Consider the following 144,179-nt stretch of genomic DNA (forward strand, 5'->3'; position numbering starts at 1 on the left):
AACTTAACCAGGGGCGGAGGAGAATGGGGTATGTGGGGGGTCCGAACCCCAACTTGGGCCAAGTGTCTGTGATTCCGTTTATATCCTGACGTCCAGTAAGGACTATTATTTGAGAAATGCAATAAAATTGGGCATTGTTCTTGCAGCGGGATCATTGCAGGCTGTTCAAAAAGTGCAAAATTGATGATTTTGGCATGCTATTTTTCATGGATGGTGTAAATCTTTCGTTTTGATAACTTTCTTTATTCTTGTATGAGAATCCTGATCTTGCCATTAATTAAAAGCACAAAACATGCACGCAATTTATAAAATGGCCACCCTGATTCTGCTCATTAGGGAAGTGCAAAATTGCGACTCGCTACATGTAAGACCGTCCGTGCCCAAAATTTTCGCATCTAAGTGTACCCTGCTACCTTAAATTTAATACAAACACGCACTATAACTATAAAGGGAGGTAAACGACATTTATCTTGCACACATCGATCAATTGTTAGTCACAAAAACCAAAACAAGATGGCGGCTTAAATAGGAATGCAAATTAGCGGAAATTATTTCGAGGGAAGAGTGTCCTACCTAAACAGGTACATTTTCTTTTCCTATTTTGATGATTTTATGTATAGTTATATTAGACTGTTCCTAGATAAAGGAAGTAGGTTTTACATCAGGTATTTTACCTGTACACAGGTAAATGAAGGTCAGCAATGTTTACGATCAGGTGTGTTAGGTGCGAACAATGTACATGTATACTGCATGATAATATTCGTGTGAAATATATAAAGCCTTATAAATTTCTGTAAATTAATGCCTCAATTCATGTCTCGACTATTTTTCAAAAAGTGATTTAATTACAGCTTAACAAGTTTAGGCGCATAGTTTATAATGAGTGAACCCTTCATTGATTTATACAATTTTGTTTGCATATAATATCTAGGGCTATGGTACTTACAGTTGTGTGATCTTTGGTATGTACAACATCCGCCTGTGCCAAAAAAAAATAAAAAAAAATAGAAAAATGGGAAAATGTAAGAGTTGCAGGGCGAAATGGGTGCTGAGTATGATATATGGGCAGTTGCTCGGGATCCGGGGGACGCAGAATACGAGTTCTGCCTTGTCGTGCCTTTATCAGTTTATGTACTGGCATGAATATGATCCAGTGAAAAATGCTCGGGTTGACTAAAAATGAATGATTTCATTGTGCACGAGTTTGTAGCTTATGTGCGGAGAAGTGAAAGTATAAATGTGATGTGTAAGAGAGGCGAGTTTGGTGTTTAAAAAGTGAGGACTGGAATTGGAGGTATTGTGGGACTGGAAAAGGGTGGAATTTGATTCTTGAAAGAATGTAGGACTGGAAAATGTGGAATTAGATTCGTGGAAGGATGTGGAATTAGAGTAGGGATTAGAATATGTGAGATTTTATCGTGTAAGGATGTAGGATCATAATAGGTGGGATTTGATTCGAGAATGGATATGGGCTGCCATTTGTGATGATTTAGTGGATGATCTTTGGTTTTTGGGGCGGAGTATCCGCCTCAGTGCTATCAAAATCCTACATCTGTCATTTCTTAATGCAAAAAGCCTAACAAATCAGTGCAAAAAAGAATCAACATACAATGTTTTGTTATATAACGCAGCCATACTTAACCTGGCAGACATATTTTAACATTTGTGTGTACACTGTTGACATGTATTTCTCATAGAACGAAATGGGCTTTGTAGCGGTCTGGTAGTCAATATTTATAGCTAAAAATGATTAAAATTTACTGTTTGGGAAACTATTGATTCGAGTATTCGGATGGAATCGTATGTTAACGGTGATGGAAATTTCACCGGAGAGACACACCTTCATTTAATACCAGTAACAATTGTTTTGCATTTAACCTCTGTGCTGTTAATTATATTATCATTTTAAGTCTACATAATTGGACTGTTTTATTTTCATTTTACGTGCTTGCGCACGATGATTGGCAGCATATTCATTATATATGTACCTGACTCTTTATCATTTATGCATGAACCACGAAGTCAGATATGTCATTGTTTGTCTAAGCGCCTATCGATCGAGACCGTTATTAGAATGCGTCAAACTGGAATCAGTATTAGATATTTGATATTTTGTTTGAAATGTCTGTTGTTGTAGCAACGCGATATGTGTGTTACTTCAAAACCGCTTCCATGTATTGAATAATTAATAGAGGGGAATCCTTGCCGTCATCCCATACAATGTGTCGGGTATTCTAGGTAACCGGAAATGCTCGTCGTAGGGTGCTATGTTCGGATCGGGTTAACATATGGGAAAATTAGACCCTTCGCAAAAGTAACCACAAAAGTCGGTATCGATTTACCAGATAAATTGTCTCGACAGGTCTAGGTCTACACCGCTTTTTAGCTCACCTGAATTTTGTTCATTTATTTGTTTTGTTGGGTTTAACGTCGCACCGACACAATTATAGGTCATATGGCGACTTCCCAGCTATAATGGTGGAGGAAGACCCCAGGTGCTCCTTCGTGCATTATTTCATCATGGCGGGCACGTGAGTCGAACCACCTACCTTCTGTAAGACAGGTGGATGGCTTCCTCACATGAAGAATTCAACGCCCTGAGTGAGACTCGAACCCACATCGGTGAGAGGCAAGTGATTTGAAGTCAGTAACCTTAACCACTCGGCCACGGAGGCCGTGGTTGAGCTATTACAAGTTTAGGTCCTGCGTCCTTCGTTCTGCGTAAATATGTTTTTAAACATCTTCTTCTCTAAAACTACTGGTCAGAATTACACCAAACTTGGTCAATAGCATCCTGGCATGAACCTCTATCAAGTTTGTTCAAATGATTCATTTTGGCCCCTTTTAGGGGCTGCCAGAGCTGAGAATAGAAAAAAAGCTTTAAATAACTTTTTCTAATGAACCATTTGATGGATCTTCATCAAACTTGGTCTGTAGAATCTGTTAAAATGGGGACACTTGGCCACTTTTAGAGGCTTCTGGAGCTAGAATTATAAATACCTTTAAACGACTTCTCATTAACCGCAAGATGGATCTTCATCAAACTTAGTTTGTAGCATCATTATAAGATCCTCACCCAGATTTATTCAACTGGGGACACGTTGCCCCTTTCCGGGGCCGCTAGAGCTAAAAATATAAATGTCTTTAAATGGCTTCTTATCATAAACTGCTTAATGGATCTTCTTCAAACTTGGTTTATAGCATCATTGTAAGGCCCTCACTCATATTTGTTCAGTGATGGTGTTTGGTCCTTTTAGGGATCGCTAGAGTTAGAAATAGAGGGGGGAAAACAAGCCTTTAAATGACTTCTTCAGATGAACTGCTGGCTGGATCTTCATCACACTTGGCCTGTAGCTTCATTGTAAGGTCTTCTCTCAAATTTATTCAAGTGGGGGCACATGGTCCCTTTTAGGGGGTGCTAGAGCTTTGAAGAAAAGAAAAACAAACTTTAAATGACTTCTTTTCATGGAACCGCTTGATAGATCTTCATCAAACTTGGTCAGTATTATCAGTATCATTTTAATGAACCGCTGGCTGGATCTTCATCATACTTGGCCTGTAGCTTCATTGTAAGGTCTTCGCTCAAATTTGTTCAAGTCGGGACACTTGCCATTTTTAGGAGGCGCTAGAGCTAAGAATAGAAAAGAAACCCATTTAAATGACTTCTTTTTATGAACTGCTTGATGGATCTTCATCAAACTAGGTCTGTAGTATCAGTATCATTGTAATGGTTCTGCTTGTTCCCTTTTAGGGGACACCAGAGCTAAATGTAGGGAAAAAAGACTTCTTATCATGAAGTTTGTTTAACGGTTATGCATTTTTTGTGCGTCACAGCAAAATATAGAAAATAACTTTTAACTAACCCTTTTAAATGAACTGCTTAATACCCCAGTCACACATACGGCGCGGATAGCTACGTCTAGCTACGGACAGAAACGTAGTAATCCGTATCGATCCGTACCTGAACCGTACCTCAGAGTAGTCATTCGTATTAATCCGTACCAAAACGTGGTCAAAACGTATTCAAACTTATTCCAAACTTGCAAGTTTCTCCAACTTTTGAACATGCACAAAAGTTTGAGCGAACCGTAGCCATTTGAGCGTGACTTTAGGCCAACTTGGCTGAAACTTATTAATCCGTAGTTAAACGTACTTAAACGTAGTTATCCGTGCTGTTACGTACCTCGCCGTAGCTGAACGTAGTTATCCGAGGCCGCTCGTACTTAAGCATAGTTCAACGTAGTTTACCGCAGACCCGTCCGTGCGCTGGCAAGTTGCAAGGCGCAGTAAAACGTAATTCAACGTAGTGCCTCGTACCTATCCGTACTTATTCGCGTCCTGTATTGTTTTGTTTGTTTCCTGTTTCTCATCATTTTTCCCGTACTAAGACGTACTTCTCCGTAGTTATACACCCACAGAATAATCCTATCCGCACCGTACCTCAACGCAAGGACATATCCATATGTGTGACTGTAGCTTAAAGGATTTTCACTGAACCTAGTTAGAAGCAAGGTCAGATGGTCAATGTCATCTTCAGGTGAGCGATTTAGGCCCATTTCGTCATCTTGTTTTTCTTTTTTCGACCGGTGTCAAACATGTTATCCCTTTTTCGGCAGTTTACCATGTTATTTATATTTTCAGTCGTATTTTTAAACATGCTTAGTTCAAAGATTGAAATTAAGATTTTCGAGAAGTTGAATTTAACCTGTGAAAAACTGAATTTCATTATACTAACTTTAAGGCAAGCTCAGAATTAAATTTCAAATTGTTAGGAAGCTGAATTTCAAACTAACCAAGAGGAGCGGTGGTCTAGTGGATAAGGTGTCGGCCGCTCAATCCAGGGGTCGTGGGTTCGAGCCCCACTGGGGCCACGACCATGACTTCTCATATGACACCAGTACTGGTTTTTCCAGGAAGCGGACTCGAGAGTGGATACAATAAGCTTGAAGCTTTCATCACAATCGAGCTAAAACAAATTAGTATAAACTAAATTAACCAGTTCGAGAATGCCGGTCATCGAACTGACATTGACTAAAAATTCATGCTTGTTCGAAATATTTAAATTTCGGTCTTCTAGCTGACTCTAATTTCACCTCAGCTCGAATTAACTGGCCAGAAATTTATGCCGCCTTCAAATTCAACTTTTTTTGAAGTTTTAAATTTCGATTTTCTAACAGCTCGAAATTTAATTCAAGCTCTAATTCGGTGTCGTAGATTTCGATTTTCGACCAGGCTCAAAGTTTAATGCTAGTTTTAACAAATAATTAGCTAACTCTGAATTCGATGCCGGGTCCAAATTCTGCTTTTAAGACATAGAAATTTCAATCTTCTTTCTATTTAAAATCAACTTTTGAGTTTCTATAGTGAAAACACGATAATTTGATTTTGTTGACAAACTATAACCGCCAATATACTATGAAGAAGAGTAAACAAGTGAAAGGAATCTTACTTTAATATATATATACATTATTTATCAAAGACTCTAAATTTATTCGTGCAGATTAGCGGTTGCGAAGAAATCTGTCTGAAATTCCGAAAAAAATGACAGAAGTATACGTGAAGTGTCGATAACGAAGGGAAATTATGACAGCGTCCTGGTGCCAGCAGAGAGATTTAAATTTGTCTTACATACGACTTGCTATCTCCTACGTACGTAGGACTTAGTATCTCCTACGTAGGACTTAGTATCTCCTACGTAGGAGATATTAAGTAATACGTAGGAGTTAGTATATTTCCTACGTAGGACATACTGTCTCCTACGTAGGACTTTTAGGACTTAGTATCTCCTACGTAAGAGATATTAAGTACTACCGTAGGACTAAGTATCTCCTGTGTAGGAGTTAGTATTCCATACGTAGGAGATATTAAATACTACCGTAGGAGTTAGTGTCTCCTACGAAGGACTTAGTATCTCCTGTGTAGGAGTTAGTATTCCATACGTAGGAGATATTAAGTACTACGTATACGTAGGAGATAGTAAGTCGTATGTAAACAAATTTAAATTTCCCTGCTGGCACCAGGACGCTCCTATAGAAAACAGACAATTTTCTTCTTCAGCTAAAAATGTAGCTATTAAATACAGCATAAAATATAGTTCTAGATACTGCTTGATTCTGGTTTTTCGAAATGTGAAGGGGAACAACTACTGATTTCATTAATGTGAAGGTCTAAAGGATAGAGAGACATTTAGAGATACCTTTTAAATCATTCTGATTATTATGACCAAATCATAGAAAATACACGTGTAAAATTCTGAAAAGTGGCTGTGTATTTTTCTTTCAAAATATCTCAAAAATATTATTTGATGTAACCAGACTGTCTTAAACCCATTCAAAATGCAGTCGAAGTGGCGCAAATATGGCAGGAACAAATCGCATTTTTGACGGTTAGTTAAACACCAGTCAGCACCTATTTGAAAGTGTTAATACATGTACCACCTTTGCAGTACACCATCATGTTCGTAAAAAAAAGAAATTGACCAAAAAAAAAACAACAACAACAAAAAACAAGCATTAACAGAATATGTTAATCAAAATGACTTTATACAACAATGTACACATGCCGGGTACTTACAACCAGTTGTCATACAGTAAGTTTTGGCTATTACCAGAAAGGTTGCAGGAGGTGAATTTCGTTTGAAACAAATAAATCGAATGCAATCCAAACATTCAACAAGACAACTCTAGCTTTTATTTTCGTAAGTACCCTATTTTGGGGACTATAGGATAGCGCTTTTCCGTCCGTCAGTCTGCACTTTCGTGTCCGATCAATATCTGTCATCCATGAAACAATTTTGATATTACTTGACGCAAATATTCCCCAAGACGAATCTATATGTCTTCCGTAACTTCCAGACAACTAGCATAAAGTTCAGGGTTACATTTTGAGGTCAAATGTCATTAGGGCTTTTTCCTGTCCGAACTGTAAATCAGTCATATATCTAGGGATCTGAGTAATACTTGGCACAGATATTTCTGTGCCTGGCAAAACTGTCAGACCTCTAACTTAATTTTGATATTACTTGGCACAAAAATTTCCTGTGCTGAGAGGACATGTCATGCGCAACTGCTAGACCCTACCTCAGGGGTCAAGGTCACACTTGGAAGTCAAAAGTCAACATAGTTTGTTTTTTCTGTCCTGTCTGTAACGCAACCATCCATCAAGGGATTTTGATATTACTTGGGACAGATGTGCCCCACGACGAGTTGGTGTGTCATGCACAACATCCAGACCCCTACCTAGAAGGTGAAGATCACATTAAAAGGTCAAAGGTTAACATGGTATTTACAGGGTCTGTTTCGTGTCCGTCTATAACTGTGCCATTTTTGTTCGCCCGTCTCTGAAAAAGCGGGGCGTATTACGTGAACTCCCGTGGCGGCGGCGGCGGGCGGGCGGCGTCCAAAGCATGTCCGCTCTCTTAAGTCGAATAGTTTTCATCTGATCTTCACCAAACTTGCTGACAATGTTTGTGGGCATAATATCTCGCCCAAGTTCGATAACCAGCCAAATCGTCCCAGGCACTCTTGGATTATGGCCCTTGAGTTACTCAAAAACAGCGAATTTAGCCTTGTCCGCTCTCTAAGTCAAACAGTTTTCATCCGATCTTCACCAAACTTGCTGAGAATGTTTGTGGGCATAATATCTCGCCCAAGTTCGATAACTAGCCAAATCGTCCCAGGCAGTCTTGGATTATGGCCCTTGAATTACTCGAAAAACTGCGAATTTAGCCTTGTCCGCTGTCTGAGTCCAACAGTTTTCATCCGATCTTCACCAAACTTGCTGACAATGTTTGTGGGCATAATATCTTGGCCAAGTTCCATAACCAGCCAAATCGCTACAGGTACTCTTGGATTATGGCCCTTGATTTACTAAAAAAAACTGCGAATTTAGCCTTGTCCGCACTCTGAGTCAAACAGTTTTCATCTGATCTTCACCAAACTTGCTGACAATGTTTGTGGGCATAATATCTCGGCCAAGTAAGATAACCACCCAAATCGCCCCAGGCACTCTTGGATTATGTCCCTTGAATAAGGCCAAGTTTGATTTGACAGTCTGGCCCTCTTGTTAAATGATTATAAGAATTACTGAGCACAAATTTACTTACTACTAATAGTCAATCTTCTTTATTAATCGCATGGTGCAACTTTTTTCCTTTGATCTTTACATAGCGATATACATGTTAACATTCTACACGTGTGACAAGTTTTGCCAAAAACTGAAATTACTGTGCTGATTTATAACAGTTATTTTCATGGGCAATACCAAAATAGACATTTAGGGCTTAGGGCTACCCTAACAGTGGGGGAACACTTGTTAATGAAAAAATTATATCATTATACCTCAACAAAAGGAGTGAGCTTGTCGGTCGGTCTGTTGGTTTTCATGGTTTCCGCCATGAAAAGGCTTGACAGATGTAAAGAATTTTTGGTACACAGGTGTAACATCAGAAAATACAGGTCAAGTTCGACTTTGAGGTCAGTATGTCAAAGGTCAAGGTCACAATGACCTGGAACAGTTAAACGGTCTCCAGATGATAACTTGAGAACGCTTGGGCCTAGGAACATGAATTTTGGTACACAGGTGTAACATGAAAAGATACAGGTCAAGTTCGACTTAGAGGTCAGTAGATCAAAGGTCAAGGTCACAGTGACCCGGAACAGTTAAACGATTTCCGGAAGATAACTTGAGAACGCTTGGGCCTAGGATCATGAAAATTAATAGGGAGGTTGGTCATGACTAGCGCATGACCCCTGTTGATTTTGAGTCAGTAGGTCACAGGTCAAGGTCACAGTGACCCGGAACAGTTAAACGGTTTTCAGACGATGACTTCAGACAACTTGGGCCTAGGATCATGAAACTTAAAAGGGAGGTTGGTCATGACTAGTGCATGACCCCTGTTATTTTGAGGTCAGTCGGTCACAGGTCAAGGTCACAGTGACCCGGAACAGTTAAACGGTTTTCAGACGATGACTTCAGACAACTTGGGCCTATGATCATGAAACTTAAAAGGGAGGTTGGTGATGACCAGCAAGTGACCCCTATTGATTTTTAGTTCAAAGGGTCAAAGGTCAAAGTGACCCGGAACATTTAAACAGTTTCCGGACTTACAACTTGAGACCGCATGGGCTGAGGATCTTGAAACTTCATAGCGAGGTTGATCATGACCAACAGATGATTCCTATTGATTTTGAGGTCAGTAGGTCAAAGGCCAAGCAAGTTGGGCTTTGACATTGGCTTAGTTCTGTGAAAAGGCCGTATTGTGGTGGTATAATTCGTCACTTCTGTGACAACTCTAGTTTTGGATAAAAAAAATATTATTTCCATGCGATAAAACAGTTATAGTACAGATACTCGTGCATTATCGTAAATATCAGGTGAAATATCGGGTTTGAAAACCCTTGATTGCACCCAACGCCAGGATATTTGCGATAATGCATTCGTATCACTCCTTTACCTAACTATTACCGAAACCACTTTTATTGCTAAAAAACCTGACCACTTTTATTGCTCAGAAACCTGACCAATGACACAGAGGTCAAATGTCAATAGCTTTTTTTCTGTCCATTCCATAACTCCGTCATCCATCAAGGGATTTTAATATTCTTTTGGCACAAAGACTTCCAGTAATGAGGCGATATGTCTGGCATAAATTCAGTCCCTAGCACAAAGTTCAAGCTTACCTTTGCTGGTCAAATTTCAACTCTGTTGGTTTAAACAGTATTTATTGATATAGTTACAATGGTTACAGTTTTAAAAATATACAAACATAGAGGATTGAGTAGGAAGCTATAAGCTTTTTGAGTCGGCTAAACGCTTTCAAGCGTTTGACGAGTCCTTGCTATCGCCCGATTTCTCATTCTTATTAAATAGCCTCACAGCACAGCGAAGTGATGTAGTTCCATTAGATTGTCTCTAATTTCAAAGAGTTCATTGCTCGAATGAAGTTCAGTTATGTCAATCCTATTTGCTATGACCAATATACGATGTAATCTGTCAAATTTATGACTTGTAATTGTGCAATACTCGAATAAAGCCACGTATTTTCTTCCGCGGTAACTCATTAAGCATAAACACACATAGCGATTCTGCGGGATTTGGTAATACATTTGCGCATATGATTATGGTGACGAATTTTATGCCCTTTTGTCACAAAATAGTAAATATGATGTTCACAAATTCAAACAAAAACTGCATATTAACTTATTAGCCAAATTATCCATTTGTTACCCTGTCCGTTTCAAAAAATAATCTTTACAATCATTGCGCAAATAACAAATTTATTGCGCTGTGCATTTTATGAATTGCGCAGGCTTACCAAGCTTGCGTAACATCCAGTGAAAGGCAAAATATAGTTCCAGAACATACTGCTAGTATTTTATTGAGTCGGGTACTTCTGAAAGCATTGGAATGTCTCTTATCAAAGAGTTTGTCACATCGATGAAATTAAATTATGACAGCTTCATTTTAAATGACCCGAATAAGATATGTGCAGTACGTTAAATCTTCCGCGAGACTTCGCGGATGAATCCTAACTACATTCTGGACACTTGTCGGCGAACACGCGTGACCTGTTTATAACAACGCTTCTACGACTTTGCGTGGGTTGAATTTTGCAGTCAGTAAGCGGATAAATTATCGGAAGAAGAAGCTCTTACTGGTTGGTTTAAGTACTACTGATATTAAAAATGATTTTATTTCTTATTTTTTCGAGAAATAAACAAATCGGCAAACCATTAAATTGTATTTTCTTGTAGTTTTTGAAATCGAAAGTAGATCGTCTATGTTTGGCTGCTTTGACGAAACGAAACATTTTTTTTATGAAAAGATTTATATAAGAGGTAATTCAACCGTAAACTTCAATGTCAGATACTGCCAATTGCCGTTAAATGTCTTCCTATCATCACAATTTGTAAAACATATTGTTGAAACTGGAGATTTAGAAAAGTGTAATCATATCCGGATATAATATTTTGGGTAAATATCGAGTTGTGTTATGAAATTTTAACATTCAAGTAACAGACATGATAGATATTGTAACAGAAATGATCCTAGAATTTATTTTTATAACACATACATAGAATCTATATCAGACTCATATTCTAGTCGCTGCTACCGACCACGTAAAAATGGCTCAAACATTTTTCAGCCCAGTCTGGGCCTGTCTGTCTACATGAATCAAAATGGATAATTGAAAATCCATGGACTTCGGGATTACAGACATGATTTTGAAGGGGTTAACAGGTCTGAAATAGAATAAATGATGGTTTTAAATAAAAAAGAACTGCATTTATTGAGATCGGTTACAGTATATATTGGCACTCAGCAACATTTACATACATGTATCTCTAAACGCAAAATTAAGTATACTCAAATTGACATCACTTATAATATGATTGAACAATACCTAATATATGACACAGTTATCGCCAGGCCCATTATCTGTAAAATATCTGAACAGTTCTTTCGTCCATCCGTTACAAATTGTATGTGGCAATCCGCGCTGTAATTTTAATATATAAATTGTCATATTCAAATTTTATCATGTGCGAATATATACCAGCCGATAATTGCCTCTTTTGGCAATGCCGGAGGCAAATGTTTACTGGAAAAATATATATAGTCATGGGCAGTATCTTAGTGTCAGCTGTCAAATTGTAGTTAGTACTTTCAACATTTTTATTTCTGCGAACCACTCTTCAATTTTAGAGAAATATATTGGGTTTAAATACTTGTATAATGTGAATTAAAGTTTTACTAGGCATCGACTGAATGTTCATTTCATTTATTGTAACAAAATCTCTGTTTAGTTGGGGGGGGGGGGGGGGAACTAAAAACAAACTGAAACTGGTAGACTATACCACCAGTACATCAATCATTAGCCGACTCTCAGGCCCTTCAGGCCTTTGATTTAGAAACTCTCTCCCTTTTCAACCCTATTCGGTCTGTAACTAGACTATCCATCAAGGGATTTGAATATTTCTTGGCGCAAATGCTTCCCATTACGAGATGATACGGCATGCGCAACTTCAAGACCTCTATCTTAAACGTCAACGTAACGCATGGAGGTCAAAGTTTAACATGGTATTAACTAGGGGTGGGCGATATACCGCGGTAGACCGGTTATTGCGATGTTTTTTCCGACGATACGATATTGCGATATGATTTTCGAATACCGGTTATTTTATAACATTAAGTAAGACTAACGTAAACCAAGAAGATTCACAAAAAAAAAAATCCTTTTCTTGCCAGCACGATTCAACTCATTTTTCTCCTTTCATTTCCGGTGCAGGTAGCAGACTGGGCTACAGCTATTTTACGGACCCAATTCCACATAATAAAACCAATAAGAAAATTTAGATAAATATAATTTCATATTTGTCAGCGACTCATTAGTAATTTTTCTATTAACTAGAATTTATTATTCATACAACAGCTATACCACTTTCCTCGTTTATAATCGGTGAATTGAGCAACCTGTGTTATATGATTGTATTCGTAAACCAAATGCAGTGCCACACAATAAACTAAATAATATTTTGACGCAGTCTACTTTCGCTTTTGAATATCCGGTAATCGGCGTCATAATCTAGTCAAAACTTTTTTCTTTTTTTGTTTACTGGTATTTTTATTTATTGAGACGGTCGTGTTGTTGATACTAGTCATTTTACTCATTTTTAATTGAATAAATTTGAAAAAAAAAACCAAAAAACAGCATGATTCGTCATGTTTTTGTTCATTAAATAACTGGTACAATATATCGCAGTATATTGCAATATCCACATACAATATTGCAATATATCGCAATACCAATTTTCGTGGCAATACCCACCCCTAGTATTAACAGGGTCTGTTTTGTGTCCGGTCCATAACTCCGCTTTCAATCAAGGGATAATAATATAACTAAGCACAAATTTTCATATAATGAGCCATATTAAACGTCAAGGTTAGACTTGGTGGCCAAATGCCAACAGGGCTTTTAGCTTGTCTATACAAAGTATAGGAGGAGAGCTGTCCTACTCGACCATGCGTCCATGTCGGCGTCCGTTCCGCGTCGACACCTTGGTTAAAGTTTTGATACAATTTCTCTTCATCTCTGTTATTATGTCTTCCCCCGTCTGTCCGTCACACTTCGTTTCTGATCAATAACTTCAGTAACTGGACAACCATTTGAAATAGAACCTTCAAACTTCATAGGGTGATAGGGCTTACAGAGCAGATGATCCCTATTGTTTTTGGGCAAAAAAGTATAAAAATCCACATATTTGTACAACAACAATATAAAAGAAGATGACTGCGCATTTAAGAGCAATCAGTTTCTTTTCCCATTCTTTTTGTATTGGGCATAAATGTAATGGTGAGATCAAATTCGCAGTTACAACGTGTTTCATTTGCTTTAATGTCATATGCAGATATTTTCAATGCAAAGGTCGCAAAAGTCATGGTTATGATGTTTTAACTATGGCGATGATGATACTTAGAAAATGCTGATAGTCCGCAGACAAAAAAAGTTTGAATTACGTATGTGAGATGAAAACGCAGACACTGTATTATTGGCGATTTTAAGTTAGGAAACTCAGACAAATACGTTTATTTATAGAAAATGCAGACAATAAGTAAATGTTTTTATCTATGTTAGAAAACGCAGACAATATAGTTATATAGGGAAAACGCAGACGATAGAGTATGTTCATATATAGAAAAGTAGTTACATAGTGAAAACGAAGTCGATATAGTTACATAGTAAAACGCAGACGATAGTGTATGTTCATATATAGGTAAGTAGGCAAGTGCGTAAGTAAATGTTTTTATGTATGTTAGAAGACGCAGAAAATATAGTTATATAGTGAAAATGCAGAAGATTGAGTATGTTCATATATAGGTAAGTAAATAAGTGAGTAAGTAAATGTTTAATGTAAGTTAGAAAACGCAGACGATATAGATACATAATGAAAACGCAGACGATAGGCCTAGACTATGTGCATGTATAAGTAAGTAAGTAAGTATGTAAGTAAGTGTGTGAGTAAGTAAATGTTTTTATCTATGTTAGAAAAGGCAGACGATATAGTTACATAGTGAGAAAACGCAGACGATAGAGTATGTGCATATATAAGTAAGTAAGTAAGTAAGTGAGTAAGTAAATGTTTTTATCTATGTTAGAAAACGCAGACAATATAGTTATATAGGGAAAACGCAGACGATAGAGTATGTACATATAGGTAAGTGCGTAAGTAAATGTTTTTATGTATGTTAGAAAACGCAGACAATATAGGGAAAACGCAGACGATAGAGTATGTTCATATATAGGTAAGTAAATAAGTGAGTAAGTAAATGTTTAATGTAAATTAGAAAATGCAGACGATATAATTACATAGTGAAAACGCAGACGATATAGTTACATAGTGAAAACACAGATGATGTGCATATATCAGTAAATAAGTTAGTAAGTCAATGTTTCATGTAAGTTAGAAAACGCAGACAAAATATTTATATAGAGAAAACGCCGACGATAGAATCTATGCATATATAAGTAAGTGAGTAAGTAGATGTTTTTATGTTGTTAGAAACCGCAGACAATATAGTTATTAAGGGAAAACGCAGACGATAATACACTGACTAGAAATTATATATATTTTCCGCAAGTTCATTTGATTAATATTTGTACATTCAAACATAGGCCTGTGTTATTAAAAATTCATATTTCATGTTTTGTTATTTTTTTTTTTAAATAAACACTATATTTCTATTTATTTTTGCATTCCGCGAAATACAATATACAACGTTGCTTCAGGACAAAACGAAGTCCATGTCCAAATTGCCCCCTTAAAAATTCCCGCGAATCTTTGTATGTCTAATTATCTTTTCTCAGTTAATATATAAACAAATGAATTAATAATTTTATCTATTATTATCATTTTGTTGAACTTCCTTTTTAAAAACACCTCTTTCATGCAATTAAATATTGTTTTATTAGTCTGTCTGCGTTTTCCAAAAAGTCGTCTGCGTTTTCCCTCTATAACTATATGGTCTGCGTTATTCGTCTGCGTTTTATACAGGCCCCATAACAAACTTACCATTTGGTAGAATTTCATTGAATTTCTTTCATTCTTTTCCATGAACATTTATTATAAACATGTGAAGTTGTGCACCCACACCTGGTCACCCACTTGCCTTGGTCACACCCCCTCCCTCTTCCAACCCCCCCCCCCCCCCCCCCCCCCCAAAAAAAAAAAAAAAAAAAAATTTTCATTCCTTATTTTAGATTTTTTTTCAAACCTTCCATGAATATTTATCAACATGCAAGTTGTACCATTCTACCACCTCGCTCCTCCACCCAGTCATGCCCACCACCGATCATGTATCCTCTTCCCTCCCCTCCACCACTTCACCCCAACTTATTTTTTTTAATTTTTAATTTTCCATCAATATTTATAATCAACATGTGAAGTTTTGTTTCCTCACCCGTTCAACCCCAACGCCCCCACTCCCCCCAAAAAAATATATAAACATATATATATATATTTCCATTCCTTTTTTTTTTTAAATGTTCAAACCTTCAACATGTTAAGTTGTAACTGCACCAACCTTGCCCCCAGGCATGTTCAAGATATCTTACTTGATTGTGTTCTCTCAAGGACATCAGATTCTGTTCTTTTAAGTTCAAATGTACATGTTAAACAGCAACACTTGGTGCCAAACCACTCAAAGACAATATTTCGTTCCAGTTATACTTCAAACTCACATTTCAATTAACTGCATTTAATTTTAAAAGATAAGCTTATTACAGTAAGCATATTCCATTCAAAATAAATTCTTTAGTCAGCATCAAAGTATCTATTACATTTATAATGTACTCTTTAATTAAACATTTGTTTTCTGTTAAATTGACTTTGACTAATGAAATTATTAGTTTCTTAGTAACATCCTTAACTTTCCGGATATATTTTTTTGCCATTCCTTACCACAAACCCTTTCGGTGGGGGATACCAATTCATCAAATTTGCTTGTTTTTTAATGGATTTGATTCAAACTTGAAAAACAGAAATAGGTATTCCATATGTAATCACCAACATAATATGACACACGGTTCATAACTCTCTGTGCACTTTCACTCTATCTCTGTTTTTACTGAATGAATTGGATTCAAACTTAAAACAGTTGGTCCTATCAAATGACACAATAGCTATAACTCTCACACCAATATTGCATGAATTATTCCCCCTTTTACATAAGATTTCAGGCTACAGTTTTGATGCTCTTTCACTCTATCGGTTTCATTACTAATTGATTTGGTTCCAATTTAAAATAGTTCTCCACATAATCGTCATCATCATATGACACAAGACCCATAACTCTTGAACAAATATTTTATGAATTATGTCCCATTTTTAGCCCACCATCATCAGATGGTGGGCTGTTCAAATCACTCTGCGTCCGTGGTCCGTCCGTCCATTAACAATTTCTCGTTATCGCATCTCCTCAGAAACTACCAGGGGGATTTTGACCAAACTTTGTCAGAATGATGTATTGGTACCCTAGTTGTGTCCCCCTGAAAATCAGACTGGTTAAACTATTTTTAGTGAGATATGGCCCTTTGTTTATTTCTATAATTTACATAGATTTATATAGGGAAAAACTTTGAAAATCTTCTTGTCCAAAACCAAAGAGCCTAGGGCTTTGATATTTGGTATGAAGCATCATCTAGTGGTCTTCTACCAAGATGATTCAAATTTATTTCCCTGGGGTCTAATATGGCCCCACCCCGGGGGTCACATGGTTTATATAGACTCATATAGGGAAAAACTTTGAAAAACCTCTTGTTCAAAACCACAGGGCCTAGGGCTTTGATATTTTGTATGTGACATCATCTAGTGGTCTTCTACTAAGATTGTTCAAATTATCCACCTAGGGTCAAATATGGCTCCGCCCGGGCATCACATGGTTTACATAGACTTATATAGGGAAAAACTTTGAAAATCTTCTTGTCCAAACCACAAAGCCTAGGGCTTTGGCATTTGTAATGTAGCATCATCTAGTGGTTCTCTACCAAGTTTGTTCAAATTATCCCCCTAGGGTCAAATATGGCCCCGGCCTGGGGGTCACATGGTTCATATAGACTTATATAGGGAAAAGCTTTTAAAATCTTCTTGTCAATAACCTACAACATTCAAATTTGGACCACTTGTATGGTTTTGAGTGGCAAGATGAACCTTGACATGAGTTGACCTTGATTTTGACCTAGTGACCTACTTTCACATTTCTGTAGCTACAGCCTTCAAATTTGGACCACATGCATAGTTTTGTGTACCTTGACATTGACCTAGTGACCTACTTTCACATTTTTGAAGGTACAGGCTTCAAATTTGGACCACATGCATAGTTTCGTGTTCCGAAATGAAATTTGACCTTGATTTTGACCTAGTGACCTACTTTCACATTTCTCAAGCTACAGCCTTCAAATTTGGACCACATGCATAGTTTTGTGTACCGAAACAAACTTTGACCTTTACATTGACCTAGTGACCTACTTCCACATTTTTGAAGGTACAGGCTTCAAATTTGGACAACATGCATAGTTCTGTGTTCCCAAATAAAATTTGACCTTGATTTTGACCTAGTGACCTACTTTCAAATTTCTCTATCTACAGCCTTCAAATTTGGACCACTTGCTTAGTTTTGTGTACCGAAATGAACTTTGACCTTAAGATTGACCTAGTGACCTACTTTCACATTATAGGATTGTGTACCGAAACAAACTTTGACCTTGACATTGACCTAGTGACCTTCTTTCACATTTTTGAAGGTACAGGCTTCAAATTTGGACGACATACATAGATTTGTGTTCTGAAGTGTAATTTGACCTTGATTTTGACCTAGTGACCTACTTTCACATTTCTCAAGCTACAGCCTTCAAATTTGGACCACTTGCATAGTTTTGTGTACCGAAATAAACCTTGACCTTAAGATTGACCTAGTGACCTACTTTCACATTTCTCATGCTACAGTTTTCGAATTTGGACCACATGCCCAGTGTTGTGTACGGAAATGAAATTTGACCTTGAGCTAGTCAATAAGTCTTGAAATTTGGAACACTCAAAAATGGCACATTGGTGGGTGCCAAGATCACTCTGTGATCTCTTGTTAACTTTTATTTTCAAGTTAATTTTCGTGTTTTAGTCACATTTCAGTTGTTACTGAATTAATTTGATTCAAACTTAGTCTTTGAACTTCATCATTACCCACACCATATGATATAGTGTCCGTAACTTTGGCACCAATATTTTATGAATTATTTCCTCTTTATACTTAGAATTCCAGTTTAAAGTTGTGATGCGTTTTTGCCCTACCTCAGTTATTGCTAAATGCAATTTATTCAAACTTACAGTAGTTATTCCGCAATATTAGTGACAGGATATGGCAAATGGTCATTTCTCATCCATGAATTATGTCCCTTTATGCTTTGATACACTTTCACTCTATTTCAGTTGTTACTAGAGTTAAATATATTTGACTCAGATCCAGTATCGTCATCCACAATGGAATTATTAAGCACTCCAGTGTTAGGTCCAGCTTCCTCAGACGTGCCTTATTTAACTATCCAGCTTCGAAATAGTGAATCGCTGTCACCTGTATCTGTTTTATGTTCGCTCCATAACTGTGTCACCGATCAAGTGATTTTAACGTTACTTGGCACAAATGCTCCCAATTAATATTCAGCCTATATAGCCACTGTGACAAAGATCAAGGTGTTTTTGGAGGTTTAAGGTTTACAGAGTCTGTTCCATGTCTGCTCAGTAACTCTGCTATCCATATTACTTGATAAAAATGTTTTTCATTTTAAGTTGATGTGTCATGTGCAGCACCAGGACCCCTATCTGAAGGGTCATGGTCACATTGGAGGTCAAATATTTTAAGTAACTTAGTTACTTTTCTTGTCCTTTCTGTAACTTTATACGCCCATGCATTGACATTTAAATAACTTTGTATAAATATTCAGCATAACATGCTGATGTGTTATATGAACCCAGTTAAAGACATGACACATTATAATTACTTCTGTTTAATATGATGAAGTATTTCATTACATTTTCTTTTCTTTTAAGAAGATTTATACAGAGTTATTGAAATATCAATGCATGGGCGAAAAATTAAAAGATAGCACTAGAAAAGTAACCTAAAATATTTGATCTCCAATGAGACATACAGTACTTCACAACTCTTCATACTAAAACTCTATTTTGGGTAGAAACACCAGAAATAATGAATAGATTCAATGTAGAAATGCAACAAAATTGTTTTTGAGTCGGAAATATATTTACATTAGTACAATATATGATTATTTTGTATATAAGTTGTTAATAGCTTACTTGCTTGACCATGACTATTTGTCGTTGACACGGAATTCTTTTATCATATTTGCATTTACAGGTTGCATCGGTGTTTTACAAGAAAGACATATGTTTGCTATACATAAAAAGGATGCATTGTTGAATATATGAAATGAAAATGCAACACATTCAAAATATCTGGTTATACATCATTTTGACAGTGATCCGCAGCCATTAGTGAAATTAAATTAATGTCCCTACTAATAAAAGTGATTAATATACTGTCGGGCTACAACCATGTGACCTTTTACAAGATTGTAGGTAATACGACTGACATAGTTTACACCTATAATCTCCATTAAAATTGTGCAGTACTTTTCCTTTAATATTGATTTCCGCATGTGAACATTACAGTGATCATACATAATTTGCATTTCCGTTTTCAGTTGCGGAGTTGGACTGCCTGATGTGGAAAACTTTCGTTTCAAATATCCAATAAGTGCTCATACTACGCTACTGATGTTGAGACTTTTCGTTAGTGCTTATACAACGCTTTTCTTTTGATCTGTAGAGACTTTTCAGAAGTGAAGACTTTTCAGTTAAAATAACCAAGAAGTGAAAACTTTTCAGTTAATATATCCAAGAAGTGAAGACAGTTAAAATATCCAAGAAGTGAAACGTTTCAGTGAAATTATCCAATAAGTGTTCAAACAATACGAGTTTCAGTAAGTTGACAATATGCGAGAAGTCTTCCGACAACATTACTAATGTAGAGACTTTTCAGTTAAAATATACGAGAAGTGTTTAGACAACACTACAACTTTTCTACAACGACAGTCAAAACTTCTACAAAGTATTAAAATGGAATACATGACAGGAAAACTAGGGGAGTTAATGCTGCTAGCTATTGTTTTGCTTGCATTACATGTCAAGGCTGAAGAAACCGAAGATTCGGGAGTATGCCCTAGAGGATGTTCTTGCCCAGAAACTGAACTGGTCGAATGTCAAAACTTATCACAGATTCCAAATTTTACGAATAAAGAATTTCTAAAGTCTCTTTCATTTAATGACCATAACATTACTGAGCTGAAAAAAGGAGATTTTAATGATTTTACTCATTTGGAACAGTTGTATGTGAATGGCGGAATGTTGAGCACAATCGCTGCAGGAACTTTTGAAGCTGTAAGTGAAACAATACAGCTGATTAATCTACGGAGTAACATAATTGCTGAACTTGAGCCTTATGTGTTTTTTAACTTAAGTAATATTGATAAAATAGTATTAAATGCAAATCATTTGATAAGTTTAAAGGCCAACTCTTTTGTCAACATGTCCAAACTAACGACATTAGATATATTGGGTAATAACTTGCAGTCAGTGGACAAAGAGGCTTTTATTGGGTTACCTGAGCTCGAAAATTTAAACCTGTTCAACAACCACTTGAAACAAATTCCGTTCGAGTCTCTTACAGGCCTTACCGCACTCAAGGTAATGACTTTAACTCGCAATGAAATAACAACAGTTCCTGAACTAGCAAAAGCATTCCTTCCTGCACTTGAAGATATTTACCTGGATAGCAATCCTATAAGTGAAATAGCAGTTTTTCCTAACATCAGTGGCTCTTTAAAAAGAATTGAACTTGAATTCACTGACATTTCAACAACTACAAAAGAAACATGGAAGTATTTATCTCAAATCGATCAACTGAATATTGGCGGTACAAAGTTCAGTGTGATAACTGCGGGGACATTCGAGGGTTTACCCAACTTAAAAAGGTTGATGCTAAGAGACATGCCACATTTGACTTTTGTTGGCCCAGATGCTTTTCATGGTATAAAGGATTTAACCACAATTGACTTGGCTGATTGTAAACAGCTTCATACCATTGATGAAACAGCGTTCATGTCTACTAAGGTTACATCATTCTTTCTGAAAGGAAGTGGAGTAACATACATACCCAGACATCTCCTTAAATGGTCCACAATGAAAACTGTAAGTATTGAAGGAAATCCAATTAACTGTGACTGCAAAGTTGATTGGATGCTAGACAAAGCTATATTTGGGAACAATACTGGTGTTAAAAACAGTTTTAACAAGTTGGTCTGCGCTACGCCAAAAGTTCATTTTGGAAAGAATGTGACATCATTACACTCAATTAACCTTACCTGTAAATCATATGAGGATGACCATGCTTCTAGATTCGCGACTGGAATCATCATCGCAGTCATTTGTTTTGTCTTCATGACGACAATTGCCCTTATAATGAAATTCAGGCAGAAAATAATGATATCATGCCGACGTTACTACCAATACCGAAGGTATAAAAACGACCTGGTTTTTACGGTAGAACATGATACGTCTATAGCTGAGCTTGAAGATACAGATGGTCCTGAGGGGAGACCTCTTAAAGATATGAGGTTGGAAACAGTTTCTATAGAGACATAGATAGGCAATGAAATCCTTGGATGTAAGTACAGTGGAAGCAGTACCTATACAGACATAACATAATACATAACCTGTAATTGTGAACACGTGTTATATTTCGTAAAACCTATATAATGAGATTTAAGATGGGTGGCACTGTTCTTGGTTATATACAGAAATATTGTAAAGTATAATCTGGACAAGATAGAGGTTGACTTAAACTACCATTGAGAAGGGCATTAAACAGGGAGAACTTTTTCCATGTGTTTTATCTTGTAGATGTATGAAGAAAAAGGATGAATTGTACATCTGACAGGATAAAACATGTTCTAGACATTTTAAACAAAATTTGCATATGCTACAAAATTTTTGCTTAAACACGTGTTATCTTGCTATTGTACCGATTTTAGCCCACTAAACCTAAAAAAAAACTACACAAGTTCAAAAAATCACCTTTCAATCAAGCACCACTTCCATCGACTTCTGAACATTGCACGTTTTCAAACTGCGATTGAAGTGGTATTTCATTTATGGGACAAATTATATCAGTGACCGAGACTGGTTTAGTTGCAAAACGCACACGTAGGTGTGTATGTGCGTGCCGTTGATTTTGTATGAAAGGAATTACAGCACGAGCTACAGGTGCACATGCGACAATGGTCACGCTTTAAGTATCACAAAGAAACCACAATATTGGATCAGAATTATTGAATAATAAGTGGATGTCAAAATATTTTAACACGGGTTGCAAAAATTAAATAATTGCCATATGAGGCCTTTAAAGTATATATAACACAGACTGGTAATTCGACACCAAGGCGTTGTTAAATGCATGTTGTTGGAGGAATACTTTAATTCTTAGTTAATGTTCGTGTGTTAGAAATCCATCTAGTCGTGTAAATAGCTCTTGTCAATAAAGCTTGGGATATGGCTAATTATTGGAAATATTCTTACAGAAATTTCTGGTGACGTTTGTAAAATTATTATGTAAGAGTTCGCTGGACATTTTATTTAAAATAACACATTTTAGGGGAGGCGTGATATCTTTGCGTCTCTCTCAATTTGTCTAGTATATAGCTTCGTGCAATACCCCCTCCTCTCGCTTAAAGCAGCATGCCTCCAGATTTGGCTAAAAAATAATCTTTCTTTCAAATTGAAGTTTGGTCATATTATGAACATTAGAATACGAATTTTTGTTTCTAAAATATTTTAAAAGTTCCAAATCAAGAAAAAAAGATGACCGCGTCGGGAATCGAACATTTTCCCGTCGTTGTAACCAAAGTAGTGAATAATGACTTCAAAGTATAGATATTTATAATCGAGACAGTTTACCTGGAGTAAAAGCGTGACAAACGCTTTTCATCATAAAAAGTAGTAAAAACAGCAAAGTCTCATATGTTTCCGTAACATCAAGTTTGTCAGTAATTAAGTTTTAAAGCCTTCTTAAGAAATATAGCATTTATTTCAAGATATCTAAAAAAAATATTTTTTTTGTTGTCGTTCTGGAGGCATGCCGCTTTAAGGTGGAAGGATATAGATATGGCGTTGTCAGCCCGGCTGTTTGTCCTTCCGTCCTTGCATCCGTGCGTCTAACCGTCTGAACGAAATAGAAAGTGCTTAAAATTCAAAAGTAGTTTTGCTAAAATCACCACACCTCGCATAATTATTAATTTGCACATGTCCTTTGCTCACTTCTAGTGTTATCCCTCTTGACCTAGTAATAACAGAATTTTCCCATTGATTTAGTAAAAAAAAGGTAGGAATTTAAGATCTTTTGACAGATTTTCATGAAGTTTTACCCAAATGTAGATCACTATAGGGTGGGGATGAAACGCAACATCAGTAACTTCAGAGTTATTGCCCTTTAACTGCCTTTACAGTACATATTCCCCACATAACATATTGTAATCCATCGATGGATCTTCATGAAATTTAACACAAATATAGAATATTATAGGTTGTGGTGCATGTACATCTTTCGCCAGTATCACTCCAGTGACGTAGTTATTGCCCTTTAATTCATTTAAAGTACATAGATTACAACATAACAAAGTTGATGGATCTTCAGAACACTTACTACCAATATAACCAACAAACCATTGCACAGCCCTATTATACCTAACTTGTGTATAAAGCAGATAAAGTTTCTTGTTTAACGTGGGTAGCCCCACCTGGAATGGATGGAACAACGTATTTCCAGTCAAGCCCACGGCAGGCGTCATATATTTACCTCCCCGGCATCCAGTCTAGGCTGATACAGCTGGAAACAGTACCAATTTAAGTAAATCACCCGGCACTGAACACTAGACGGGATATCAGCCGCGACCGGGAATCGAACCCGGACCGCTGGCGTTGTAATCCAACCTCCTATCCACTGCGCCACTGATATCTGTATATCTGGAAATTAAATATCTTTCAAAAATATAGTGCCCTGATTCACAAAACAACCTATTCGACAGGGAATATAATGTCACTAAATTTGCTTTTTTTTCTCTTTTAGCTCATCAGAGACCAATGTTAAGGGGAACTTTTAAGATAGGTGGGTTCTCTGCCCTGTGCTGTCTTTCGACCAAGCCAGCTTAGCTGTATAGGTAGAACACAAAATGTGCAAGGACCAAAGGTCCAAAAAAACAAATGCCTGTCAACACTTTTACTTGACTATTATCAGGTAGTTAGTTTTTCAGCAATCTGTCTCAAGTATATTGGTTGACTTGGGTCATTTCAGGGCTAACATAGAGCTCGGAGTTTTTATCCCTTGCCGGAAAGTTTTGGTGTTGTCCGTCCGGCTGTTTGTCCGTCCTGGCGTGCGAAATTGAAAATGAAAATGCTTATAATTAAAAATGTATTCAAACCAGAATCACCAAACTTCACAGAATTATTAATTAATACCTGACATAACCCCCCCCCCCCCCCCCCCCCCCCGCCTAGTAAGCAGACTTTCCCCCCTTGATTTGTTTGGGGGAAAATGAATATAATTCAGAAGTATTTCTGCCACGTAATTATTAGTTAGCATATGACCTTTGCTCACAGTTTGTATTATCCATCTTGACATAGTTAAAGAAGTGCTTATCCCCTTGAATTGTTAAAAAAAAAAAAAAAATGCTGGTTTATTCAAAAAAATGTTTTCTTTTAACTTGAATCGCCAAACCTCACATAGTGATTAATTAGTACACGACCTTTGCTCACATGTTGTATTATCCTCCTTGACCCAGTAAAAGCAGAATTTCGCCCCTCTCCCCCATCTGATTTGGTTTTGACTGTATATAAGTATCCTTTTGATGGACCTTCATGGAACTTTACACAAATGTAGAGGCTGTGGTGCACACTCAATTTCATCAGGATTACTTCGTTAACTTCAGAGTTATTACCCTTTGATTATTTCACAATCCATAAATTCCTGTATAACAAAGTGATCCATTAATGGATCTTCACGAAATTGATACAAATATAGATTACTATAGGGCGGTGGTGCTTGCATATCTTTTATCAGAATCTCGTCAGTACCTGTTATAGTTATTACCCTTAAATTTTTTTTGAAGTTCATGAATTCCCACAAAACAAAGTAACCCATTAATGAATCTTCGTGAAACTTAATACAAATATAGATCACTATAGAAAGTTTTTCCCCTGGATTTTGTTAAACTTAGGAAGCAACAAACCGTTGCATGTCCCTTTTTTGCATAACTTTTGTATATCTGACAATTTAACATTTTTCAAAATATAGTTCTCTGATTCACAAAACAACCAATTTGCGTGGGGTTATTAATTCACTGATTTTGCTTGTAACTTATATGATATGAAACATTGGCTAGTGGCCTTTGACCCCCACCATCTAGTCAGTGAAGTCAAATGGTGCAAAAACGTGTATTTTATCTGTACCTAGTATTGTGAATTTGTGCATGCCTCAAAGATAGAAATGCTTTGCTTTCAAAGTTCAGTCCTCTATTAGCTATATGCCTCCATCAAATGATATGTATACATGTATGTTACTTTATTGTAAAGTAGATTTTGTAAAAGCAAAGTATGATTATATGTTGTATTTTTATGTTGAATAGTTTTTTCAGTTATCTCACTTTTTTTACGTACTTGCAACAGTTCTGAAACTGTCGAAGGAATATTAAGGGCTGGGCCGCTAGGCCATTTTGAAATATATAAATCAGGTGGGTACGGTACATGATATAATCTCTGAGAAATTTCGAAGTCGCTGTAAAAACAAACTTAACTCCAATGTAACAATAAGTTAAAACCATGAAGTACTGAACTCTAATCTAAAGTGGGAAATGTTACCAGTATTTTGGTATCACAATTTCGGTGCAAGTATTCTACATCATCAGACATAAATGCGAAAAACTATAACATACATAATGAAGCTGAAATATCCGTGTTAATGAGCTAAGTGCTATTTTTCTATTTTCATTTGTTATTTCTCTGAGAAAAAACAACACATTTGCATTTGCACTATATCTCAGTTATAACGAAATGGATTTGATTCAAACGTCACTCACATCATATGACACAAGGTGCATAACTCTTGCACCAATATTTTATGAATTATGCCTACTTTTTGTTTAGAGTTATACTTATATAGTGTTTCGCTACATTTTATCTTTACCTCTCTTATTACTTAATATTTTTGACACAGACTCAAGCTATTGAGCAATATCTTCATCCACCATTGGAGTCATTAAACACTCCAATGACAGCTCCAGTTTCCTCAGATGTGCCCAGTTTCACTATCCAGCATCGAAATAGTCGAGTGCGCTGTCTCCTGTGACAGCTCTTGTTATTGTATTTATTGATTTTTTGCAGTGTAACGGTCGAACAATGACCAACGATACTTGGTATTAACATAAAACTTTCATTTATTGAACAAAATTCTATTGTCAGCTTATTGACAAATTTCTGGTAGAAATGCACATTTATTTTGGGTTGGTAAAGTATCACAGGTCATTGTTTAACTACACTTTTTAAAAATGAATTTAAAAAAAATTAAATTTTTAAATTAATGTTATTAAACTATGCTTTTCCTCTGTTTTAATCATCACAATACATATACCACGATCACATTTTGGCCAACGTTTGTTTCAACTAGCGATTTAGAATGAAATGCATTTTAAAAGTGAAATATTTTACACGCACACTGATTTCTTTGGTTAGATCAAAAATCTTCATAAATTAAGCTCTCCTTCTCTTTTGCTCATCACAATATATACTACAACAACACACTGTCCAACCCCAGGGATATCTCAGGTCTCAAGACGACAGGCGTTGGTTGGTGTAATTTGCTTATTGGTGCGTACAAAGATTATCCCGAATAAAACTATTTCAATACTTGCATCGACGTCTCTGCAAACAATTTTTCACCTACAAATTATCCCATAACTCATAAAAGAAATTGTGGTATTTTGCAACGATATCTATTGCACCGCCTACGGGTCACGTGGTACCACAAAAAGCTTAATGGTCAAATGTTTGTTATTGTTTGCCGGCTTCCGATTGGTTGAAAAAAAAAAACCTATAGCATTCAATGAGGAATCAGCTGACTGGTTATTCCTTAAAATCTTAAAATGTAATGTTTTCTGTGCATTTTGCACTGCGCCAGATAAAAGAAATGCCTTGTAAGATGTTATCCCTACTCTAGTATTCTAAAGAACCATGGTCATGAACGGAAAAATATACTAACCCATTTCATCGCGTATATTCATACTAAAGACACGCAGGTCAGTAAAAATCTGTACTACTGTTTATTTATCAAGCAAATTTATAGTTCCAATCGTGCACAGTCACCTTGGCTCAATTTCCATATTGCAGAGATATGCATCCGTATATTTTATGCTTTTAGTCAACGTTACAGAAAAAACTTGCGTGAATCTTCCCTAATGAACATTCCGTTAGAGGTCACGACAGTGTGCACAATGTTAAGCGAAATTAAACAAACAAAAACAGAATGCAATATATTCACAGTTTTAACATTAGAGACTCGCAATGTGATAATTCATCTTGTATATGGTTTGAATTTGAAATATAATATTTATAATTATTCTGTGTAATTTAATTCATTGCACATTTATGCGTGTCATATAAACATTTTAGCGTCCACAGTGTAAGTAAAATGACGACTGACAAACTGTTTCAATAGCCAATCAGATGTGTGCTATAAAACTAGAACGAACTTCACCAGGGAAGTTCAAGCAAGTTTCTTGAGTACCTGTGAAAAACTGTAAACTACACGTGTTTTTCTAAATAGAGACTACTTGTGAAATGTGACGGTTCAACAACGGAAGATAAATTTCCACTTGTTTTAATATCAATATACAATTTACTGAAACTGCGTGTGTTTGATATGAAAAGCAATTAAATGTTAGTAATATTTTCCGTTCACGGCACATGGTTCTTATAGAATACTAGGGGTAGGTTTGTAACCACGTACGGAGGCATTTTCTTTTGATAGGTGCCAAATGGCTTTTGAAGTATTTTATATCTGCTGGCTATTTATTTATACTCTGAAATTACAATTTAGTAAGTAATAAATTGAAATCACCACTTATTCCATACACAGATTGAGGGTTTGTCTTTGTATGGAAAAACAAGAGGGCATATATGGCCCTAAAATCGCTCACCATGTTATAATATGACTTAAGGACAAGAAGTATAAAAGAAATATCAAATTTAGGCCCTTCTGGTTTTTTTAGCAAATTTATGAGATTCCTATGTACAATCAAGTAACCCCTGGTGCGCCGGGGTCAATTTGACCTATGGGGGGTCAAGATTTGAACACAAATTTTGTAGGTCCACTAGGCAATGACTACATGTCAAATATACTTTAAGTACTACAGCCTTCTGGTTATTTTTAGAAAAATTTTGAAGATCAAGTAACACATGAGGCGGGTTTAATTTGACCACGGTCATGATTTGAACAAAGTTTGTTTGATAGACTCTACTACAAGCTACATGTTCAAATTAAGATCTAGCCTCTGTTTTTTTAGAAATTTTGAAGATTTCCTATGATATATCAAGTGAACCTGGGACAGGGTTCAATTTTGACCCCAGGTCTGATTTGAACAAATTTGTTGAGGTCACTAGCATGTACATTGAAATATCTAAGTTCTAGGCCATTCTGGTTTATTTTAAAAATGTTTGAAGATTTTACTATGATAAAATCAAGTGACCCTGGGCAGGTCAATTTTGACCCCGAGGTCATGATTTGAACAACTTTAGTAGAGGTCCACTAGGCAATGCTACATGTCAAATATCTAAGGTCTTGGGCTTCTGGTTTTTTAGCCCACCATCATCAGATGGTGGGCTATTCAAATCACTCTGCGTCCGTGGTCTGTCGTCCTTCCGTCAGTCCGTGCGTCCTTCCGTCCGTTAACAATTTCTCGTTATCGCATCTCCTCAGAAACTACCAGGGGGATTTTGTCAGAATGATGTACTGGTACCCTAGTTGTGTCCCCCTGAAAATCAGACTGGTTCAACAATTTTTTAGTGAGTTATAGCCCTTTGTTGTTTATTTCTATAATTTACATAGATTTATATAGGGAAAAACTTTGAAAATCTTCTTGTCCATAACCACAGAGCCTAGGGCTTTGATATTTGGTATGAAGCATCATCTAGTGGTCCTCTACCAAGATGATTCAAATTATTTTCCTGGGGTCAAATATGGCCCCGCCCCGGGGGTCACATGGTTTATATAGACTTATATAGGGAAAAATTTTGAAAAACCTCTTGTTCAAAACCACAGGGCCTAGGGCTTTGATATTTTGTATGTGACATCATCTAGTGGTCTTCTACTAAGGGGGATTTTTAGTGAGTTATGGCCCTTTGTTGTTTATTTCTATAAATTACATAGATTTATATAGGGAAAAACTTTGAAAATCTTCTTGTCCATAACCACAGAGCCTAGGGCTTTGATATTTGGTATGAAGCATCATCTAGTGGTCCTCTACCAAGATGATTCAAATTATCCCCCTAGGGTCAAATATGGTCCCGCCCCGGGGGTCACATGGTTTACATAGACTTATATAGGGAAAAACTTTGAAAATCTTCTTGTCCAAACCACAAAGCCTAGGGCTTTGGCATTTGTAATGTAGCATCATCTAGTGGTTCTCTACCAAGTTTGTTCAAATTATCCCCCTAGGGTCAAATATGGCCCCGCCCTGGGGGTCAAATGGTTCATATAGACTTATATAGGGAAAAGCTTTTAAAATCTTCTTGTCAATAACCTACAACATTCAAATTTGGACCACATGTATGGTTTTGAGTGGCAAGATGAACCTTGACATGAGTTGACCTTGATTTTGACCTAGTGACCTACTTTCACATTTCTGTAGCTACAGCCTTCAAATTTGGACCACATGCATAGTTTTGTGCACTGAAAAAAACTTTGACCTTGACATTGACCTAGTGACCTACTTTCACATTTTTGAAGGTACAGGCTTCAACTTTGGACCACATGCATAGTTTCGTGTTCCGAAATGAAATCTGACCTTGATTTTGACCTAGTGACCTACTTTCACATTTCTCAAGCTACAGCCTTCAAATTTGGACCACATGCATAGTTTTGTGTACCGAAACAAACTTTGACCGTTACATTGACCTATTGACCTTCTTTCACATTTTTGAAGGTACAGGCTTCAAATTTGGACCACATGCATAGTTCTGTGTTCTGAAATAAAATTTGACCTTGATTTTGACCTAGTGACCTACTTTCACATTTCTCGAGCTACAGCCTTCAAATTTGGACCAATTGCATAGTTTTGTGTACCAAAATGAACTTTGACCTTAAGATTGACCTAGTGACCTACTTTCACATTTCTGTAGCTACAGGCTTCAAATTTTGACCACATGCATAGGATTATGTACTGAAACAAACTTTGACCTTGACATTGACCTAGTGACCTACTTTCACATTTTTGAAGGTACAGGCTTTAAATTTTGACCACATGCATAGATTTGTGTTCTGAAGTGTTATTTGACCTTGATTTTGACCTAGTGACCTACTTTCACATTTCTCGAGCTACAGCCTTCAAATTTGGACCAATTGCATAGTTTTGTGTACCGAAATGAACTTTGACCTTAAGATTGACCTAGTGACCTACTTTCAAATTTCTCAAACTACAGCCTTCAAACTTGATGCTCATGCATAGTTTTGTGTACAAAGAACTTTGTCTTTGAAATTGATCTAGTGACCTACTTTCACATTTTTCAAGCTACAGCTTTCAAATTTGGACCACATGCACAGTGTTGTGTACTGAAATGAAATTTGACCTTGAGCTAGTCAATAAGTGTTGAAATTTGGAACACTCAAAAATGGCACATTGGTGGGCACCAAGATCACTCTGTGATCTCTTGTTTAAGATTTTCCTATGTAAAATCAAGTGACCCCCGGGGTCATGATTTGAACAAACTTGTAAGAGGTCTACTAGGCAATGCTTCACACCAAATATCTAAGCTCTAGGGCTTCTGGTTTTTGAGAAGAAGATTTTTAAAGTTTTTCCTTTTGGCAACCAGAGTTCTGCATGGAATTCAATTCTTTGAAAAATTTTGAAAGGGGGCCACCCAAGGATCATTCCTGTGAAGTTTGGTGTAATTCTGCCCAGTGGTTTTCAAGAAGAAGATTTTTTTAGAAATTGTTGACGGACGACGTACTATGCACGACGGACATCAAGCGGTCACAAAAGCTCACCTTGTCACTTCGTGACAGGTAAGCTAAAAATGGATTGGGCATGCCCATGTAAGGGAATGCCTCCTTTACAGACAATAAACAGTGCTAATAAGTTATAAATATTAAAATTAAGTGTTGAACATGCACTTGTAGGTAGATTTCACATACCTCGGCCAAGTGAAGAATATTAAGATGTGTACTGAATCAGTATTCAATAAGAGTTATTAAGTATCCATTTCATGGTGACACATATTTCCAAGATGAATATCACAAAGTGACTGGACAGGAGAGTTTTATCTACAAGTAGGACTAGATACAAGACAATAGGAATGTGTGTTTTAATCAGAGTTGTTGATTTGTCAATTGGTATTTTCAATTATAAAATTTAGGTCATTGTGACTGCCGAACTATTTTTGTATTTTGATGTCGCTGGCTTTTATGAATACTTGATAGTTTTGTTTGAAACTTTTAGGGTATCTTATTTGTTTGAAAATAAGAAATGGCCAGATTAGAGCCACATATAAGAATGTCATTTTAACCATTTTTGACTAATGTGTCCTATTTTGTAAGTGTATTTTCACTTACTTCTATAAGGATTTTTATCATGTTTTACTATATTGTACCTAATTTGAGGCTGGCCATTTAACTAATCTTTGTGTTATATAGAGGATATTTGTTTGTTTTGAGTGAATATGGAATATATCTCACTGAGAAGTGAGAAAAGTTCAAATATTTTCACGAGCGCGTAGCGCAAGTGAAAATGTGAAAATTTTCTCACTTCGAGGTGAGATATATTCCATATTCACGAAAAACAAACAAATTTTCTTTTTATTTTATGCTCAATTACGTTGAGCAATGCATTTTGCAACTGTTTTAATCTCAGCGCGGGAAACAGACGCGTGTAAACAGACATGACGTCAGACGTGCTGTGACGTTATAAAGACGCATGCAACAAGTTCCATTTTGTTTTATATTTTGCTGCATAACGGTATGAAATTCTTTTTAAGTAAAATAATTTGAATCGAGAAATATACTATAAAGAACAAAGTGCGACTATAATTTTCATCCTGTTTTAAGCAAATAATTTAAAATTCATACACAATGTATGAGGGGGCGGAGCTCATATCTCTCACAGTGTGAAAATATAGATTTCATATTTCAACAGTGTGAGCGATGAGATATGGAAATATTTAACTGATAGAATACAGTATTTCATTAGTTAGCATAAAATAAATAATTGTTTTTATGTTTTACATGTTATTTTTGTAATTTAAGGAAATGGCCAGATTGAAGCCAGGTATATCTCGGTCTCATTATTGAATTGTCTTTGATTTTTGTTGGGGACTGATCACATTGTCAGGAAAATGTAGATTTTTGATTGGTCAATGTGATCACATGGTACCCCTAAGAAGTGTATAAATACAGGGCAGAAACTGCCCTCAGAATCTTCTTCTTCAACATCTTTCCTGATCACTAACAACAGAAAAACTCTGAAATAGCTCAACAAATCTGCTCTAAGGTGTAACTAAATAAACATATTTGTGTTTGGATTCTACTTGGAAGGTATGAACCTTGAATCTTTGAATATTTAAATGTTCTGTTAACATTTTAAAGCTCTGCTAACACTTTAAAAGCAAATCAACATTTATTACTAGAAATGCATAATAACAGGACACAGATAAGCTTTTATCTGCCTACACCAATAAGGTACCATGTGGTCGCTGAACCTAGATGCTGTGTTGGTTTGCGAGTAATTACATTTAAGCTGTTTATTCATTAATAAGTAATTTTAACTGAAAAGATGTGACTTTTTGGACTACTGTATATTCATAAGAAGATCACATTACATAGGCTGAGTCCTTCGTTGCATGGCTATAACTTTGAGACTTTTGACTTTCATATATACAACTATAGTAAACAATTACTATTCATTAGGGCGTTTGTTCTGTTTGGCGCTAAGACAACTCTAGACATCTACATATAAGTGTATGCAAGTCACGAGATGTGACTGTATATGCTTGCATGTTACTCACTCCATTTCTCCGGTGTACCGGCTTGTTACAGTTGGACATCCCAATGTTTGCATGCGGGCCACAGGAGGTGACTTCGCATGTAAATGGGTTACTATAACATCACTGTAAGACCTTAGACACCGGCATCCTCGACTATAAGGAATCCCTTGATAGATGCGCTTTGGACGTTAGATGCGAGGTACCTTACACCCATATAAAAATGGTATTTATTTGTGTTTGGAACGCTATTTGACAGGGTAAATGGCACCTCATGTACAAAGTCATTTCTTACAATGTAAGCCTATGGAAAAATAATTAGCAGAGTCTGATTTAACCTCCGACATTTAGGTCGGTAATGGCTGCTGCTGCAACATTATTACGCGATATTCCTGAAGAGACTGGTTAGAAATTTCTGCCATATTAGTGTGTCTTTAAGACAAAGAGTACTGTAAGGAGTCTTACATTGATAGCGTCAGAATTTTCCGACAATCGGAGACGGAATTAGTTATGCGTGTGTTTATTATTACAAAAATATTTGTTGTTTATCATTCAGTTTGACATTTTCCCAGTATTTTCTTGACTTGTACTCTATCAGTTATGCCACGTGTGCAAATACGGAAAAGTGCATTGAAGGATAATGATACACTTACACTTTAGGTTTAACTAGCCCGTCTCAGGTAACTGTGTAATTGAAGAGTTAGGGCACGAATAATGTGGAATTTTTGATACATATTGTTTTTGCTACTTGAACATTTTGGCAGTTTCCTGTTAGGTAAATGCCCAATAAGAACTGTTGTGGCTGAGAAATAAACCAACAAAGCTAGATTTATTCATACTTTTGTACATACAAACATGTGGTTGTTGAACTAGTTTCTGTCGACGTTTTCCACATTCAATTGTTCGTGTCGAAGTCCACCCAGCCTTAAATCCAGCGAAGACACTTCTCCAGATTTTTCTTAGGATTTGGAAAAGATAAAACTTTACACTGCTTATGCGTTCTGGGAAGCGACTGTCGGACTTGCAAAGTCCCTACTGACACTTTTTTACCATTTCTAATAAGTTTTACACGTATATTTAATCATTTTCAAAAGGATAAAAATCAGCTGGTTTCATCGGTGTCGAGATCGCAATGTCGGAGGGTATTTTAACTTTACACCGTTGCGTTCTGGGAAGCGACTGTCGGACTTGCAAAGTCCCCACTGACACATTTTAACCATTTATAATAAGTTATAGTACACGTATATATAATCATTTTCAAAAGGAATTAATCAGCTGTTTTATCGGTGTCGAGATCGCAGATATCGGAGGGTAATATTTACATTAACACTGCCTGGAGGTGTGCGACGATTCCAGCACATTGATTGGTTGATCGCTTATCGATTTATTAATTTGACTGACAGGCGGTGTTCGGTCAATTGACTCACAGTTGAGGTTATAACACACTAAATAGCCAGCACTATATATTCTATATAAAATGACAAGTTTTCACAATGCTGCAATACACACCTAGACCCATTTTAAATTTCTTTAACTTACATTTTCTTGTAGAGCAACATTTATACTTTAAAAATATCCAAAGAAAAGTAGGGGTCATGTTTGATGCAAGAAAAATATTTCTGGTCAAACGGACACACCATAATTTTTACACTGAAATGACAATCACAATTTAGGGTAGGGGTGTATGAATAAATTTCACATGTTAAATCAGTTTGGAGTCTTTTTTTCAACATGCAAATGCTACCAGTATGTCAAGTATAGGCATGCAATATGATTTCAACCAATATATAGAAATGATTTCAAGGAAAAATCCTTCTTACAGCAAAAAGAACTGAGAACTATTTGAATCCGCCATTATGCGACTACCATTTTTTCATAGGTGCTCAGGCTATTTAGTGTCTGTATGCCTATAAGGAAATATGAAATTTTTTTTTTCAGCTTTTTTGCTGTCTATGTGAAGTTTCATCTATACTCGGCTTATAAAACAAGTTTCAGCCCAAACAAACCAGTAGTTTTCTCAAAATCACTATTTTTGTACAGCCATCATTTTGTCCAAAGACTTTGGTTTAAGCCGTTAAATTTGGCTGAATCACATATAGTCATTAAATGCTGTTTTTTCAAACAAGAGGACCATGATGGTCCTGAATCGCTCACCTCTTCCCACATGACCCAGTTTTGAGTATGACATCATTTTTTTTCTATTATTTGACATAGTGACCTAGTTTTTGAGCTCATGTGACCCAGTTTTGAACTTGACCTAGATATTATCAAGATAAAAATTCTGACCAATTTTCATGAAGATCCATTGAAAAATATGGTCTCTAGAGATGTCACAAGGTTTTTCTATTATCTGACCTATTGACCTAGTTTTCGAAGGTACGTGACCCTGTTTTGAACTTTATCTAGATATCATCAAGGTGAACATTCTCACTAATTTTCATGAAGATCTCATGAAAAATATGGCCTCTAGAGAGGTCACAAGGTTTTTATATTTTTATACCTACTGGCCTAGTTTTTGACCGCACGTGACCCAGTTTCGATTCTGACCTAGATATCATCAAGGTGAACATTCAGATAAATTTTCATGAAGATCCATTCAAAAATATGGTCTCTAGAGAGGTCAAAAGATTTTAATAATTTTAGATCTACTGACCTAGTTTTTGACCGCAGTTGACCCAGTTTCAAACTTGACCTAGATATCATCAAGATGAACATTCAGACCAACTTTCATACAGATCCCATGAAAAGTATGGCCTCTAGAGAGGTCACAAGGTTTTTTTATTATTTGACCTACTGACCTAGTTTTTTAAGGCACATGACCCAGTTTCAAACTTGACCTAGATATCATCAAGGTGAACATTCAGACCAACTTTCATACAGATCCCATGAAAAATATGGCCTCTAGAGAGGTCACAAGGTTTTTCTATTATTTGACCTATTGACCTAGTTTTCGAAGGTACGTGACCCTGTTTTGAACTTTATCTAGATATCATCAAGGTGAACATTCTCACTAATTTTCATGAAGATCTCATGAAAAATATGGCCTCTAGAGAGGTCACAAGGTTTTTCTATTTTTATACCTACTGGCCTAGTTTTTGACTGCACATGACCCAGTTTCGAAATTGACCTAGATATCATCAAGGTGAACATTCAGATAAATTTTTATGGAGATCCATTCACAAGTATGGCCTCTAGAGAGGTCACAAGGTTTTTCTATTTTTAGACCTACTGACCTAGTTTTTGACCGCACATGCCCCAGTTTCGAACTTGACCTAGATATCATCAAGATGAACATTCAGACCAATTTTCATACAGATCCCATGAAAAATATGGCCTTTAGAGAGGTCACAAGGTTTTTCTATTATTTGACCTACTGACCTAGTTTTTGAAGGCACGTGACCCACTTTCCAACTTGACCTAGATATCATCAAGATGAACATTCAGACCGACTTTCATACAGATCCCATGAAAAATATGGCCTCTAGAGAGGTCACAAGGTTTTCTATTATTTGACCTACTGACCTAGTTTTTGATGGCACGTGACCCACTTTCGAACTTGACCTAAATATCATCAAGGTGAACATTCTGACTAATTTTCATGAAGATCTCATGAAATATATGGCCTCTAGAGAGGTCACAAGGTTTTTCTATTTTTAGACCTACTGACCTAGTTTTTGATCGCACGTGACCCAGTTTCGAACTTGACCTAGATATCATCAAGATGAACATTCAGACCATCTTTCATACAGATCCCTGAAAAATATGGCCTTTAGAGAGGTCACAAGGTTTTTCTATTATTTGACCTACTGACCTAGTTTTTGAAGGCACATGACCTAGTTTCGAACTTGACCTAGATATCATTAAGGTGAACGTTCTGACCAATTTTCATGAAGATCTTGTGAAATATATGACCTCTAGAGAGGTCACAAGGTTTTTCTATTTTTAGACCTACTGACCTAGTTTTTGAAGGCACGTGACCCAGTTTCGAACTTGACCTAGATATCATCAAGCTGAACATTCTGACCAATTTTCATGAAGATCTTGTGAAATATATGGCCTCTAGAGAGGTCACAAGGTTTTTCTATTTTTAGACCTACTGACCTAGTTTTTTATGGCACATGACCCAGTTTCGAACTTGACCTAGATATCATCAAGATGAACATTCTGACCAACTTTCATAAAGATTCCATGAAAAATGTGACCTCTAGAGTGGTCACAAGCAAAAGTTTACGGACGGATGCACGCACGCACGGACACCGCGCGATCACAAAAGCTCACCTTGTCACTTTGTGACAGGTGAGCTAAAAAAAACGTAAGATATTACATCAAATATACCACCAGCAAGTGCGGAATAGACAACTACACTGAAAACAAGAGGACCATGATGGTCCTGAATCGCTCACCTATCCCCACATGACCCAGTGTTGAACTGAGTACGACGTCGTTATTTCTATTATTTGACATAGTGACCTAGTTTTTGAGCACATGTGACCTAGATATCATCAAGATAAAAAATTCTGACCAATTTTCATGAAGATCCATTGAAAAATATGACCTCTAGAGAGGTCACAAGGTTTTCTATTATTTGACGTAATGACCTAGTTTTTGAAGGCACGTGACCCACTTCTGAATCTGACCTAGATATCATCAAGGTGAACATTCTCACCAATTTTCATGAAGATCTCATGAAAAATATCGCCACTAGAGAGGTCACAAGGTTTTTCTATTTTTCGACCTACTGACCTAGTTTTTGACCGCACGTGACCCAGTTTCGAACTTGACCTAGATATCATCAAGATGAACATTCTGACCAACTTTCATAAAGATTCCATGAAAAATGTGACCTCTAGAGTGGTCACAAGCAAAAGTTTACGGACGGATGCACGCACGCACGGACACCGCGCGATCACAAAAGCTCACCTTGTCACTTTGTGACAGGTGAGCTAAAAAAAACGTAAGATATTACATCAAATATACCACCAGCAAGTGCGGAATAGACAACTACACTGAAAACAAGAGGACCATGATGGTCCTGAATCGCTCACCTATCCCCACATGACCCAGTGTTGAACTGAGTACGACGTCGTTATTTCTATTATTTGACATAGTGACCTAGTTTTTGAGCACATGTGACCTAGATATCATCAAGATAAAAAATTCTGACCAATTTTCATGAAGATCCATTGAAAAATATGACCTCTAGAGAGGTCACAAGGTTTTTCTATTATTTGACGTAATGACCTAGTTTTTGAAGGCACGTGACCCACTTCTGAATCTGACCTAGATATCATCAAGGTGAACATTCTCACCAATTTTCATGAAGATCTCATGAAAAATATCGCCACTAGAGAGGTCACAAGGTTTTTCTATTTTTCGACCTACTGACCTAGTTTTTGACCGCACGTGACCCAGTTTCGAACTTGACCTAGATATCATCAAGATGAACATTCTGACCAACTTTCATAAAGATTCCATGAAAAATGTGACCTCTAGAGTGGTCACAAGCAAAAGTTTACGGACGGATGCACGCACGCACGGACACCGCGCGATCACAAAAGCTCACCTTGTCACTTTGTGACAGGTGAGCTAAAAAAAACGTAAGATATTACATCAAATATACCACCAGCAAGTGCGGAATAGACAACTACACTGAAAACAAGAGGACCATGATGGTCCTGAATCGCTCACCTATCCCCACATGACCCAGTGTTGAACTGAGTATGACGTCGTTATTTCTATTATTTGACATAGTGACCTAGTTTTTGAGCACATGTGACCTAGATATCATCAAGATAAAAAATTCTGACCAATTTTCATGAAGATCCATTGAAAAATATGACCTCTAGAGAGGTCACAAGGTTTTTCTATTATTTGACCTAATGACCTAGTTTTTGAAGGCACGTGACCCACTTCTGAATCTGACCTAGATATCATCAAGGTGAACATTCTCACCAATTTTCATGAAGATCTCATGAAAAATATCGCCACTAGAGAGGTCACAAGGTTTTTCTATTTTTCGACCTACTGACCTAGTTTTTGACCGCACATGACCTAGTTTTTGAGCACATGTGACCTAGATATCATCAAGATAAAAAATTCTGACCAATTTTCATGAAGATCCATTGAAAAATATGACCTCTAGAGAGGTCACAAGGTTTTTCTATTATTTGACCTATTGACCTAGTTTTCGAAGGTACGTGACCCTGTTTTGAACTTTATCTAGATATCATCAAGGTGAACATTCTCACTAATTTTCATGAAGATCTCATGAAAAATATGGCCTCTAGAGAGGTCACAAGGTTTTTCTATTTTTATACCTACTGGCCTAGTTTTTGACTGCACATGACCCAGTTTCGAAATTGACCTAGATATCATCAAGGTGAACATTCAGATAAATTTTTATGGAGATCCATTCACAAGTATGGCCTCTAGAGAGGTCACAAGGTTTTTCTATTTTTAGACCTACTGACCTAGTTTTTGACCCCACGTGACCCAGTTTCGAACTTGACCTAGATATCATCAAGGTGAACATTCTGACCAATTTTCATGAAGATCCATTGAGAAATATGGCCTCTAAAGAGATCACAATGTTTTTTTTATTTTTAGACCTACTGACCTAGTTTTTGACCCCACATGACCCAATTTCGAACTTGACCTAGATATCATCAAGGTGAACATTCTGACCAATTTTCATGAAGATGCATTGAGAAATATGGCCTCTAGAGAGGTCACAAGGTTTTTCTATTTTTAGACCTACTGACCTAGTTTTTGACAGCAGTTGACCCAGTTTCGAACTTGACCTAAATATCATCAAGGTAAACATTCTGACTAATTTTCATGAAGATCCATTGAGAAATATGGCCTCTAGAGAGGTCACAAGGTTTTTCTATTTTTAGACCTACTGACCTAGTTTTTGACCCCACGTGACCCAGTTTCGAACTTGACCTAGATATCATCAAAGTAAACAATCTGACCAATTTTCATGAAGATCTCATGAAAAATATGGCTTCTAGAGAGGTCACAAGGTTTTTCTATTTTTAGACCTACTGACCTAGTTTTTGACGGCACGTGACCCAGTTTCGAACTTGACCTAGATATCATCAAGATGAACATTCTGACCAACTTTCATAAAGATCCCATGAAAAATGTGACCTCTAGAGTGGTCACAAGCAAAAGTTTACGCACGCACGAACGCACGCACGCACAGACTGACAGACGGACGCTACGCGATCACAAAAGCTCACCTTGTCACTTTGTGACAGGTGAGCTAAAAACTTATAACTATGCAACTGTGATAAAATATAGAACAAAATTAGTGTTTAGTGATTTTTTTTTTGTTAAAAAAAAAGCTTATTTTTCAGTAAAAAATGGGAAAATTCTCTTTTTTTCATCACAAATGCAACAATTCTGCATATTTTTGCATTCTATAGCTAAAGTCATATCTCATGGCCATGGTATTCAAGTTCTCTCCAACAATTCATGTCAAAATGTAACTAAAAAGGTGTTGATACTGCACACCTGGTCTCTGCTCAAAAATGTGTGAAATTCCTCAGGTTCAGTACTGTCAGACACAGGAATCCTCCTGAAATGTTAGTTAAGTTTCTGCATGCCTTGTTACTAACACATATAATTTAGAAAATAAAATAGAAAAAAACAGGTTTAGTGTAAATAATCATTTTGTTAAGAAATAAGCTGCTCTTCAAGTGAGATGCCACGGAAATTTTGCCGTAAAAGTCATAACAGACTTGTCGGATTTAAAAAGGGGGTAATTCATGAAGGTAAAACTTACATTTCTTTACTTAGTCAGACAAGTGTTGAAGTGTTACTGCAAAAAAGTATGTTAGACTTACAAAAGAGACTTTTGAGTCAAGGGTTAATGATAACGAAGGTTTACTTACACTAAATGATGTAAATGGCTCTGAAACGGGTGTCGCACCTCTGCGATCACTAAACAGCTGTCCTAAGTTGGCGGATGAGTACAGTACACCAGGAAACACTGAGGCTCACCCTGATCTGTTAACTCACAAACTGTACTGTCCTAAGCTGCTACAGGAAATGTTTAACTCTGAAATAAAAAGGCATTGCAATGGTGAAAACATATGTGATGGCAATCTGAATTTTGATGCTGAATCTTCTCGTAAATGGGGATTAGCTTGGGAAGAGCGGCTTAAATGCTCAAAATTTAGCTATATTAGTAATTATTATAAGCTTTATGATGAGGTTGAAAAACAAGGAAGGGGTAGAAAAGCTGTTAAAATCAATGTTGGCTTCCAGTTAGGTGTAATGACAACCCCAATAGGTAATACAGGTGCAGCTATATATTACTGGCCCATGCTGAGATAATTCCACCCTGTGTTACTGGTATGCAAAGATTGTTAAATAAAGTTGGTGAAAACATTGAAACCCTTAACAAACAGAATATGAATGAAGTAAGACAGTCACTTAAACAGGAAAATGCGAAATGTGGTAATTCAAATAGCTCAGAAGTCTTAACCGAAGGGGACTCCTGCTACAATAACCCGAAAGTACGCCCTTTCAAGCTGGCACCATTGTCGCAACAACTATTTGTGAAAATAATACACATAGAAAGTCAATTATTGGTGCATTTGTTGGTGTTAAGGAGGAAGGTTACCTTGTTACAAGGGTAAATTCAAATTAGTTGAAACGCAGCATTATTTTGCATTTCGTGTAATATGAAGTTTTAACTGCTACAATTTCAATTTCGTTTGTCTCTGTCCCTTCAAGTTCAATTTTAATCCAGGTTTGAAGAACATGACCCTCCAAAGATATTTCATATTGAAAGAAGAAGGAAAATACGGATATTTAACACTTTTCATTGTATTTTAGTTTTATTGATATCCGTAGAAGTCTGCATAATTGATAATTTTACTAGCATGCATATTAGCTTTCTAATATAAGCTTAAAATGTATATGTCGCGGGGCTCGTGTTTCCATGGTAACGCATTTTCTCTCATTTTTAAACAACTATGTATAAAAATAGGGGTTTTCGACGGCTTCAGTGCCATTCTGTTAATGACCAACATGGAATATTTGGGTAATATTATTAGCAAAATACCAAGCACTTTATATGGTACCCTATTTTTCTTAAAGTTTAAAGTAACCATGGCAACAGAAATGTTTAAAATAGCTTATATCTTGCTTTTTGTCGTAATTTCTTATAAAAAATATTGAATAAGATTATCTTTCTAGTTGATTTAGCTTTAAAACATATAATTTCTAACGTAAGTATGTTTTCGTGTTATTTGCATTTATTCAAACAAATTTCACAGCTTAGAATACTTACAGCAGTACCCCTCGTCTGGCATTTTTCATGGAAAAATCGTTAAGGATGCTGCTAATATTCTCATAGATATTGTTGAAATGAAAATAAAAAGCCGAAGCTGTGTTTCTTAAATAGACCAGTGTCAACGCTTTTGAATTTTACATTTAGATACATAGGTCACGGGCTTCGTTTCCATGGTAACATCAATTCAATTCAAGAAACCACAATTTTCTACTGAAATTTGAACAATTTTAGATCTTACTTTTAGTAAATAAGTAACAAATTATCAACGGAACCTGAAAAATAGGTATTACAAATCAAACTGCGAGATCTTTTATTTGAAAATGGCCGTAACAAGTAACCTTTACCCAACTATATTCCAAATAACATTGGTTACCATTATCCATTTTCTTACATTCCGCATAACATTTCGTTATAACTACATAAAAAAAGCAAAATATTGATTATTATTCAGAGCAAAAGACTCATAAAAATATTTCAGCAAATAATGGTTATTTAGAAATAGTTAAAATAAAGAAAATGCACAGAATTACGTACTTTCAAGATAAAAGCTATTAACTTTGCGCGGTAACTGACACGTAACGTCATGACGTCAATGACGTCATTTTAAGACAACATTGTTTTGAAGCGTTTCTGCGGCAATTTATTAATTTTTTCTGCATTATTAAACCATAAAGCATCGGATCGAAGACAGGTTCATGATTTTTTTTTCAGAAGAATGAATATACAAACACATTTAGTTTGTCGTAAACGTCGTCGTAAATCGTCACGTTAGCTTCCGGTTGGACATGCGCACATACAAATATGAAGGTAACCTACCTCCTTAAAGCATGTACAGCTGCTTCTAAGTTAAGAAATCAAGGGTATAAAAATGTAAAGTGCCCCAATCATCCAGGCCACTGTACAGCAAATTTAGATGAGGCCCAATCCATTGGTGATGAAGCCAAATGGAATGAAATGGTATCTAAGGATATTACTAAAGACCTTCAGATTTCACACCACACAGGTGATGGAGATTCTAAAGGTCATTCTGGTGTAGATGTTACGCGCATATAGCCAATCTGCGCATTTGGTAAATTGCGCAGCGCAAATAACCAATTTGTTATCTGCGCAACGATTTGTAAATCGGGCAACCTTATATATTTCTTATATGCGCAGGATAACTGTCTTGCGCGTTTGGTAAATGAGGCTGCGCTTTTAACATATGGATGATATCTCCCGATATAATTGAATATCATTAGAGGGTTAGACTTGTAGGCCTACATAAAACAGTTTAATTTTAAAACTGACAGTGATCATGCACGCGTAAAGGTGTGAATTGACTGTGCATAATTTGTAAAGAACAAGAAAAACATTTTTTTAAAGTAAATGAGCGTATTTATGCGGTAATTTCAATGAGATGCTCACGTCCCTGGTAGTTTATGGACTAAAAATTTCTGTTGACGACGGTATTAAGAGTCATTTGTTATAGGTGTTAAAAAAACTTTAAAATGATACAAAATATCCAAAGTATATTTAATAACACAAGTTTTTTCATTTATTTTTTTATTTATTTTTTTTTAACTTTTAAACGCCGTAGCCTGTGCGGGATGTCGATCCAGCGCTAATATCAAATCCTGAAATGACACCGATATTTCAAATATACATTGATCATTTCTTACAGATCGTATTGATATTTTTTAATGTTTTGTAGTACAAAAGAGTAATTTTCGCCAGAACATGAACGAAAGTTTGCTGCGCAAGATGTGTCCTGCGCTAATAGAAAATCTGGAAATTACTCTGATAATATGAATAACTGCCATAAACCATGCTAACTTTTACATTGTTTAATAATTACAGACTGATATTGCAAATCTAGGTTTTAAAAATGTGTCATAAATTTATTTCAACATCAGTAAATTCATGGGAGTCGGTCACCAGGTTTCAATATCTGCAGTATGATACAATATGCAATAAAGCTCAAACATGCGTGAAGGTGTGATTTCCTTCAGATAGCCACATCGTCCTCTCTATTCTTTTTATAACTAAAGTAATTTTATTTCATTCGATCACACGCATTCATTTTATACCGGATATAGAACATAAAGGAGACTTACATAAAAGACTGAATTGCCACACACTTACCACAATTCACCATATCGCTTTTTTCATTATATTGAAAAAGCGCAATTCTTTTTTACCAACCGTGAACTTGAGCGTATCTCTTGACATGGCCAAGATTAAAAACAAAACAAAAATAAGTAGAATTAAAAGATGATTCTTACAGATCTTTTATACTTATATCATTTTTTAATGTTTTATAGTGAGACAGGTAGAATAACTAATAAGTTTCGTCAAAATGTGAAAGAAATTTTACATTTTGTAGGTGCGCAAGATGTGTGTCCTGCGTTAATAGAACTCTGAAAATTACTCCAATAACTTGAATATCTTTTATAAACCATTTTAACTTTTACTTCGTTTTTCGATTACAATCTAAAAATGTAGCTTTTGAAAATCTGAATATAATGTTTCATCCGTAGCCTGCGCGGGTGTTGTTCCTGCGCTAATAGCAAATTATGAACTGACGCCGATATTTCAAACATATTTCAATTCTAAAAGATACTATTTATGTAACTTCATAAAAATGTTTTGTGAGTAGAAAAAAAATAGAAAGAAGCGTGATTTCCGTCATAACGAGAACGAAATATTACATTTGTTATCTGCACAAGATGTGTTTGCCCTGCGCTAATAAAAAATCTGGAAATAATCCTGATAACTTGGATATATTTCATAAACCATGCTAACTTTATCATTGTTTTGTGATTACAGGCTGAAATTGTAGCTTTTGCCAAACGAATATTTTGTTACATCTGTATCCTGCGCGGGATATCGGCCCTGCGCTAATAAAAAATCTGGAAATAATCCTGATAACTTGGATATCTTTCATAAACCATGCTAAATTTAATTTTGTTTTATGGTTACAGACTAAAGTTGTAGCTTTTACAAAGACAAATGTAATTTTAATTCTGTAACACGCGCGGTTATGACAGAAATCACTATTTTTCTATTCATTTTTTTACAGTATTCATTTGAAAGTTACATAAATAGTATGTTTTATGAATGAAATATATTTGAAATACAGTGTAATTTCAAACTTTGCTGTTAGCGCAGGACCGACCTCCCACGCAAGTTACAGGTGTAATATTATAGATCCATTTAGAAAAAACTATAGTTTAAGTTTGTAATCGTAAATCAAAGTAAAAGTTAATATGATTTATAAAAGATATTCAGGTTATCAGAGTAATTTCCAGATTTATTATTAGCGCAGACACACATCTTGCGCAGATAAAAATGTAATATTTCGTTCTCGTTATGACAGAAATCGCTCTTTTTCTATTCATTTTTTACAGTATTCATTTGAAAGTTACATAAATAGTTGTTTTATGAATGAAATATATTTGAAATACAGTGTAATTTCAAACTTTGCTATTAGCGCAGGACCGACCTCCCACGCAAGTTACAGGTGTAACATTATCAATCCATTTAGATTTGTAAAAAACTATAGTTTTAGTCTGTAATCGTAAATCAAAGTAAAAGTTAATATGATTTATAAAAGATATTCAAGTTATCAGAGTAATTTCCAGATTTATTATTAGCGCAGACACACATCTTGCGCAGATAAAAAATGTAATATTTCGTTCTCGTTATGACAGAAATCACTCTTTTTCTAATCATTTTTTACAGTATTCATTTGAAAGTTACATAAATAGTATGTTTTATGAATGAAATATATTTGAAATACAGCGTAATTTCAAACTTTGCTATAAGCGCAAAACCGACCTCCCACGCAAGTTACAGATGTAACATTATAGATCCATTAAGAATTGTAAAAAAAACTATAGTTTTAGTCTGTAATCGTAAATCAAAGTAAAAGTTAATATGATTTATAAAAGATATTCAGGTTATCAGAGTAATTTCCAGATTTATTATTAGCGCAGACACACATCTTGCGCGGATAAAAATGTAATATTTCGTTCTTGTTATGACAGAAATCACTCTTTTTCTAATCATTCTTTTACAGTATTCATTTTAAAGTTACATAAATAGTATGTTTTATGAATGAAATATATTTGAAATACAGTGTAATTTCAAACTTTGCTATTAGCGCAGGACCGACCTCCCACGCAAGTTACAGGTGTAACATTATAGATCGATTTAGATTTGTGAAAAAAACTATAGTTTTAGTCTGTAATCGTAAATCTAAGTAAAAGTTAACATGATTTATAAAAGATATTCAAGTTATCAGAGTAATTTCCAGATTTAAAATTAGCGCAGACACACATCTTGCGCAGATAAAAAATGTAATATTTCGTTCTCGTTATGACAGAAATCACTCTTTTTCATTAACTTTTTTTTTACAGTATTCATTTGAAAGTTACATAAATAGTATGTTTTATGAATGAAATATATTTGAAATACTGTGTAATTTCAAACTTTGCTATTAGCGCAGAACCGACCTCCCACGCAAGTTACAAGTGTAACATTATAGATCCATAAAGAATTGTAAAAAAACTATAGTTTTAGTCTGTAATCGTAAATCAAAGTAAAAGTTAATATGATTTATAAAAGATATTAAAGTTATCAGAGTAATTTCCAGATTTATTATTAGCGCAGACACACATCTTGCGCGGATAAAAAATGTAATATTTCGTTCTCGTTATGACAGAAATCACTCTTTTTCTAATCATTCTTTTACAGTATTCATTTAAAAGTTACATAAATAGTATGTTTTATGAATGAAATATATTTGAAATACAGTGTAATTTCAAACTTTGCTATTAGCGCAGGACCGACCTCCCACGCCAGTTACAGGTACGTGTAACATTATAGATCCATTTAGATTTGTAAAAAAAACTATAGTTTTAGTCTGTAATCGTAAATCTAAGTAAAAAGATAATATGATTTATAAAAGATATTTAAATTATCAGAGTAATTTCCAGATTTTCATTTAGCGCAGGGCACCGAACACATATCTTGTGCAGCTACAAAATATAAAATTTCGTTTACGTTTTGATGAAAATTAGGCCTACTCTTTATTCAATCGATTTTATACTATAAAATAATAATAATAATATAGAAAAGATCTGTAAAAATTTTCTTTTAATTCTGTGACTTTTTTATTTCATCTTTTATCTTAGACATGTTGAATTATTATGCTCCCGTTGGTAAAAAGAATATTATTGTGAAATTTCTAGATATTTCAATATAATAAAAACGATATTTTGCTAAGTGTGTGCTCGGGTGAAGTAGAAAATTATAAAAATAGCCTTAAACATACCAGAGAACGACGTGTGCAAGCTGGAGGAAATCACACCTTCACGCATGTTTGGGTTTTATTGCATCTTGTATAAGATCGGAGGTATTGAAACCTGGTGACCGACTGCCGTGAATTTACTGATGTAGAAACAAATTTATGACACATAATTTAAGTACCAAGATATTCAGCATTTGACATCTATACTTATTAATAAATTGACCAACTATATGATTTATCAAACACGAATGCAAATTTCTGATATATAAAGTTACATTTGTTATTTGCGCTGCGCATTCGGTAAATCGCGCAGATTAAATTTATCCAGCGCAACGATTGGTAAATCGTTGCGCATATAACCAACGTACAAAAATTTGTTATATGCGCTGCGCGTTTGGTAAATAGCGCAGATTGGTTATTTGCGCTCAACATAGACAAAGGTCAAGGAACTAAAACTGTGCACTTGAAAGATGTAAGGCACCTAGCAAATTCTCTAAAAAGGCAAATTAACCGGGCACCATTTAGTGACAAAATGTTCCGTGGTAAACAGAAGTCTAATCTAAAAAACAGATTTGCTCTATCTATTAAATCTAGGTGTGTTTCAGAGCTATCAAGTGCACATAAGAAGTACAAAAGCAATTTGAAAGTAATAAAACACAAAATGCCTAATATAATTTCAGCAATAGTACTATGTTTCAAAGGTTACTGTGGTACCTCATGTTCTAAATACAGCTTGGTTTGTTCTGGCAACTACAGAAAAGCAAAAAGCTATATGCCAGACAATGTCAGGCTTAAAATGACTGATGATGATGAGACTTTACTCAGGAAATGTATTGAAATTCTTCTTGGTCCAGAAAGCATAGAAAAGACTAAATTTTTAACATCTACACAGAAATGGGTGGTTTTCAAAATAATGAAGCAAAAGTGTGACATAGGGGTTGAAAATCCAAACCTATTTCTTATGGTCGTCACCTGTTTTTTATGATAGCACATACTTCAAATTTCAAGAAAATAACTTTGGGAAAGTGTTTAGAAATACCAATCAGAAAATATTTCAGCCTTTAATTCGAAAGTTCAGTGAATTTCCATTAAGACGGGTGATAAATGTTGCAGTGTTTTATGACAAGGAAATATGTATAACAGTAATTTTTTCAACATATATGATAAGTAATAGGTGTACGTGTATGGTTTGAAACTTTTTCAATCAAATGTTTGTGGACATTGGTTTTTAAAATCACCCTTTCTGCACAAATCTGACATGAAAATAAAATTTTACTTAAAAAAGTTGTTGCTGAATGAAAAATAATTAACATATTTTTATAAAACCTATTTTTCTCTCGCATTTTGCATGTTTATAAACCACATGTCAAATTTCAAGAATGTCCAGTAATTTTAATTTCTAAAATTGTCAACTCAAAATTGAGTTATTTTACAGATGCACAGGGGACACATACTGAAAATCAGTGTAATATTCATTAATTATAAGTTTTCTGTTCATAAAAAGACTAATGGTGATCATCTTAAGACAAGTCCTATCAAACGATTAGTTTATTCCATAAAATAACTACAAAACTGAAAATTTTCTCAATGAAATCATGAAAATTCAACAGCATGTAATGCTTAAAATGAAAAATTAGTGACTTTAAACATAACTAACACATTAAAATCACTTAGTGTACATGCACTGTTTATTCATAGTAGAAAAATGACAAAATTCCATGCATGGTAAAATGGAATAGTAAAATTCATACATACTTTATAATGTTACTAAGAAGGTGCACAGGGGACAAATTGTAGCAAAATATATGTTCATAGAATATGTTCATAGTAAGTAAAATTCTTTCAACTACACAATATTCACAGAGCGGACACGAAATGTTACGGACAGATGGACGGATGGAGACCAATCCTATAACCCCCTACCACTCGCGGCAGGGGATTAAGAGTGGTGGGAATTAATAAAGAGGAAGTGCATCAAAACTTTAACAAAGGTGTAGACGCAGGGCACCGACGCTGACACCAGGTCGAGTAGGATAGTTCTCCATATACTTTGTATAGTCGAGCTAAAACAATTTGTTCAAATTGATGTAGATAAGCAATAATGAATTCAGTGTCAAGATCCTTTGGAAATAAAGTACACAACCAAGCAACATAATAGCAAACTTGGTTTGGCCGAGTCTGTTTAAGAGGTACATGTAGTTAAATTGGTGAAATTGTGTACTTCAGTTGTGTTTATTATTATACTGATGATTTAGTAATCCTTTCATCATCAAAATGTATGACTTGTTTCCTTAATCTTTACCAGTTCTAAGTTCCTACAATGGACTGGTCTATGATACAATTTGGGCAGTGCCATTTATTATTTGAAGGGGTGTTTACTGAAAATTTATTGACTGAAAGCAAACAGTGCATACCATGATCAGCCTGCACAGATGTGAAGGCTGGTCTTGGACTGCACTGGTCACAAAGGCAAAACACTTGCTACAAGTGGTCTTAAGGTTAATTCAGTTTTACACTCACTCACTGACTGTAACTGCTTTATGAACGTTTGTTTGTTTTGTTTGTTTTGGGTTTAACGCCGTTTTTCAACAGTATTTCAGTCATGTAACGGCGGGCAGTTAACCTAACCAGTGTTCCTGGGTTCTGTACCAGTACAAACCTGTTCTCCGCAAGTAACTACCAACTTCCCCACATGAATTATCAGAGGTGGAGGACTAATGATTTCAGACACAATGTCGTTTATCAAATAGTCACGGAGAACATACGCCCCGCCCGAGGATCGAACTCGCGACCCCGCGATCCGTAGACCAACGCTCTTACCTACTGAGCTAAGCGGGCGGGCTGCTTTATAAACGTATCATACCTGAAAGGTGGTACTGAATTCATTCAGAGGACCCATAATGAATTCAAGGAAGTGGTAACTCAGGCTGAACAACGAATCAGTGAGTCTGGCAGCACATCTTTGAACCCTGTTCCCAGACATTTCACTGTCATCATGACTGTTCAAGTAAGACTTCAAGGCAGGGCAGTGCTGAAGAAACCGTCTCGCACATTTCTCAAGGGATAGCCAGCGTGCTGAACAGTGTTTGAAAATCTTCGAAGGATCAGTATCAGTGAAAGACAGGAATTCTCCATGTATCTCCTTGCTCTTGAAACTGCAAAATATTATAAGGCAACATTTTATTATATCTTTTATTTCACCTGTAACTTACCAGAAAATGCTTACATTTTGTGTTCTTGTTATGCTGGCCCTCTCGAGACTGATCAGTGTCATGAACTTTTTACTTGAAGCGTGGTATTTTAATTCTATAGCAAAATGGTTTTAAACCTTGTTACAATGTTACTGGAAAGCATTCATTTTTTCCCCTCATTTTTTTGTTGAGTTATACTTTCTAGCTTTGATGGTGGAGGAAGACCCCAGGTGCCCCTCCAAGCATTATTTCATCATGTTCAGGCACCTGGGTAGAACCACCAACCTTCAGCAAGCCAGCTGGATGGCTTCCTGACATGAAGAATTCAATACCACGCCGAGGTCGAACCCACATCGATGTGGGGCAAGTGATTTCAAGTCAGGAAAGCATTTATTAATCATGTTCCTCTACAACTTGTGTATATTTAGGTTTATTCTATGTTAGACTATATTGTATACATGTCACACATATTTTTGAACCTAGGCCAAATATCAAGGTTCTATTATTGATTCAGAGAAGTTTTCAGACTTTCTTATATATAAGCCTATAATAAGTACATGTCACACACAGGGGTGTGGCCATTTTTGACCTTAGAGCAATAATTTGGGCAATAATGGTAGAGAGTCAAACCCTTATACCATGTACATGCCAAATATCAAAGCTCTAGTCTCAGAAAAAGATTTTTAAAGTCTGATAGCTGAAAACCTATTTTCAACTAAAAACACCCATATGTTCAGCGAGCGGAACCATCTGAACAGCTTTGAAAGAGGGCTATTCAGAGATCATTTGTGTAAAGTTTAATCAAAATCCATTCAGTAGTTTTGGAGGAGATGTTGTTTAAAGGAATTGTTGATGAAAAGTGACCACACCCTCTGGCAGCCATGTTTTTTGACGAATCAGAACAATTTGAACAGCATTTGTAGAAGGTCACACATGGACAAGTTGTGTGAAATTATTTTAAAATTGGGCAAACAGTTTTATACTAGAAGATTTTCTAAGTTTCTACTATAGATTACATAGGGAAAAGTGACCCCCGTCCCCTGCCAACCATGTTTTTTGAAGAATCAAAATAATTTGAACAATTTTGGTATAGGCCTGGGTCACACAATGACCATTTGTGTAAAATTATTTTAAAATCAGGCCAGCAGTTTCACACAAGAAGATTTTTAGCTCGACTATTCATAGAATAGTAGAGCTATTGGACTCGCCCATGCGTCGGCGTCCGCGTCCGCTTCCCGATTTGGTTAAGTTTTTGTATGTAAGCTGGTATCTCAGCAACCACTTGTGGGAATGGATTGAAACTTCACACACTTATTCACTGTGATAAACTGACTTACATTGCACAGGTTCCATAACTCTTTTTTGCTTTTTTACAAAATTATGCCCCTTTTTCGACTTAGAAATTTTTGGTTAATGTTTTGTATGTAAGCTGGTATCTCAGTAACCACTTGTGGGAATGGATTGAAACTTCACACACTTGTTCACTGTGATAAACTGACTTACACTGCACAGGTTCCATAACTCTATTTTGCTTTTTTACAAAATTATGCCCCTTTTTCGACTTAGAAATTTTTGGTTAAGTTTTGTATGTAAGCTGGTATCTCAGTAACCACTTGTGGGAATGGATTGAAACTTCACACACTTGTTCACTGTCATGATCTGACATGCACAAAGTAGGTCCCATAACTCTATTTTGCTTTTTTACAAAATTATGCCCCTTTTTCAACATAGAAATTTTTGGTTAAGTTTTTGTATGTAAGCTGGTATCTGAGTATCCACTAATGGGAAAGGATTGAAACTTCACACACTTATTCACTGTCATGATATGACATGCAGTGCAAAGGGTCAATAACTCAACTTCACATTTTACAAAATGATGCCCCTTTTTCAACTTAGGAGTTTTTGGTTAAATTCTTATATGTAAGCTTGTATCTCAGTACCCACTTACGGGAATGGATTGAAACTTCATACACTTGTCCACTGTCATGAGCTGATAAGCACTATGCAGGTTCCATAACCCTATTTTGCTTTTTTTACTAAATTATGCCCCTTTTTCGACTTTCTTATTCATTCAATCGACAAGGCTGTTGAATAGTCGAGCATTGCTGTCCTCCGACAGCTCTTGTTTAAATTTCCACTATATACATATAGGGAAAAGTTACCACGTCCCCTGGTGGTCATGTTTTTTGCTGAATCGATATAATTTGAACAATCTTGGTAGAGGGTGACACAAGGACCATTTGTGTGAAATTATTTCAAAATCTCACCATCAGTTAGGGAGGAGATGTCGTTTGAAGATTTTTCTATTTTTAGGTGGCCCCTATGTGCAAACAAGTCGAACCGTTTGAACAACTTTAGTACAGGACCATGATGATGTGGACCTAGGAACATCCACACCAACTTTCATCAAAATCCATCCAGTGGTTTTGGAAAAGATGTCGTTTAAACAGAATAGCAGCATTCGGCGAGTTATCTTCCATAATGATTTAACAGGTGTCGATACGGGCGAATAGGTCCTATCATGCGGTGTACTCTCGGCTTTTATCATAGTGTTGAAAAAGTGATCAAATTATTTAAAAAGACAGACTCTTGTAATTTATCAATATCGCCTATTTGGATAGCTGGTTCTTCTGTTTTAACATGAAATTTAAAGCCTCATTTCAAAATTCTGGCCAAAAATTTATAACTGAAATATTGTTGTAGCATTTATTTTAAGCGAGTCACATTTCCATTTAATTTGTGAGCGAAGTGGGGCTAGCTTATTCAGCTAGTTGAAAATTTTGCTAAATTTACCCCTGTCAAGATGCTTTGTTTCAAACAGACAATATTATGTTTGCATAAAATTTCCTATCCACTGGATGAATACTGATTGTTATCATAAAAATGTGCATGCCATGTGTCCTGTTAGCTCTAGGGGGTTCTAGAATATGTCCTTGAAGCAGACTAAATACTTCCTGCTTCCACGCGGGTGTTACATACTGGACAGTCTGATGTTAATGTAATGTGTATAATATGATTTCTTAATGTACTGATTTGACATAATGTCTAATAGTTCTCACATTTCTTTTTCTTTTTTCATTATTTCCAAAGTTCTCCAAATTTGTGTTTGTTTTGGGTTTAACGCTGTTTTTCGACAGTATTTCAGTCATGTAACGGCGGGCAGTTAACCTAACCAGTGTTCCTGGATTCTGTACCAGTACAAACCTGTTCTCCGCAAGTAACTGCCAACTTCCCCACATGAATCAGAGGTGGAGGATTAATGATTTCAGACACAATATCGTTTATCAAATAGTCACGGAGAACATACGCCCTGCCCGAGGATCGAACTCGCGACCCCGCAATCCGTAGACCGACGCTCTACCTGCTGAGCTTAACGGGCGGGTCTCTCCAAATTTGTTGTCTGTGAAAAAAGTCTTTACATTTAATAAAATCTACCAGGGGATTTTTTAATTCACAGACCACAACAAAAAAAAAAATCTCCAAATTTGTGGTCTGTGAATTAAAAATCACCCGGTAGATTTTATTAAATGTAAAGATTCATATTTTGACATTCTTTTTATATTTCTACTTTGTCTTCTATAGTTATTAAATAAACATGTCAGTGTTTTTGTTGATTAAAAACATTTCAACTAATTGTTGGGTTGTTATCTCAAGAGGCGATGATTTAGGCCCGCCAAATATGTGAAATTGAATCAATGACCAAGTTGCTGTGAATTTGAATTGAATGGAAATTAAAGAGGCAGCACCATGGAATTAAAGTTAACATGAGATATGTAAATTTGTCAGTAGAGATCATTTATGCCTCATGGGTGATATGTTCATAAAATATATGAGAAAACAGCTGCAATAATTAACTGGGTTGATGGAAATTTTAATATTGAAAAATAATTGTAAAAGCTAAATAAAAGCATTTATTGTCACAATTATCAAATATAACAATCACACAGTCCATAAATAAACTGACACATAGAATATGCACTTCAAAACAGTCCTTACAGCTATTCTCATATTTTTATATTTTTCAAAGCAAAGAATATCAATTATTTTAGATCAAAATTTTGTTCAAGTGATAAACAGCTAAACCTTGATGACATTGTCGGATACTTTCCAAATCTACTTATATTTTAAGTAACAGCGACTGGATAACGATATAAATAGTGTATACAAACTTTTCTAGGACCTATTCACATGTAGCGCCACCTATACGCACACATGTTTTGTGAGGGAAATTAACTGACCGATATCGCCCATTGTTGACAACGGACAGACAGACAAATGCACGACAGACACAATTAATGTTATGGTTTGTTAGTCTCATTCTGATTTTGTTTTCGAACATGGACATCAGTATGGACAGTCAAGTGTGCCTCCAACTCACACCCCATACCCATCAAAAAAAGTTGCAGGGTAAATAAATGTTGACAACTGACAAAAATATTGACTATGAATGCAGGAAATAATGCATGCATGAAATTAATTTGGATGATTTATTAAGAAAACAAGAGGGCTCTGAAGGCCCTGTATTGCTCATCTGACCTAAAAATCATCAATGTGGCCTCTAGATTGTGAACAAGCTTTAGCTTTGATTTGACCTGGTGACTTAGTTTTTTACCCCACCTGACCCAGATTGGAACTTGATCTTTAGATCATTAGGATTAACATTCTGATCGAGTCTCATTAAGATAAGGTCATCAATGTGGCCTCTAGAGAGTAAACTAGCTTTTCCTTTGATTTGACCTGGTGACCCAGTTTTTGACCCCACATGACCCAGATTCAAACTTGACCTAAAGATCATCAAGATTAACATTCTGACCAATATTCATGAAGATACAGTCATAAATGTGACCTCTAGAATGTTAACAAGTTTTTCCTTTGATTTTTTGACCTGGTGACCTAGTTTTTAATCCCACATGATCCAGATTCGAACCTGACCTAGAGGTCATCGAGACAATTATTCTGATAAAGTTTCATAGAGATACTGCAATAAATGGCCTCTAGAGTGTTAACAAGACTTTTTCTTTGATTTGACCTGGTGACCTAGTTTTTGACCTCAGATGACCTATTGTCCAAGATTTTATTGAGGGTAACATTCTGACCAAGTTTCATTAAGATATGGTTATAAATGTGGCCTCTAGAGTGTTAACTAGCTTTTCCTTTGATTTGACCTAGTGACCTAGTTTTTGACTCCACATGACCCAGATTCAAACTTGATCTAAAGATCATCAAGATTAACATTCTGTTCAAGATTCATGAAGATACAGTCATAAATGTGACCTCTAGAGTGCTAACAAGCTTTTCCTTTGATTTGACTTGATGACCTAGTTTTTGACCTCAGATGACCCATTATCCAATTTTTCCATGATTTTAATGAGGGTAAGATTCTGACCAAGTTTCATGAAGATTGGGCCAAAATTGTGACCTCTAGAGTGTTAACAAGCTTTCCTTTGATTTGACCTGGTGACCTAGTTTTTGACTCCACCGGACTCAGATTAAAACTTTACCTAGAGATCCTAAAGATTAACATTCTGACCATAACTAGCTTTTCCTCTGATCTGACTTGGTGACCTAGTTTTTAACCCCACCTGACCTAGATTTGAACTTGACCTAAAGATCATCAAGATTAATATTCTGACCAAGATTCATGAAGATACCGTCATAAATGTGGCCTCTAAAGTGTTAATAAGTTTCCTTTGATTTTTTGACCTGGTGACCTAGTTTTTGACCCCACCTGACCAAGATTTGATCTTAGCCTAAAGATCATCAAGATTTAAAGTCTGACCAAGTTTCATAGAGATATTGCTATAAATGTGACCTCTAGAGTGTTAGCAATCTTTTCCTTTGATTTGACCTTGTGACCTAGTTTTTGACCCCACCGGACTCAGATTGAAACTTTACCTAAAGATCCTAAAGATTAACATTCTGACCATAACTAGCTTTTCCTTTGATTTGACTTGGTGACCTAGTTTTTAACCCCACCTGACCTAGATTTGAACTTGACCAAAAGATCATCAAGATTAATATTCTGACCAAGATTCATGAAGATACCGTCATAAATGTGGCCTCTAAAGTGTTAATAAGTTTCCTTTGATTTTTTGACCTGGTGACCTAGTTTTTGACCCCACCTGACCAAGATTTAATCTTAGCCTAAAGATCATCAAGATTTAAAGTCTGACCAAGTTTCATAGAGATATTGCCATAAATGTGGCCTCTAGAGTGTTAGCAATCTTTTCCTTTGATTTGACCTGGTGACCTAGTTTTTGACCCCACATGACCTAGATTTAAACTTGACCTAAAGATCACCAAGATTAATATTCATTATTAGATGTGATCATGAATGTGGCCTCTACAGTGTTAACTAGCTTTTCCTTTATTTTGACCTAGTGACTTAGTTTTGACCCTACATGACCCAGATTCAAACTTGGCCTAAAGATCATCAAGGTTAACATTTTGAAAAAGTTTCATTAAGATTATAAGAATCTTTCACTGGTCGCGGGTAAAGATGGGAATATCCGGCACGAGGGTAACTGTTTAGGCGGTAACGAGGCTTCCAGCCGAGTTACCGCCTAAACTGTTACCCGAGTGCCGGATATTCCCATCTTTACCCGCGACCAGTGATTGATTCTTTTTCTTGCATACCGATTTCAAGAAATAATAATAAAAATAAAATCAATCGAACGGCTTTCCTTTTAGAACTATTTCTTATAGCAGTGTATTTAAACAAAGCGCGGGAAACCAACGTCCGTAAAGAGGAAAGACGTCATGACGTTTCAAAACAAATAACAATGTTTAGTTCCGGTTTTGTTTTATCAGTTGCAGCGTAACGTTATGAATTTTTGATAAAATAACGTGATTTGAATCGAGAAATATACTATCAAGAACTAATAGGAACAGTCAAGGTACTGAATTTTTATTCCGTTTTTTAAATAAAATATCAATTACTACATAAATCTTCTACATATATGTAGTTCGTAATACGTCATTTACAGCACGAGAGTCATCTTACACCCCGGGGTGTAAGATGGAGTTTTCCAGCACCGGTAAAAATACCGGAAATCCCCGTCTGGTATGCAAGAAATGGTTATAAATGTGGCCTCTAGAGTGTTAAGTAGCTTTTCCTTTGATTTAACCTGGTGACCTAGTTTTTAACCCCACCCGACCCAGATTTAAACTTGACCTAAAGATTATCAATGTTAACATTCTTTAAAAAGTTTCATTAAGATATGGTCACAATCTGACTCAAGTACTCAATCTTCTAAACGAAGATCTGAGAATGACCCATTTACATTCGTCTTCTGTATATTTTGGATTTCTGATATTGCTATTTTATTTTCGCAAATCTATTTTTATTTGAACCAATCAGATGACTTTTTTCAACAAGCATTTGGCTTAACCATCAAAATAGCGTCGAATGTCAAAGGGTGAGAAAAATGTGCAGTCAGTCCGGGGCTCGAACCCAGGACCTCCCGCTTAGAGGGCAAGTGCCCTACCGACTGAGCTTACTGGCAGTCCGACACCTTACATGACCAAGTCCGTACCATGACATATGATTTCTCTCAAAACACGAAGGCATAGTCGCGATGTGGTCGCCATAAGAATTGTAAATATGAACAAGAGGACCATCATGGTCCTGAATTGCTCACCTGTCCCCACATGACCAAGTTTTAAGTATGACGTTGTTTTTTCTATTATTTGACATAGTGACCTAGTATTTGAGCTCATGTGACCCAGTTTTGAACTTGACCTAGATATCATCAAGATAACAATTCTGATCAATTTCCATGAAGATCCATTGAAAAATATGGCCTCTAGAGGGGTCACAAGGTTTGTCTATTATTTGACCTAATGACCTAGTTTTTGAAGGCACTTGACCCAGTTTTGAACTTGACCTAGATATCATCAAGGTGAACATTCTCACCAATTTTCATGAAGATCTCATGAAAAGTATGGCCTCGAAAGAGGTCACAAGGTTTTTCTATTTTTAGACCTACTGACCTAGTTTTTGACCGCACGTGACCAAAGAGCTATAAAAATAAATAGATCGGCAACCTGAAAGGCATATAGAGCAAATCTCGCCAACATCCTGTGACAACTGAATGAGATTTCGTTTACCGGAAGTGAAGCATTCTCCACGTGCCATTTTGTACGCGAAAGCAATTATTTATTGATAAATTAATTATCACCGTATGACCACGCTTTTTTTGATAGTAAGAAACGTGTACTTTGTGTCTTAAGACTATTTCACATTAAACTAATGTTGTTTTAGAAGCTAAGATGTATTTTAAATGTAGTTTTAAAGGTACAAATTGTAACTCTATGCTCGATGTTTGTTTTTACTAAGATAACGCCGATTCACGCTCTGACATGAGATCACACGAGATTACAGCCAGTTGCCGTTCTGTGTATTTTATACTTCTTTGACGTGACCCAGTTTCAAACTTGACCTAGCTATCATCAAGGTGAACATTCCGACCAATTTTCATGAAGATCCATTGACAAATATGGCCTCTAGAGAGGTCAAAAGGTTTTTCTATTTTTAGACCTACTGACCTAGTTTTTGATGCACATGACCCAGTTTCAAACTTGATCTAGATATAATCAAGATGAATATTCAGACCAACTTTCATACAGATCCCATGAAAAATATGGCCTCTAGAGAGGTCACAAGGTTTTTCTATTATTTGACCTACTGACCTAGTTTTTGATCGCACGTAACCCAGTTTCAAACTTGATCTAGATATCATCAAGGTAAACATTCTGACCAATTTTCATGAAGATCCATTGAAAAATATGGCCTCTAGAGAGGTCACAATGTTTTTCTATTTTTAGACCTACTGACCTAGTTTTGGACCGCACGTGACCCAGTTTCAAACTTGACCTAGATATTATCAAGATGAACATTCTGACCAATTTTCATAAAGATCCCATGAAAAATGTGACCTCTAGAGTGGTCACAAGCGAAAGTTTACAGACGCACGGACGCTGGCAATCACAAAAGCTCACCTTGTCACTTTGTGACTGGTGAGCTAAAAACCCAGGCTAAATATAGATTTTTTAAACTTCTACTTTCACTTACAAAATGTTGTAAGTAGGCTCTGATTGGCTACCGTAAGGGTCGTCAGAACGAGCATGTCAATAGCACGTCTTCAGATCCTATGTGCGTAGCATTAATTGGAGCTGTACTTCAGTCAGATTGGATATGGTCATAAATGTGGCCTCTAGAGTGTCAACTAGCTTTTCCTTTGATTTGACCTGGTGACCTAGTTTTTGACCTTACATGACCAAGATTCAAAATTGACCTAAAGATCATCAAGATTAACATTCTAAAAAGTTTTATGAAGATACAGTCATAAATGTGGCCTCCAGGTTGTTAACAAGCTTTTCCTTTGATTTGACCCAATGACCTACTTTTTGACCCCAGATGACCAAATATCAAACTGTTCAAGACTTTATTTAGAGTAACATTCTGACCAAGTTTCATTAAGATTAGGCGAAAATTGTGACCTGTAGAGTGTTAACAGTCAAATTGTTGATGACGGACGACGGATACAGGGTGACCACAAAAGCTCACCTTGAGCACTTTGTGCTAAGGTGAGCTGATAACAAGGATGCCACAGTCACAAAATATGCCCGTCAAGAGCTTTTTCTCATTCTTGTATATGACCTTTGACCCTGTGACTTTGACCTTAGACCTAGGGTCATGGTTCTTGCACATGACACTTTGTCTTATGATGGTGAACAATTGTGCAAAATTACATCAAAATCCCTCCCTGCATGAAGAAAAAATGCTCTGAACAAAGTTGTCATTCTTGTATCTGACCTTTGACCTCTTAAGTGTGACCTTGACCTTAGACCTAGTGACCTGGTTCTTGAACACGACACTTCGTCTTATGATGGTGAACAATTGTGCCATGTTACATCAAAATCCCTCCATGCATGAAGAAGAAATGCTCCGGACAGTCATTCTTGAATATGACCTTTGACCTCTAAGTGTGACCTTGACCTTAGACCTAGATAACTGGTTCTTGTGCTTGACACTCCGTATCATGATGGAAAACATTTGTGCCAAGTTACATCAAAATCCCTCTATGCATGAAGAAACAAGAGTGCCAGAATGTCACAATATACGCCCGTCACAGCAAATTTCTTTACTCTAGCACCTGTATTTCCAAATGGAATTATAATTTTGTGGTTGTTTAGTAATCATTGTAAGTCTTTTGTTTTTCTAAGTCCACAAAAAAACTCTTACCAGGTAGAGATATCTTAAAATACACCTAAAATTTGAAAGTAACATCTATGTTGTACCACAGAAAAGTGGTCTTGTTTTTTCCCTACGGTCAATTATAAAAAAGTTACTATATAAGTTATTTATAGTAACAACTGAGGGAAGGTAATCTTAAAAAAAAAAAAAAAAAAAAAAAAAAATTGTAAGTCCACACAAAAATCCTTACCAGGTAGAGATTGGTCAAAATACACCTCATAATTGGATGTAGCATGCATGTTGTACTACAGAAAAGTGGTCTCGATGTTTCCCTACCACTAGTAATGAAAAAGTTACAATATAAGCTATTTATAGTAACAACAAAGGGAAGTAATTCTAAAGAAGGGAACTGCGCATGACACTTCGTCTCATGATGGTGTATAATTGTGCCAAGTTACATCAAAATCCCTCTATGCATGAAGAAGAAATGCTTCGGACAGTCTTTCTTGTATCTGACCTTTGGCCTCTAAGTGTGACCTTGACCTTAGACCTAGGGACCTGGTTCTTGCGCATGACACTCAGTCTTGTGGTGGTGAACATTTGTGCCAAGTTATATCAAAATCCCTCCATGCATGAAGAAGAAATGCTCCGGACAAAGTTTTCATTCTTGTATCCTTTGACCTCTAAGTGTGACCTTGACCTTAGACCTAGGGACCTGGTTCTTGCGCATGACACTCCGTCTAATGATGATGAACAATTGTGCCAACTTTCATCAAAATCCCTCTATGCATGAAGAAGATATGCTCCGGATAAAGTTTTCATTCTTGTATCCTTTGACCTCTAAGTGTGACCTTGACCTTAGACCTAAGGACCTGGTTCTTGCGCATGACACTCCGTCTCATGATGATAAACAATTGTGCCAACTTTCATCAAAATCCCTCTATGCATGAAGAAGATATGCTCCGGACAAAGTCATACTTGAATTTGACCTTTGACCTCTAAGTGTGACCTTGACCTTAGACCTAGGGACCTGGTTCTTGCGCATGACACTCCGTCTCATGATGGTGAACAACTGTGCTAAGTTTCATCAAAATCCCTCCATGCATGTAGAAGATATGCTCCGGACAAGGTCTGTGGACGCCGCCCGCCCGCCCATCTGCCCGCCAGGGGCGTTCCCATAATACGTCCCGTTTTTCAAACGGGCGTATAAAAATGCTCCAGACAACGTCATTCTTGTATCTGACCTTTGCATGCATAAAATGAATTGGGATGATTTATTAAGAAAATAACAAGGGTGCCATAGTCACAAAATATGCCTGTCAAGAGCTTGTTAAGTTGTCATTCTTGTACCTGACCTTGCGCTTGATTGTGAATATTTGTGCAAAGTTACATCAAAATCTCTCCATGCATGAAGAAGAAATGCTCCGGACAAAGTCTGCGGATGCCGTCAGCAAGTTTGCCAGGGCATTCCAAAAAAACGTTCCATCTTTCAGACGGGCATATAGAAAGGATTTTCTTACTAAATTTCCTTAATTTAGATCAGCATTTAATTTTATGTGAGGTAAAAAGGGTCAAAATCTCTTAATCAACTTGTAGACTGAAATAAGTCATGTAATAGATATGAACAAGTGAATGAAGTATTGCCATACAATACACAGTCCCCTACTGGAAGGCACCTAATTTTCTCCACTGCAGTATAAGGTTTAGCAGTATATCACAAAAACAACAGATTTTTTTAGTAAATGAACAGCATACTGACACACAACTTATCTGTCCAATACATGTTTTACTGTTCTGTCCCACAGAGTTGGATACTTAAAATATTCTAAATGAGTTGTCCCCCTTGTCCCCCTTTAAATAAGAATGCCATTTGTAAGGAAATAAATGTAAACATTACCCCTGCAAAAAAAAATCCAATGTTTTCCTCATTCCAAAGAATTCCTTAGATTTCTTAAGATAATGCAAAGTTTTCCTAGTTAGATTTTTTAATTTAAATTGCAGCAAAGAATTCATTGAAAATCTTACGATTTGTTTGGATTATACTTTTGGAATACTATGGAAAACTTTGAAAAAATAATCCAAACAAATCCAATGTTTTCCAAAGCAGAAAACTATGGATTACTTTGGACTTATATTTTGCTCCCTCAAATCAGATTTCAATGTCTTTGGAAATCCTTGGACTTTTGTGTTCTGAGTTTCTAGCATTTGGAAAATATTGGAATAACTTGGACTTTAGTTTTAGCTTATAAATTCTTTCAAAAAGGGAAAGTCCACACTTTTGCAATTATTTCACAAGCAAGTTTTAATTCCAACTGTAATTACTTTTCTTAGTTTAATGGTCATATAGGTATCCAAATTAATTGAAATGAAACAAGCAATCTAACAAATTAAAATTCAAGTCAATGTTTTCATTTTGTATAATAAAAAGATGTAAATTGGAATTCTATCATTTTATTAATTGATGTAACAAGATATATCATTGAAAATAAATAAAATTATGTCCCATTATATAAGCTATTTATTTCTTGGTTATTGAACACCTCAAACAACAGCATCAGATAATAGGCATTAAAAGTCACGTCATGAGTCCAACAAATTGTTAATGAAATAATGCTTATAATGTTACATCATCATAACTGAATAAATCTATTCCTTTGATGACTGGCAATGATTAATTATCTAGCTTTTACAGTCATTTATATACTGCTGTTCAATGTATACTGATGTGTTAACACACAGAGATAGCTGATAACACCTGGACATTCTGATCAAGATAACGACCAATGAAAATACAGGCTTCTGAAGCCGTTTTACACCTGTACCCCAAAAAATAATCCCAATATTTCTGCCTGTTTTTTTTTCTGTGATCTTTGCAAATTCTGTGAGCAAATAAATGGATAAATTCTCCCATGAACTGTATACATAGATATTTTAAGAACAATCTAGTATTCGTTTCAGTAACTATATTGTACCGAAGAAAATCGCTCATGAATACAAAAATTTGAATGTAAACAGGAAGTTCTTTGTTCATGTTGTTGGAGGCAAATGGAATAAAGCTAACTTGAAACTCTAAAATGTTTTTAGAGGGATATCAGGTAAGAACATCAAACTTTCTAATGTAAAATGTAAGCTTTGAAGCTATATGTCACAGGTCTAGAATTAATAGACTGAAACAGGAACTTTATTCATCTCAGTAGATTGAACTTTCACCTGGTTACAGGTAACTTTTTCAGGTGTATGTTAATGATAGATAATCAGAGCTCCAGATAAGCTGCGTATTTGCGTATTTACGCAATTAAAGTTGCAGAAAACCCAATTGAACTTATTTAGTGTGCGTACCAATACGCAATTAAAATTCCGAATACCCAATTCATAAAAAGTCGCTTGCGTATCGTATTTTCCGTATTACAGAACGGGTACGAGATTTTAACGCTGGAGAACAGACTGGTTATACGTTACCGCGGCACAGGTCGCTGTTTATCGGAAAAATTACAGGACCATTCAATCGGCTAATCGGTGTTACTCGGACACTTTGAAATTGTGTAAAAATGGCAACTTCTAGCAAAAGAGGTCGCAGAAAAACCGTTGTGGCTGAACAAAAAAACAAAATCGAGGGATATTTTACTGCTAAACACAGAAAGCTATCTGTATTAGACGATATAATTTCACCTATACTTGAGGAGATCTTACATGAGAGTGAATGTTTCGGCGAACATATTGTTCGGGACATTGTCAACGAGTTGGTTACTGACTGCATAAAAATTGAAAAAAAGCACGATGGGACGAAAGTCACACAAAAAACACTGAATGACTGGTGCAGAAAATATCCTTGGTTAAAGGTACACATAATCAGAACTATAAATTAAAATAAACAATGTTTACATTGCTTACAGTACAGGCATGAAGAAAAACAATTTTGAGATGTGTAGTCTGTAGAAAATGCAAAATATTATCCAGAAATGAGTGGGTAACATGTCATGTCATACTCGACCAGTCTGCCAGTTATGTGTTATTTATTATTATTTATATATTATTGCAAAGATTTATAAAATTGGCAATACAGAACAAAGAACATGGGCTAAGGAAATTGTGCATGCTTTTTTCTGTATGTTAGTGCATTAACATTGTCAATTAAATTAAAAAGTTTTATTTTTTATTTCAATAGGTTTTGGAAGGTGATGATGGTACACCAATGAAACTGAAGTGTGAATCATGTTGCTCAATGAAGACCAAAATGAAGCTGTCGAGTGTCTGGGCTTTTGATGGCACACCTAGTATACAGATGTCAAATATAACTAGACATAATGACAGTGCTGAACATAAAAATGTATGTCTTAACCTGGAAAATGAGAACATAACTGAAATGGTATCTAATGATGAAAGTGAAGATGAAGTTGTTATTAATCAAGAAGACAGAATTGTGTTTAATACAGTATATTTTGCTGCCAAGTCTGAACTTTCATCTGAAACTGTAAATGGTTTGTTAGAGTTAGAGAAAATTAATGGCATTGATGTTAAATACACAAATCTAAGCTGGGATACTGTAACTGACATGCAGGAAAGCATATCCCGTACCTTAACCAGTAAGTTAGTGAATGAAATAAAAGAATCTAATGTATTTGCATTGATGTTGGATGAGAGTACAGATGTGACTGTTGAAAAGCGACTTAGTGTTTGTGTTAGGTATATAAAAGCAGGACAGCCTCAGACTCGCATGTTATGTAATGTACCACTTGATGATGGTTGTGCTCATACTGTAGTCAATGCTGTTGTGTATGAATGTGATAAACTTGGTCTTGACTTATCAAAGTGTACTTCCTTGGCAACAGATGGTGCAGCTGTAATGGTTGGCAAAAAATGGGAGTTGGTGTACAGATGCAAAGTAAATATAGCCCATATATCATTCAGACACACTGTCTAGCACACAGGCTGAATTTGGCATGCACAGATTCAATGAAAAAAAATGAGTATCTTAAAAAATTTAGAGACAAGTTTAATGCTTTATATCACTTTATAAGTGCCTCAAGTGTTAGAACACACACACTTAAAAAAGTTCAGAATTTATTGGAGGAGCCAGATATTTCAATTAAAGAGCCTTATTCAATCAGATGGCTTGGGTTAAGAAATGCTGTTTCTGCTGTATATGAATCTTATGGGTCTGTCCTTGCTACATTGTCAAAATTTGCTGCAGACAAAAATCCAGTAGCAAAGGGTTTATACAAGTATTTTTGTTCATATAAAGTTGCATTACTCATTGCTTTTGTGCTTGATGTTCACAATGAATTAGCTGTTCTAAGTAGTACACTGCAAAAGAAAAACCTGTTGTTTAGTGAGGTTGTACCATTAATTGAAGGAACATTAGCTAAACTTGGGACATTAGAAACAGAAGATGGAACATGTTTAACAGAAATGAAGGCAGAAATACAAGAGAAGGATGATGGTGTTTTCTTCGGTGAAGAAAAGCTAACTTCCCATGCTAACATGAAAAGTGAGTTTGAAAACGTCAGAAAAGATTATGTAAAAAACATCAGGAAAAATATGAAGGAAAGGCTGAAAAAGAGAGACGGTGAGATATTAGATGATTTTAGCAAAGTGTTTGAGCCAGCCATAATCAATATGAGTAGTCAAGATGAATGCAATCAGGCAGTTGAACATTTAGCTTCTTTTTATGGCTATGAGAAAAATGTAAAGCTTGTCAGTGGAAATTTACTAGAAGGTACTGAAGAAGAAGTTAAAGTTGTTCAGCCCTTACTGGATCCTGATAAGATAAAAGATGAAAGGATAAGGTTGCAGGGTATGATGAGAGGAACATATGCAAACCAGAACACTATGAAAATATGTAAAAGAGTAATGCTTGTCCACCATGATATCATGCCTAATTGTGCAAAACTGGCAGAAATAGCTATGTGTTTTCAATTAACAAGTGTTGAATGTGAGCGCAGTTTCAGCACACAGAACAGGTTAAAAAATAAACTAAGAGCATCCCTTAAATCTGAGAAGCCGAATACTTTAATGCTAATCTGTATGTTGGGACCTCCAATATCTACATTTGATGCAAAGCCAGCTATTACTCACTGGATGAAAAGGAAAAAAAGAAGGAAGGGCAGACTATTCACTGAATACAAACCAAGAGTGAAAAAACAAAAACTGTCTTAAAAATCATTGAACATTACTGTGTGTAGCAGCAGTCCAAATTTATGGCTGCAGTATGACTTAGTAAAGAAGAGGACCATGATGGTCCTGAATCGCTCACCTCTTCCCACATGACCCAGTATTGAGTATGACATCGTTTTTTCTATTATTTGACATAGTGACCTAGTTTTAGAGCTCATGTGACCCAGTTTTGAACTTGACCTAGATATCATCAAGATAAAAATTCTGACCAATTTTCATGAAGATCCATTGAAAAATATAGTCTCTAAGAGAGGTCACAAGGTTTTTCTATTATTTGACTTATTGACCTAGTTTTCGAAGATACGTGACCCTGTTTTGAACTTTACGTAGATATCATAAGGTGAAAATTCAGATCAATTTTCATGAAGATCCATTGAAAAATATGGCCTCTAGAGAGGTCAAAAGATTTTAATAATTTTAGACCTACTGACCTAGTTTTTGACCGCAGTTGACCCAGTTTCAAATTTGACCTAGATATCATCAAGATGAACATTCAGACTAACTTTCATACAGATCCCATGAAAAGTATGGCCTCTAGAGAGGTCACAAGGTTTTTTTTATTATTTGACCTACTGACCTAGTTTTTTAAGGCACGTGACCCAGTTTCAAACTTGACCTAGATATCATCAAGGTGAACATTCTGACCAATTTTTATGGAGATCCATTCACAAGTATGGCCTCTAGAGAGGTCACAAGGTTTTTCTATTTTTAGACCTATTGACCTAGTTTTTGACCACACATGACCCTGTTTCGAACTTGACCTAGATATCATCAAGATGAACATTCAGACCAATTTTTATACAGATCCCATGAAAAATATGGCCTTTAGAGAGGTCACAAGGTTTTTCTATTATTTGACCTACTGACCTAGTTTTTGAAGGCACGTGACCCACTTTCGAACTTGACCTAGATATCATCAAGATGAACATTCAGACCAACTTTCATACAGATTCCATTAAAAATATGGCCTCTAGAGAGGTTACAAGGTTTTTCTATTATTTGACCTACTGACCTAGTTTTTGATGGCACGTGACCCATTTTTGAACTTGACCTAGATATCATCAAGAAGAACATTCTGACCAATTTTCATGAAGATCTCATGAAATATATGGCCTCTAGAGAGGTCACAAGGTTTTTCTATTTTTAGACCTACTGACCTAGTTTTTGACCGCACGTGACCCAGTTTCGAACTTGACCTAGATATCATCAAGATGAACATTCAGACCAACTTTCATGCAGATCCCATGAAAAATATGGCCTTCAGAGAGGTCACAAGGTTTTTCTATTTTTAGACCTACTGACCTAGTTTTTGAAGGCACGTGACCCAGTTTCAAACTTGACCTAGATATCATCAAGGTGAACATTCTGACCAATTTTCATGAAGATCTTGTGAAATATATGGCCTCTAGAGAGGTCACAAGCTTTTTCTATTTTTAGACCTACTGACCTAGTTTTTGAAGGCAAGTGATCCAGTTTCGAACTTGACCTAGATATCATCAAGGTAAACATTCTGACCAATTTTCATAAAGATCCCATGAAAAATGTGACCTCTAGAGTGGTCACAAGCAAAAGTTTACGGACGGACGCACGCACGGACGGACGACGGATGACGGACACCGCGCGATCACAAAAGCTCACCTTGTCACTTTGTGACAGGTGAGCTAAAAACCATTGTGTCTAAATTTTACTGTCTTAAATTTGCTGGAACATTATAAAATTTATAACAGTACAGTGTTATGATTGCAAGATGCTGATTATCACTTTTATTTTTTTAAAGGTAGTAGTCAATGATACTGTTCTACATATAATCACATTTCATGCCAATTTTAAATACATTTTTGTATTAAACATTAAAGTTCTTCTATGTAGTTAGTTAAACCTGATTAATGATATATACTGTATGAAGCATGTTTCATCCAGTGCACAGTGTAAGTCACAAGAAAAAAGTAACTGATTGTGTGAGATTTGTGAAATACCCAATTAGTTTTAGCAAATACCCAATTACTTCTGAAAAGGCTGGGTACTGATAATTTTTTTACCCAATTCATATTTCCAATACCCAATTCAGACAAAAAGTGATGGGTAAATACCCAATTGCACCAAAAGCTTATCTGGAGCTCTGGATAATTATCAGGGGCGTAGGGACGATTTTATCATTGGGGCGGCGGAGGGGTGGGTTTGGGAGGGGGTGTCCCCCTCCTATGAACGGGGTCCGGGGGTGGCCCCGAGAAAATTTTGCATACAGCTTGAGTAAATGGTGCAATCTGGCAACTTCTTGGACTGCTCAGTATTTGTTGAACATACTCGTTTTTTTCGAGTTTTCACCCCTAATTACAGTTTACTATGTTTAAACACTGTAATGGCGGTACGATGTTAGATACGGACAATGTCTTGCCAGGGTAAAACCAGTAATGTCTAAGTAGGGGATCGAGCACAAGACCCTGACTTAAAGAGGTAATCTAATCCTTATAGCATTTTAGTCATTAAATGGCATTATAAAGGTAAAACGCAATTCATTGTTTTCTTTGAACCATTGAGGGTTGAAATGAACGGACTTCAGGGTTCTTTTTACCAAATGATTGATTTGGAAATGCAAAATTGCGAGAGTGATTAGCTTTTTATATTTTTACATAGAAACTGTAATACTTGTTAATTTAACAAGATCTGTAAAATCTATGAGGATTTTTCTACATTTTATGCGTTGAATTTAATCATTATGATTGGTGCCTTTGATTTTCAAACAATATGTTTAAGTATCAAAAATATTTAATTTAATATATTTTATGTAAAGACATCTAAAGATCCCGATTTGCGATTGTGTTTTTCTCAAGATACTTTCCTTTGTCGGCAGAATTTGAGACACAACATTAATTGCAAGTTTGGTAGTAAGCAATTAAATACGATTAACTTTCATTAATTCATGTATTGCCTATAATCTGAGTCTGCGGGGCGTAAAAATACAGCGACCTTGGTCGTTGCGGATTATCGGTTTTGTACAATACCTGTCACCAAGGTGATCTAGCAAGGTGTCAGCGATATGACAAAATTCTGTGTACATATCAGTCGCCGATGCACTTCATGACAAATGGAAGACCGCTGTATTTATTTTCAATTATATTTTCTAGCCTTTTCAAAAATATACGAGTTCGGCATTTCCCCGCTCTTCGAAATATTGAGGCGGCGGGTGCCGCCCCTGCCGCCCCAGCTCCTACGCCCTTGATTATGCTTCTGAAGCAACAGTTTATTTAATACTTAATTATTGCATTTTTCAATTCTTTATTTCTTGTAATAAGTACTAAAATGATAGATAAATCACTTTGAACCTCTGACTTACAACAGAGTCTATAAACATTTTCAGATGAAAGAGTGTGCATATCTGGTTATTAGAAGTATGCCTTCAACACATATGTATGAATTGATGTAGTCAGAGAAATCAGATGGCTTCAGTGACTATGCTATGTACAGGATGATGTGAGATCACAGACAGAAATTCCATCAAACATAAATTACAGAATATTTCAACTAAATTGTAAGTTAAAATTTGCAAACAATTAATACTATACAAATTACTATAAAAGGCTGATAATTTATTTATTTTGTTGGGGTTAACGTCACACTGACAGGTTGATCATTACACCAACATTTTATGACATTAATTTTTTGTCAGTACTAAGTTCTAAGATTTCTTTTTAATCTTGTCTGATTAAAAAAAACTTGCATATTGTATGGTCAAGCACTTACACAGATGAGGGATAGTATAATACCCTCAGGCGGTGCTCTCAATATTTTCATTTCAGTGTCCAATAAATAATTAAATGGTTTTGATACATGTAGAATGTTTAAATGGTAACTACAAATTAAAACTGGCTTTAGAGTTTTCATTTCACATACTATTATACTAGGTAATATTGTATTGTCTAAAATTATATTTTAATCACAATTAATAATATAGTTTGTTTCTATATTATATGTTATATCATTTTCAGAAATGGCTGGAATGAAGTTCCTGACCCAGGTGATGGTTTTGGAAAAGCAAAGAGACATTCTGATGCCACCTTATATTGAGCCTACAATACTCCAAAAATGATTTTGTTGTATTCATAACTTTCCACCAAATAATTTTTATATTTAATATATCTTTTAGTTTAATTTTTAAGTTTAAGCTAAGTGAATTTTGTATTATTCTTAACCATAGATGTAAAAGCTGCTGACAGATGTGTTATTCCCTTTTGAATTTTATGCTTTTTGTGTTTTGTGAAGCCCAGATCTGTCACAATATTATTAATAATTAAAATTATTATTATTATATTAAAATAATTTTGTAATGATATTATTTCTTTTTTTCTTTTGATTTCTTGGAATTTCTTTAGAATTTCAAGGTATTCTAAAGTTTTCCATAGTTAATATTGTATCTGTTTAGGTACAATAGTAAAAATTTCAATGAATTGCAATCTTTTCCTCATTGCCGGGCCTTATTGAAATTCCAAAGATTTCCTATCTTTTTCTAGATTGCAATTCTTTGAAATTATTTGGATTTTCATCACAAATTTCATTGGAATTCATAAGAATTCATTGGAATTTTGTGCCAATACCAGCAATGTTTTCCAATGTTTTTCCATCAAACCTTTCCAAACTTTTGCAAAGAATTCTTAGAAATTCCTTGAACTTTACTGCAATGATTTCCAACAAATTTTCAAAGAATTCCTTGGATTTTCAACTGCATTTTTGCAAGAGGGAATTGTCAAAAATGATGTTTTACCTAGTAATGTAAAGTTTAAACATTCGCATGATGTTGCAAATGCATCAAAACGAAGACATGTAACAGCTTTTAAAAAATGGTGAGTTTTTAAAGGCGCTGAACTGTCCAGAAGTTTGGCCCCTTCATGCAGTCCCTTTCCGGAATTCAATACATATATGAGTAAACTGACAATGATTTTGTAGAATAATACAAATGTTTTATACGCTGTTAAATTTTCATGTAAAACAATGCTTTCTTTCTATGATTTGATGACGTTCGAACTTTTTTCTCCGAAACATGGACCTATACCTTAACATAATGAACTGATATCTGTCAATGATGTATAAACAATATTGTACTATATATACAATATGTTATAACAACACACTTGGATTAAAATGTGCATATATAAAAAACCACAGTTGTTTTCATATTGAATTGTTTTGGCTGATTATAAAAAAGTTATCATAGAAGTTATTTATAGTAACAACAAAGGGAAATTAATCCAAAAAAAAAAAAAAAATCTATATAATATAAGTCCACAAGAAACTCTTTACCAGGTAGAGATAGGTCAAAATACACCTAAAAATTGGATGTAACATGCATGTTGTACCACAGAAAAGTGGTCTCGATTTTTCTCTACCGCCAGTAATAAAAAAGTTACAATAAAATCTATTTATAGTAAAACAAAGGGATGTAATTCTAAAAACAAGGGTGCCTCATGGTGGTGAACATTTGGTCCAAGTTACATCAAAATCCCTCCATGCATGAAGAAGAAATGCTCTGTACAAAGTCATTCTTGAATTTGACCTTTGACCTCTAAATATGACCTTGACCTTAGACCTAGGGACCTGGTTCTTGCGCATGACAATCCGTCTTATGTTGGCGAACATTTGTGCCAAGTTACATCACAATCCCTCCATGCATGAAGAAGAAATGCTCCAGACAAAGTCATTCTTGTGTCTGACCTTTGGTCTCTAAGTGTGACCTTGACATTAGACCTTGGGCCTGGGTTTTGCACATGACATGTTGTCTCATCCAGGGGAATATTTGTGCCAACTGATATCTAAATCCTGTTTTGCATGACAAAGTTATAAAACGGACAGGAAAAAAATCCTCTTGACCTTTGATCTCAAAGTGTGACCTTGACCTTTAAGCTAGGGTACTGGGTGTTGCGCATGACATGTCGTCTCATCATGGGGAACATTTATGCCAAGTAATATTGTAATGCCTTGATGGATGACAGAGTTCTGGATCGGACAGGAAAAAAACCTTATTGACCTTTGACCTCCAATTGTGACCTTGACCTTTGAGCTAAGGGTCTGACCTTTGAGCATGACATGTTGTCTCATCATGGGGAACATTTGTGCCAAGTAATATTAAAATCCCTTCATGGATGGCAGAGTTATGGACGGGACAGGAAAAAAACTCTGTTGACCTTTGACCCCCAATTGTGACCTTGACCTTTGAGCTAGAGGTCCGGGATTTGCGCAGGACACGTCATTTCATCATGGGGAACACTTGTGCCAAGTGATATTAAAATCCCTTAATGAATGTCAGAGTTATGGACCGGACACAAAACAGACCCTGTTCATGCTATGTTAACATTTGACTGCTAAGTGTGACCTTGACCTTTAAGCTAGGGGTCTGAAAATTATGCATGACACATCGTCTTATTATGAGGTACATTTGTGCCAAGTAATATTAAAATCCCTTCAAGGATGGGAGAGTTATGGACCAGACAGGAAAAGAGCCCTGTTGACCTTTGACCTCCAATTGTGACCTTGACCTTTAAGCTAGGGGTCCGGGATTTGCGCAAGACACGTGATCTCATCATGGGAAACATTTGTGCCAAGTAATACTAAAATCCCTTCAAGGATGGGAGAGTTATGGACCGGACAGGAAAAAAGCCCTGTTGACGTTTGACCTCCAATTGTGATCTTGACCTTTGAGCTAGGGGTCGGGGTTTTGCGCATGACAGGTCGTCTCATCATGGGGAACAATTGCGCCAAGTAATATTAAAATCCCTTCATGGATGACTGAGTTATGGACCGGACACGAAATTGCGGACGGACGGACAGAAAAGCGCATTCCTATAGTCCCCGAAACTGGTTTTCAACCAGTAGGGGACTAATAATCATTTAAAAAGGTGGATTTTGTCTACATTTTAGGTGTATTAAGTGATACAGCATATTATTCTTGTTAAGCCATTTTTGTGTGATTCCAGCCTCATTCTCAAAAAGAATAGCAAAAAAACACTTAACATGTTTTGTTCAAAGTTAATATGCATGAATCTAGACTGCAACAGGCTAAAACTATTAAATATGCATCAACAATTGCAAGAAAATGATTTTTTTACTGTCTGATTTTGCTGATCTCTCCTGCATCAGATGGAATTCAGCATCTTAAATGTTGTGTCAAATTATGATTTTCATTCCGCTGTGGGTTTTTTGGACAAAATAATGCATAAAATTTGTGATAAATGTTTCATCTGATATATGTAACAAGAGCGCCGCCAAGCGGGGCAATATATGCCCGAAGGGTTACATCAGAGGATGGGAGCAAAATTTAAAGAACTTGACTGTTGAAGCCCAAAGGACAGGAATAACAAAAAGAAGAAATTCCAAAAAAAAACAAAAATTCTAAGTCCACAAAATATTTTTTACCAGGTAAAGTTATGTCAAAATACATCTAAAAATTGGATGTACCATCCATGTTGTACCACAGAAAAGTGGTCTCAGTTTTTCCCTACTGCCAATAATAAAAAAGTTTCAAAATAAGCTATTTATAGTAACAACAAGAGCACCGCCTTGCGAGTGCTGACGCTCATCTGATTTTTTTTTTTGTAATAGAAATATTGTCCTACCCATGATTTTCTAAGTCTAAAAAGGGCCATCATCCTTGCAAAAAGCAGGATAGAGTTATGTTTCTTGATGTACAGTGTCCACTTATGATGGTGAAAAACTGTTGCAAGTTTTAAAGCAATAGCTTTGATAGTTTATGAGAAAAGTTGACTTAAACATAATACTCAACCAAGAAAATGATTTTCTAAGTCCAAAAGGGGCAATAATTATTGCAAAAAGCAGGATGGAGTTATGTTGCTTGCTGTACAGGGTCAGCTTATGATGATGAACAAGTGTTGCAAGTTTCAAAGCAATAGCTTTGATAGTTTAAGAGAAAAAGTTGACCTAAACATAAAACTTAACCAAGAAATCTGATATTTTCTAAGTCCAAAAGGGGCCATAAATCTTGCAAAAAGCAGGACGGAGTTATGTTTCTTGCTGTACAGGGTCAACTTATGATGGTGAACAAGTGTTGCAAGTTTTAAAGCAATAGCTTTGATAGTTTAGGATAAAAGCTGACCTAAACATAAAACTTAACCAAGAAAACTGATTTTCTAAGTCCAAAAGGGGCAATAAATCTTGCAAAAAGCAAGATAAAGTTATGTTTCTTGATGTACAGGGTCTGCTTATGATGGTGAACAAGTATTCCAAGTTTCAAAGCAATAGCTTTGATAGTTTAGGAGAAAAGCTGACCTAAACATAAAACTTAACCAGGCAACGCCGACGCCGACGCCGACAACCGCTCAAGTGATGACAATAACTCATCATTTTTTTTCAAAAAATCAGATGAGCTAAAAAGGGAAGTAATACAAAAAAAATTTATTGTAAGAGAACAACAAGAGGGTCATGATGACCCTGGATCGCTCACCTGAGTAATATGAGCTACATGTTTCAAATGTCAAACTGATGATAAAATACTAAGAAAGTCAGTAGGTCACATTCATGGTCAATGGAATTCAGTTTTACGATTTGTGCAAAACTGTGTATGTCATCAAAATTTCAAGGCTGTATCTTAAAAAACAAGAAAGTAGGTCAGTAGGTCAAGGTCACAGTCAAGTGACATCATATTACTTGGGGTCATCAGGTAATTATAATTAAACAGTCTTGGAAATAGGATCAGATGATTTTTTAAGTATTTTTCCTATATAACTCACATAATAACTAAGTGATCCCAGGGCGGGGCCTCTTTTAACCCCAGGGGCATAATTTGAACAATTTTGGTAGAGGACTACTAGACAATGCATCATAACAAATATCAAAAGCCTAGGTCGTATGGTTTCAGACAAGAAGATTTTTAAAGCTTTTTCTTATTTAAGTCTATATAAAACTTGGGACCCCCAGGGCAGGGCCTCTTTTCACCCAAGGGGTACAATTTGAACAATTTTGGTTGAGGACCATAAGACAATGCTACAAACCAAATATCAAAGGTCTAACTGTTGTGGTTTCAGACAAGATTTTTAAACTTTATAAGTCTATGTAAAACTTGGGACCCCCGGGGTGGGGCCATATTTGATCCTAGGGGTATAATTTGAAAAATCTTGGTAGAGGACCAATAGATGATGCTAAATACCAAATATCAAAGCCCTAGGCCATGTGGTTTTGGACAAGCAGATTTTTAAAGTTTTTCCTTTCGGTTGCCATGGCAACCAGAGTTCTGGATGGAATTCAATTCTTTGAAAAATTTTGAAAAGGGGCCACCCAAGGATCATTCTTGTGAAGTTTGGTGTAATTCTGCCCAGTGGTTTTCAAGAAGAAGATTTTTTTAGAAATTGTTGACACAGGATGCACGACGAACAGCAAGCAGTCACAATAGCTCACCTTGTCACTTCGTGACAGGTGAGCTAAAAAGGGATCTGCCAAATAAAAACAAGAGCACTGCAATGTATAGCAATATACACAAAGCAGTCATATATGACCTTGACCTTGAAGCGAGTCATCCAAAACATGCGCTCTGCACGTTGCCTCAGTGTGGTGAACATTTGTGCCAAGTTTCTTTGAAATCCTCAAGCAGTTCAAGAGTTACAGAGCGGACACAGCAAAGTCATATATGACCTTTCACCCCTGTGACCTTGACCTTAAAGCTAGTCATCCGAAACAAGCGCTCTGCATGTCATCTCAGTGTGGTGAACATTTGTGCCAAGTTTTTTTGAAATCCTTCAAGCAGTTCAAGAGTTACAGAGCGGACACGAAACACACTCATATGACCTTTGACCCCTAAGTGTGACCTTGACTTTGAAATGAGACAACCAAAACATGCACTCTGCATGTTGTCTCGGTGTGGTGAACATTTGTGTCAAGTTTCTTTGAAATCCTTCAAGGGGTTCAAGAGTTATAGAGACATGAAATTGCTAACGGACGGACACCGGGACCATAATATAAAACGTCCCTTCGGGCGTATAATTAAGAAACTAGAAGATACTTTTGTAGAAAAGCTCATGTCTCCCCCACTGCATAGTCGTATAAGCAAGAAGTCAATAGGGGACAGGAGCGAAAGTCAAAGGGACACTGACGGTTGGTTGTAATAGGGATCACCTACTTGGCAAGCGTGGATCCAGCTAGTTTTCTCAGAGGGGGTCCGACCGACCCTATACTATGACAAACATGTCACCCTGCGCCCCGCCTGTCTTTATACACTTAATAATTCGTTTTTTTTTTTTTGTTAGCCGCTTTTTTTTTTAACAGGCTGAAACAGAAAATTAGCCGACAAGGTAGGAGGATCTGGGGCATGCACCCTGGAAAATTTTCAAATTCAGTGCTTCATTTCCCGCATTCTGTCGCATTTTAGGAACATTTAAGAACACCTTTTCCACTGCAATTTTATATACAATATACTCCTTTTTTCACATTTTCCACGGCGACCTGAATACAACGTCTAACCAACGTCATAACCACGAAGTCTAATAGACTTAGACGTCTAGGAGACGTTAGAATTAGGTTGGATATTAAGTCTGTTTAAATGTTTTCAGTTATAAAATTAACTGGTGTAATTTTGCTAGTATAGTTTAAAGATAGTTATGCCTGACAATGCGCTTATAAATAATAGTTTATTCGCAAATCAAACGTTATCATTAATTATGTTACAAAATCGTACGAAATTGTCTATTTTCGGGAACGGGGTTTTTTTTACCAATTTAAAACTGTTCAGGAAAAATTGCATTCTATACACATGTATTAATTAATCTAAATTCACCTAAGGATCTTCTTCTACACATGTTCATTAGTCATGCATTCGCAAGATAAGCCTGCATCGGTTTACACAAGTCTTCTGGTAATTTGATATTTGTGGGATAAGATAAAGCAAGTTTATAAATACTTTACACAAAGGGATCCACAACGTGAGTAGCAGATTTTTGAAAGCTGTACTTATTTTAATAGTTATTCTTTTTAATGTTACGTATTCTTTCAAAGATTGATGCATTATGTTTAATACTTTAAAAAGCAATTGTGTTAAACATAAACTTCATTACATTTTTCGAGGTTATAGAGATTTCTTTTAGAATTTAAAATATAACATGTTTGGTTTGCACATAGCAATTAAGTTCTTTAGTAATAACACTAGCATACTTGTATAAGTTTTCGATTTTTATGAAATGATGAAACTGTCAAATTTTATACATTTCAGAAGGGAATTTTAGCGGAGTTGAAGAATCATGCAGAGATGACTGAACTTGAAAGTTTCAATTACTGGATTACCTTTTTGGATTTATGATATTAGACTTCTGTTGCTATCATGTGAAATAAAAATGATAAAATACATGTGTTGATTACTTGTTTGATTGCAAATTATGTTGAAAATTTGGTCAGATTTTGGTTGGAAAGTGGTTAGATTTTTGTTGGAAAATGGTCAGATTGCGACGTCTAGTCAACGTCGGGATCCGACGTCTAAACGGTTTGCAAATCCAACCAAAATCCAACGTTAATCTGACGTCGGGGTCCGACGTCTAACCGACGTCAAATGTTTACTGGGTAATTTTGTAAACAAGAAGCTGCGTTCAATAAACGCTTGATGCCCCCAGTGGCATCCTTGTCGATACAAAGCAACCTAAGTCCAAAAGGAGGTCAAGGTCAAACTGAGGTCAGGTGATGTTTGAAGATGAGAAATGGTCACAGGTTAAATCTGCATTAGTATCAAGTCATTCTAGTAAGGGGTATTGATGCTAGACGAAACGGTCCCATTTGGTTAACCAAGAGATGGCCAATACAAAGCAACCTAAGTCCAAAACAAGGTCAAGGTCAAACTGAGGTCAGGTGATGTTTGAAGATGTAAAATGGCCACAGGTTACATATGCATTAGTATCAAGTCATTCTAGTAAGGGGTATTGATGCTAGATGAAACGGTCCCATTTGGTTAACCAAGAGATGGCCCATACAAAGCAACCTAAGTCCAAAACGAGGTCAAGGTCAAGGTCAAACTGAGGTCAGGTGATGTTTGAAGATGAGGAATGGTCACAGGTTACATTTGCATTAGTATCAAGTCATTCTAGTAAGGGGTATTGATGCTAGACGAAACGGTCCCATTTGGTTAACCTCGTACGGACGGACTAATGGACGGACGAATGGAAGGACGGACAGTACGATCACTATATGCCTCACGCATCAGTAGATGCTTGGGGCATAAAAAAGCAAAATAGAGTTATAGAACATGTGCAATTTAAGTCAGTTTATCCCAGTAAATAATTGTGTGAAGTTTCAATCCATTCCCACAAGTGGTTACTGAGATACCAGCTTACATTAAACAAGAGGGTCATGAAGACCCTGAATTGTTCATATGAGTAATATTAGCCACATGTTTATACTTGCAAACTGATGCTAAAATATTAGAAAGTAGGTCAGTAAATCACATTCACGGTCACTGAAAGTTTTAAGATCAGTGTGCAAAACTGTACATGTCATCCAAATTTCAAGGATGTATTTTAAACAAGCAAATTCGATGAATTGGTATCCCCCGCCGAAAGGGTTTGTGGTGAGGAATGGCAAAAAAATATATCCGGCAAAAAGTTAAGGATGTTAAAAAGAAGCAAATAATTTCATTAGTCAAAATCAATTTAACAGAAAACAAATGTTTAATTAAATACAAGCTATGCTTACTAGCATCAGCGCAATTTATGACGGGCAGTGGGAGGAACGGCGTCACGGAATTTATACCTTTCTAGAACCGGTTTGATCCAGTTCTCTTGAGCGTGGGTTGCATTAAACACAAAGGAATTTCTGATTTTATACAGCTTTTACTACAATTTTACCGCATTTTAAACAGTTTTCGTTTTAGAATTTTACACATATCGTTCCCATAACGAATGAAAATACAAGAACTACTGGGAATTTTACACAGATAACCAGGTTTGGACTTATTTACAATTTTTACGATAGAAACAAAGAACTTTGGATTCTAAACAAAGAACGTTGCAAATTGGATTTTCATTGTGCAAAAATGGAAAACTCGAGAATCACTGTTGCAATTTTAGGACACAGTTTTTATTCGTAGGCTTGATGATAGCTTTCGCCGTCAGATACTGCCTGCCAACTACGACCTGAAGGAATGTTCGGTGATCCACAGGGGACTTGGTGGACTCTTGGCTTGTGAAAACTATAACGTCTTCGAACCTGTACTAACTATTTCAAACACAAGTTCGACAGCTTTCTAAACACACACAAGCCTCGTGTTGTTGTGCTACAGCTAGGGAAAATGACATTGACTCGGGAATACAGCCACTTGAAGTAGCCAGTACATTGGAGGAAATAGGTTTAATGTTGCTGAAAGATTATAACGTTGGACATGTTGTAATATGCGAATTATTCACACGTCTGAAGCCGAAAAATACAACAGATGAACAGTACGAGTCGAAACGGGTCCAAGCAAATCAAATACTTAAAACCCTACTGGAAGGTCACAAACACATCCGTTATTGGAACCACAGGCGAATATTCCGAGCCCAAACACAAATCTTTGCTAAGGACGGAATCCACCTGGCCCATTTGGACAGAGACGCTTCTACAGGTCGTTGCGGCATGCTATTATGACGGCGGTCAGACAGGCCACATAAAAAATTTTCAGGGGAGTATTTATTTACACATGACCCGATGATTTGTTAGAAAAAGTATAGGTATAAGAAGTCAAATGAAAGAACATTAAAACAGAAATATCTATATATTTTACAAGATAAATGAGCAATAAATAAATGCCTGATTATTTAGATAAATAAATGTTGTATGGGAATAAATAAATATATAATACTTATATAAAATTTAATAAGTGAAATTCAAAATTTTTACAAGATTTTAACAACATGTAAGGCTATAATTAAACCAGACATAACCACTCTACCAGATGACTGGTCATGTGGACTAGTACTTCATGTGGCTCCTTTGAATCAAATTTTGACACAAAGTCTTAAACATATACATGCTATCTTAATTTGTGATTTACATGTAACTAATATGTTATGACAGTACCCCTTTTCGAATGATGGGATTTTATCTGCAAAACTTGATAAAGATATATATGGCTACATTGTGTTCCATTCTTGATTGATAATTTTTCACTTTTGTGTGTCCTTGTGAATATGTCACACATGCGCAAAAGCAATTACTTCAAAAAATCACTTATCTACATTTATCAATGTTATAAAGTTTTTAATAATGTGTTGCTTTTGGTGAGTCACTGGCTTTAGCACAGGCACACTTGTGAATTTGTGATGCTTTACACAATTGGTGACTATACATGTATCTCTTGGGAGTCATTGGATTTTACCACAGGCACACTATGACTTTGTGATATGTTTTCCACAGTCACTTACACGTGATTCGCGATTATTTACGCACACATTATATCGCTTTTTGTGAATATATAACTTGACCGCAAGGACAAATTGTGAAATTTTTGTAGCATGTATACTACAGTCACTTACAGGCGATGTGCAACTATCTATGCACATATCACTTACTGTGAGTCTTCTGACTTGATCACAGGCACACTCCGTAAATGTCATAATATGTTTACCACAGTCACTTACGTGTATTGTGGAATTATTTACAACATATATTATATCACTTTCTGTGAGTCTTTTGACTTTACCACAGGCATACTTGTTTCCCCACAATCACTTACATGTGATTTGTGATTATGTACTATACGTTATATCACATTCTGTGAGTCATTTGACTTTACCACAGGCTCATTTAATGAATTGTTGATATGTTTACCACAATCACATGTGATTTGTGATTAGGTACGCATACGTTGTATCACTTTCTGTGAGTCTTTTGACTTTACCACAGGCACACTTTTTGAATTGGTGATATAATTTTTAAAAATTACTACTATATTATTTACAAATAGTTATACATATATCACTTTCTGTGAGTCTTTCGAATCTTGACTTTACCACAGGCACAATTTGTGAATTTGTGATATATTGTTACGATCGCTAACATGCGACTGATGAATATTTGTACACAGATTTTATCACTTCCAGTGGTTCTCTTAATAATATATTTTATATAATTGCGCATAATCCGGGATAACTTATATAATATTCCATTTTCTGTTATGTATTAATTCCAGCACAGCCATTATTTATGAATTTAAGACATTGTCAGTAAACATTTGGATGTGGTTTGTGCTTTTCCTTCTAAGATATAAATATTTAATTAGGTCTAAATGGGTAATGTTAATATAATTGGAAACCCATGCTGGAAAATTTTAGCGAAGGAATTTAAAATTTTCGTTGTCAAGTAGATTGGCTTGGGACATAACTTTATATATTCTTATAACTTTTGCTAATGCTGTATGTGTCATTGTTTCAGCATGCCTTCTAGAAAGAGAAGTGTTGCTAGCAGCAATGAAGGGGCCAAGAGAAAAAGGGCAGTCTCCCACACAGCCACTACCACATCAGCCACAAATGATGAAGCCATTATTGCTCTCAGTGAAAACACTAGATATAGAAACTCTAGGAGAACAACAGTTACAACACCCAATGTACCAATACCAGTTCCTGTCACAGAAAGTGTTTCAAGTGTTTCAATACAAACTCAACATATCGTTGACACGTTAACAGATAAACTTGAGGCTATAGTCGAGAATAAGATACAACAAGTTTTGGGTCAAAGTGGACAAGCACGTCCACAACAGGTACAGGCCCCAGAAACAGTTCCCACGCAACAGTTACAACAACAACAACAACAGGCGGAATCACTGGATGACCGGACACAAAGTGTATTTACTGGTAATTCTGGTTGTCTCACTTCAGCTTCTTTACAATCCTCCCATCAATTCCACTCCATGCAGCAGTTAATCTGAAAATAAAAGAAAAGATCTGGGCTGACGAATTTGTAGATTTTTCAACTTCTTTTAGTAAGTCTCAGGAATCGTTCAGCTTAACAATCACGCCAACGGGCATTTCTTCCTTTTCACAGTCAAACTCAAGAAAATTCATAACAATTGAGCAATGGACTGATATTTTTGCAGTCTTTTCATCTGTATACAGGCAAAAGCATCCGGACACTGCTGAACAACTAGCCCAATACAGTAACACTGTGCGGGCAATTGCCAAAGCTAGGGGTAACTGGCATTATTATGATGTGCAGTTCAGACAGCTCCGTCAGAGTCACCCATTTTCTTGGGACTCAATTCACCATGAGCTATACATCAAAGCTCTAAGTCAGAAGCAGCCCTTTCGGCCAAATGGCCCACAAACGGGCCAATCTAGAAAAACCTGCAACAAATTCAATCGTGGAGATAGATGCACAGGATGCATCTACCAACACAAATGTAAAACATGCTCCGGCAATCACCCACACTATAAATGCTGGAAGCGAACATCCGACGGTGCCCCCAAAAATTCAAATAACGCGGGTCAGTCACAACCCAACAGGTCAAACCCCCCAAACAAAGCCAATAGATAAAGTTACGTTACCCACTCCGGTTAAATGGCGCAAGCTGGAAACCCTTTTACATGGTTATGACACAAAAGTTACACAGTATCTTGTACAAGGTTTCAAGTTAGGTTTCGAGCTTAATTTTCAGGTAATAGAGACGGTACAGACAGTCCAAACTTAAAATCTGCTAATGAACATCATAACATTGTGGATGCAAAAATCATGAAAGAAATCAAAGCAAATCGCGTAAACGGTCCATTTTTGGAGAAGCCCTTTCAAGAACTTAAAGTTTCGCCGATAGGTGTTGTTCCGAAAAAAGAACCAGGGGAATATAGAATGATTCATCATCTATCATATCCCCGCAATACTGGAACCTCGGTGAATGATCAAATTCCCGCTGACTTTACAGAGGTCTCCTATGCAAATGTCGATGACGCCATTACAAAAATTAAAATGATAGGTAGAAATGCCTTTATGGCAAAAACAGACATATGCTCTGCTTTCAGAATTATTCCAATACGTCCGTCCGATTATAGTTTACTGGGTTTCAATGGGAAAACAAATATTACTATGATAAATGTCTCCCTATGGGAGCTGCCTCAAGTTGTCAGATTTTTGAGACTTTCAGTACAGCATTAAAATGGATAGCGCAAAACAAATTTGGCATACGTCATATAGTCAAAATCCTTGATGACTTTTTGTTCCTGTCGCCAACTTTCTGCGAGGCTAAGTCAGCACTTGATTCTTTCTGTCGCATGTGCACAATACTAGGAGTGCCGCTAAATGAACAAAAAACTTTCCCTCCTTCACCGGTCATGTCTTTTATGGGTATAACACTAGATTCTATACATATGGAAGCAAGACTACCACAAGACAAGCTAGCTAAAGCTGTTTTGCTATTACGCGAGCTTGGTTCAAAACAAACATGTCAACTCCGTACTCTCCTATCCCTGATAGGCTTCTTGAATTTTGCTTGTTCGGTCATCAGACCAGGAAGGGCTTTCCTAAGACGCCTGATAAACCTGTCGATTGGCATTAAAAAGCTTCATTACAAGGTAAAACTAAGATCCCCAGCCAAGCACGACATGTCCATGTGGCTAGACTTCCTTGCAAATTTTAATGGGACATCTTTTTTCATCAACGAACAGCGGCTTTCTAGCGATAACATTTGTCTACATACAGATGCATCAGGGTCAAAAGGCTATGGGGGCGATTTATAAGAGTAACTGGTTTTACGGGTCTTTCCCACACTCTTGGCAAAAAGCAAACATCGCATTCTTAGAACTATACCCAATTGTTTTGGCAGTATTCACATGGGGTCATTTATGGAGAAATCACACGGTAGTTTTTCACACAGATAATGAAGCTCTGGTGTCTGTTATCAATAAACAGACATCAAAAGTTCATTGTATAATGTACCTTATCAGAAAGCTAGTCCTACACTGTCTTACACAAAATATAGTATTTTTAGCTCGCCATGTCAAAGGAAAAGACAATAGTATAGCAGACGCTCTTTCTCGTTTTCAGATACAGCGATTCAGGGAGCTAGCGCCGTTCTGCAAACCAAATCCAACTATAGTAAGCCCACATCTTCAACCGGAGATATTTTGCAAGGGATTGAAACTTTATTAAATGCTTCACTAGCTCCATCAACGCTAGAGACATACAGAAGAGCATGGAAATTGTTTCATGACTTTAGCCAAGCTTACTGTAACGGTTCAATATCTTTGCCTATTTCATCATCAGTGATAGCCTTATTTGTGGCATTTCTTCATGAAAAAAGGGTATGTCTTCCAAATCCATAACCACATACCTGTCTGGTATAAGCTATGTCCACAAACTTTCAAATGCACCTGACCCTACTACTCATTTTCTCATATCAAGTCTGTTAAAAGGTGCTCAACGTCTGTCCTCGTCATATGACTTACGTTTGCCCATCACAGTGAAACTATTAGATAAGTTAGTTTCTGCATTAAAACATGTATGTCAATCTCACTATCAGGAAAAACTTTATTCCGCCATGTTTCTATTTGCATTTAATGCATTTTCTCGGTGCAGTGAGATTACCAGCTGCAAACCTGCAACAAGGTCATTTATTTTGCAAACAACAGATGTTGAATTAAATCATGAAGCTTCAAAACCAGTATCGGTCACTGTTACTTACCGCTTTTTCAAACACAATAATGGGAAACCACATACACTTACTTTTTCGCACGGTTACACACAAGTATCTCCTGTCCATGCACTTAATGACTACCTCTCAATTCGAGGGGAATCTGCTGGCCCTCTTTTCACACTACCTTCAGGCTCGCCAGTTCCACGAAAAATGTTTGACAAACAACTAACTTCTACTCTGAAGTTTGTTGGGCTCGATAGCAAGAGATACAAGTCCCACAGCTTTAGGATAGGTAAGGCGACTGATTGTGCACAGAGGGGGTTCTCAGATGCCAAAATTAGATTGCTAGGAAGATGGAATAGTAACGCTTTTCAAAAGTACATTAGAAATACAGATTTTTAGTTGACTAGACTTATTACGTCAATGATTCGACATTTTCGGCCATGTTGAGCGATCATGATCATTTACCACGAAATTTGTACCTCTCTAAGACATAGCCAAATTTTACAATAAACATTTCTTTAACAGCCACATGCTTGGGCTTATGGCTGGTGCATACTTACAATAATTTTATTTAATAACACAGGTAGAAAACACACATACACACAAGACACAATTTATCACTGCTGGCTTGAGCCATAGGAGTACCAGGTATTTTAACAACCAGATTTGCCAGTAACGTGTATATATTTATGTATATTTTAGGATTGTATAGAATCGTCATCTTTGTTTTTATACTTCTTTTTGCAATTTACATTTAAAGGACTTAGAGGTACACTTTACTTGCTTGGGCTAGTAAAGTGTGATTTGTCCCTTTGTTTGCAGTTTTTTAGATAATTTCTTACCTACTTGCTTGGGCTGGTAGTCACCTTGTCATTATTATACAACAAAATGTTGGGTCTGAAATTCTTTATTATCAACTAGCACAATGAAGTTACATTTTGTCGTCAGACATTGTTAATCTCTTATCATCTGCTAGTCACAAGTTGTCAACATTACTTCTGTTAGTAACTTTATAGATAATGCTAACATTTCATTAGCATCTTTAATGCAAATACTATGTTTCTTTTAAAATTCATTTTATTTCATATGTACAAGACATTGCAAATGCTTGATATTTTTACAGTCTGACTACAAGCATTGATACTAAATTACTATCGTAATTAAAATGGTAACTATGCAGACTTCCTGAAATAAGTTACGTTGTAATATCAACTGAATATCAAGTTTAATAAAGGATTTTTGTCTATTGTCTAGAAGAGAAACGTATCAGCTCTTGCTTGGGCTATAGCTGAATTTATACATACACTTGCAGACCTCTGGGCGATGAGGTCATACATGAACCATTTGATTTTCTTGGTATGTTTTGTATATATATTTGTTTTTGTTTTTTTTTTGTTGTTTCTTTTTTGATCATCCACATTGCATATAATTGCATGCATGTGTCTGTATATTCATGACTTTTATTAGATACAATAACTTATCATTTACTTGCTTGGGCTGGTAATTAGATAAGCCACGAAGACAAACGTTTACATGTATATTGCTTACAAGTAACTTTCTTTAAAGGTAATATCTTCTCCATGGCAGACGATTATTTAGTAAGTTTAGTTCAGAAGTATTATTATCCATCTGTTTAATAGGAAAACCAGGTTTACGTGCAATAAGTTATCGGTTTAATGTGCTTTATTTGCTAGTCACTTTGTTACATATAATTACCGTTTTATAACAGACTTATATTGCCTTTAGTATATATTATACATGCATATATATTTTACCTTGTGTACTTAGTCACATTATCTCAGTGATATATGACCATTTCGTGTTGATTCGCTGTAAAACCCTACTCACTAGTCAAATTGTTATGTCATAGCTGATTGTTAAAGATATTATATACTAGGGTCTTTGATATCGTTTTCTTTTAAGAAATATGTAAAGCGTTTGTTACGCAATGGTATTTAAATACTTATTTAATGTATATTTTACACATATTTGTCTCAATGGGTGCCTCTCTCACTTTCTCCCTTTTTCTGGAATTCCCTAGAAAATGTGGGGGAAGATAGTCTCTTTCAGTTCCTATCTTTTTGGCCATTTCTAAAGAAACCTCCACATTTTATTTATTTTATTTACTTTATTTACTTTTATAAATTTATTTTCCTTGGTAAAAAATTTCAGAAACCTGTTTTTTCATACAATAAACATGTTATATGTTTTTCTCCGTAAAAATAAACAAGGTCATTTCATGACCATTAAACCACATTCTATATTTTGTTGATTTCTCCCATAACTGGTCATAAATACAAGCTATGCTTACTAGCATCAGCGCAATTTATGACGGGCAGTGGGAGGAACGGCGTCACGGAATTTATACCTTTCTAGAACCGGTTTGATCCAGTTCTCTTGAGCGTGGGTTGCATTAAACACAAAGGAATTTCTGATTTTACCCACCACCTACCCCATCTCCACACTTAATCAAATTCAGTTAGAGAGAGGTATCCCAAGCTTCCATTTTGGCCATTGGCCATTTCTAAAGAAACCTCCACATTTTATTTATTTTATTTACTTTATTTACTTTTATAAATTTATTTTCCTTGGTAAAAAATTTCAGTCAGAAACCTGTTTTTTCATACAATAAACATGTTATATGTTTTTCTCCGTAAAAATAAACAAGGTCATTTCATGACCATTAAACCACATTCTATATTTTGTTGATTTCTCCCATAACTGGTCATAAAGAGTACATAATAAATGTATGATACTTTGATCCTGACTAAAGAATTTATTTTGAATGGGATATGCTTACTGTAATAAGCTTAGCTTTTAAAATTAAATGCAGTTAATTGAAATATGAGCTTGAAGTTTAACTGGAACGAAATATTGTCTTTGAGTGGTTTGGCACCAGGTGTTGTTGTTTAACATGTACATTTGAACTTAAAAAGACAGATGTCCTTATGAGAACACTGGTAAGATATCTTGAACATGACTGAGGGCAAGGCTTGTGCACTCACAACTTAACATGTTTAAGGTTTGAACATTTAAAAAAAAAAAGAAAAAAAAAAGGAATGGAAATATATATCGAGGGCTTGGCGCAAAACTATTGTATCTTGTTCTTTATTTATATTACACTTACAATAGTTTTGCACCAAGCCCTCGATATATATATATATATTTATTTTTTAAGGGTGTGGCCCACGGGTGCGGGGGAACAGGAGAGGAAACAAAATTTCACATGTTGATTATAAATATTGATGGAAAATTAAAAATGAAAAACAAGAGGGTCATGATGACCCTGGATCGCTCACCAGAGTAATATGAGCTACATGTTTCTAATGTCAAACTGATGATTTTTAGAAATTTTTTGGAAGATTTTCCGATGTACAATCAAGTAACCCCTGGGGCGGGGCCAATTTTACCCCGGGGGTCATAGTTTGAACAAAGTTTGTAGAAGTCTACTAGGAAATGTTACATATCAAATATCTAAGATCTAGGCCTTCTGGTTTATTTTTAGCAAATTTATGAAGATTTCCCTATGTACAATCAAGTAACCCCTGGGGCTGGGTCAATTTGACTCTGGGGGGTCAAGATTTGAACCAATTTTGTAGAGGTCCACTAGGCAATGCTACATGTCAAATATCTATGCTCTAGGCCTTCTGGTTTATTTTTAGATTTTTCTATGTACAATCAAGTAACTCCATGGGGCGGGGTCAATTTGACCCCGGGGGTCATGATTTGAACAAATTTTGTAGAAGTCTACTAGGCAATGCTACATATCAAATATCTAAGATCTAGGCCTTCTAGTTTATTTTTAGAAATTTTTTGAAGATTTTCCTATGTAAAATCAAGTGACCCCTGGAGCGGGGTCAATTTTGACCCAGGGGTCATGATTTGAACACATTTTGTAGAGGTCCACTAGGCAATGCTACATGTGAAATATCTAAGCTCTAGGCCTTCTGGTTTATTTTAAGAAAATTTTTAATGATTTTCCTAAGTAAAATCAAGTGACCCCTGGGGCGGGGTCAATTTTGACCCCAGGGGTCATGATTTGAACAAATTTTGTAGAGGTCCACTAGGCAATGCTACATGTGAAATATCTAAGCTCTAGGCCTTCTGGTTTATTTTTAGAAAATTTTGAAGATTTTTCTATGTACAATGAAGTAACCCCATGGGGCGGGGTCATTTTGACCCTGGGGGTCATGATTTGAAATTTTTTTGTAGCAGTCTATTAGGCAATGCTACATGTCAAATACCTAAGATCTAGGCCTTCTGGTTTATTTTTAGAAAATTTTTGAAGATTTTCCTATGTAAAATCAAGCGACCCCTGAAGCGGGGTCAATTTTGACCCCGGGGGTCAGGATTTGAACAAATTTTGTAGAGGTCCACTAGGCAATGCTACATGTGAAATATCTAAGCTCTAGGCCTTCTGGTTTATTTTTAGAAAAATTTTGAAGATTTTCCTATGTAAAATCAAGTGACCCATGGGGCGGGGTCAATTTTGACCCCGAGGTCATGATTTGAACAACTTTAGTAGAGGTCCACTAGGCAATGCTACAAGTCAAATATCTAAGCTCTAGGGCTTCTGGTTTTTGAGAAGAAGATTTTTAAAGGTTTTCCTATGTAAAATCAAATGACCCCTGGGGCGGGGTCAATTTTGACCCCAGGGTCACCCCGGGTGACCAGGGCAAGTGGGCGACCAGGTGTGGGTGCGCAACTTCACATGTTTATAATAAATGTTCACAGAAAAGAATGAAAGAAATTTAATGAAATTCTGCCAAATGGCAAGTTTGTTATGTACAAATATGTGGATTTTTTAGACAATTAAAGGGCAGTAACTCTGCAGTTACAAAAGAAATCCATACGAAATTGTGTGTGCACAACCACATTATAGTGCTCTAAATTCTGTTAAAGTTTCATAGTTCAAGGTCAAATATATCAAAGTTATGATGCAGAAATTGCCATATTTATAGCACCCTATATAGTTAACACTAGAAACTTCTAAGGGCCATAACTCTGGTGTTACTTGGGCAATCTGACTGAAACTTGACGGGCCGCAAGAACTCATAGTGGTGAACACGTATATGAAGTTTTAAATAAATATTCTCCCAACCATTTCCTAGATACGGCTCCGGACGGACGGAAAGACGGACAGAAGGACAACGCCAAAACTATATCCCTCCGACTTTCGTCGGGGGATAAAAACAAGAAAGTAGGTCAGTAGGTCAAGATCATAGTCAAGTGACCCATAATTGCTTGGGATCATCAGGTAATTATATATAATTAAATAGTCAAGGAAATGTGATCTGATAATTTTTGAAGTTTTAATATTCCTATATACTTCATATGACAAGTGACCCCAGGGTGGGGCCTCTTTTCACCCAAGGGCCATAATTTAAACACTCTTGTTAGAGATCCACTAGGCAATGCTACATACCAAATATCAAAGGCCTAGGCCTTGAACATTCAGGTAAGAAGATTTTTATTTTTTTCCCTATATAAGTCTATGTTAAATTTGGAACAAGCAAATTCGATGAATTGGTATCCCCCGCCGAAAGGGTTTGTGGTGAGGAATGGCAAAAAAATATATCCGGCAAAAAGTTAAGATGTTACCAAGAAGCAAATAATTTCATTAGTCAAAATCAATTTAACAGAATTTTTGTCTTTTTTTGGGGGGAGGGGGGGGGGGGGGAAGCGAGGGGCGACCAGGAGGGGAGGGTATAAAACTTCACATGTTGATTATAAATACTGATTATGGGGGAGGGGGGATGCATGATCAAGGTGGTAAGCATGACTGGGTGGAGGAGTGGGGTGGGGGAACTGTACAACTTTGCATGTTGATAAATACTAGTATTCATGGAAGGTTTGAAAAAAAAATTAAACAAGAGGGTCATAATGGCCCTATATCGCTCACCTGTTATCATTGCACTTTAAGACAAAAAGGTCAACAAGAGGGCCATGATGGCCCTGTATCGCTCACCTGAGTACCACTGCTCAAAATGATATGATCAAGTTTTGACATAGAGCACATAGGCATACACCTTAAATATCATCAGGATAAACATTTTCTTGTAACAGTCCCTTTGACCTAGTCAGGGCCAATTTCCATACCAAGTTTGAGGGTCCTAGGCTCAAATGCTGCATTTTTGTACTAACATGACTATTCCTTACCCTGGAAGACTTAAATAACATTTAAAACCAATCTCATCAGATGCTGCCGAGATATATTCATTTACATAAAACAAAGGGAGGTAATTTGTCATAAATTCAGTCAAAAGTTATCTACCCTGATTGTCTGAGTCCATCTGATTGCACAAATGAGATACACCCATCTTAATTTGAAACAAAGGGAGGTAATTTGACATAAGATCAGTCTATAGCTATCTACCCTGATTGCCTCAGTCCAGCTAAAGACAATAATGAAATTTCAAATGAGTTCTTTAAATATTTACCGAGATAAATCCATTTTTATTACAAGAGGGTCATAATGGCCCTATATCCCTCACCTGTCATCATTGCACTTAAGGACAAGAAGGTCAAAAAATCATAATCAAGATCAATCAAAAGAATCATGAGAAAATATAGTTGACATTTTCTTAAAGGTACAGATATGTCAAAATACACCTATAAATTGGAGGTACCATCCATGTTGTACCACAGGAAAGTGGTCTCGGATTTTCCCTACGGCCAATAATAAAAAAGTTACTAAATAAGCTGTTTATAGTAACATAAAAGGGAAGTAATTAAAACAAAAAATTATTGTAAGTGAACAAAAGAAGGATCTGCCAAATAAAAACAAGAGCACTGCAATACAACGCAAATGCAGAGCAATATACACACAAAACAAAGTCATATGCCCTTTGACCCCTAAGTGTGACCTTGACCTTGAAGTGAGCCATCTGAAACATGCGCTCTGCACACTGTTTCGATGAGGTGAACATTTGTGTCAGGTTTCTTTGAAATCCTTCAAGGGGTTCAAGAGTTACAGAGCAGAAGGGAAATTGCTAACCAACAGACAGACAGACGGACACCACGGCGATAACATAAAACGTCTCTTAGGGCGTATAAAAAGGAATCGAGATCTTATGGTGATACAAGTTGTGTGCAAGTTTGGTTAAAATCAAATCATAAATGAAGCTGCTATTGTGCAGACAAGGTCAAAATACCTAGTTCTGGCCCTATCAAGGGCCATAACTCTGGAACCCATAATGGAATCTGGCCAGTTCAAGAAAGGAATCAAGATCTTGTGGTGATACAAGTTGTGTGCAAGTTTGGTTAAAATCAAATCATAAATGAAGCTGCTATTGTGCAGACAAGGTCAAAATAGCTAATTCTGGCCCTTTCAGGGGCCATAACTCTGGAACCCATTAAGGGATCTGGCTGGTTCAAGAAAGGAACTGAGATCTTATGGTGACACAAGTTTTGTGCAAGTTTGATTAAATTCAAATCATAAATGAAGCTGCTATTGTGCAGACAAGGTCAAAATAGGTAATTTTAGCCCTTTCAGGGGCCATAACTCTGGAACCCATTAAGGGATCTGGCTGGTTCAAGAAAGGAACCAAGATCTTATGATAATACAAGTTGTGTGCAAGTTTGGTTAAAATCAAATCATATATGAAGCTGCTATTGTGCAGACAAGGTCAAAATAGCTAATTTTGGCCCTTCAGGGGCCATAACTCTGGAACCCATAATGGGATCTGGCCAGTTCAAAAAAGGAACCGAGATCTTATGGTGATAAAAGTTGTGTGCAAGTTTGGTTAAAATAAGATCATAAATGAAACCACTATCGTGCAGACAAGAAATTGTTGACGGACGGACGGACTGACGATGGACGAAGGGTGATCACAAAAAAATTATTGTAAGTGAACAAAAGAAGGATCTGCCAAATAAATCTGTTGACATAAATGAAATTTCAGATCACTATCTTCATTAGTTATGGAGATATACCCATTTTAATTTGAAATTAAGGGAGGTAATTTGACATAAAATCAGTCCATAGTTATCTACCCTGATTGGCTCAGTCCAACTAATGACAATAATGAAATTTCAAATAAGTCCTATAAGTACTTACTGATATAAATCCATTTTGATTACAATCAGGGGAGGTAATCAGATATATAATAACTCTGGAACCTACGACTGGATCTGATTTGTCATGGAATCCAAGATTTATTGTTGTTGAAGATATTTTGGAAGTTTGTATCAAATAAAACCATAAATGAAGTCTCTATATGGCTGCAAAAGCCAAAATAGCAGATTTTGGACCTTTAAGGGGCCATAACTCTGGAACCCATGATGGAATCTGGCAAGTTCAAGAAAGGAACCAAGATCTTGTGGTGATACAAGTTGTGTGCAAGTTTGGTTAAAATCAAATCATAAATGAAGCTGCTATTGTGCAGACAAGGTCAAAATAGCTAATTTTGGCCCTTTCAGGGGCCATAACTCTGGAAACCATAAAGGGATCTGGCCAGTTCAAGAAAATAACCAAGATCTTATGGTGACACAAGTTTTGTGCAAGTTTGATTAAATTCAAATCATAAATGAAGCTGCTATTGTGCAGACAAGGTCAAAATAGCTAATTCTGGCCCTTTCAGGGGCCATCACTCTGGAACCCATAAAGGAATCTGGCCAGTTCAAGAAAGGAACCGAGATCTTATGGTGATACAGGTTGTGTGCAAGTTTGGTTAAAATAAAATCATAAATGAAGCTGCTATTGTGCAGACAAGGTCAAAATAGCTAATTCTGGCCCTTTCAGGGGCCATAACTCTGGAACCCATAAAGGAATCTGGCCAGTTCAAGAAAGGAACCAAGATCTTATGGTGATACAAGTTGTGTGCGAGTTTGGTAAAAATCAAATCATAAACTAGAGATGTTTTTCAGAAAAGCGCATGTCTCCCACAACTGCCCCTATGAAAAATGTCTAGTTTCTCTAGATGGTTTAGACGAGTGGATCCAATTAGATGGTCTGGATGAGTCAGGGGTGTGGAATTCCTATGTCCGACTTGGGACTTTTTAAGCGGACAAGTGCATTTTTTCATTCCATTTGTCCGTGGACAAGCAAAAATTTTCAGGTATGAAATGAAAAAGAATGAGAAATAATTAAGTAACGCTATTGTTTCAAGCTTATGGAGGCGATATAAATAAATAATGTATGGAACAAGCGTTTTTAATCCCGCCAAAGGCCCCTCGATTGCTGCAGTTTTGGAAATACCCTACTCTGGCGTCTAAATTTAGCACCGCTTTCCGCGTTCTGATTGGCTTTCAGCCTCGATCTCGCGTGACTTTGCATACGTGAACTCGACAATTAGAAACCGGAAACGTAAACAATTTGCAGAAATTATGGACAAATTCGTTGTTAGATCTTCGGTATCAGGCAAAAATGAGCCTAAGAAAAACCCAGGAGACGATAGCGAGAGCAAAAAACGAAAATCTAAATCGGAAAGGGATCGGGAATACGATTCTAAGCGCGTCAGAACTTTTAAAGAGACCTGGCTAAAGGATTTTAGCTGGCTTCGTATGGACGATGATTTGGACATGGCGTTTTGTTATGTATGTCGTTTGTTCCCTAGCCTCGCGGACACGACTTCCGCATTGTTTGTAGGCAAAAGTGTTGCAAACTTATCTAGAAAAGACACCCTAACAGCACATCAACTTTCCTCTAAGCATGTGTCTTGAATGGCCAGTTTTGAACGCAAAAATAAAAAGTCTAAAACTGGACCACTTGATTAAGCCTTTGCAAAAGTTGAAATAAATGAAGTTGAAAGGTATAAGAAATTATTCAACTCAGCATATGCTGTTATTAAACATAACCGCCCATACAGTGATTATCCCTTTCTATGTGAAGTCCAGAAGAAAAACGGCCTTGATTTGGAAAATGACCACTTAACTAGAGATGCATGTGTTACACTTCAAAATTCTGTTGCTAATGTTCTCCTTGAAGAAACCAAGATCCGCTTAAATAATGCCAGATTTTTTTCTATCATGAGTGACTCTAGCACTGACTGTTCAGTAATAGACCAAGAAGGTATTTTGTTGCGTTATATTCATCCTGAAACTTTTGAACCAATTACTACCATTGCCAGTATTGAGAAGTTAGATAATGCCTGAGCAGAGGGAGTTACTGATGCTATTAAGAGGGGAGTACTGAAATGTGGCATTGACACAGATAATCTTTCCAACAAGGAGTCGGGTGCAAAGCTAGTTTGTGTGAATTTAGATGGGGCTGCTGTAAATTTGGGGGCAAAGAGTGGTGTTGCCAAAAGGTTACATGATTCAGTTGACAATAACGTTATAGTAACTCATTGTGTTGCCCATAAACTCGAGTTGGGAGTTTTGGATGCTGTTAAGGAGGTTGCATATCTCAAAAAATTTGAAGACACACAAGTTTGCAAATTCTACTCATTCTCTCATAAGAGAAGAGAAGAGCTAAAAAATCTTGCTTTGGTACTAGAGGAAGACATTCTCATGCACACAGAAATTAAATCTATTAGATGGGTTTCCTCTAAACTTCGTGCTTTGAAAGCTGTTTGTCAAGACCTTAATGTCACTGTAACACATATGGAGCAAATCTTGTCAACTTCAAACAAAGCTGATGAACTTGGACAGGCTAGAGCTATTCTTAAAGACTTAAAACAAGTTAAGTTTGTAAAATACATTTATCTGATGATTGATATCTTGTCTGCTATTACAAAAGTCTCACAACAGTTTCAATACAAAGATTTACTTATATTTGAAGTTAAGGAAGCAATTGATACTCTTTACATGACACTGCATTCCATAACTCAAGAGCCTGGTGAATATCTGTCCAAGTTCTACAGCTTGTTTGACAAAGAATCTAACATGTTTGATGGCAAATTCAAGCTCTCTGGAACACTGTCTCCTTACAAAGAAGATACTGATATTCAATGTTTCCTTGAAAAAATTAACCAGTATATAATAAACAGGTTTCAAGACCTTGAGAATCCCCCACTTAGTTTATACAGGGTATTTGATTTCAGAAACTAGCCCCATACCTTGACAGAACTTGGCACATATGGCTGTCAAGAAATTAAGCAATTATGTCAACAGTCCAATGATCTTTTGACACAGGATGAAGTTTCCTGTATTCCCTCTGAATGGCAAACCTTAAAAGTCCAGGTTTCTATGCAAAGAACCTTCCACCCTCTTGCAGTTTACACATCAATCCTTCAGAGAAAGGAGGAGTCTGTCAAACACATCAGTAGTTTGCTTCAGTGTTTGTTAACAATCTCACCCTCAACAGCTGCATGTGAGAGGCTATTTTCTAATATGAACTTGGTTAAAAATCCCTTAAGAACTCGTCTGACACAACAAAATCTCCAGAATCAGATGATTATTGTTGTATCTGGTCCTGACTTTAATAAATTTGACCCACTGCCATCAGTAGAAGAATGGCTTAAGTCTGGCAAAAGACACATTCATCATAAGCAGCCAGTAAAATCTGCAACTATTACAACTGAAACCCCTCCTTCAATTTCAAGCCAGTCTAATCCTGAGTTTGAAAATATCCAGCCTATGTTAAATGACCTTGTTAAGTCTTTGGGTGGGGAGGAAATTGCTAGAGAGAAACTAAAAGCTATATCTGAGAACCCATCTTCTCAGTGCAGTCTGATGTAAACTTATATTATGTCTAAATGAATAGATGTGACAGTTTCTTTACTGGTATTGGTAAATGTGTAGAATTTAAGTTCATAGCATAAGCTGATGTAAGTTTCCACAGTTACTGTATAGATTCTGTACTAATAATAAGTCTATGTTTGCTTTTATTGTCTAAATAAAAGAATTATCAATTTCATGCAGGTCTTAATGTTGTAAATCTGGACAAGTGAATTTATACTGCGGACAAGTGGATTTTTAAATCTCACCTGTCCGTGGACAAGTGAAAAATAATAGGATTTCCACACCCCTGTGAGTGGATCCAATCAGTAATTCAAAGGCCATAAATCAAAAGTGCCTGGGCGGATTTGGCTAGTTATCGAACTTGGCTAAGGTCTTATGGCCAAACACATTTTGTTCCAGTTTGGTGAAGATCGGATGAGAAATGTTCGACTTAAGAGAGCTGACAAGAGTAAAAGGGTGGATTTTTCAGTAATTCAAGGGCCGTAACTCAAAATGCCTGGACCAATTTGGCTAGTTATCGAACTTGGCCGAGGTCTCATGGTCAAACACATTTTGTTCAAGTTTGGTGAAGATCGGATGAGAAATGTTTGACTTAAGAGTGCGGACAAGAGTAAAAAGGCCGATTTTTCGATAATTCAAGGGCCGTAACACCAAAATGCCTAGACTGATTTGGCTAGTTATCGAACTTGGCCGAGGTCTCATGGTCAAACACATTTTGTTCAAGTTTGGTGAAGATTAGATGAGAAATGTTCGAATTAGAGTGTGGACAAGAGTAAAAAGGCCGATTTTTGGTAATTCAAGGGCCATAACTCCAAGACGCCTGGACTGATTTGGCTAGTTATCGAACTTGGCCGAGGTCTTATGGTCAAACACATTTTGTTTAAGTTTGGTGAAAAGCAGATGAGAAATGTTCGACTTAGAGTGCGGACAAGCTTTGTGACAGACACACAGACACACACAGACTGGAGTAAATCAATATGTATCCCACACCACTGTGTGGTGGGACACATAAATAAGCTGCGATTGTGCAGACAAGGTCAAAATAGCTAATTTTGGCCCTTTCAGGGGCCATAACTCTAGAACTCATAATGGGATCTGGCCAGTTCAAGAAAGGAACCGAGATCTTATGGTGATACAAGTTGTATGCAAGTTTGGTTAAAATAAAATCACAAGAGGGCCATGATGGCCCTATATCGCTCACCTGAGTACCACTGCTTTAACCAAAAACAAAAAGAAAAAATTCTTACAAGGTACAGATATGTCAAAATACACCTAAAAATTGGAGGTACCATCCATGTTGTACCACAGAAAAGTGGTCTCAGTTTTTCCCTATGGCCAATAATAAAAAAAGTTACTAAATAAGCTATTTATAGTAACATAAAAGGGAAGTAATAAAAAAAAATATTGTAAGCAAACAAAAGAAGGAACTGCCAAATAATAACAAGAGCACTGCAATGCAACGCAAATGTAGAGCAATATTCACATAAAACAAAGTCATATGACCTTTGACCCCTAAGTGTGACCTCGACATTGAATTTAGCCATCCAAAACATGCGCTCTGCACATCCTTTCAATGAGTGAACATTTGTGTCAGGTTTCTCTGAAATCCATCAAGGGGTTCAAGAGTTACAGAGCGGAAGGGAAATAGCTAACCAACACACAGACAGACAGACGGACACCGAGGTGATAACATAAAACATCCCTGCGGGCGTATAAAAAAGAATCGAGATCTTCTGGTGATAAGTTGTGTGCAAGTTTGGTTAAAATCAAATCATAAATGAAGCTGCTATTGTGCAGACAAGGTCAAAATAGCCAATTTTGGCCCTTTCAGGGGCCATAACTCTGGAACCCATTAAGGGATCTGGCCAGTTCAAAAACAGAACCAAGATCTTTTGGTGACACAAGTTTTGTGCAAGTTTGATTAAATTCAAATCATAAATGATGCTGCTATTTTGCAGACAAGGTCAAAATAGCTAATTCCGGCCCTATCAGGGGCCATAACTCTGGAACCCATTATATGATCTGGCCGGTTCAAGAAAGGAACTGAGATCTTATGGTGACACAAGTTTTGTGCAAGTTTGGTTAAAATCAAATCATAAATGAAGCTGCTATTGTGCAAACAAGGTCAAAATAGCTAATTTTGACCCCTTCAGGGGCCATAACTTTGGAACCCATAATGGAATCTTGCCAGTTCCAGAAAGGAACCAAGATCTTATGGTGATACAAGTTGTGTGCAAGTTTGGTAAAAATCAAATCATAAATGAAGCTGCTATTGTGCAGACAAGGTCAAAATAGCTAATTTTGGCCCTTTCAGGGGCCATAACTCTGGAACCCATAATGGGATCTGGCCAGTTCAAGACAGGAACCAAGATCTTATGGTGATACAAGCTGTGTGCAAGTTTGGTTAAAATAAAATCATAAATGAAACCACTATCGTGCAGACAAGAAATTGTTGACGGACGCACTGACGCACAGACTGACGACGGACGAAGTGTGATCACTAAAGCTCACCTTGTCACTATGTGACAGGTGAGCTAATAAATGAAACCACTATCGTGCAGACAAGAAATTGTTGACGCACGGATGCATGGACGGATTGACGACGGACGAAGGGTGATCACAAAAGGTGAGCTAAAAATCACTGTTTTAGCAAACATTCAAAAGCTAACATTTTCCTTTACAGTACAGAATAATGAACGCAAATGATGAGGAATAACTGCAAATCAATGAAGTAATTACAGAGATAAGGAGAAACTAGAGGGCAATGATGGCCCTATATCGCTCACCTGAGTTTAGTTACTTGCTTAAACAAATTTCATAAGCTTTACTAACAAAAACTAGGTGAGTAAGGTCATGGTAAAGATTATTCAAGACGACTACTGAAATCTGTTTAGAAATTAAATTGGTGGTCCAAATTTCTTTGCTGTTGCTTCAAAAACAAGAGGGCCAAGATGGCCCTAGGTCGCTCACCTGAGAAACACACCATAACAGTGTAAACATGTTTGACCTAGTGATTTCATGGAAAAAAATATTCTGACCAATTATCATTAAAATTGGAGCAAAAATCTTGAGCATAAATAAGTATTTTCTTTGATTTGACCTAGTGACCTAGTTTTTGACCCCAGACTACCCATATTCTAACTTGACCTAGATTTCATCAAGGCAACCATTCTGACCAGATTTTATGAAAATCCAGTGTAAAATGCAGCCCCTATTGCATACACAAGGTTTTTCCTTGATTTGACCTAGTGACCTAGTTTTCAAACCCAGATGACCCATATTCGAACTTGACCTAGATTTCATCAAGGATATCTTTCTGACAAAATTTCATGAAGATCAGTTGAAAAAATTAGCCTCTATCGCATACACAAGGTTTTTCTTTGATTTAACCTAGTGACCTATTTTTTGACCCCAGATGACCCATATTCAAACTTGACCTAGATTTCATCAAGGCAATCATTCTGACAAAAATTCATGACGATTAATTGAACAAATGCACCGCCTTGCGGTGCTCGACCAAGTTTTTTGTATATAGAATATTGTCCTGCAACCATGATTTTCTAAGTCCAAAAGGCCATCATTTTGCAAAAGCCAGGATAGAGTTATGTTTCTGATGTATAATGTCCACTTATGATTGTGAAAAAAACTACATGTTCAAGTTTTAAAGCAATAGCTTTGATAGTTTATGCGAAATTGCCTTAAACATAATACTCAACCAAGAAAATGATTTCTAAGTATAAGGGCAATAATTATTGCAAAAGCAGATGAGTATTGTAATCTTGTACAGGTCACTAGATGGTGAACAAGTGTTGCAGTTCCAAATCAATGCTTTATTTTAAAAGAAAAGTTGACCATAAACATCAAACTAACCAGAAATCTGATATTTTCTAAGTCCAAAAGGGGCCATAATCTGCAAACAACTGAGAGGACTTATGTATTCTGCGTACAATCAGCTTATGGTTGGAACAAGTTTGCAAGTTTTTAAAGCAATAGCTTTGATAGTTTAGGATAAAAGCTGACCTAAACATAAAACTTAACCAAGAAAACTGATTTTCTAAGTCCAAAAGGGGCAATAATTCTTGCAAAAATCAAGATGGAGTTATGTTTCTTGATGTACAGGGTCTGCTTATGATGGTGAACAAGTATTCCAAGTTTCAAAGCAATAGCTTTGATAGTTTAGGAGAAAAGTTGACCTAAACATAAAACTTAACCAAGAAATCTGATATTTTCGAAGTACAAAAGGGGCCATAAATCTTGCAAAAAGCAAGATGGAGTTATGTTTCTTGCTATACATGGTCAGCTTATGATGGTGAACAAGTCTTCCAAGTTTCAAAGCAATAGCTTTGATAGTTTAGGAGAAAAGCTGACCTAAACATAAAACTTAACCAGGCAACGCCGACGCAGACGCCGACGCCGACGCCGACAACCGCTCAAGTGATGACAATAACTCATCATTTTTTTTCAAAAAATCAGATGAGCTAAAAATGCAGTCTCTATCGCATACACAAGGTTTTTCTTTGATTTGACCTAGTGAACTTGTTTTTGACCCCAGAAGGCCCATTTTCAAACTCGGCATAGATTTCATCAAGGTAATAATTCTGACCAAATTTCATGAAGATCAGCTGAAAAATACAGCCTCTATCGTATACACAAGCTAAATGTTGACAGACAGATGACAGATGCCGGACGCTGGACATCCAGGGATCAGAATAACTCAGGTGAGTTAACAAGAAAGTAGGTTAGTAGTTACGGGTTAAAAATATTAAAGATGAGTATTGAAATCTTTATAGTGTCAAAAGTTATAAATGTGGTCCAAATTTCTATGCTTTATCTTCAAAAACAGAAAGTAGGTCAGTAGGTCATGATTAGGACAATTCAAGATAAATATTGAAATCTGTATCAAACATTATGCTTATGGTCCAAATATGTAACACTAGGGGGATAATCTAAACAATCTTGGTAGAGGACCATCAGATGATGCTACATACCAAATATCAATGCCATTTGGTTTTGGACAAGAAGATTTTCCGTTTTTCCCTACTTAAGTCAATATAAACCATGTGACCCCTGGGCCAGGGCCATATTTGACCCTAGGGGGATTATTTGAACAATATTGGTAGAGGACCACTAGATGACGCTACATATCAAATATCAAAGTTAAGTGGAGATGTTGTTCAACGGAAAGTGTGGACGGACGACGGACACTGGACAGTGAGTGATCACAATAGCTCACCCTGAGCACTTTGTGCTTAGGTGAGCTAAAAAGAGAAAGTGCATAACAACTTGAACCAAGGTGGAGGTGCAGAAAGATGCCGACGCCAATCTTGGGGTGTGTATGATAGCTCTCGTATAGTCGAGCTAAAAACAATTCTGAGATTTTTTGGGTATGTGCCAGCCAGTGAATTTTTTTCCTGGATGAGGTGGTTCTATTGAACTACTTTACAATTTGGCATGTACTGTCGCAAACGAGTTCACTTTCATGGGGGGTAGGTGCACATCGCAAACTATATATCAAAATGTTTATGACAGTCTTAAGTTTCCAAAACCAGTTGATGCCAGAATCCAAGTGGTGGGCAAAGTGCTCAAATTCAAGATGGCCACCAATATGGCCACCGAAAATTAACAAGAGGGTCATGATGACCCTGGATCACTCACCTGAGTAATATGAGCTACATGTTCCAAATGTCAAACTGATGATTTTTAGAATTTTTTTGGAAGATGTTCCAATGTACAATCAAGTAACCCCTGGGGCGGGGCCTATTTTACCCCGGGGGCCATGATTTGAACAAAGTTTGTAGAAGTCTACTAGGCAATGTTACATATCAAATATCTAAGATCTAGGCCTTCTGGTTTATTTTACGCAAATTTATGAAGATTTCCCTATGTACAATCAAGTAACCCCTGGGGCTGGGTCAATTTTACCCTGGGGGGTCAAGATTTGAACAAATTTTGTAGAGGTCCACTAGGCAATGCTACATGTCAAATATCTATGCTTTAGGCCTTCTGGTTTATTTTTAGAAATTTTTTGAAGATTTTCCTATGTAAAATCAAGTGACCCCTGGGGCAGAGTCAATTTTGATCCTGGGGATCATGATTGAACAAATTTTGTAGAGGTCCACCAGGCAATGCTACATGTCAAATATCTAAGCTCTAGGCCTTCTGGTTTATTTTTTAAACATTTTGAAGATTTTTCTATAGAAATCTATGTAAAATCAAGTGACCCCAGGGTCATGATTTGAACAAACTTGCTAGAGGTCCACTAGGCAATGCTTCACGCCAAATATCTAAGCTCTAGGGCTTCTGGTTTTTGAGAAGAAGATTTTTAAAGTTTTTCCTTCGGTTGCCATGGCAACCTGAGTTCTGCATGGAATTCAATTCTTTGAACAATTTTGAAAGGGGCCATCCAAGGATCATTCCTGTGAAGTTTGGTGTAATTCTGCCCAGTGGTTTTCAAGAAGAAGATTTTTTTAGAAATTGTTGACGGACGACGCACGACTGACGATGCACTATGCACGACGGACATCAAGCGGTCACAATAGCTAACCTTGTCACTTCATGACAGGTGAGCTAAAAATCATACTATACAAACTGACTTGACAATATATATCAATTCTATAGGCATGGTCCTAATTCTATACAAGTTTCTGTTGCAGAATAGATTAAAACATAGTATATTTTATCTTCAAGTAAACTGAAATATATTCTTACAAAATATGGAGGATATTGCATGCAAAGTTATAAGAAAACAAGAGGGCAATGAAGGCCCTGTATCGCTCACCTGAACTACTGACCTAAAGATCATCAAGATCAACATTCTGACCAAGTTTCATTAAGATATGGTCATAAATATAGCCTCTAAAGTGTTAACTAGCTTTTCCTTTGGTTTGACCTAGTGACCTAGTTTTTGACCCCACATGACCCAGATTCAAACTTGACCTAAAGGTCATCAAAATTAAGATCCTGATTAAGTTTCATGAAGATACAGTCATAAATGTGGCCTCTAGAGTGTTAACAAGCTTTTCCTTTGATTTGACCTAGTGACCTAGTTTTTGACCCACCTGACCCAGATTTGAACTTGACCTATAGATCATCAAGATTAACATTCTGACCAAGTTTCATTAAAATATGATCATAAATGTGGCCACTACAGTGTTAACAAGCTTTTCCTTTGATTTGACCTGGTGACCTAGTTTTTGACCCATAATGACTCAATATCAAACTCATCCAAGATTTTATTGAGGGTAACATTCTGACCAAGTTTCATTAAGATTGGGCCAAAATTGTGACCTCTAAAGTGTTAACAACTTTTCCTTTGATTTGACCTGGTGACCTAGTTTTTGACCCCACCTGATCCAGATTTGAACTTTACCTATTGATCATCAAGATTAACATTCTGACCAAGTTTCATTAAGATATGGTCATAAATGTGGCCTCTACAGTGTTTACTAGCTTTTCCTTTGATTTGATCTGGTGACCTAGTTTTTGACCCCACATGACCCAGTATCAAACTGGACCTTGAGATCATCAAGATTAACATTCTGACCAAGTTTCATGAAGATACAGTCATAAATGTGACCTCTACAGTGTTAACAAGCTTTTCCTTTGATTTGACCTGGTGACCTAGTCTTTGACCCAGATGACCCAATATCAAACTCTGCCAATATTTCAATGAGGGTAACATTCTGACCAAGTTTCATTAAGATTGGGCCAAAATTGTGACCTCTAGAGTGTTAACAAGCTTTTCCTTTGATCTGACCTGGTGACCTAGTTTTTGACCCCAGATAACCTAATATCAAACTCGTCCAAGATTTTATTGTGGGTAACATTCTGACCAAATTTCATTAAGATTGGGCCAAAATTGTGACCTCTAGCGTGTTAACAAGCTTTTCCTTACTAAAAATATACTGTTTTAGATACATTCCTTTAATAATTATATCACTCTTAATTGCTTGATTACATTTTACAAATTTTGTGCTTTATTATGTTCAGAAATTTTATAAACTATATCATCAGTATTTTGCATGACAGCTTTTAATTGATTTATTATCTATTAAATCCAACAGTCAAGAGCTATTTAAACAGCTAAGTGGGTGGGGTAAATCTACGTACACTTACATAAGATTATAGTGTAATACTTTAAAATTCATGTTAAGTAAAGGTGTAGTTTTTTTAATGTCCAAACTGTTTCTTTTGGACAAAACAAACATGTGAAAAAGAATTATTAGATGATTAAAATTTGGTATATACCGACATTAGTAAAATAATGGGTGTGTAAAAAGAGAATGTAACAAGAGCACCGCCTTGGGGGTGCTGACGCTCATCTGATTTTTTTGTATAATAGAAATATTGTCCTACCCATGATTTTCTAAGTCTAAAAAGGGCCATCATTCTTGCAAAAAGCAGGATAGAGTTATGTTTTCTTGATGTACAGCATCCTCTTATGATGGTGAAAAACTGTTGCAAGTTTTAAAGCAATAGCTTTGATAGTTTATGAGAAAAGCTGACTTAAACATAATACTCAACCAAGAAAACTGATTTTCTAAGTGCAAAAGCGGCAATAATTATTGCAAAAAGCAGGATGGAGTAATGTTTCTTGCTGTACAGGGTCAGTTTATGATGGTGAACAAGTGTTGCAAGTTTTAAAGCAATAGCGTTGATAGTTTAGGAGAAAAGTTGACCTAAACATAAAACTTAACCAAGAAATCTGATCAAGTGATGACAATAACTCATCATTTTTTTTCAAAAAATCAGATGAGCTAAAAATGATTCAAATACAACATACGTAATAATGTCTTCCACATTTTAAGTTTACTTGTAAGCTTGTGAGATATAACATCAGTGAAAGATGGAATACTGCTCCGCAATGACATTTTTTTGAAATATAAATAAATAACCTTTAGAATGTTAATTCTAACTTGCAAAACAACATACACTGAACAAATGTTGATTGATACAAACTGGCATAATATGATTTAAGTAATCTAAGTCACTAGCATACACGATGTGTATTTTGTCTACATAATGGCCCTATATTGCTCACCTGTCATCATTGCACTTAAGGACAAGAAGGTCAAAAAATCATGATCAATCAAAAGAATCATGAGAAAATATAGTTGAAATTTTCTTAAAGGTACAGATATGTCAAAATACACCTATAAATTGGAAGTACCATCCATGTTGTACCACAGGAAAGTGGTCTCGGTTTTTCCCTACGGCCAATAATAAAAAAGTTACTAAATAAGCTATTTATAGTAACATAAAAGGGAAGTAATTAAAAAAATTATTGTAAATGAACAAAAGGATCTGCCAAATAGAAACAAGAGCACTGCAATGCAATGCAAATGCAGAGCAATATACACACAAGACAAAGTCATATGACCTTTGTCCCCTAAGTGTGACCTTGACCTTGAAGTGAGCCATCCGAAACATGCGCTCTGCACATTGTTTCGATGAGGTGAACATTTGTGTCAGGTTTCTTTGAAATCCTTCAAAGGGTTCAAGAGTTACAGAGCCGAAGGGAAATTGCTAACCAACAGACAGACAGACAGACAGACGGACACCGAGGCCATAACATAATATGTCTCTTAGGGCATATAAAAAGGAATCGAGATCTTATGGTGATTCAAGTTACATAACTCTGGAACCCATAATGGAATCTGGCCAGTTCAAGAAAGGAATCAAGATCTTGTGGTGATACAAGCTGTGTGCAAGTGTGGTTAAAATTAAATCATAAACGAAGCTGCTATTGCGCAGACAAGGTCGAAATAGCTAATTTTGGCCCTTTCAGGGACCATAACTCTGAAACCCATTATGGGATCTGGCCGGTTCAAGAAAGGAACCAAGATCTTATGGTGACACAAGTTTTGTGAAAGTTTGATTAAATTCAAATCATAAATGAAGCTGCTATTGTGCAGACAAGGTCAAAATAACTATTTTTGGCCCTTTCAGGGGCCATAACTCTGGAACTCATTAAGGGATCTGACCAATTCAAGAAAGGAACCAAGATCTTATGGTGATACAACTTGTGTGCAAGTTTGGTAAAAATCAAATCATAAATAAAGCTGCTATTGTGCAGACAAGGTCAAAATAGCTAATTTTGGCCCTTTCAGGGGCCATCACTCTGGAAGCCATAATGGGATCTGGCCAGTTCAAGAAAGGAACCAAGATCTTATGGTGATACAAGTTGTGTGCAAGTTTGGTTAAGACAAGTGAATGAAGTATTGCCATGCAATACAAAGTCCCCTACTGGAAGGCACCTAATTTTCTCTACTGCAGTATAACATAATGAACTGATATCTGTCAATCATGTATAAACAATATTGTACTACATATACAATATGTGATAACAACACACTTGGATTAAAATGTGCATATGTAAAAACCCACAATTGTTTTCATATTGAATTTTTTCGGCTGATTATAAAAATGCTATCATGTAAGTTATTTATAGTAATAACAAAGGGAAATTAATCTTTAAAAAAAAAAAAAAAAAAAAAAAAAAAAATCTATATAATATAAGTCCACAAGAAACTCTTTACCAGGTAGAGATAGGTCAAAATACACCTAAAAATTGGATGTTACATGCATGCTGTACCACAGAAAAGTGGTCTCGATTTTTCTCTACCGCCAGTAATAAAAAAGTTACAATAAAATCTATTTATAGTAACAACAAAGGGACGTTATTCTAAAAACAAGGGTGCCTCATGGTGGTGAACATTTGGTCCAAGTTACATCAAAATCCCTCCATGCATGAAGAAGAAATGTTCCTTACAAAGTCATTCTTGAATTTGACCTTTGACCTCTAAATATGACCTTGACCTTAGACTTAGGGACCTGGTTCTTGTGCATGACATGTTGTCTCATCCTGGGGAATATTTGTGCCAACTGATATCTAAATCCTGCTTTGCATGACAAAGTTATAGACCGGACTGGAAAAAAATCCTCTTGACCTTTGATCTCAAAGTGTCACCTTGACCTTTAAGCTAGGGTACTGGGTGTTGCGCATGACACGTCATCTCACCATGGGAAACATTTATGCCAAGTAATATTGTAATCCCTTGATGGATGACAGAGTTCTGGATCGGACAGGGAAAACACCTTATTGACCTTTGATCTCCAATTGTGACCTTGACCTTTGAGCTAAGGGTCTGCGCTTTGCGCATAACATGTTGTCTCATCATGGGGAACATTTGTGCCAAGTAATATTAAAATCCCTTCATGGATGGCAGAGTTATGGACGGGCCAGGAAAAAAACTCTGTTGACCTTTGACACCAAATTGTGACCTTGACCATTGAGCTAGGGGTCCGGGATTTGCGCATGACATGTCGTCTCATCATGGGGAACACTTGTGCTAAGTGATATTAAAATCCCTTAATGAATGTCAGAGTTATGGACCGGACACGAAACAGACCCTGTTCATGCTATGTTAACATTTGACTGCTAAGTGTGACCTTGATCTTTGAACTAGGGGTCTGAAAGTTGTGCATGACACATCGTCTTATTATGAGGTACATTTGTGCCAAGTAATATTAAAATCCCTTCATAGATGGGAGAGTTATGGACCGGACAGAAAAAGGGCTTGTTGACCTTTGACCTCCAATTGTGACCTTGACCTTTAAGCTAGGGGTCCAGGTTTTGCGCGTGACACGTCGTCTCCTCATGGGGAACATTTGTGCCAAGTAATATTAAAATCTCTTCATGGATGGGAGAGTTATGGACCGGACAGGAAAAAAGCCCTGTTGACCTTTGACCTCCAATTGTGACCTTGACCTTTGAGCTAGGGGTCCGGGATTTGCGCACGACACATCCTCTCATCATGGGGAACATTTGTGCCAAGTAATATTAAAATCCCTTCATGGATGGGAGAGTTATGGACTGGACAGGAAAAAAGCCCTGTTGACCTTTGACCTCCAATTGTGACCTTGACCTTTGAGCTAGGGGTCCGGGTTTTGCGCATGACACGTCGTCTCATCATGGGGAACATTTGTGCCAAGTAATATTAAAATCCCTTCATGGATGACAGAGTTATGGACCGGACATGAAATTGCGGACAGACGGACGGACGGACAGACGGAATGACGGAAAAGTGCATTCCTATAGTCCCCGAAACTGGTTTTCAACCAGTAGGGGACTAATAAAATTATAAATGAAACCACTATCGTGCAGACATTAAAATTGTGGACGGACGACGGACGAAGGGTGATCACAAAAGCTCACCCTGTCACTATGTGACAGGTGAGCTAAAAAGTATGGGGTAATTATAGCAGTACAAAATGTGGAAAATCCTTAGGTTGAAAAAGGCCATTGAGAACGTATGTAGGAAGCTATCTGGAAACTTTTTAATGGGGTATCTAACGTCAAATACACACAATCATGCATAATATGTATTTGCAATTTAAAGTATACTTGTAAAACAGAAGTTATTTCTGTAGAAATAAAATACATGTACTGCTCTGCAGTAACTTATATCTATATTGACAACTTGCAATATGTCCAGAACACGGCAGCTCGTGTCATCACTAAGAAGCCCTGTCACAATCATATAACACCGATTCCGAAGGAGTTCCATTCATTGCCAGTGGAATACAGGGTGCAGGGCAAGGTTCTGACCCACACTTTTAAGGCTTTACACAATCAGTCCCCTGATATGATAGAAGTGTATAAACCGGTCAGAAACCTAAGATCACAGGACACGCTGTCAGTGGTTATGCCAAAAACTAAAACCATGATGTTTGGCAACCGCAACTTTTCATTCGCTGCTCCAAAGCTTTGGAACTCCAATCCAGTAAAGATTAGGGAAGCTCACACGCTAGCTGCTTTCAAACTTGCTAAACACCTACTTCTTTGTACAACATTTCGTTAACTGACAGATACATTATTTTTCTTTTCATAAAACAGCGTAGAACAGTATTTTATCCTGGGGTAATTTAAATACTTTTAAATATGTATGTATGTTTGTCTTGTTTTATCTGTATGTTTTACATTCACGATTGAAAAATAAATTAGTAAAATGAGAACACTTCTTGTAAATTCATTTTACAACAAGAGCTGTCGGAGGACAGCAACGCTCGACTATTCAACAGCCTTGTCGACTGAATGAATACGAAAGTCGAAAAAGGGGCATAATTTAAAAAAAGCAAAATAGGGTTATGGAACCTGCATAGTGCTTATCAGCTCATGACAGTGGACAAGTGTGTGAAGTTTCAATCCATTCCCATTAGTGGGTACTGAGATACCAGCTCACATATAAGAATTTAACCCAAAACTCCTAAGTTTAAAAAGGGGCATAATTTTGTAAAATGCAAAGTTGAGTTATTGACCCTTTGCACTGCATGTCATATCATGACAGTGAACAAGTGTGTGAAGTTTCAATCCTTTCCCATTAGTGGATACTGAGATACCAGCTTACATACAAAACCTTAACCAAAAAATTCTAAGTCGAAAAAAGGGGCATAATTTTGTAAAAAAGCAAAACAGAGTTATGGAACCTGCTTTGTGTATGTCAGATCATGACAGTGAACAAGTGTGTGAAGTTTCAATCCATTCCAATTAGTGAGTACTGAGATACCTTAACCAAAAATGTCTAAGTCGAAAAAGGGGCATAATTTTGTAAAAAAGCAAAATAGAGTTATGGAACCTATGCAATGTAAGTCAGTTTATCACAGTGAATAAGTGTGTGAAGTTTCAATCCATTCCCACAAGTGGTTGCTGAGATACCAGCTTACATACAAAACCTTAACCAAAAATTTCTAAGTCAAAAAAGGGGCATAATTTTGTGAAAAAGCAAAATAGAGTTATGGAACCTGTGCAATGTAAGTCAGTTTATCACAGTGAATAAGTGTGTGAAGTTTCAATCCATTCCCACAAGTGGTTGCTGAGATACCAGCTTACATACAAAAACTTAACCAAATCGGGACGCGGACGCGGACGCCAACGCATGGGCGAGTCCAATAGCTCTACTATTCTATGAATAGTCGAGCTAAAAATAACAACATATATTTGAACAAATGTTGACTGGTACAATCTGACATAATATGTTTTGAGTCATCTGAATTACTGTCACACACAATGCAGGCTAAAATTTTAAGCATATTTTACACAATGTCATGTCTTTGCCAGCGCAAATGCTACATCAGTCCTCATTTCCTAAGACAGAAAAATGTATTTGATAAAATATGTGGAAATTTCATAAGATGCTGCCTGAAAACATATAAATAGGGGATGCTGAAAATCTTTTGATGGAGGATTTGTACAAAATGCAGCATAGGGGATATTGTATTAGTCAGTTTAAGTTTACTTGTAAGATGTTGTTACTTCTGTTTAAGTAACAAATATTTCTGCATATTCAAATATATCAAAAATGAGAAAGGTTGATTCTTTCCAAGAAGTAACATACACCTGAATGAATGTGAACTGTAACAATCAGGCATAATATCAGTTTGGGCTTCTTCATGATTAGATTCCAAGTCATTTATGACATGGTTACTGTCAACAGAAGCTTCGATTGCTTTACCACCTTGCCCACCAAGGTTTAATGAATACTCCATTGCTAGTGAGACTGTTCCTTGCGTTTTGCAGTATATACTCTGTATAATTGAATGAGCAAGGTTTTCTTTGTGTTGTCCATTAGGAGGAGAAAACTTTTCCAGTCTTTTAGAACTCATTAGTGTCCTTGTACATATACATTTTTAGATGTGTGTATGTCACCTCTTTTCATTCTGGTGCTTGCAATTGCATTTATCAAAAATGATATGTATCTGCTTCATTCCAGTTACACATCTTGACTTTACCAATATATGTTCAAGGAATATCCTAGAATGTGGGTTACAAAACTAGTGCCCCAAGCATTTAAAAAACTGCCATACCGTCAATAAAATGCATTTGGCATTTTCAAGAGACGTAACATGGTTACCTTGTAGAGTTTCCAACTTTGCCATGAAATCGGGCTTCTTTCTTTCTTTCCTGTTCAAGATGAGTATTGAAATCTGTATCAAACATTATACTTGTGGTCCAAATTTCTATGCGATTGCTTCAAAAACAAATAAGTTTATGTAAAACAAGGGACCACCCGGGCATGTCCTATATTGACCCCAGGATAACGATTTGAACAATCTTGGTAGAGAACGACTAGAGCATGCCACATACCAAATATCTAAACTCTGGGACTTATGGCTTCAAAAAAGATTTTTAAAGGTGTTTCCCTATATATAAGCCAAAGTAAAAACAGTTGACTCCGGAGTGCAGTCAATTTTGACCCCAGAGTCATGATTGAAAAAGCTTGATAGTAGACAATACCAAACACCAAATAGCTTTATGGCTTTGGACAAGAAGATTTTTCTCATATCAATAAAAAACAAATGACCCCCTGAACGTTGCATATATTGACCTCAGTGTCATGATTTGAACAATCTTGGTAGAGAACCACAAGAGCATGCCACATACTAAATATCTTTGCTCTAGTCCGTATGGTTTAAGACAATATTTTTAAAGGATTTTCTCTATAGAAGTCTTTTTATACCATGTGCTCCCAGGGCAGGGCCAGTTTTAACCCCAAGTGTACAATTTGAACAATCTTGGTAAAGGACTACTAAACAAGTTTAAATAAACCATGTGGCACCCAGGGTGGGGCCATAGGAGATAATTTGAACAATATTGTTAGAAGACCACTAGATGATGTTTCATACAAAATATCAAAGCCCAAGGCCCTGTGGTTTTGTATATGAAGATTTACATACTTTTATCTATATAAGTCTGTATGAACCATGTGACCCCGGGGACATATTTGACCCTAGTGATATAATTGAACAATCTAGGTAGAGGCCCGCTAGATGATACTACATACCAAATATCAAAGCCTTATACCCTGTCACACTGGGCCGAGACTGTGGTTTTGGACAATACGATTTTCAAAGTTTTTCCTCTATATAAGTCTATATAAACCATGTGACCCCAAGGGTGGGGCCATATTTGATCCTATGGATATAATTTGAAACATCTTGGTAGAGAACCACTAGATAATGCTACATACCAAATATCAAAGCCCTAGGTCATGTGCTTTTGTACCAAAAGATTTTCAAAGTCTTCCCTAAACAAGTCTATATTAACCATGTGACACCCAGGGCGAGGCCATATTTGACCCCTAGAGATGATTTGAACAATATTGTCAGAAGACCACTAGATGATGCTTCATACAAAATATCAAAGCCCAAGGCCCTGTGGTTTTGTTCACGAAGATTTACATAGTTTTCTCTATATAAGTCTATATAAACCATGTGATCCCAAGGGTGGGGCCATATTTGATCCTATGGATATAATTTGAACAATCTTGGTTGAGAACCACTAGATGACGCTACATATTAAATATCAAAGCCCAGGGCCCTTTAGATTTGGACAAGAAGATTTTAAAAGTTTTCCCCATATACGTCTTTATTAACCAATTGGCCCCATGGCAGGGCCATATTTGACCCTAGGGGATTAACTTGAACAATCATGGTAAAAGATCACTAGATAATGCTACATACCAGATATCAAAGCCCTAAGACCTGTGGTTTTGGACTAGAAAATTTTTTCCTTTCGGCTGCCCTGGCAACAATACTTCTGTGTGGAACTTGATTTGTTAAACAATTTTAAAGAATACTATCCAAGGAACATCCCTATGAAGTTTCATCAAAATTGGTACGGTGGTTTAGGAGGAGATATTGTTTATAGGAAAGTGTGGACAGACAGATGCCGGCCAATGAGCAATCACAATAGCTCAACCTGAACACTTTGTGCTCAGATGAGCTAATATGATAACATGCTACTGTTAATAATTAACTATTCATTAGATATAAATATAAATATTTACATTTACAACCTATATCTGGTATGCATGTATACACCATTATGCTATTTCATTTATTTTATAAATGTCAAACAAGAGCTGTCACTAATGGTGACAAATGCCCCCGCAGTGCCTTGACCTTTGACCTGGTGACCTTGACCTTTGACCTGGTGACCCCAAAGTCAATAGGGGCCGTGTACTCAATAAGTACTATTAGCATGTGAAGTTTGAAGGTCCTTGGTGCAGTGGTTCGCGAGTAAAGTGCCTTCATGCAAAAAGTTAACATTGGCCCCTGTGACCTTGACCTTTGACCTGGTGACCCCAAAGTTAGTAGGGGTCGTGTACTCAATAAGTACTATCAGCATGTGAAGTTTGAAGGTCCTGTGTGCAGTGGTTCGCGAGTAAAGTGCCTTCATGCGAAAAGTTAACGCTGGCCCCTGTGACCTTGACCTTTGACCTGGTGACCCCAAAGTCAGTAGGGGTTGTGTACTCAATGAGTATAGCATGTGAAGTTTGAAGGTCCTGGGTGCAGTGGTTCGCAAGTAAAGTGCCTTCATGCAAAAAGTTAACATTGGCCCCTGTGACCTTGACCTTTGATCCGGTGACCCCAAAGTCAGTAGGGGTCGTGTACACGATGAGTACTATCAGCATGTGAAGTTTGAAGATCCTGTGTGCAGTGGTTCGCGAGTAAAGTGCCTTCATGCAAAAAGTTAACGTTGGCCCCTGTGACCTTGACCTTTGACCTGGTGGCCCCAAAGTCAGTAAGGGTTGTGTACTCGATGAGTACTATCAGCATGTTAAGTTTGAAGGTCCTGGGTGCAGTGGTTCACGAGTAAAAGGCCTTCATGCAAAAAGTTTATGTTGGCCCCTCAGTAGGGCTGTAACGAGTATCTGAGTACTCGGATATCCACGAGTTTGACCAAAAGTTCGAGTACGGATATTCGTCATTGTCAAGATCGTTGGATCGCGATCTTTTTCATTAATACATGCAATTTGTAAAATTCTATCAATAAAACTAAATTAAAGCCACATTAAACGTCTTCAATGAATTTTCTTGCACATCTAAGACGATTACCCGTTATTCTAAACCGGATGTAAACAAATGTCTTAGGTAGAGTTAGCGTCGGTCCTATTTTCGAACTAAAATTAATATGGAATCTGTCAAAACAGTGAATAAACATTCATCATTTAAGTAATTAAATTCAATAAAAAGTTAGATACAAAATTTCTGTCCAACAAATAAAATTTTCTTATCAAAAAATGCGGAACTGTTACTAAATATTGTGATTATTAATGACCGACGTCGTATCGTTCATCTGCAAGAATGGCCGGACATTACAGAAGTCCACCCGCGAAACCTGACTTAAATTAATGAGCAAAACATTAAATGCAGGTCAAAACTATTAAACTGAGCACTATGAGAACTGCAAAGCTTAGATTCCATAAAGAAAACAGTACAAAAATAACAGGCTTGCATTTTTGTATCATTATAAGTTGTTGCTGGTGATCCATGGTTTGATCTGTGAATCGTTAGCCCCGACTCACGGATCGGATCGGATCGCCACTTGTCTGACGATCCACAGCCCTAGGCCCCTGTGACCTTGACCTGGTGACCCCAAAGTCAGTAGGGGTCGTGTACTCAATGAGTACTATTAGCATGTGAAGTTTGAAGGTCCTGGGTGCAGTGGTTCGCGAGTAAAGTGCTTTCATGCAAAAAGTTAACGTTGTGACTAACAAACGAACGAACGGACGGACGGACAGTTAAAAACTAATACGCCTCCCTTTGGGGGCATAAAATGTCTCCCTTCAGGGGGCATAAAAATATTGCAATTTACTCTGTAAATCACAATGCATTTGAATAATCAACTTATGTACGACTGGTATAACATAAAGAGATCAACAAGCTGAAGCATATTCTTCAAAGTTGTTGCCAGTATATAATATTAGTCAGTTCAAAAACATTGTGGCAGCCATCATAGCGGCCATTTTTTAAAATAAACTTGATAGTTTTACATTATCGTCTAAATATATATTTCGTACTTTACATTGTTTAAATAACGATAATATATAGTAGGATGTATACATTACAAAAGATGACTATTAATTTGTTTCTGATTTCACCTATCATTAAATATATTTTATATTGACTTACCCCACCCACTGAAATATATATGTTTAATATAAATAATTTAGATATACCCTTTAACAAAATAATAATGCTGTTACAATTTATTATCACTTTATCAACTCGGGCTTGCATAGTGTAAGGTACAACAGTAAATGAAGGTACACAAAGTATATTGAACGTAAGTTCAAGAGAATAGTATTTATCACATTTTAGTCCACATAAAATTGGTATAAAATGTGTCAAAAAGTTTTATTTCATATCGATTTATGCATATAATTTTGTAGATTTATAACTTAAAGATGTTATAATAATTCCAAATGAATTTAAAGCATATAAATGCTTTTATTTTGCAATTCTATATATTGGATGTCATTTTCATATATCAGCGGCCATCTTGGCAGCCATCTTGAATGTGAGGACTTTGCCCAGTGACTAGAAACTGGCATCAGGCAGTTCTGAAAGCTACAGATTCTGACGAACATTTTGGTATGCAGAAGTTGATGTGCACATTCATAGACCACCTACTACCATTTTTAAGCTACTTATCTGGCCATATTTGCAGCATGAATGGCCTTATATAACCTTTTTATTCATATTTAACAAAACTAAATTTAAAGGCCATAGCATTTCTACTTACTTGGTAATGATTGTACAGTATAGGCTGATTATGTTTGGTAGTCTTGCATGTTGTACAGCCTCTAACCTTTGCATCTTTGTAGGCCCTTAACTGTGTGATATATCTCCTGGCAAAACCTTGTGTATCGGTCAGATGTATGTCCTGGTAGAGTCTCCAGTGACCTTTGATTTCCCTTGAAGCATTTGTGGCAGCTATTCATAAATAAGTATCTTTTTTCTGAAAGTAAACTATCAGGCCTTTTTTTATGCTGATTTTAGGGCCGAAATTCGGCCCCATTCCCCAATCTAAAAAGTATACTTTTTTCCCCACTTTGGCCAAAAATTCCCCATGCAAAAAAACTGAAATCAGTTTTGATTTTCAGTCCTGATTTTAACAACTTTTCAGCAAATATATTCCTCCAAACAATGATTTCGCGACGTAAATTTCCCCTCCAAAAGGGACCTGGTACCCTTCCCCAAATTTACAAAAAAAGGGCTGACTATACAAGTTAATCTCCACCAAATGTTTGTTTACCACTACTGATTATGGTAGGAGGTTCCTATCAGGTTAAAACTATTTTACTTTTATATCATCAGAAAATATCCTTGAATGCAGAAAATTCTTGATATTCATTATGTTCTATTTTTTTTTTTTTTTTCAAATTGCCTTTTCAAGAAAACTGATGCAATTTATAACCTAAACTAGAGCTATCACTAAAGGTGATGAATGTACCGGGATCCGGACAAAATCCCCTGCGGACAAAACCCCCTTCGCTCATTTTTGCATAGGCGGACAAAACACCCTTCATGTTTTTTACTAGGAGGACAAAATCCCCTTCACTGAAATTTACAAGGAGGACAAAACCCCCTTCATGTTTTTTACAAGGAGGACAAAACCCCTTTCATCCTAAAATCAAAAGGTCAAATGATATAATATTTTATTAATTCAGTTAATCAGTAAACAACAAGACACTGCAGAATTAATCATTGTGTAACAATATGTTCCATAAATTATGTATAATTGAAGATAATTTTAATTAAAGAGCATAATAATTAATATGAATAATTGATGCTTTTATTCTATTATATTACAGTTTGTTCTGTAATAACTTTAAAACTAATAAGACTGAAAAACTGTTTAATATCTCTGAATAAATTGAACTTTTAATTTGTTTAAACTGTTTGATTTTCAATCATTAATTATAATTATTTTTCAAGAAATCTCTTTCTATTAATAAAATGATATAGGTTTATTATAACATTGTTTGCCCTTTTGATTTTATGATGAAGGGGGTTTTGTCCTCCTTGTAAAATTCAGTGAAGGGGGTTTTGTCCTCCTTGTAAAAAACATGAAAGGGGTTTTGTCCGCATATGCAAAAATGAGCGAAGGGGGTTTTGTCCTACACTCGAATGTACCCCCCACATGCACTGACACAGTACATTGCAATTTGACGCACACAAGATTGCATAATTATGTGGACTGTATGTATATAGACTGTATGTATACAGTATAGTAACAAAAAACAAAGTCCCATAACTATGCAGAATATATATCTAAAAAAACGTAACATGCACCATGCACAATTAGGGTCGGTACTGATCACTTGTGTGAAGTTTCATTAAATTGTGTGCAAGGGTTCAGAAGATTAGGCGCACAAGATTGCATATGCAGACTGTATGTATATAGTATGTTAACAAGAAACAAAGTCCCATAACTCTGCAATATTTGTTGTTGAAAGAACCTAACATGTTCCATGCACAACTACTGTTGTTACTGATCACTTGTGTGAAGTTTCATTAAATTGTGGCAAGGGGATGAGCAGAGATGGTGCGCACAAGATTGTGTCTATGTATATAGTATAGTAACAAAAAACAAAGTCCCGTAACTCTGCACATTTTTTTTCTGAAAGAACCTAACATGCCCCATGCACAACTACTGTTGTTACTGATCACTTGTGTGAAGTTTCATTAAATTGTGTCAAGGGGATGAGGAGAGATGGTGCGCACAAGATTGTGTCTATGTATATAGTATAGTAACAAAAAACAAAGTCTCATAACTCTGCAATTTTTTTTTCTGAAAGAACCTAACATGCCCCATGCACAACTACTGTTGTTACTGATCACTTGTGTGAAGTTTCATTAAATTGTGTCAAGGGGATGAGGAGAGATGGTGCGCACAAGATTGTGTCTATGGACAGACGGACAGACGGACGGACGGTCAGACAGTCAGACAGACAACCTGAAACCAGTATACCCCCCCCCCCTTACAACTTTGTTGTCGGGGGGTACAATAAGAGTTACTCTTTTTACGGATGAAATAAAGACTCTATGTTCATTTATTTTGTTGTCTGTTTTGCTGTTTTTTATGGCAATGAAAGATGATCATGAGAGGATGTGTAACTAGGAAAATCATAACTCTTATCTTTAACAAATTAATAAGGTTGTCTCCCTTTTTATACCTCTTTTTTTTTCATTACATAAAATTTAAAGCCCGTTATAAAAATTGCCTCTACCAACAGAGATAAATATACTTTGATAAAATGATTGCAATTATTACAGGATGTGTTCAGCATAACAAGAGCTGTCAGAGGAGACATTTTGAAGCTGGATAGGGAAAAAAAGCATATACTGTAAATCTGGTATTATTTGCGGTGTTTTAATTTTCGCTATTTTTCGCGAATCGGGTGCATCACGAATTCATTAATCCGCGTTTCCTTCCATAACATACAGACATGTCCGGAAAATAATGTCCGAAATACGGTCAAGTTCAGCAATGAAGACAAGCCGCCTGAACACGATGTTTATTAATTGAACTTTAATTTATTTCAATATATAGTGAATAAGTATAATAAAAATCATCGAACCTACATTTCATGTGGAATATACCACTTAAAGACAGAATTAACGCTAATTTAAGGTGTAGAGGTTGGATTTACATGCAGCTGGCAGGGATGTATAAAACATGACAACTTTTTTTTTTTAACAGGTTACATAGAGTATCTCCTTGATGCACTTTGTATGATCCGTATCATTTATCTCTGTTTAGATAACAATAGGGATTAGCGGACAATTTATCACACCATTGTAATATATACTTGCACGTTACAATTGCACGTTACAATTATTTATGAAAGGACTGTGACAAACTTTGAACATTTTAATCAGCTATTAAATGTTATAAGAATAATCGAATGTAAATTTAATAAAAGATTAAAAAGCTCTATTCAATCAATTTAACTCGAGCAAAAGCAATTTGTGTGAATAAAGACTACTAATACGAAAAACCTTTACGGACCATGTATATTTAACAAGTCTTTGGCGTGAATAAGTTTTGTACAGTACAAATGAATGGGCATTAATGTAATCACGACTTCCCAAATTAGAATTTCGCTAATATTAGATAAGAACCTTCGCGAATTTAAATTTCTGACCCTCCTGTCGCGAAATCATAAATCCGCGAAATAATTCAGGGTGCGGGAATTTGCGAATTAAAGATCACGCGAATATAATGTGATTTACAGTACGGTAAAAGCAGAAATTTTCGCGAAAATAAATATTAAATATTCACCATTAGTATAATGCTAATTCAAGTAGGATACCACTGTTACAATTTCGCAAATATTTAACCTCGAGAACATAGTCAAAATTCCAAAATCGCGAAATTTCGACCACGCGGAGATATGTGCTTTTACAGTATCCAAATATACAAGTCATTGAAACATGTGTAATACTGGTTGTCACGGGAAACAAAATATCTAATGTTTGCACTTTCTCCATGGACAAGATAAATTCATATAAAAGATAAATATCGGATGGTATAGGTGCCATTCAAGTACCCAAATCTTTCAAAGACTGCAGTATTTCATTAAGACTGCTGATTCTGCAAGGGCCTTTGTAGGTATTGGCCATTTACATTTCATGACCCCAAAATGAAAACTCTAGTAACTTTTCTTTCTGAGCATATTTTTGCAATTCACAAAATATTAAATTTTCTTCCATTCTAGCCAGCGTTAGTGAACTTGGATACAGAATTTCAAGAGTGATTTATTGTAGGGCATATTATTCAAATGACACATGTCTTTTAGTTCTAAAGATATTTTGTTAAGCTACCAAATAAATCTGGGCATGGTTTCTTATAATTGTCTATTCAGGTGCCAGGATGGACCTCCTGGCATTATATTGATATTTAATAGATATTAGACTACTGAAGGTCTTATGTAAAATGGCTTTTTTAAAAGAGTGTTGCTGCTCAATTATCAGGGTTTTGTATGTTATTTTACAAGAAAGCATTAAAAATTTTTATAACTGCCAAAATCTTTTTATGAAATGGCATTTTGTAGGAAAATATTCTTAACTTTAACAAGAGGGCCAAGATGGCCCTAGGGTGCTCACCTAAGAAGCACTCCATAACAGTGTAAAACATGTTTGACCTAGTGATTTCATGGAAACAAATATTCTGACCAATTTTCATTAAGATTGGACCAAAAAATTGGTCTCTTGCGATTAAAACAAGCATTTTCTTAGATATGACCTAGTTTTTGATCCTAGATGACCCATGTTCAAACTCGACCTAGATTTTATCAAGGCAATCATTCTGACCAAAATTCATGAAGATCAATTGAAAAATACAGCCTCTATCACATACACAAGTTTTTTTCTTTGATTTGACCAAGTGACCTAGCTTTTGACCTCAGATGACCCATATTCAAATTCGACCTAGATTTCATTTAGGCAATCATCCTGACCAAATTTGATAAAAATCAATTGAAAAAAACAGTCTCTATCGCATACATAAGATTTTTCTTTAATTTGACCTAGTGACCTAGTTTTTGACCTCAGATAATCCATATTCAAAATTGACCTAGATTTCATCAAGGCAATCACTCTAACCAAATTTCATGAAGATCAATTGAAAAATACATCCTCTATTGCATACACAATGTTTTTCTTCGATTTGACCTAGTGACCTAGTTTTTGACCCCAGATGACCCATTTTCGAACTCGGCCTAGATTTTATCAAGTAATCATTCTGGCTAAATTTCATGAAGATCAGTTGAAAAATACAGCCTCTATTGCATACACAAGGCTTTTCTTTGACTTGACCTAGTGACCTAGTTTTTGACCCCAGATGACCCATTTTCGAACTTGGTCTAAATTTCAGTCAAGTAATCATTCTGACCAAAATTCTTATGAAATCAATTGAAAAATACTTCTTATACATTACACAAGGTTTCCAATGATTGACCTAGTGACCTATTGACTCCAATGACCATGTTCAAACTGTCCTAGATTTCATGAAAATCATTCTGACCAAATTTCATGAAGATCAATTGAAAAATACAGCCTCTATCGCATACACAAGGTTTTTCTTTGATTTGACCTAGTGACCTAGTTTTTGACCCCAGATGACCCATGTTCAAACTCGCCTAGATTTATCAAGGCAATCATTCTGACCAAATTCATGAAGATCAATTGAAAAATACAGCCTCTATCACATACACAAGTTTTTTTCTTTGATTTGACCAAGTGACCTAGCTTTTGACCTCAGATGACCCATATTCAAATTCGACCTAGATTTCATTTAGGCAATCATCCTGACCAAATTTGATAAAAATCAATTGAAAAAAACGGTCTCTATTGCATACATAAGATTTTTCTTTAATTTGACCTAGTGACCTAGTTTTTGACCTCAGATAATCCATATTCAAAATTGACCTAGATTTCATCAAGGCAATCACTCTAACTAAATTTCATGAAGATCAATTGAAAAATACATCCTCTATTGCATACACAATGTTTTTCTTCGATTTGACCTAGTGACCTAGTTTTTGACCCCAGATGACCCATTTTCGAACTCGGCCTAGATTTTATCAAGTAATCATTCTGGCTAAATTTCATGAAGATCAGTTGAAAAATACAGCCTCTATTGCATACACAAGGCTTTTCTTTGACTTGACCTAGTGACCTAGTTTTTGACCCGAGATGACCCATTTTCGAACTTGGTCTAAATTTCGTCGATGTAATCATTCTGACCAAAATTCATGAAGATCAATTGAAAAATACATTCTCTATCACATACACAAGGTTTTTCCTTGATTTGACCTAGTGACCTAGTTTTTGACCCGAGATGACCCATTTTCAGAGTCGGTCTAGATTTTATGAAGGTTATCATTCTCACCAAAATTCATGAAGGTCAATTGAAAAATACCGCCTCTATCGCATACACAAGGTTTTTCTTTGATTTGACCTAGTGACCTAGTTTTTGACCCAATAACCCATTTTCAAACTCGGCCTAGATATCATCAAGGCAATCATTCTGACCAATATTCATTAAGATCAATTGAAAAATACAGCCTCTATCGCATACACAAGGTTTTTCTTTGATTCGACCTAGTGACCTAGTTTTTGACCTGAGATGACCCATTTTCGAACTCTGCCTAGATTTCATCAAGGTTATCATTCTGACTAATATTCATGAAGAAGAATTGAAAAATACAGCCTCTATCACATACACAAGGTTTTTCTTTGATTTGACATAGTGACCTAGTTTTTGACCCGAGATGACCCATTTTCAAAATTGGCTTATATTTCATCAAGGTTATCATTCTGACCGATACTCATGAAGATTAATTAAAAAATACTGCCTCTATCGCATACACAAGGTTTTTCTTTGATTCGACCTAGTGACCTAGTTTTTGACCCGAGATGACCCATTTTCGAACACGGCCTAGATTTCATCAAGGCAATCATTCTGACCAATATTCATAAAGATCAATTGAAATACAGCCTCTATCGCATAACAAGGTTTTTCTTTGATTTGACCTAGTGACCTAGTTTTTGACCCAAGACGACCCATTTTCAAACTCGGCCTAGATATCATCAAGGCAATCATTCTGACCAATATTCATGAAGATCAATTGAAAAATACAGTCTCTATCGCATACACAAGGTTTTTCTTTGATTTGACCTAGTGACCTAGTTTTTGACCCCAGATGACCCATTTTCGAACTCGGCCTAGTTTTCATCAAGGTAATCATTCTGACCAATACTCATGAAGATCAGTTGAAAAATACAGCCTCTATCGCATACACAAGCTAAATTTTGACGGACGACAAACAGATGACAGACAGACAGACGACAGACGCCTGACATTGAGCGATCAGAAAAACTCACCTGAGCATTGCTCAGGTGAGCTAAAAACTAGGGTTATATGGAAAATGGTATTCTGTAAAAGAGAATGTACTTTTTAGAACAGAATATGACTTTATATGATTTTATGTTATACAGTATTTTGGGGGAGTTTTCATACTACCCATGGTCTAAAATGTAACGCAAAATTTTTGCAGGTGAGGGTTTTTTTTAACAAGGCAAGGCCTTCCTCAAAGAGTTATTTTGTAGGAGGGTATTCAACATGTCCAGATGTGTTGCAAAAAGCTGCATTTTATAGAAAAATGTTTTAAACTAGCCAGGGTCTTATTAGGACTATGCCATTTGGCAAATGCCCTAATCACCCTGTCTGTATATTTGAGTATCCATCTTGTCTGGATGAAACAGAGGACATTAAGAGAATATGAAGTCTATAATAACCATAACTCTACCTTGATCACTTTTTGAATTATCTCCCTTAATCAAATACGGTTGTCCCAGCAGTAACTCTAAAAGTACTGGAGGGAGTTTGTTCAAACTGCATACAAAGATAGACAATACAAATTTAAGGGAAAGTGCAGCGTACAGAAACCAGAACCCTACCTTACTTACTTTTTAAAAATTCTCTATCAAATTTTCTAAAAATAATTTTGTCAAAAGAACAACTTAATTCATTCAAAGGGACAGAGGACTTTTAAAGGAAATCCTTAAAACTACCTTGCCTACATTTTGAATTATCTCCCTTTATCAATTTTACCAGTTCTGACCATAAGTCGAATAAAATCAAACTGCATAAAAATTTTTGCAACAAGAGCATCGCGATGGGAAGCAATATATGCCAGAAGGTATGACCTTTCAACCCTGTGACCTTGACCTTGAAGCAAGCCATCTGAAACATGCACTCTGCAAGTTGTCTCAATATGGTGAATATTTGTGCCAAGTTTCTTCAAAATCATTCAAGAGGTTCAAGAGTTAAAGAGCAGACATGAAACAAAGTCATATGAAACAGTATCTCTTCTTGAAATAATCTCCCTTTATTAATTAACTCTCAAGTAAGTGAAAACTTAAAACAGAGTATTGTAGACTGGCTACGGACTTGAAAACTTGCTTGGGACATAAGTGAATTGGTACTTGTATGTGGGAGGGTATTGTATACATAATGACCCTGAAATCCCGAAAATAAGCCGCGGCTTATTTTAAATTTTCGTAGGGATTTGGTGGCTTATTATCGAGACCGGCTTATTTTTGGGTCTGGCGAACTTTTGAGTACATATATTCATTCATAGTTTAAAAACCGGTGTATTTTCGAGTATCTAAATACTGAACATATGGATGTCATATAGTTTGCTTTTTAGTAAAAATATCGACGTCGATAAATACTTATACTTTTAACATATATAGTTTTGTTACAATTTATTACAATTTCTTAATGAAAATAATCCGACGCTAACAGATAATTACCCATTAAAAAGTTTTGTCTGGCCAAACAAACAAATACATATATGATTTAATCGGCCCCGGGTATGAATAACTTACGCAATAGGTGATAAACACTGCATTGTGTTAAAAAGACCGGTCATGTTAATTAGTAGAATTACTGACGTGACAAGAAGTGTTTGAGACAGCTTTTTTTTTTTTTTTGCTTTTAAAGTTTGAATTTGTCAAGGGTTTTAAATATCAGCACAACTTGCATTGTTTTAGGGTTTTTTTATTCCAAAGTATGTTTTATTGCTGTTACGTGTGGAAATAAATCTGCTATGTACACGTTGGTTACTTTTGCTATCTCATATGGTGTCCTAACAAAGTAATTGATACTATTAATGATATAGAAAGCTAGACGGCTTATTTTTGAGTACGGCTTATTTATGAGCCCTTTTTACCTGTAGTGAAATGGTGGCTTATTATCGAGATCGGCTTATTTTCGGGGATTTCAGGGTATATGAAAGAGAATTTTGATAGAGGTAATTAAATGTAGGTTTTTTTTGTAGGTTATTGTAGACTGGCCAGAGATATACTAGAAACTGTACTTTCGTTGGAGGGTACTGTAGTTGAATATGGAGGGGGTTTTTGTAGGAGGTTATTGTAGACTGGCCAGGGATATAAGAGTACTGGTACTTCAGTGGGAAGTTATTGTAGTTGGATATGGAGGGTTTTTTTGTAGGTTATTTGAGACCTTTCAGAGAAATAAGAGAACTTGTATTTTTGTGGGTGGTTACTGTAGTTTGGTATTGAGGGTATTTTTTGTAGGAGTTTATTGCAGACTTGCCAGAGATATACGAGAACTTGTACTTTCATGGCAGGGTATTTTAGTTGGATATGGATGGACTTTTTGAAGGAGGTTGTTGTAGACTGGCCAGGGATATACAAGTACTTTCTTGGGAAAATATATTGTAGTTCGATATGAGAGGATTTTTGAAGGAGGTTATTGTAAACTGGCCAGGGATATACAAGAACTTGTTACCTGCGGCCTGAAGGCCGCAGGTATATTGGAATGCAACAAGTATTATAGCACATGGGGACTGGGTGATTTCACGTGACTTTTTACCGATATGCAATTGGCTTATCGCATTTATGGAACGCCGTTTTTGCAATATATTAACTAAGCTAGCACTCTATAATTATGATATATAAAGAAATGTTTGTGACCTTAATTCCTCATTCATTATTTCATATAATTTATTCAAACTTTCAGCAATGATCAATATTGATACCATGTTGTGCATAAGGGTTTTTATGTTTATTGCTCTTCAATTTCCTAGATCATTATGGTCCTGTGTTGTCAAGCAAGTCCATGTGAAGGCATGAATCACATTTGTGAAAGCTCTAGTAAAGTATTTCAATAGTCAAGGGAATGCGACCAGTTGAGCTAAAAATTATGTTATACATGAAAGGGAAATATAGTTCTTTTTGCTCAAAACAATAACTTTCAGAATTAAGAAATACATAGTTCATATATCTACTTGTAAATCATGTAGAATGGAGTAATATTTCTTACATTAAAGCGTAATGGTATAATAAACAAGAGGACCATGATGTTCCTGAATCGCTCACCTGTCTCCATGACCCAATTTCATGAAGATCCATTGAAAAATATGGCTTCTAGAGGGGTGACAAGATTTTTCTATTATCTGACTAATGACTGTTTTTGAAGGAAATGACCAGTTCTGATCTTGACCTAGATTTATCAAGGTGAACATTCTCACCAATTTTCATGAAGATCTCATGAAGAGTATGGCTCTAGAGAGGCCACAAGGTTTTTCTATTTTTATACTACTGACGTAATTTTGGCAACTGTGACCAGTTTAATTTTATCTAGATATCATCAAGGTGAACATTCAGACAAATTTTCATGAAGATCCATTGAAAATATGGCTCTAGAGTGGTCAAAAGTTTTTCTATATTTAGACTACTGACCTAGTTTTGACCACAGTTGACCAGTTCGAAACTGACCTAGATATCATCAGTGAATATTCAGACCAACTTTCATACAGATCCATGAAATATGGCCTCTAGAGAGGTACCAAGGTTTTTTTTTATTATTTGACTACTGGACTGTTTTGTGATGGCATGTACCGTTTCGACTTGCCTAGATGTATCAAGGTGAACATTCCGACCAATTTTCATGAAGTTCCACTGAAAAGTATGGTCTTAGAGAAGTCACAAGATTTTCTATTTTTAGACCTACTGACTAGTTTTGACCGCAGCTGACCAGTTTCAAACCTGACCTAGTATCATCAAGTGAACATTCAAACCAATTTCATACAGATCCATGAAAAATATGGCCTCTAGAGAGGTCACAAGGTTTTTTCATATTGACTACTGACCTACTTTTGAAAACGCGTGACCCACTTTCGAACTTGACCTAGATATATCAAGGTGAATATCTGACCAATTTTTATGAGGATCTATTCATAAGTATGGCTCTAGAGAGGTCACAAGGTTTTTCTATTTTAGAGCTTTGACTAGTTTTTGTAGCACGTGACCAGTTTCGAACTTGACCTAGATATCATCAGATGACATTCAGACTAAATCATACGATCCATGAAAAATATGGCCTTAGAGGGGTAAAGGTTTTTCTATATTTGATACTGACCTAGTTTTTGACTGCACGTGACGAGTTTCGAACTTGAGCTAGATATCATCAAGCTGAACATTCTGACCAATTTTCATAAAGATCCCATGAAAAATGTGACCTCTAGAGTGGTCACATTCAAAAGTTTACGCACAAACGGACGGACGGACGCTGCGCGATCACAAAAGCTCACCTTGTCACTTTGTGACAGGTGAGCTAAAAACAAAACAAGTACGTTATTCACCCATAAGTTAATAGCTATCAAGAAATTCTGGTCTGTATAACTTCTGGCTGAGGAAATCTTTCGACTTGTACTTTGTTGGGAGGGTACAATAGTTGCATATGGTGGGCTTTTTGTAGGAGGTTATTGTAGACTGGCCAGGGATATATGAGAACTTGTACTTTCGTGGGAGGGTACTGTAGTTGGCTATAGAGAGGGTTTTTGAAGGAGGTTATTGTAAACTGGCTAGGGATATACGTTAACTTGTACTTTGTTGGGAGGGTACTGTAGTTGCATATGGTGGGCTTTTTGTAAGAGGGTATTGTAGACTGGCCAGGGATATAGGTGAACTTGTACTTTGTTGGGAGGGTATTGTAGTTGCATATGGTGGGCTTTTTGTAGGAGGGTATTGTAGACTGGCCAGGGATATAGGCGAACTTGTACTTTGTTGGGAGGGTACTGTAGTTGCATATGGTGGGCTTTTTGTAAGAGGGTATTGTAGACTAGCAAGGGATATATGAGAACTTGTACTTTGTTGGGAGGGTATTGTAGTTGCATATGGTGGGCTTTTTGTAAGAGGGTATTGTAGACTGGCCAGGGATATAGGCGAGCTTGTACTTTGTTGGGAGGGTACTGGAGTTGCATATGGTGGGCTTTTTGTAAGAGGGTATTGTAGACTGGCCAGGGATATAGGCGAACTTGTACTTTGTTGGGAGGGTACTGTAGTTGCATATGGTGGGCTTTTTGTAAGAGGGTATTGTAGACTGGCCAGGGATATAGGGGAACTTGTACTTTTTTGGGAGGGTACTGTAGTTGCATATGGTGGGCTTTTTGTAAGAGGGTATTGTAGACTGGCCAGGGATATAGGGGAACTTGTACTTTTTTGGGAGGGTACTGTAGTTGCATATGGTGGACTTTCTGTAAGAGGGTATTGTAGACTGGCCAGGGATATAGGTGAACTTGTACTTTGTTGGGAGGGTACTGTAGTTGCATATGGTGGGCTTTTTGTAAGAGGGTATTGTAGACTGGCCAGGGATATAGGTGAACTTGTACTTTGTTGGGAGGGTATTGTAGTTGCATATGGTGGGCTTTTTGTAAGAGGGTATTGTAGACTGGCCAGGGATATAGGTGAACTTGTACTTTGTTGGGAGGGTATTGTAGTTGCATATGGTGGGCTTTTTGTAAGAGGGTATTGTAGACTGGCCAGGGATATAGGTGAACTTGTACTTTGTTGGGAGGGTATTGTAGTTGCATATGGTTGGCTTTTTGTAAGAGGGTATTGTAGACTGGCCAGGGATATAGGTGAACTTGTACTTTGTTGGGAGGGTATTGTAGTTGCATATGGTGGGCTTTTTGTAAGAGGGTATTTTAGACTGGCCAGGGATATAGGTGAACTTGTACTTTGTTGGGAGGGTACTGTAGTTGCATATGGTGGACTTTTTGTAAGAGGGTATTGTAGACTGGCCAGGGATATAGGTGAACTTGTACTTTGTTGGGAGGGTACTGTAGTTGCATATGGTGGGCTTTTGTAGGAGGGCATTGTAGACTGGCCAGGGATATAGGAGAACTTGTACTTTTGTGGGAGGGTACTGTAGTTGCATATGGTGGGCTTTTTGTAGGAGGGCATTGTAGACTGGCCAGGGATATAGGTGAACTTGTACTTTGTTGGGAGGGTATTGAAGTTGCATATGGTGGGCTTTTTGTAAGAGGTTATTGTAGACTGGCCAGGGATATAGGTGAACTTGTACTTTGTTGGGAGGGTATTGTAGTTGCATATGGTGGGCTTTTTGTAAGAGGTTATTGTAGACTGGCCAGGGATATAGGTGAACTTGTACTTTGTTGGGAGGGTACTGTAGTTGCATATGGTGGGCTTTTTGTAAGAGGGTATTGTAGACTGGCCAGGGATATAGGTGAACTTGTACTTTGTTGGGAGGGTACTGTAGTTGCATATGGTGGGCTTTTTGTAAGAGGGTATTGTAGACTGGCCAGGGATATAGGCGAGCTTGTACTTTGTTGGGAGGGTAGTTTAGTTGCATATGGTTGGCTTTTTGTAAGAGGGTATTGTAGACTGGCCAGGGATATAGGCGAGCTTGTACTTTGTTGGGAGGGTACTGTAGTTGCATATGGTGGACTTTTTGTAAGAGGGTATTGTAGACTGGCCAGGGATATAGGTGAACTTGTACTTTGTTGGGAGGGTACTGTAGTTGCATATGGTGGGCTTTTTGTAGGAGGGCATTGTAGACTGGCCAGGGATATAGGAGAACTTGTACTTTCGTGGGAGGGTATTGTAGTTGCATATGGTGGGCTTTTTGTAGGAGGGTATTGTAGACTGGCCAGGGATATAGGTGAACTTGTACTTTGTTGGGAGGGTATTGTAGTTGCATATGGTGGGTTTTTTGTAAGAGGGTATTGTAGACTGGCCAGGGATATAGGTGAACTTGTACTTTGTTGGGAGGGTATTGTAGTTGCATATGGTGGGCTTTTTGTAAGAGGTTATTGTAGACTGGCCAGGGATATAGGGGAACTTGTACTTTGTTGGGAGGGTATTGTAGTTGCATATGGTGGGCTTTTTGTAAGAGGTTATTGTAGACTGGCCAGGGATATAGGTGAACTTGTACTTTGTTGGGAGGGTACTGTAGTTGCATATGGTGGGCTTTTTGTAAGAGGGTATTGTAGACTGGCCAGGGATATAGGTGAACTTGTACTTTGTTGGGAGGGTACTGTAGTTGCATATGGTGGGCTTTTTGTAAGAGGGTATTGTAGACTAGCCAGGGATATAGGAGAACTTGTACTTTGTTGGGAGGGTACTGTACTTGCATATGGTGGGCCTTTTGTAAGAGGGTATTGTAGATTGGCCAGGGATAGAGGTGAACTTGTACTTTGTTGGGAGGGTACTGTAGTTGCATATGGTTGGCTTTTTGTAAGAGGGTATTGTAGACTGGCCAGGGATATAGGTGAACTTGTACTTTGTTGGGAGGGTACTGTAGTTGCATATGGTGGGCTTTTTGTAAGAGGGTATTGTAGACTGGCCAGGGATACTGTAAAATCATTTAATTTTGTGGGCATGAAATTTCGTGGTTTTGGTTAAAACTATAATTTCATGGGGATATAAATTTGTGGATTTCAATTTTTGAACATAAATTGAATGGGAATTTTACTTGATCGTTGGGGTTAAATTTTGTGGATTGGCTCAACCACGAAATCCTCGAAAATTAGTCCCCCACGAATATTAATGATTTCACAGTATATGAGAACTTGTACTTTGTTGGGAGGGTACTGTAGTTGCATATGTTGGGTTTTTCGTAGGAGGGTATTGTAGACTGGCCAGGGATATAGGTGAACTTGTACTTTGTTGGGAGGGTATTGTAGTTGCATATGGTGGGCTTTTTGTAAGAGGGTATTGTAGACTGGCCAGGGATATAGGTGAACTTGTACTTTGTTGGGAGGGTATTGTAGTTGCATATGGTGGGCTTTTTGTAAGAGGGTATTGTAGACTGGCCAGGGATATAGGTGAACTTGTACTTTGTTGGGAGGGTATTGTAGTTGCATATGGTGGGCTTTTTGTAAGAGGGTATTATAGACTGGCCAGGGATATTCGAGAACTTGTACTTTCATGGAAGGGTACTGTAGTTGTCTATAGAGAGGGTTTTTGAAGGAGGTTATTGTAAACTGGCTAGGGATATACGTTAACTTGTCTTTTGTTGGGAGGGTACTGTAGTTGGATATGGAGGGTTTTTGTAGGAGGGTATTGTAGACTGGCCAGGGATATAGGTGAACTTGTACTTTGTTGGGAGGGTACTGTAGTTGCATATGGTGGGCTTTTTGTAAGAGGGTATTGTAGACTGGCCAGGGATAAAGGTGAACTTGTACTTTGTTGGGAGGGTATTGTAGTTGCATATGGTGGACTTTTTGTAAGAGGGTATTGTAGACTAGCAAGGGATATAGGTGAACTTGTACTTTCGTGGGAGGGTATTGTAGTTGGATATGGCGGGTTTTCGTAGGAGGTTATTGTAGACTGGCCAGGGATATATTAGAACTTGTACTTTGTTGGGAGGGTATTGTAGTTGGCTATAGAGAGGGTTTTTGAAGGAGGTTATAATCTGGCTAGGGATATACGTGAACTTGTCTTTTGTTGGGAGGGTACTGTAGTTCTGTAGTTGGATATGGAGGGTTTTTGTAGGAGGTTATTGTAGACTTATTGTATTATCATTAACTTTAAATTGATAATTACTATTTTAATTCGTTTTAATTAATCTTATTTAAAATATTTTATATTCAATATTTTATTTCAACTTGTATTGTACAACGCCACTGAATATGTTTTAAATGTAGAAATAGGCGTTTAAGCAAATAAACCAGTTTCAGTTTCAGTTTCAGACTTGCCAGAGATATATGAGAACTTTTATTTTTGTGGGAGGGTATTGTAGACTGGCCAGGGATATAAGAGTTCTGGTACTTCCATGGGAGGGTATTGTAGTAAAATTTGGAAGGGGTTTTTGTAGGAGGTTATTGAAGACTGGCAAGGGATATACAAGAACTGGTACTTCTATGGGTGGGTACTGTATATGGAAGGGTTTTTTGTACACTGGCCAGGGATATACGAGAACTTGTACTATTGTGGATGGGTACTTTAATTGGATGTGGAAAGGTTTTTTGTAGGAGGTTATTGTTGACTGACCAAAGATAAAAGAGAACTTGTACTTCCACGGGAGGGTACCGTATTTGAATATGGAGGGTTATTTGGAAAGGGGTTATTGCAGACTGGCTAGGGATATATGAGAACTTGTACTTTGTTGGGAGGGTACTGTAGGTTGCATATGGAGGGCTTTTGTAGGAGGTTACTGTAGACTAGCCAGAGATATACGAGAACTGGTACTCTCGTGGAAAGGTACTGTATTTGGATATGGAGTGGGTTTTTGTAGGAGGTTATTGTAGTCTCGCCAAAGAATATATGAGAACTTTTGTGGGAGGATACTGCAGACTGGCCAGGGATATAAGAGTAATGGTATTTCCAAGGAAGCGTTTTGTAGTTATGGAGGGGGTTTTTGTAGGAGGTTATTGTAGACTGGCCAGGGATATAAGAGAACTTGTAGGAGGGTACTGTATTTGGATATGGAGGTTATTATCATAGACTGGCCAGGGATGTACAAGAACTTGTACTTCCGTGGGAGGGTACTGTAGTTTGATAGGGAAGGGGTTTTTGTAGAAGGTTATTGTAGACTGGCCAGAGATAAACAAGAACTTATTCTTTCATTGGAGGACAGTTTAGTTGGATATGGAGGTTTTTTTTAGGAGGTTATCGTTGCCAGAGATATATGAGAACATGTACTTTTGTGGGAGGGTACTGTAGACTGGCCAGAGATATAAGAGAACTGGTACTTCCATGGGAGGGTATTGTAGTAAAATATGGAAGGGGTTTTTGTAGACTGGCCAGGGATATATGAGAACTTGTTCTATTGTGGGAGGGTTACCTGTAATTGGATACGTGTGTGTGTGTGTTCTGGTTTAACATCTTTTTCAACAATTTTTCAGTCATATAAACGACGGTAATTGGATATGGAGAGGTTTTTTGTAGGTTATTGTTGACTGGCCAGAGATATACGAGAACTTGTACTTTTGTTGGAGGGTATTGTAGTTGGATATGGAGGGGGGTTTTATAGGAGGATATTGTAGACTGGCCAGTAATATACGAAAACTTTCATAGGAGGGAACTGTATTTGGATATGGCAGGTGTTTTGGAAAGGGGTTATTGTAAACTGGCCAGGGATATACAAGTACTTGTGCTTTTGTGGGAGGTATTGTAGTTGGATATGGAGGGTTTTTTTTGAAGGAGGTTATTGTAGACTGGCCAGATATATATATATCAGTACTTTTGTGGTGGATATGGAAGGGGCTTTTGTAGGAGGTTATTGTAGACTGGCAAGGAATATATAAGAACATGTACTTTCATGGGAGGGTATTGTAGTAAGACGGTTATTGTAGACTGGCCAGGGATATATGTGAACTTGTATTTTTGTGGGAGGGTATTGTGGACTGGCCAGGGATATAAGAGAACTGGTGCTTCAGTGGGAGGGTATTGTAGTTGGATATGGAGGGCGTTTTTGTAGACTAGCCAGGGTTATACGTGAACTTGTACTATTGTGCGAGGGTAGTGTAGCTGGATATGGAGGGAGTTTTTGTAGGTTTTTGAAGACCGGCCAGGGATATACTAGAACTTGTACTTCCATGGGAGGGTATTGTAGTTGGATATGGAGAGTGTTTTTGTAAGAGGTTATTGTAGACTAGCCAGGGATGGGAGAACTTGTACTTCCATGGAGGGGGGGGTATTGTAGTTGGATATGGAGGGGGGTTTTGTAGGCGGTTATTGTAGACTGGCCAGGGATATAAGTGAACTGATATTTTGTGGGTGTCAATGCCAGGGACTTAAATAAAGTGGTACTTAAGTCTTCTGCTGGAGAGAAATGTAGACTGAACAGGGCTTTCATACAGAGGAATTTTGAATAAGGATTGTAGACTGGTCAGGAACATAAATGAATTCAATTTAGTATTTTGTGGGAGTGTATTGCGTAGACTTGCCAGGCCTCGTGTTCACAAAACATTTTCAGTCTCAGCTGAGTTTGATAATGAAAATGGCATGTATAAAACTAAAATTTAAGTTAACAACTATTGTCAAGTGGCTATTCCATGTTGATGGTCAGTCTCAGTTGGAATTTAACCTTGAAGTTTTAGTAAAATTGACATTAAAATTTCAAACTGAAACTCAGCTGAGATCATAAAATGATTTTGTGAACACAGGGCCTGGTACCTGAAGACTACCAGGATCATAAGTTGTACTTTCGTGACTTAACAAGGACTTACAGGAAGAGGCATTTTGAAGGAAGTTATTGCAGGCTGGCAGGGGACATAAGAGAACTGGAGTTTAGTTTTGTGGAAGTACAGAGACCTGAAGCCTTGCCAGGAACAAAAGCTGTACTTTTGTGGGATAGTATTGTACACTTAACAAGAAGTCAACTGGAATTTTGTTTTGGTATAATGTATAAACTTCACAGGGACTTAAGTAAGGTGCTACTTTTCTGGAAGAGTATTGCAGACTTACATAAAGGAGAATAATGTAGGAGGTAATTGCAGCCTTGCCAGGGACATATTAAGTGAACTGGTGTTTTGTCGGAATGTGTTATATAGACTTGCCAGGGACTTGAAGACTTTTCAGGGACATAACTGATTTGGTACTTATGCGGGAGGGTATTGTAGACTTATTTAAAGGGGGATTTTGCATGAATTTACTGTACACTGGTCATAGAAATAAATAAAGTGGTACTTTAGTGGGCGAGTATTGTAAACCGATCATGGGCTTACATGAAGGAGAATTTTGTAGCACAGTATTGCACATTAGTCATTGACATAAGTCAACTGATATTTAATCAGAGTTTATTGTATAGACTTGCCAGGAACTTTTGTGGGATAGTATTGTAGACTAAACAAGGACTTACAGGAAGAGGTAATTTGATTGAGGTTACTGTAGCCAGGGACATATATAAAGTAAAGTAGAATTTTGTAAATTGTATAGACTTTCCAAGAACTTGGAAAACTGGAGGTATTTTGTAGGAGATTATTGTAGACTGACCAGGGATATAAATGACATGGTATGTTGTGGGAGTCTATTATATAGACTTGCCAGAGACAAATGTAAAGTGGAGTACTGAAGACTTAACAGGGACTTACATGAAAAGATTAATTTGTTGGAGGGTACTGTAGACTGGCCACCCTGCCCGCTTAGCTCAGTAGGTACAGCATTGGTCTTTGGATCGCGGGGTCGTGAGTTCGATCCTTGGGCAGGGCGTATGTTCTCCGCGACTATTTGATAAACAACATTGTGTCTGAAATCATTAGTCCTACACCTCTGAAGCATGTTGGGAAGTTGGCAGTTACTTGCGGAGAACAGGTTTGTACTGGTACAGAATCCAGGAACACTGTTTAGGTTAACTGCCTGCCGTTACATGACTGAAATACTGTTGAAAAATAGCGTTAAACCCAAAATAAAACTGGCCAGGAACATAAGTGCACTTGTGTTTTTGTGGGAGTGTATCATATAGACTTGCCAGGGACTTGAAGACTTCCAAGGGACATGAGTGAAGTGGTGCTTTGTGGGAGGGTATTGCAGACTCAGAGACATTTTGTAGTCGGGTATTTTAGACTGACCAAGGATATAAGTGATTTGGTATTTTGTTGGTGCCTATAATATAGACTTAAATACCACAGACTTTAATACTTGACAGGGACATAAGTAAAGTTAATTAGTACTTATGTCGGAGGATATTGTAGACTTTACAAGGGCTTACATGAAGAGGAATTTTGTATCAGAGTACTGTAGACTTATTACGGAATAAGTAAACTTGCATTTTTTGGAAGTCTCTATATAGGGACTTGCAGACTTGCCAGGGACACAAGTTGAACTTTTGTTGGAGTGTATTGCAGATTTAACAAAGTCTTACGGGAAGAGGAATTTTGATGGAGGTTATTGTAGACTGGCCAGGGACATAAATTAAGTGTTATTTTTGGCACTGTATTGAACAGACTTGCAAGTGAGAAAAGTGCAGAGGTATTTTTGTGGGAGTATTGTAGATTTAACAAGGACTTTAATAAACAGGCATTTTGCAGAAGGTTATTGTAGACTGGCCAGGGGTATAAGTGAACTGGTGTTTTGTTGTTATGTTTTGTACAGACTTGCCAGAGATGAGAGGACATCTTTGGGACATTGTTGAACTGGAAGGAAGAGGAATTTTGTATCAGAGTATTGTTGACTGGTCAGGGACACAAGTGAAGCGGTATTTTGTCAGTGTAATTGTATAGACTTGCCAGGATTTTGAAGACTTGCCAGAGACATACAGAATGTGGCACTTTTATGGGAGAGTATTGTAGACTTACAGGAAGAGGCATTTTGAATGAGGTAAATGCAGACTTGCCAGGGACATATTAAGTGAATAACGATTTAGTGGTAGTACATTGACTTTCCAGGAACTTGAACAACTGCCAGGGACATAGGTTAAATGGTACTTCTGTCAGAGAGTATTGTATACTTAACAGGGACTTATTTGAAGAGGAATATTGTATAGGAGTATTATAGACTGGCCAGGGACCTAAGTGAACTGATATTTTGTGGAAGTGTATTGTACAGACTTCTCTTCCCAGGGACTTGAAGAGGAATTTTGTATACGTGTACTGTAGACTTGCCGAGGACATAATTAATTCTTTTGTGGGAGAGTACTGTAGAATAGCCAGGGGTTAAGTGAACTGGTCTTTTCTGGAGTGTATTGTATATAACTGCCAGGGACTTGAAGACATGATGGGGACAGAAGAGTTTTACAGGAGGCTATTGTAGACTAACCAGAGACATATGTGAACTGACATTTTGTGGGTGTCAATTGTATAGACTTGCCTGGGATATAAGTAAAGAGGTACCTTTTTATGGGAGAGAAAAATCAGTGTAGACTGAAAAGGGGCTTACATACAGATAAATCTTGTATGAGACAATTGTAGACTGCCCTGGGACATAAATGGAATCATTTACCTTTCATACGCATTTTGATAAAATAATTCAGTGACCTTGACATTTGACCTATTGACCTTGACCTAAAATGAATGTTAGGCTGACCTGCATATGGTAAGTTTGGTAACAATAGGCAGAAGCATTCATCAACCCACTAAAAGGCCATACAAGAAAATTTCATTTTTAAATTTGACCTTTGACCTCTTAAGTGTGACCTTGACCTTAGACCTAGGGACCTGATTCTAGTGCATGACACTGCATCTAGTGGTGGTGAACATTTGTGCCAAGTTACATCAAAATCCCTCTATGCATGAAGAAGAAATGCTCCGGACAGTTTGTGGACGCTGCCCGCCTACCCTCCCGACAAGGGCATTCCAGTAATATGTCCCATCTTTCAGAAGGCCACAGTAGCTCTATGTCACCCACCTGAACTTGTCTATTTGACCTTTAGTACATATATGACAAACTGAATCATGAATGCTAACAACTGTGTCCAGTATAAACAAGAGGACCTTCATATGAATTGTATTGCTCACCTAGTTCACCAGATAATCTAGTAACTAATTTGGCCTAGATTTCATAGAAATAAACATCATTACCTAGTGACTTAGTTTTTAACCTCAGGTACCCATTTTCTGAACTTGACCTAGATTTATTCTAAGATGTTCCAACTAGATAAGGATTATACACTTATTATCTTGGAGAATAGTGACCATGCTCCCTGGCAGCCTTGTTTTTGATCAATCATAGCTTGGTTTTATTTTTAGCTCTGGCGACCACATTTTGAGATAAATTGGAAAAATCTGAACATTCAAAGTAGAGGCCAGGTCACCCAAAGAACATTAACATGAAGTTATGAAACAAGAGGGCTAAGATGGCCCTAGCTCGCTCACCTGAGTAACACACCATAACAGTGTAAACATATTTTACCTAGTGATTTTATAAAGACAAATATTCTGACCAATTTTCATTAAGATTGGACCAAAAAACGTGGCCTCTTAAGAGTGAATAAACATTTTCTTTCATTTGATCTAGTGACCTAGTTCTTTACCCCACATGACCCAGATTCAAACTTGTCCATTTCATGAAAACTAACATTCCGACAAAGTTTCGAGAAGGATTGGAGCAAATTAGTGGCCTCTAGAGTGTATACATGCTTTTCCTTTGATTTGATAAAGTGACCAAGTTTTGACCAAATGTGACCCAGATTTGAAATCATCCAAGATTTCATGCAGACAAACATTCTGACCAAGAAAAATGCAGCCCCTATTGCATGCACATGGTTTTTCTTTGATTTCAACAGGTGTCCTGGTTTTTGACTCCAGATGATCCAGATTCAAACTTGGGCTGAAGATCATCAAGATCATCATTTTGACAAAGTTTCATGAAGATAATTTCACAGAAGTCGCCTCTGGAGTGTTATCAAGCTTTTCGTTTGATTTGACCGGATGACCTAGTTTTTGACGCCACATGACCCAGATTCAAAAAAGACCTAGAGGTCATCAAGTCAAACATTCTGACTAATTCTCATGAGTTTCAAACTTAAACTGTGGACTATAGAGTGTTAACAACATTTTCCTTTGATCTGATGTAGTGACCTAATTTTTGACCCCACATGACCCTATTTCCATTTTATCCTAGAGATCATTAAGACAAACATTCTGACCAAGTTTCATAAAGATTGAGTCACAAATGTTGCCTCTAGAATGTTCACAAACTTTTCCTTTGATTTAACCTGGTGACCTAGTTTTTGATTCAACATGACCCAGATTAGATTTTGAACTAGAGATCATTAAGACAAACTTTCTGATCAAGTTTCATAAAGATTAAGTCACAACTGTGGTCTCTAGCATGTTCACAAGCTTTTCCTTTGATTTGACCTGGTGACATAGTTTTTGGCCCCACATGACCTAGTTTCAAACTTGACCTAGAGATAATCACAACAAACATTTTTACCAAGATTCATAAAGATTAAGTCACAACTGTGGCCTCTAGAGTGTTCACAAGCTTTGCCTTTGATCTGACTGGGTGACCTAGTTTTTGACTACACATGACCCAGATTCAAATTTGACCTAGAGATCATCATGACAAACATTTTGACCAAGATTCATAAAGATTGGGTTACAACTGTGGCCTCTAGAGTGTTCACAAGGTTTTCCTATGATCTGGCCTACTGACCTAGTTTTTGATCCCCAATAACCCAGTTTTGAACTTGACCTAGAGACATAAATGACATGACATAAATTCTGACCAAGTTTCATAAAGATTGGGTCACAACTGTGGCCTCTAGATTGCTCACAAGCTTTTTCTATGATCTGGCCTACTGACCTATTTCTTGACCTATTTTTTGACCCCACATGACCCAGTTTTGAACTTGACCTAGAGATCATCAAGACAAACATTCTGACCAAGTTTAATAAAGATTGGCTCACAAGTGTTCACAAGGTTTTCCTATGATCTGGCCTACTGACCTAGTTTTTGACCCAACATGATCCAGTTTCCAACTTCACCTAGAGATCATTAAGACAAAAACATTCTGACCAAGTTTCATAAAGATTGGGTCACAACTGTAGCCTCTAGAGTGTTCACAAGGCAAATGTTGACGCACGCCGGACGCCGACAGACGCCGGACAATGACCGGTCACAATGCCTCACCTTGAGCACTTTGTGCTCAGGTGAGCTAAAAATTGGGGCAACAACTTCTGAGAAAATGTTTTTAAAATTCCCAGTTAATAATCAAGTTCCCAGTCAATGTGGGAGTGGAAGGGTGATCAAACTAGAGCTATCACTAAAGGTGATGAATGTACCCCCCGCATGCACTGACACAGTACATTGCAATTTGACGCACACAAGATTGCATAATTATGTGGACTGTATGTATATAGACTGTATGTAAACAGTATAGTAACAAAAAACAAAGTCCTATAACTATGCAGAATATTTATCTAAAAGAACGTAACATGCACCATGCACAACTAGGGCTGGTACTGATCACTTGTGTGAAGTTTCATTAAATTATGTGCAAGGGTTCAGAAGATTAGGCGCACACAAGACTGCATATGCAGACTGTATGTATATAGTATGTTAACAAGAAACAAAGTCCCATAACTCTGCAATTTTTGTTGTTGAAAGAACCTAACATGCCCCACGCACAACTACTGTTGTTACCGATCACTTGTGTGAAGTTTCATTAAATTGTGTCAAGGGGATGAGGAGAGATGTTGCGCACAGGATTGTGTCTACAGACAAACCTGAAACCAGTATACCCCCCTTACAACTTTGTTGTCGGGGGGTACAATTACAACTTTGTTGTCGGGGGGGGGGGGGGGGGTACAATGACTCAACAAAACATGTATAAGTTATTAACTGACAAAAGGAAGCATGTTATGAAGTTTTCATTTTTTCATCTTGAGCCTCAGATGACCCTAAGAACAAAATTAATGGAGCCATATACTGACCACAGGTAATGTCAGAAGGCTGTAGGTCCAAGCATTCTCTAGTAATTAATATTCTTCAAAAAACTTAATTATACAAGTTAACAATATAATTATAAAACTTTTTGTAATTATACAACATTACATCATTACAAAACTTAATGAAATTATACAACTCAGTGTGAGTACAAAGTTGAAATATTTATTGTTCTTAAAATGAACATAGACTCCTTATTATCCTCCTTAAAAAAAACATATTTGAAGCTATAAGAATACACAAATATCCTAGTTCAAAAAATAAATAAATGAATAAACAATATTTTAATCCTTACTGGAACTAGCAACATGCCTTTGCAGACAAAACCAATAATTACCTTCTTATTTGTTAACTTAAAAAGATTTAAGGTCAATTTTCAGCTTTATTTACATAAATGATTCTTAAGTCCTCAATTGCTAAAACAGAGTTTTTAATACCAGCGTATTACTCAATATGTAACAGAAGGGGACAGTTTAATATTACAGCAGTTACTTACTAATCTGTAATTCATCCACAAAATAAAGTCAAATTTAATACTGAAAACAAGAGTGCCAGAATGTCACAATATACGCCCGTCACAGCGAAATTCTTTACACTAGCACCTGTATTTGCAAATGGAATTTTAATTTTGGGGTTGTTTATTAATTATTGTAATTTTTTTGTTTTTCTAAATCCACATAAAAACTCCTTACCAGGTAGAGATACTTTAAAATACACCTAAAATTTGAAAGTAACATCAATGTTGTACCACAGAAAAGTGGTCTTGGTTTTTCCCTACGGTCAATTATAAAAAAGTTACAATATAAGTTATTTAAAGTAACAACTAAGGGAAGTTAATCTTCAAACAAGAGTGCCAGAATGTCACAATATACGCCCGTCACAGCAAATTTCTTTACTCTAGCACCTGTATTTGCAAATGGAATTTTAATTTTGTGGTTGTTTAGTAATCATTGTAAGTCATTTGTTTTTCTAAGTCCACAAAAAAATTCCTTACCAGGTAGAGATACCTTAAAATACACCTAAAATTTGAAAGTAACATCCATGTTGTACCACAGAAAAGTGGTCTTGTTTTTTCCCTACGGTCAATTATAAAAAAGTTACAATATAAGTTATTTATAGTAACAACTAAGGGAAGATAATCTTAAAAAAAAAAAAGAAAAAAAAAAAAAATCCCAAAAAAAATTGTAAGTCCACACAAAAATCTTTACCAGGTAGAGATTAGTCAAAATACACCTCATAATTGGATGTAGCATGCATGTTGTACTACAGAAAAGTGGTCTCGATTTTTCCCTACGACTAGTAATGAAAAAGTTACAATATAAGCTATTTATAGTAACAACAAAGGGAAGTAATTCTAAAGAAGGGAATTGCGCATGACACTTCGTCTCATGATGATGTATAATTGTGCCAAGTTACATCAAAATCCCTCCATGCATGAAGAAGAAATGCTTCGGACAAAGTCATTATTGTATCTGACCTTTGGCCTCTAAGTGTGACCTTGACCTTAGACCTAGGGACCTGGTTCTTGCGCATGACACTTCGCCTTGTGGGGGTGAACATTTGTGCAAAGTTATATCAAAATCCCTCTATGCATGAAGAAGAAATGCTCCGGACAAGGTTTTCATTCTTGTATCCTTTGACCTCTAAGTGTGACCTTGACCTTAGACCTAGGGACCTGGTTCTTGCGCATGACACTCCGCCTCATGGTGATGAACATTTGTGCCAAGTTATATCAAAATCCCTCCATGCATGAAGAAGATATGCTCCAGACAAAGTTTTCTTTCTTGTATCCTTTGACCTCTAAGTGTGACCTTGACCTTAGAGCTAGGGACCTGGTTCTTGCGCATGACACTCCGTCTCATGATGATGAACAATTGTGCCAACTTTCATCAAAATCCCTCCATGCATGAAGAAGATATGCTCCGGACAAAGTCATTCTTGAATTTGACCTTTGACCTCTAAGTGTGACCTTGACCTTAGACCTAGGGACCTGGTTTTTGCGCATGACACTCCGTCTCATGATGGTGAACAACTGTGCCAAGTTTCATCAAAATCCCTTCATGCATGTAGAAGATATGCTCCGGACAAAGTCTGTGGACGCCGCCCGCCCGCCCGCCAGGGGCGTTCCCATAATACGTCCCGTTTTTCAAACGGGCGTATAAAAACAAACAAAAAAAACTAGATGCCCACGGGCAACATGTCGAGCCCGTCAGCTGTCAAAAGGACTGGGAGTTGCACACGACACTCTGTCTCATTGAGGCTAACATTTATGCCAAATAAAAAAAAGATGTAAAAAGTTACAATAATATAAGTTATTTGTAGAAACAACAAAGAGAAGTAAAAAAAAAAAAAAGTTTTAAGTCCACACAAAATCCT

General features: G+C 36.6%; 4 protein-coding genes and 2 long non-coding RNA genes across 7 annotated transcripts; 4 read left to right on the forward strand and 2 right to left on the reverse strand.

Annotated features, from left to right (window-relative positions):
• Positions 1-443: 443 nt before the first annotated feature.
• LOC123554799 (slit homolog 1 protein-like) lies at positions 444-25,801 on the forward strand. Its single transcript, XM_045345151.2, has 2 exons — positions 444-581; positions 19,772-25,801. The coding sequence occupies exon 2, from the start codon at positions 20,187-20,189 to the stop codon at positions 21,768-21,770; it is 1,584 nt and encodes a 527-aa protein (XP_045201086.1). The 5' UTR covers positions 444-581; positions 19,772-20,186; the 3' UTR covers positions 21,771-25,801.
• A 9,323-nt stretch (positions 25,802-35,124) lies between these two features.
• Positions 35,125-118,146, reverse strand: LOC123554797 (uncharacterized). The gene is made up of 4 exons (XR_008371622.1): positions 117,370-118,146; positions 50,883-51,174; positions 41,321-41,487; positions 35,125-41,004 (listed from the first exon to the last, which is right to left on the reverse strand). It is a non-coding gene; the product is annotated as an uncharacterized LOC123554797 (long non-coding RNA).
• LOC123554795 (uncharacterized) lies at positions 64,685-68,029 on the forward strand. The gene is made up of 2 exons (XM_045345147.2): positions 64,685-65,247; positions 65,574-68,029. The coding sequence occupies exons 1-2, from the start codon at positions 64,957-64,959 to the stop codon at positions 66,327-66,329; spliced, it is 1,047 nt and encodes a 348-aa protein (XP_045201082.2). The 5' UTR covers positions 64,685-64,956; the 3' UTR covers positions 66,330-68,029.
• LOC128558449 (uncharacterized) lies at positions 76,515-78,917 on the forward strand. Its single transcript, XR_008371623.1, has 2 exons — positions 76,515-78,498; positions 78,786-78,917. It is a non-coding gene; the product is annotated as an uncharacterized LOC128558449 (long non-coding RNA).
• LOC123544723 (uncharacterized) lies at positions 80,238-88,412 on the forward strand. Of its 2 annotated transcripts, XM_053547722.1 has the most exons (3): positions 80,238-80,500; positions 82,967-83,385; positions 85,565-88,412. In XM_053547722.1, exons 2-3 carry the CDS (start codon positions 82,968-82,970, stop codon positions 85,840-85,842), a joined length of 696 nt encoding a protein of 231 aa, XP_053403697.1. In that variant the 5' UTR covers positions 80,238-80,500; position 82,967; the 3' UTR covers positions 85,843-88,412. The 2 variants fall into 2 exon arrangements, with proteins under 2 accessions (XP_053403697.1, XP_053403696.1); XM_053547721.1 differs by lacking the exon at positions 80,238-80,500 and having other exon boundaries at positions 81,849-83,385.
• A 10,898-nt stretch (positions 118,147-129,044) lies between the features above and the next one.
• On the reverse strand, positions 129,045-130,412 carry LOC128558207 (mucin-2-like). The gene has a single exon (XM_053547058.1). It carries the CDS (start codon positions 130,410-130,412, stop codon positions 129,045-129,047), a length of 1,368 nt encoding a protein of 455 aa, XP_053403033.1.
• Between the last annotated feature and the right edge of the window lie 13,767 nt (positions 130,413-144,179).

This window comes from Mercenaria mercenaria, chromosome 7, assembly GCF_021730395.1.
Source record: "Mercenaria mercenaria strain notata chromosome 7, MADL_Memer_1, whole genome shotgun sequence".
In the NCBI taxonomy this organism is placed as follows: Eukaryota; Metazoa; Mollusca; class Bivalvia; order Venerida; family Veneridae; genus Mercenaria; species Mercenaria mercenaria.

Bases quoted from the DNA above. Each gene is read 5' to 3' on its own strand.
- LOC128558207 (XM_053547058.1), bottom strand. From the start codon at position 130,412: ATGCCCTCCTACAAAAAGCCCACCATATGCAACTACAGTACCCTCCCA.
- LOC123554799 (XM_045345151.2), top strand. From the start codon at position 20,187: ATGGAATACATGACAGGAAAACTAGGGGAGTTAATGCTGCTAGCTATT.
- LOC123554795 (XM_045345147.2), top strand. From the start codon at position 64,957: ATGGCAACTTCTAGCAAAAGAGGTCGCAGAAAAACCGTTGTGGCTGAA. The intron at 65,248-65,573 runs GTACACATAATC...TTATTTCAATAG, and splicing joins GAAAATATCCTTGGTTAAAG to GTTTTGGAAGGTGATGATGG.
- LOC123544723 (XM_053547721.1), top strand. From the start codon at position 82,950: ATGTGTCATTGTTTCAGCATGCCTTCTAGAAAGAGAAGTGTTGCTAGC. The intron at 83,386-85,564 runs GTAATTCTGGTT...TCTCGTTTTCAG, and splicing joins GACACAAAGTGTATTTACTG to ATACAGCGATTCAGGGAGCT.